Here is a 144,179-nt window from a genome sequence, read left to right as displayed (position 1 = left end):
AGAAAGTGAGAGTGTCAGTCCTATTTGCTTATGTCTGAATTGTGCCTTTTGTATTAAATTCGGATGCAATTACTGTGTTTCATCGTCATTAAGATGGTCCAAGATATACAGTAAACCTGAAGTGAAGCATCGTAATCTAAAACTGGACTCACAGGAGAGGTTCAAATCATAGAAAGTGAGGGTGCCAGTCCTCTTGTACTTAGGTCGGCATAGTGCCTTTTTTTGTATTAAATTCGGATGCAATTTCTGTGTTTCATCGTCAATAAGAAGGTGCATGGTATACAGTAAACCTGAAGTGAAGCATCGGAATCTTTAACTGGATTCACAGGAGAGGTTCAAATCATAGAAAGTTAGAGTGTCAGTCATCTTGTACTTAAGTCGGCATTGTTCCTTTTGTATTAAATTCGGATGTAAACTCTGTGTTTCATCGTCAATCAGAAGGTCCAAGGGATACAGTAAACCTGAAGCGAAGCATCGGAATCTAAAACGGGAGACACAGGAGAGGTTCAAATCATAGAAAGTGAGAGTGTCAGTCCTCTTTTACTTAAGTCGGCATTCTGCCTTTTGTTTTAAATTCCGATGCAATTTCTGCGTTTCATCGTCAATAAGAAGGTGGAAGCTATACAGTAAACCTGAAGTGAAGCATCGGAATCTAAAGCTGGATTCACAGGAGAGGTTCAAATCATAGAAAGTGAGAGTGCCAGTCCTCTTGTACTTAGGTCGGCATAGTGCCTTTTGTATTAAATTCGGATGCAATTTTTGTGTTCCATCGTCAATAAGAAGGTCCAAGGGATACAGTAAACCTGAAGTGAAGCATCGGAATCTAAAACTGGATTCACTGGACAGGTCCAAATCAGAGAAAGAGAGAGTGTCAGTCCTCTTTTACTTAAGTCGGCATTGTGCCTTTTGTATTAAAGTCGGATGCAATTTCTGTGTTTCATCGTCAATAAGAAGGTCCAAGGGATACAGTACACCTGAAGTGAAGCATCGGAATCTAAAACTGGACTGACAGGAGAGGTTCAAATCGCGGAAAGTGAGAGTGTCAGTCAGTGCACCTCGGCATTGTGCCTTTTGTATTTAATTCGGATGCAATTTCTGTGTTTCATCGTCAATAAGAACGTCCAAGGGATACAGTAAACCAGAAGTGAAGCATCGGAATCTAAAACTGGACTCACAGGAGAGGTTCAAATCATAGAAAGTTAGAGTGTCAGTCCTCTTGTACTTAAGTCGGCGTTGTGCCTTTTGTATTAAATTCGGATGCAAACTCTATGTTTCATCGTCAATAAGAGGGTCCAAGGGATACAGTAAACCTCAAGTGAAGCATCGGAATCTAAAACTGGACTCACAGGAGAGGCTCAAATCATAGAAAGTGAGAGTGTCAGTCCTCTTGTACTTAAGTCGGCATTGTGCCTTTTATATTGAATTCGGATGCAATTTCAGTGTTTCATCGTCAATAAGAAGGTCCAAGGGATACAGTAAACCTGAAGTGAAGCATCGGAATCTAAAACTGGACTCACAGGAGAGGTTCACATCATAGAAAGTGAGAGTGTCAGTCCTCTTGTACTTAAGTCGGCATTGTGCCTTTTGTATTGAATTCGGATGAAATTTCTATGTTTCATCGTCAATAAGAAGGTCCAAGGGATACAGTAAACTTGAAGTGAAGCATCGGAATCTAAAACTGGACTCACAGGAGAGTTTCACATAACAGAATGTGAGAGTGTCAGTCCTTTTTAACTTACGTCGGCATTGTCCCTTTTGTATTACATTCGGATGCAATTTCTGTGTTCCATCGTCAATACGAAGGTTCAAGGTATACAGTAAACCTGAAGTGAAGCATCGGAATCTAAAACTGGACTCACAGGAGAGGTTCAAATCGTTGAAAGTGAGAGTGTCAGTCCTCTTGTACTTAAGTCGGCATTGTGCCTTTTGTATTAAATTCGGAAGCAATTTCATTGTTTCATCGTCAATAAGAAGGTGCAAAGTATACAGAAAACCTGAAGTGAAGCATCGGAATCTAAAACTGGACTCACAGGAGAGGTTCAAATCGTAGGATGTGAGAGTGTCAGTCCTCTTGTACTTAAGTCGGCATTGTGCATTTTGTACTAAATTCGGATGCAATTTCTGTGTTTCATCGTCAATAGGAAGGTGCGACGTATACAGTAAACCTGAAGTGATGCAACGGAATCTAAAACTGGACTCACAGGAGAGGTTCAAATCGCGGAAAGTGAGAGTGTCAGTCCTCTTTTACTTAAGTCGGCATTGTGCCTTTTGTATTTCATTCGGATGCAATTTCTGTGTTTCATCGTCAATAAGAATGTCCAAGAGATACAGTAAACCAGAAGTGTAGCATCGGAATCTAAAACTGGACTCACAGGAGAGTTTCAAATCATAGAAAGATAGAGTGTCAGTCCTCTTGTACTTAAGTCGGCATTGTGCCTTTTGTATTAATTTCGGAAGCAAACTCTGTGTTTCATCGTCAATAAGAAGGTCCAAGCGATACAGTAAACCTGAAGTGAAGCATCGGAATCTAAAACTGGACTCACAGGAGAGGTTCAAATCATAGAAAGTGAGAGTGTCAGTCCTCTTGTGCTTAAGTCTGCATTGTGCCATTTGTATTAAATTCGGATGCAATTTCTGTGCTTCATCGTCAAAAAGAAGGTGCAAGGTATACAGTAAACCTGAAGTGAAGCCTCGGAATCAAAACTGGACTCGCAGGATAGGTTCAAATCGTAGAAAGTGAGAGTGTCAGTCCTCTTGTACTTAAGTCGGCATTGTGCTTTTTGTATTAAATTCGGATGCAATTACAGTGTTTCATCGTCATTAAGATGGTCCAAGATATACAGTAAACCTGAAGTGAAGCATCGTAATCTAAAACTGGACCCACAGGAGAGGTTCAAATCATAGAGCGTGAGAGTGTGAGTCCTCTTGTACTTAAGTCGGCATTGTGCCTTTTGTATTAAATTTGGATGCAATTTCTGTGTTTCATCGTCAACAAGAAGGTCAAAGGTATACAGTAATCTTGAGGTGAAGCATCGGAATCTAAAACTGGACTCACAGGAGAGGTTCAAATCGTAGAAAGGGAGAGTGTCAGTCCTCTTGTACTTAAGTCGGCAAAGTGCCTTTTGTATTAAATTCGGATGCAATTTCTGTGTTTCATCGTCAACAAGAAGGTCAAAGGTATACAGTAATCTTGAGGTGAAGCATCGGAATCTAAAACTGGACTCACAGGAGAGGTTCAAATCATAGAAAGTGAGAGTGTCAGTCCTCTTGTACTTAAGTCGGCATTGTGGCTTTTGTATTAAATTCGGATGCAATTACTGTGTTTCATCGTCAATAAGAAGGTCCAAGGGATACAGTAAACCTGAAGTGAAGCATCGGAATCTGAAACTGGACTCACAGGAGAGGTACAAATCATAGAAAGTTAGAGTGTCAGTCCTCTTGTACTTAAGTCGGCATTGCCACTTTTGTATTAAGTTCGGATGTAAACTCTGTGTTTCATCAACAATAAGAAGGTATAAGGGATACAGTAAACCTGAAGTGAAGCATCGGAATCTAAAACTGGACTCACAGGAGAGGTTCAAATCAGAGAAAGAGAGAGTGTCAGTCCACTTTTACTTAAGTCGGCATTGTGACTTTTGTATTAAATTCGGATGCAATTTCTGTGTTTCATCGTCAATAAGAAGGTCCAAGGGATACAGTAAACCTGCAGTGAAGCATCGGAATCTAAAACTGGACTCACAGGACAGATTCAAATCCTCCAAAATTACAGTGTCTATCCTCTTGTACTTAAGTCGGCATTGTGCATTTTGTATTAAATTCGGATATAATTTCTGTGTTTCATCGTCAATAAGAAGGTCCAAGGTATACAGTAAACCTGAAGTGAAGCATCGGAATTAAATCTGCACACACAGGAGAGGTTCAAATCATAGAAAGTGAGAGTGTCAGTCCTCTTGTACTTAAGTCTGCATTGTGCCTTTTGTATTAAATTCGGATGCAATTTCTGTGCTTCATCGTCAATAAGAAAGTGCAGGGTATACAGTAAACCTGAAGTGAAGCATCGGAATCTAAAACTGGACTCAAAGGAGAGGTACAAATCGTAGAAAGTGAGAGTGTCAGTCCTCTTGTACTTAAGTCGGCATTGTGCCTTTTGTATTAAATTCGGATGCAATTACTGTGTTTCATTGTCATTAAGAAAGTGCAAGGTATACAGTAAACCCGAAGTGAAGCATCATAATCGAAAACTGGACTCACAGGATAGATTCAAATCATAGAAAGTGAGAATGTTAGTCCTCTTGTACTTAGGTCAGCATAGTGCCTTTTGTATTAAATTTGGATGCAATTTCTGTGTTTCATCGTCCTTAAGAAGGTGCAAGGTATACAGTAAACCTGAAGTGAAGCATCGGAATCTAAAACTTGACACACAGGAGAGGTTCAAATGACAGAAAATTAGAGTGTCAGTCCTGTTTTACTTAAGTCGGCATTGTGCCTTTTGTATTAAATTCGGATGTAATTTCTGTGTTTCATCGTCAATCAGAAGGTCCAAGGGATACAGTAAACCTGAAGTGAAGCATCGGAATCTGGAACTGGACTCACAGGAGAGGTTCAAATCATAGAAAGTTAGAGTGTCAGTCCTCTTGTACTTAAGTCGGCATTGTCCCTTTTGAATTAAATTCGGATGTAAACTCTGTGTTACATCGTCAATAAGAACGTCTAAGGGATACAGTAAACCTGAAGTGAAGCATCGGAATCTAAAACTGGACTCACTGGAGAGGTTCAAATCATAGAAAGTGAGAGTGTCAGTCCTCTTTTACTTAAGTCGGCATTGTCGCTTTTGTATTAAATTCGGATGCAATTTCTGTGTTTCATCGTCAATAAGAAGGTCCAAGGGATACAGTAAACCTGAAGTGAAGCATCGGAATCTGAAACTGGACTCACAGGAGATTTTCAAATCGCCGAAAGTGAGAGTGTCAGTCCTCTTGTACTTAAGTCTGCATTGTGCCTTTTGTATGAAATTCGGATGCAACTTCTGTGCTTCATCGTCAATAAGAAGGTGCAAGGTATACAGTAAACCTGAAGTGAAGCATCGGAATCTAAAACTGGACTCACAGGAAAGGTTCAAATCGTAGAAAGTGAGAGTGTCAGTCCTCTTGTACTTCAGTCGGCATTGTGCCTTTTGTATTAAATTCGGATGCAATTACTGCGTTTCATCATCATTAAGAAAGTCCAAGGTATACAGTAAACCTGAAGTAAAGCATCGGAATCTAGAACTGTACTCACAGGAGAGGTTCAAATCATAGTAAGAGAGAGTGTAAGTCCTCTTTTACTTACGTCGGCATTGTGCCTTTTGAATTAAATTCGGATGCAATTACTGTGTTTCATCGTCAATAAGAAGGTCCAAGGGGTACAGTAAACCTGAAGTGAAGCATCGGAATCTAAAACGGGACTCACAGGAGATGTTCAAATCATAGAAAGAGAGAGTGTCAGTTCTCTTTCACTTAAGACGGCGTTTTGCCTTTTGTATTAAATTCGGATGCAATTTCTGTGTTTCATCGTCAATAAGAAGGTCCAAGGCATACAGTAAACCTGAAATGAAGAATCGGAATCTAAACCTGGACTCACAGGAGCGGTTCAAATCATAGAAAAAGAGAGTAACAGTCCGCTTGTACTTAAGTCGTCATTGAGCCTTTTGTATTCAATTCGGATGCAATTTTTGTGTTTCATCGTCAATAAAAAGGTCCAAGGGATACAGTAAACCTGAAGTGAAGCATCGGAATCTAAAACTGGACTCACAGGAGAGGTTCAAAGCATAGACAGTTAAAGTGTCGGTCCTCTTCTACTTAAGTCGGCATTGTGCCTTTTGTATTAAATTCGGATGCAATTTCTGTGTCTCATCGTCAATAAGAAGGTCCAAGGTATACAGTAAACCTGAAGTGAAGCATCGGAATCTAAAACTGGACTCACGGGAGAGGTTCAAATCGCGGAAAGTGAGAGGGTCAGTCCTCTTTTACTTAAGTCGGCATTGTGCCTTTTGTATTAAATTGGGATGCAATTTCTGTGTTTCATCGTCAATAAGAAGGTCCAAGGGATACAGTAAACCTGAAGTGAAGCTTCGGAAACTAAAACTGGACTCACAGGAGGGGTTCAAATCATAGATAGTTAAAGGGCCAGTCCTCTTGTACTTAAGTCGGCATTGTGCCTTTTGTATTAATTTCGGATGCAAAATCTGTGTTTCATCGTCAATAAGAAGGTCCAAGGAATACAGTAAACCTGAAGTGAAGCATCGGAATTTAAAACAGGACTCACAGGAGAGGATCAAATCATAGAAAGTGAGAGTGTCAGTTCTCTTGTACTTAAGTCGGAATTGTGCCTTTTGTATTAAATTCGGATGCAATTTCTGTGTTTCATCGTCAATAAGAAGGTCCAAGGTATACAGTAAACCTGAAGTGAAGCATCGGAATCTAAAACTGGACTCACAGGAGAGGTTCAAATCGTAGAAAGTGAGAGTGTCAGTCCACTTGTACTTAAGTCGGCTTGTGCATTTTGTATTAAATTCGGATGCAATTGCTGTGTTTCATCGTCAATAAGAAGGAGTAAGGTATACAGTAAACCTGAAGTGAAGCATCGGAATCTAAAACTGGACTCACAGGAGAGGTTCAAATCGTAGAAAGTGAGAGTGTCAGTCCACTTGTACCTAAGTCGGCATTGTGCCTTTTGAATTTAATTCCGATGCAATATTTGTGTTTCATCGTCAATAAGACGGTGCAAGGTATACAGTATTCCTGATATGAAGCATCGGAATCTAAATTGGAATCACAGAAGAGGTTCAAATCATAGAAAGTGAGAGTGTCAGTCCTCTTGTACATAAGTCGGAATTGTGCCTTCTGTATTAAATTCGGATGCAATTTCTGTGTTTCGTCGTCAATAAGAAGGTCCAGGGTATACAGTTAACCAGAAGTGAAGCATCGGAATCTAATACTGGACTCACAGGAGAGGTTCAAATCATAGAAAGTGAGAGTGTCAGTCCTCTTGTGCTTAAGTCTGCATTGTGCCTTTTGTATTAAATTCGGATGCAATTTCTGTGCTTCATCGTCAATAAGAAGGTGCAAGGTATACAGTAAACCTGAAGTGAAGCCTCGGAATCAAAACTGGACTCACAAGATAGGTTCTAATCGTAGAAAGTGAGAGTGTCAGTCCTCTTGTACTTAAGTCGGCATTGTGCCTTTTGTATTAAATTCGGATGCAATTACAGTGTTTCATCGTCATTAAGATGGTCCAACATATACAGTAAACCTGAAGTGAAGCATCGTAATCTAAAACTGGACTCACAGGAGAGGTTCAAATCATAGAGCATGAGAGTGTGAGTCCTCTTGTACTTAAGTCGGCATTGTGCCTTTTGTATTAAATTTGGATGCAATTTCTGTGTTTCATCGTCAATAAGAAGGTCAAAGGTATACAGTAATCTTGACGTGAAGCATCGGAATCTAAAACTGGATCACAGGAGAGGTTCAAATCGTAGAAAGGGAGAGTGTCAGTCCTCTTGTACTTAAGTCGGCAAAGTGCCTTTTGTATTAAATTCGGATGCAATTTCTGTGTTTCATCGTCAATAAGAAGGTGCAAGGTATACAATAAACCTGAAGTGAAGCATCGGAATCTAAAACTGGACACACAGGAGAGGTTCAAATCATAGAAAGTGAGAGTGTCAGTCCTCTTTGCTTAAGTCTGAATTGTGCCTTTTGTATTAAATTCGGATGCAATTACTGTGTTTCATCGTCATTAAGATGGTCCAAGATATACAGTAAACCTGAAGTGAAGCATCGTAATCTAAAACTGGACTCACAGGAGAGGTTCAAATCATAGAAAGTGAGGGTGCCAGTCCTCTTGTACTTAGGTCGGCATAGTGCCTTTTGTATTAAATTCGGATGCAATTTCTGTGTTTCATCGTCAATAAGAAGGTGCATGGTATACAGTAAACCTGAAGTGAAGCATCGGAATCTTTAACTGGATTCACAGGAGAGGTTCAAATCATAGAAAGTTAGAGTGTCAGTCATCTTGTACTTAAGTCGGCATTGTTCCTTTTGTATTAAATTCGGATGTAAACTCTGTGTTTCATCGTCAATCAGAAGGTCCAAGGGATACAGTAAACCTGAAGCGAAGCATCGGAATCTAAAACGGGAGACACAGGAGAGGTTCAAATCATAGAAAGTGAGAGTGTCAGTCCTCTTTTACTTAAGTCGGCATTCTGCCTTTTGTATTAAATTCCGATGCAATTTCTGCGTTTCATCGTCAATAAGAAGGTGGAAGCTATACAGTAAACCTGAAGTGAAGCATCGGAATCTAAAACTGGATTCACAGGGGAGGTTCAAATCATAGAAAGTGAGGGTGCCAGTCCTCTTGTACTTAGGTCGGCATAGTGCCTTTTGTATTAAATTCGGATGCAATTTTTGTGTTCCATCGTCAATAAGAAGGTCCAAGGGATACAGTAAACCTGAAGTGAAGCATCGGAATCTAATACTGGATTCACTGGACAGGTCCAAATCAGAGAAAGAGAGAGTGTCAGTCCTCTTTTACTTAAGTCGGCATTGTGCCTTTTGTATTAAAGTCGGATGCAATTTCTGTGTTTCATCGTCAATAAGAAGGTCCAAGGGATACAGTAAACCTGAAGTGAAGCATCGGAATCTAAAACTGGACTGACAGGAGAGGTTCAAATCGCGGAAAGTGAGAGTGTGAGTCAGTGCACCTCGGCATTGTGCCTTTTGTATTTAATTCGGATGCAATTTCTGTGTTTCATCGTCAATAAGAACGTCCAAGGGATACAGTAAACCAGAAGTGAAGCATCGGAATCTAAAACTGGACTCACAGGAGAGGTTCAAATCATAGAAAGTTAGAGTGTCAGTCCTCTTGTACTTAAGTCAGCGTTGTGCCTTTTGTATTAAATTCGGATGCAAACTCTATGTTTCATCGTCAATAAGAAGGTCCAAGGGATACAGTAAACATCAAGTGAAGCATCGGAATCTAAAACTGGACTCACAGGAGAGGCTCAAATCATAGAAAGTGAGAGTGTCAGTCCTCTTGTACTTAAGTCGGCATTGTGCCTTTTATATTGAATTCGGATGCAATTTCAGTGTTTCATCGTCAATAAGAAGGTCCAAGGGATACAGTAAACCTGAAGTGAAGCATCGGAATCTAAAACTGGACTCACAGGAGAGGTTCACATCATAGAAAGTGAGAGTGTCAGTCCTCTTGTACTTAAGTCGGCATTGTGCCTTTTGTATTGAATTCGGATGAAATTTCTATGTTTCATCGTCAATAAGAAGGTCCAAGGGATACAGTAAACTTGAAGTGAAGCATCGGAATCTAAGACTGGACTCACAGGAGAGGTTCACATAACAGAAAGTGAGAGTGTCAGTCCTTTTTAACTTACGTCGGCATTGTCCCTTTTGTATTACATTCGGATGCAATTTCTGTGTTTCATCGTCAATACGAAGGTCCAAGGTATACAGTAAACCTGAAGTGAAGCATCGGAATCTAAAACTGGACTCACAGGAGAGGTTCAAATCGTTGAAAGTGAGAGTGTCAGTCCTCTTGTACTTAAGTCGGCATTGTGCCTTTTGTATTAAATTCGGAAGCAATTTCATTGTTTCATCGTCAATAAGAAGGTGCAAAGTATACAGAAAACCTGAAGTGAAGCATCGGAATCTAAAACTGGACTCACAGGAGAGGTTCAAATCGTAGGATGTGAGAGTGTCAGTCCTCTTGTACTTAAGTCGGCATTGTGCATTTTGTACTAAATTCGGATGCAATTTCTGTGTTTCATCGTCAATAGGAAGGTGCAAGGTATACAGTAAACCTGAAGTGATGCAACGGAATCTAAAACTGGACTCACAGGAGAGGTTCAAATCGCGGAAAGTGAGAGTGTCAGTCCTCTTTTACTTAAGTCGGCATTGTGCCTTTTGTATTTCATTCGGATGCAATTTCTGTGTTTCATCGTCAATAAGAATGTCCAAGAGATACAGTAAACCAGAAGTGTAGCATCGGAATCTAAAACTGGACTCACAGGAGAGTTTCAAATCATAGAAAGATAGAGTGTCAGACCTCTTGTACTTAAGTCGGCATTGTGCCTTTTGTATTAATTTCAGTGCAAACTCTGTGTTTCATCGTCAATAAGAAGGTCCAAGCGATACAGTAAACCTGAAGTGAAGCATCGGAATCTAAAACTGGACTCACAGGAGAGGTTCAAATCATAGAAAGTGAGAGTGTCAGTCCTCTTGTGCTTAAGTCTGCATTGTGCCATTTGTATTAAATTCGGATGCAATTTCTGTGCTTCATCGTCAAAAAGAAGGTGCAAGGTATACAGTAAACCTGGAGTGAAGCCTCGGAATCAAAACTGGACTCGCAGTATAGGTTCAAATCGTAGAAAGTGAGAGTGTCAGTCCTCTTGTACTTAAGTCGGCATTGTGCCTTTTGTATTAAATTCGGATGCAATTACAGTGTTTCATCGTCATTAAGATGGTCCAAGATATACAGTAAACCTGAAGTGAAGCATCGTAATCTAAAACTGGACTCACAGGAGAGGTTCAAATCATAGAGCGTGAGAGTGTGAGTCCTCTTGTACTTAAGTCGGCATTGTGCCTTTTGTATTAAATTTGGATGCAATTTCTGTGTTTCATCGTCAACAAGAAGGTCAAAGGTATACAGTAATCTTGAGGTGAAGCATCGGAATCTAAAACTGGACTCACAGGAGAGGTTCAAATCGTAGAAAGGGAGAGTGTCAGTCCTCTTGTACGTAAGTCGGCAAAGTGCCTTTTGTATTAAATTCGGATGCAATTTCTGTGTTTCATCGTCAATAAGAAGGTGCAAGGTATACAGTAAACCTGAAGTGAAGCCTCGGAATCAAAACTGGACTCACAAGTTAGGTTCTAATCGTAGAAAGTGAGAGTGTCAGTCCTCTTGTACTTAAGTCGGCATTGTGCCTTTTGTATTAAATTCGGATGCAATTACAGTGTTTCATCGTCATTAAGATGGTCCAACATATACAGTGAACCTGAAGTGAAGCATCGTAATCTAAAACTGGATTCACAGGATAGGTTCAAATCATAGAGCGTGAGACTGTGAGTCCTCTTGTACATAAGTCGGCATTGTGCCATTTGTATTAAATTTGGATGCAATTTCTGTGTTTCATCGTCAATAAGAAGGTCAAAGGTATACAGTAATCTTGACGTGAAGCATCGGAATCTAAAACTGGACTCACAGGAGAGGTTCAAATCGTAGAAAGGGAGAGTGTCAGTCCTCTTGTACTGAAGTCGGCAAAGTGCCTTTTGTATTAAATTTGGATGCAATTTCTGTGTTTCATCGTCAATAAGAAGGTGCAAGGTATACAGTAAACCTGAAGTGAAGCATCGGAATCTAAAACTGGACACACAGGAGAGGTTCAAATCATAGAAAGTGAGAGTGTCAGTCCTCTTTGCTTAAGTCTGAATTGTGCCTTTTGTATTAAATTCGGATGCAATTACTGTGTTTCATCGTCATTAAGATGGTCCAAGATATACAGTAAACCTGAAGTGAAGCATCGTAATCTAAAACTGGACTCACAGGAGAGGTTCAAATCATAGAAAGTGAGGGTGCCAGTCCTCTTGTACTTAGGTCGGCATAGTGCCTTTTGTATTAAATTCGGATGCAATTTCTGTGTTTCATCGTCAATAAGAAGGTGCATGGTATACAGTAAACCTGAAGTGAAGCATCGGAATCTTTAACTGGATTCACAGGAGAGGTTCAAATCATAGAATGTTAGAGTGTCAGTCATCTTGTACTTAAGTCGGCATTGTTCCTTTTGTATTAAATTCGGATGTAAACTCTGTGTTTCATCGTCAATCCGAAGGTCCAAGGGATACAGTAAACCTGAAGCGAGCATCGGAATCTAAAACGGGAGACACAGGAGAGGTTCAAATCATAGAAAGTGAGAGTGTCAGTCCTCTTTTACTTAAGTCAGCATTCTGCCTTTTGTATTAAATTCCGATGCAATTTCTGCGTTTCATCGTCAATAAGAAGGTGGAAGCTATACAGTAAACCTGAAGTGAAGCATCGGAATCTAAAACTGGATTCACAGGAGAGGTTCAAATCATAGAAAGTGAGGGTGCCAGTCCTCTTGTACTTAGGTCGGCATAGTGCCTTTTGTATTAAATTCGGATGCAATTTTTGTGTTCCATCGTCAATAAGAAGGTCCAAGGGATACAGTAAACCTGAAGTGAAGTATCGGAATCTAAAACTGGATTCGCTGGACAGGTCCAAATCAGAGAAAGAGAGAGTGTCAGTCCTCTTTCACTTAAGTCGGCATTGTGCCTTTTGTATTAAAGTCGGATGCAATTTCTGTGTTTCATCGTCAATAAGAAGGTCCAAGGGATACAGTAAACCTGAAGTGAAGCATCGGAATCTAAAACTGGACTGACAGGAGAGGTTCAAATCGCGGAAAGTGAGAGTGTCAGTCAGTGCACCTCGGCATTGTGCCTTTTGTATTTAATTCGGATGCAATTTCTGTGTTTCATCGTCAATAAGAACGTCCAAGGGATACAGTAAACCAGAAGTGAAGCATCGGAATCTAAAACTGGACTCACAGGAGAGGTTCAAATCATAGAAAGTTAGAGTGTCAGTCCTCTTGTACTTAAGTCGGCGTTGTGCCTTTTGTATTAAATTCGGATGCAAACTCTATGTTTCATCGTCAATAAGAAGGTCCAAGGGATACAGTAAACCTCAAGTGAAGCATCGGAATCTAAAACTGGACTCACAGGAGAGGCTCAAATCATAGAAAGTGAGAGTGTCAGTCCTCTTGTACTTAAGTCGGCATTGTGCCTTTTTTATTGAATTTGGATGCAATTTCAGTGTTTCATCGTCAATAAGAAGGTCCAAGGGATACAGTAAACCTGAAGTGAAGCATCGGAATCTAAAACTGGACTCACAGGAGAGGTTCTCATCATAGAAAGTGAGAGTGTCAGTCCTCTTGTACTTAAGTCGGCATTGTGCCTTTTGTATTGAATTCGGATGAAATTTCTATGTTTCATCGTCAATAAGAAGGTCCAAGGGATACAGTAAACTTGAAGTGAAGCATCGGAATCTAAAACTGGACTCACAGGAGAGGTTCACATAACAGAAAGTGAGAGTGTCAGTCCTTTTTAACTTAAGTCGGCATTGTCCCTATTGTATTACATTCGGATGCAATTTCTGTGTTTCATCGTCAATACGAAGGTCCAAGGTATACAGTAAACCTGAAGTGAAGCATCGGAATCTAAAACTGGACTCACAGGAGAGGTTCAAATCGTTGAAAGTGAGAGTGTCAGTCCTCTTGTACTTAAGTCGGCATTGTGCCTTTTGTATTAAATTCGGAAGCAATTTCATTGTTTCATCGTCAATAAGAAGGTGCAAAGTATACAGAAAACCTGAAGTGAAGCATCGGAATCTAAAACTGGACTCACAGGAGAGGTTCAAATCGTAGGATGTGAGGGTGTCAGTCCTCTTGTACTTAAGTCGGCATTGTGCATTTTGTACTAAATTCGGATGCAATTTCTGTGTTTCATCGTCAATAGGAAGGTGCAAGGTATACAGTAAACCTGAAGTGATGCAACGGAATCTAAAACTGGACTCACAGGAGAGGTTCAAATCGCGGAAAGTGAGAGTGTCAGTCCTCTTTTACTTAAGTCGGCATTGTGCCTTTTGTATTTCATTCGGATGCAATTTCTGTGTTTCATCGTCAATAAGAATGTCCAAGAGATACAGTAAACCAGAAGTGTAGCATCGGAATCTAAAACTGGACTCACAGGAGAGTTTCAAATCATAGAAAGATAGAGTGTCAGTCCTCTTGTACTTAAGTCGGCATTGTGCCTTTTGTATTAATTTCGGATGCAAACTCTGTGTTTCATCGTCAATAAGAAGGTCCAAGCGATACAGTAAACCTGAAGTGAAGCATCGGAATCTAAAACTGGACTCACAGGAGAGGTTCAAATCATAGAAAGTGAGAGTATCAGTCCTCTTGTGCTTAAGTCTGCATTGTGCCATTTGTATTAAATTCGGATGCAATTTCTGTGCTTCATCGTCAAAAAGAAGGTGCAAGGTATACAGTAAACCTGAAGTGAAGCCTTGGAATCAAAACTGGACTCGCAGGATAGGTTCAAATCGTAGAAAGTGAGAGTGTCAGTCCTCTTGTACTTAAGTCGGCATTGTGCCTTTTGTATTAAATTCGGATGCAATTACAGTGTTTCATCGTCATTAAGATGGTCCAAGATATACAGTAAACCTGAAGTGAAGCATCGTAATCTAAAACTGGACTCACAGGAGAGGTTCAAATCATAGAGCGTGAGAGTGTGAGTCCTCTTGTACTTAAGTCGGCATTGTGCCTTTTGTATTAAATTTGGATGCAATTTCTGTGTTTCATCGTCAACAAGAAGGTCAAAGGTATACAGTAATCTTGAGGTGAAGCATCGGAATCTAAAACTGGACTCACAGGAGAGGTTCAAATCGTAGAAAGGGAGAGTGTCAGTCCTCTTGTACTTAAGTCGGCAAAGTGCCTTTTGTATTAAATTCGGATGCAATTTCTGTGTTTCATCGTCAATAAGAAGGTGCAAGGTATACAGTAAACCTGAAGTGAAGCCTCGGAATCAAAACTGGACTCACAAGTTAGGTTCTAATCGTAGAAAGTGAGAGTGTCAGTCCTCTTGTACTTAAGTCGGCATTGTGCCTTTTGTATTAATTTCGGATGCAAAATCTGTGTTTCATCGTCAATAAGAAGGTCCAAGGAATACAGTAAACCTGAAGTGAAGCATCGGAATCTAAAACAGGACTCACAGGAGAGGATCAAATCATAGAAAGTGAGAGTGTCAGTTCTCTTGTACTTAAGTCGGAATTGTGCCTTTTGTATTAAATTCGGATGCAATTTCTGTGTTTCATCGTCAATAAGAAGGTCCAAGGTATACAGTAAACCTGAAGTGAAGCATCGGAATCTAAAACTGGACTCACAGGAGAGGTTCAAATCGTAGAAAGTGAGAGTGTCAGTCCACTTGTACTTAAGTCGGCTTGTGCATTTTGTATTAAATTCGGATGCAATTGCTGTGTTTCATCGTCAATAAGAAGGAGTAAGGTATACAGTAAACCTGAAGTGAAGCATCGGAATCTAAAACTGGACTCACAGGAGAGGTTCAAATCGTAGAAAGTGAGAGTGTCAGTCCACTTGTACCTAAGTCGGCATTGTGCCTTTTGAATTTAATTCCGATGCAATTTTTGTGTTTCATCGTCAATAAGACGGTGCAAGGTATACAGTATTCTTGATATGAAGCATCGGAATCTAAATTGGAATCACAGAAGAGGTCAAATCATAGAAAGTGAGAGTGTCAGTCCTCTTGTACATAAGTCGGCATTGTGCCTTCTGTATTAAATTCGGATGCAATTTCTGTGTTTCGTCGTCAATAAGAAGGTCCAGGGTATACAGTTAACCAGAAGTGAAGCATCGGAATCTAATACTGGACTCACAGGAGAGGTTCAAATCGTAGACAGTGAGAGTGTCAGTCCTCTAGTACTTAAGTCGGCATTGAGCCTTTTCAATTTAATTCCGATGCAATTTTTGTGTTTCATCGTCAATAAGAAGGTGCAAGGTATAGAGTAAACCTGAAGTAAAGCATCGGAATCTAAAACTCGACACACAGGAGAGGTTCAAATCATAGAAAGTGAGAGTGTCAGTCCTCTTGTGCTTATGTCTGCATTGTGCGTTTTGTATTAAATTCGGATGCAATTTCTGTGCTTCATCGTCAATAAGAAGGTGCAAGGTATACAGTAAACCTGAAGTGAAGCCTCGGAATCAAAACTGGACTCACAAGTTAGGTTCTAATCGTAGAAAGTGAGAGTGTCAGTCCTCTTGTACATAAGTCGGCATTGTGCCTTTTGTATTAAATTCGGATGCAATTACAGTGTTTCATCGTCATTAAGATGGTCCAACATATACAGTAAACCTGAAGTGAAGCATCGTAATCTAAAACTGGACTCACAGGAGAGGTTCAAATCATAGAGCGTGAGAGTGTGAGTCCTCTTGTACTTATGTTGGCATTGTGCCTTTTGTATTAAATTTGGACGCAATTTCTGTGTTTCATCGTCAATAAGAAGGTCAAAGGTATACAGTAATCTTGACGTGAAGCATCGGAATCTAAAACTGGACTCACAGGAGAGGTTCAAATCGTAGAAAGGGAGAGTGTCAGTCCTCTTGTACTTAAGTCTGCATTGTGCCTTTTGTATTAAATTCGGATGCAATATCTGTGTTTCATCGTCAATAAGAAGGTGCAAGGTATACAGTAAACCTGAAGTGAAGCATCGGAATCTAAAACTGGACACACAGGAGAGGTTCAAATCATAGAAAGTGAGAGTGTCAGTCCTCTTTGCTTAAGTCTGAATTGTGCCTTTTGTATTAAATTCGGATGCAATTACTGTGTTTCATCGTCATTAAGATGGTCCAAGATATACAGTAAACCTGAAGTGAAGCATCGGAATCTTTAACTGGATTCACAGGAGAGGTTCAAATCATAGAAAGTTAGAGTGTCAGTCATCTTGTACTTAAGTCGGCATTGTTCCTTTTGTATTAAATTCGGATGTAAACTCTGTGTTTCATCGTCAATCAGAAGGTCCAAGGGATACAGTAAACCTGAAGCGAAGCATCGGAATCTAAAACGGGAGACACAGGAGAGGTTCAAATCATAGAAAGTGAGAGTGTCAGTCCTCTTTTACTTAAGTCGGCATTCTGCCTTTTGTATTAAATTCCGATGCAATTTCTGCGTTTCATCGTCAATAAGAAGGTGGAAGCTATACAGTAAACCTGAAGTGAAGCATCGGAATCTAAAACTGGATTCACAGGAGAGGTTCAAATCATAGAAAGTGAGGGTGCCAGTCCTCTTGTACTTAGGTCGGCATAGTGCCTTTTGTATTAAATTCGGATGCAATTTTTGTGTTCCATCGTCAATAAGAAGGTCCAAGGGATACAGTAAACCTGAAGTGAAGCATCGGAATCTAAAACTGGATTCACAGGACAGGTCCAAATCAGAGAAAGAGAGAGTGTCAGTCCTCTTTTACTTAAGTCGGCATTGTGCCTTTTGTATTAAAGTCGGATGCAATTTCTGTGTTTCATCGTCAATAAGAAGGTCCAAGGGATACAGTAAACCTGAAGTGAAGCATCGGAATCTAAAACTGGACTGACAGGAGAGGTTCAAATCGCGGAAAGTGAGAGTGTCAGTCAGTGCACCTCGGCATTGTGCCTTTTGTATTTAATTCGGATGCAATTTCTGTGTTTCATCGTCAATAAGAAGGTCCAAGGGATACAGTAAACATGAAGTGAAGCATCGGAATCTAAAACTGGACTCACAGGAGAGGTTCACATAACAGAAAGTGAGAGTGTCAGTCCTTTTTAACTTAAGTCGGCATTGTCCCTTTTGTATTACATTCGGATGCAATTTCTGTGTTTCATCGTCAATACGAAGGTCCAAGGTATACAGTAAACCTGAAGTGAAGCATCGGAATCTAAAACTGGACTCACAGGAGAGGTTCAAATCGTTGAAAGTGAGAGTGTCAGTCCTCTTGTACTTAAGTCGGCATTGTGCCTTTTGTATTAAATTCGGGAGCAATTTCATTGTTTCATCGTCAATAAGAAGGTGCAAAGTATACAGAAAACCTGAAGTGAAGCATCGGAATCTAAAACTGGACTCACAGGAGAGGTTCAAATCGTAGGATGTGAGAGTGTCAGTCCTCTTGTACTTAAGTCGGCATTGTGCATTTTGTACTAAATTCGGATGCAATTTCTGTGTTTCATCGTCAATAGGAAGGTGCAAGGTATACAGTAAACCTGAAGTGATGCATCGGAATCTAAAACTGGACTCACAGGAGAGGTTCAAATCGCGGAAAGTGAGAGTGTCAGTCCTCTTTTACTTAAGTCGGCATTGTTCCTTTTGTATTTCATTCGGACGCAATTTCTGTGTTTCATCGTCAATAAGAATGTCCAAGAGATACAGTAAACCAGAAGTGTAGCATCGGAATCTAAAACTGGACTCACAGGAGAGTACAAATCATAGAAAGATAGAGTGTCAGTCCTCTGGTACTTAAGTCGGCATTGTGCCTTTTGTATTAATTTCGGATGCAAACTCTGTGTTTCATCGTCAATAAGAAGGTCCAAGCGATACAGTAAACCTGAAGTGAAGCATCGGAATCTAAAACTGGACTCACAGGAGAGGTTCAAATCATAAAAAGTGAGAGTGTCAGTCCTCTTGTGCTTAAGTCTGCATTGTGCCTTTTGTATTAAATTCGGATGCAATTTCTGTGCTTCATCGTCAAAAAGAAGGTGCAAGGTATACAGTAAACCTGAAGTGAAGCCTCGGAATCATAACTGGACTCGAAGGATAGGTTCAAATCGTAGAAAGTGAGAGTGTCAGTCCTCTTGTACTTAAGTCGACATTGTGCCTTTTGTATTAAATTTGGATGCAATTTCTGTGTTTCATCGTCAACAAGAAGGTCAAAGGTATACAGTAATCTTGAGGTGAAGCATCGGAATCTAAAACTGGACTCACAGGAGAGGTTCAAATCGTAGAAAGGGAGAGTGTCAGTCCTCTTGTACTTAAGTCGGCAAAGTGCCTTTTGTATTAAATTTGGATGCAATTTCTGTGTTTCATCGTCAATAAGAAGGTGCAAGGTATACAGTAAACCTGAAGTGAAGCCTCGGAATCAAAACTGGACTCACAAGTTAGGTTCTAATCGTAGAAAGTGAGAGTGTCAGTCCTCTTGTACTTAAGTCGGCATTGTGCCTTTTGTATTAAATTCGGATGCAATTACAGTGTTTCATCGTCATTAAGATGGTCCAACATATACAGTAAACCTGAAGTGAAGCATCGTAATCTAAAACTGGACTCACAGGAGAGGTTCAAATCATAGAGCGTGAGAGTGTGAGTCCTCTTGTACTTAAGTCGGCATTGTGCCTTTTGTATTAAATTTGGATGCAATTTCTGTGTTTCATCGTCAATAAGAAGGTCAAAGGTATACAGTAATCTTGACGTGAAGCATCGGAATCTAAAACTGGACTCACAGGAGAGGTTCAAATCGTAGAAAGGGAGAGTGTCAGTCCTCTTGTACTTAAGTCGGCAAAGTGCCTTTTGTATTAAATTCGGATGCAATTTCTGTGTTTCATCGTCAATAAGAAGGTGCAAGGTATACAGTAAACCTAAAGTGAAGCATCGGAATCTAAAACTGGACACACAGGAGAGGTTCAAATCATAGAAAGTGAGAGTGTCAGTCCTCTTTCCTTAAGTCTGAATTGTGCCTTTTGTATTAAATTCGGATGCAATTACTGTGTTTCATCGTCATTAAGATGGTCCAAGATATACAGTAAACCTGAAGTGAAGCATCGTAATCTAAAACTGGACTCACAGGAGAGGTTCAAATCATAGAAAGTGAGGGTGCCAGTCCTCTTGTACTTATGTCGGCATAGTGCCTTTTGTATTAAATTCGGATGCAATTTCTGTGTTTCATCGTCAATAAGAAGGTGCATGGTATACAGTAAACCTGAAGTGAAGCATCGGAATCTTTAACTGGACTCACAGGAGAGGTTCAAATCATAGAAAGTTAGAGTGTCAGTCATCTTGTACTTAAGTCGGCATTGTTCCTTTTGTATTAAATTCGGATGTAAACTCTGTGTTTCATCGTCAATCAGAAGGTCCAAGGGATACAGTAAACCTGAAGCGAAGCATCGGAATCTAAAACGGGAGACACAGGAGAGGTTCAAATCATAGAAAGTGAGAGTGTCAGTCCTCTTTTACTTAAGTCGGCATTCTGCCTTTTGTATTAAATTCCGATGCAATTTCTGCGTTTCATCGTCAATAAGAAGGTGGAAGCTATACAGTAAACCTGAAGTGAAGCATCGGAATCTAAAACTGGATTCCCAGGAGAGGTTCAAATCATAGAAAGTGAGGGTGCCAGTCCTCTTGTACTTAGGTCGGCATAGTGCCTTTTGTATTAAATTCGGATGCAATTTTTGTGTTCCATCGTCAATAAGAAGGTCCAAGGGATACAGTAAACCTGAAGTGAAGCATCGGAATCTAAAACTGGATTCACAGGACAGGTCCAAATCAGAGAAAGAGAGAGTGTCAGTCCTCTTTTACTTAAGTCGGCATTGTGCCTTTTGTATTAAAGTCGGATGCAATTTCTGTGTTTCATCGTCAATAAGAAGGTCCAAGGGATACAGTAAACCTGAAGTGAAGCATCGGAATCTAAAACTGGACTGACAGGAGAGGTTCAAATCGCGGAAAGTGAGAGTGTCAGTCAGTGCACCTCGGCATTGTGCCTTTTGTATTTAATTCGGATGCAATTACTGTGTTTCATCGTCAATAAGAACGTCCAAGGGATACACTAAACCAGAAGTGAAGCATCGGAATCTAAAACTGGACTCACAGGAGAGGTTCAAATCATAGAAAGTTAGAGTGTCAGTCCTCTTGTACTTAAGTCGGCGTTGTGCCTTTTGTATTACATTCGGATGTATCCAAGGGATACAGTAAACCTCAAGTGAAGCATCGGAATCTAAAACTGGACTCACAGGAGAGGCTCAAATCATAGAAAGTGAGACTGTCAGTCCTCTTGTACTTAAGTCGGCATTGTGCCTTTTATATTGAATTCGGATGCAATTTCAGTGTTTCATCGTCAATAAGAAGGTCCAAGGGATACAGTAAACCTGAAGTGAAGCATCGGAATCTAAAACTGGACTCACAGGAGAGGTTCACATCATAGAAAGTGAGAGTGTCAGTCCTCTTGTACTTAAGTAGGCATTGTGCCTTTTGTATTGAATTCGGATGAAATTCCTATGTTTCATCGTCAATAAGAAGGTCCAAGGGATACAGTAAACTTGAAGTGAAGCATCGGAATCTAAAACTGGACTCACAGGAGACGTTCACATAACAGAAAGTGAGAGTGTCAGTCCTTTTTAACTTAAGTCGGCATTGTCCCTTTTGTATTACATTCGGATGCAATTTCTGTGTTTCATCGTCAATACGAAGGTCCAAGGTATACAGTAAACCTGAAGTGAAGCATCGGAATCTATAACTGGACTCACAGGAGAGGTTCAAATCGTTGAAAGTGAGAGTGTCAGTCCTCTTGTACTTAAGTCGGCATTGTGCCTTTTGTATTAAATTCGGAAGCAATTTCATTGTTTCATCGTCAATAAGAAGGTGCAAAGTATACAGAAAACCTGAAGTGAAGCATCGGAATCTAAAACTGGACTCACAGGAGAGGTTCAAATCGTAGGATGTGAGAGTGTCAGTCCTCTTGTACTTAAGTCGGCATTGTGCATTTTGTACTAAATTCGGATGCAATTTCTGTGTTTCATCGTCAATAGGAAGGTGCAAGGTATACAGTAAACCTGAAGTGATGCATCGGAATCTAAAACTGGACTCACAGGAGAGGTTCAAATCGCGGAAAGTGAGAGTGTCAGTCCTCTTTTACTTAAGTCGGCATTGTGCCTTTTGTATTTCATTCGGATGCAATTTCTGTGTTTCATCGTCAATAAGAGTGTCCAAGAGATACAGTAAACCAGAAGTGTAGCATCGGAATCTAAAATTGGACTCACAGGAGAGTTTCAAATCATAGAAAGATAGAGTGTCAGTCCTCTTGTACTTAAGTCGGCATTGTGCCTTTTGTATTAATTTCGGATGCAAACACTGTGTTTCATCGTCAATAAGAATGTCCAAGCGATACAGTAAACCTGAAGTGAAGCATCGGAATCTAAAACTGGACTCACAGGAGAGGTTCAAATCATAGGAAGTGAGAGTGTCAGTCCTCTTGTACTTAAGTCTGCATTGTGCCTTTTGTATTAAATTCGGATGCAATTTCTGTGCTTCATCGTCAAAAAGAAGGTGCAAGGTATACAGTAAACCTGAAGTGAAGCCTCGGAATCAAAACTGGACTCGCAGGATAGGTTCAAATCGTAGAAAGTGAGAGTGTCAGTCCTCTTGTACTTAAGTCGGCATTGTGCCTTTTGTATTAAATTCGGATGCAATTACAGTGTTTCATCGTCATTAAGATGGTCCAAGATATACAGTAAACCTGAAGTGAAGCATCGTAATCTAAAACTGGATTCACAGGAGAGGTTCAAATCATAGAGCGTGAGAGTGTGAGTCCTCTTGTACTTAAGTCGGCATTGTGCCTTTTGTATTAAATTTGGATGCAATTTCTGTGTTTCATCGTCAACAAGAAGGTCAAAGGTATACAGTAATCTTTAGGTGAAGCATCGGAATCTAAAACTGGACTCACAGGAGAGGTTCAAATCGTAGAAAGGGAGAGTGTCAGTCCTCTTGTACTTAAGTCGGCAAAGTGCCTTTTGTATTAAATTCGGATGCAATTTCTGTGTTTCATCGTCAATAAGAAGGTGCAAGGTATACAGTAAACCTGAAGTGAAGTATTGGAATCGTTCAAATCGTAGATAGTGAGAGTATCAGTCCTCTTGTACTTCAGTCGGCATTGTGCCTTTTGAGTTTATTCCGATGCAATTTCTGTGTTTCATCGTCAATAAGAAGGTGCATGGTATACAGTAAACCTGAAGTGAAGCACCGGAATCTAAAACTGGACTCACAGGAGAGGTTCAAATCATAGAAAGTGAGAGTGTCAGTCCTCTTGTACATAAGTCGGCATTGTGCCTTTTGTATTAAATTCGGATGCAATTTCTGTGTTTCATCGTCAGTAAGAAGGTGCAACGTATACAGTAACCCCGAAGTGAAGCATCGGAATCTAAAACTGGAGTCACAGGAGAGGTTCAAATCGTCGAAAGTGAGAGTGTCAGTCCTCTTGTACTTGAGTCGGCAATGTGCCTTTTGTATTAAATTCGGATGCAATTTCTGTGTTTCATCGTCAATAGGAAGGTGCAAGGTATACAGTAAACCTGAAGTGACGCATCGGAATCTTTAACTGGACACACAGGAGAGGTTCAAATCATTGAAAGTGAGAGTGTCAGACCTCTTGTCTTTAAGTCTGCATTGTGCCTTTTGAATTAAACTCGGATGAATTTCTGTGCTTCATCGTCAATAAGAAGGTGCAAGGTACACAGTAAACCTGAAGTAAAGCATCGGAATCTAAAACTGGACTCACACGAGACGTTCAAATCGTAGAAAGTGAGAGTGTCAGTCCTCTTGTACTTATGTCGTCATTGTGCTTTTTGTATTAAATTCGGATGCAATTACTGTGTTTCATCGTCAATAAGAAGGTCCAAGCTATACTGTAAACCTGAAGTGAAGCATCGTAATCTAAAACTGGACTCACAGGACAGGTTCAAATCATAGAAAGTGAGAGTTTCAGTCCTCTTGTACTTAGGTCGGCATAGTGCCTTTTGAATTTAATTCCGATGCAATTTCTGTGTTTCATCGTCAATAAGAAGGTGCAAAGATACAGTAAACCTGAAGTGAAGCATCGGAATCTAAATCTGGACTCACAGGAGAGGTTCAAATCATAGTAAGAGAGAGTGTCAGGCCTCTGTTACTTTAGTCGGCATTGTGCCTTTTGTATTAATTTCCGATGCAATTTCTGTGTCTCATCGTCAATAAGAAGGTCCAAGGTCTACAGTAATTTTGACGTGAAGCATCGGAATCTAAAACTGGACTCACAGGAGAGGTTCAAATCGTAGAAAGTGAGAGTGTCAGTCTTCTTGTACTTAAGTCGGCAATGTGCATTTGTATTAAATTCGGATGCAATTAATGTGTTTCATCGTCAATAAGAAAGTGCAAGGTATACAGTAAACCTGAAGTGAAGCATCTGAATTTAAAACTGGACACACAGGAGAGGTTCAAATCATAGAAAGTGAGAGTGTCAGTCCTCTTGTAATTAAGTCTGCATTGCGCATTTTGTATTAAATTCGGATGAATTTCCGTGCTTCATCGGCAATAAGAAGGTGCAAGGTACACAGTAAACCTGAAGTGAAACATCGTAATCTAAAACTGGACTCACAGGAGAGGTTCAAATCAAAGAAAGTGAGAGTTTCAGTCCTCTTGTACTTAGGTCGGCATAGTGCCTTTTGTATTAAATTCGGATGTTCTTTTTCAATAAGAAGGTGCAAGGATACAGTAAACCTGAAGTGAAGCATCGGAATCTAAAACTGGACTCACAGGAGAGGTTCAAATCATAGAAAGAGAGAGTGTCAAGCCTCTGTTACTTTAGTCGTCATTGTGCCCTTTGTATTAATTTCCGATCCAATTTCTGTGTTTCATCGTCAGTAAGAAGGTGCAAGGTATACAGTAAACCGGAAGTGAAGCATCGGAATCTAAAACTGGACTCACAGGAGAGGTTCAAATCGTAGAAAGTGAGAGTGTCAGTCTACTTTTAGTTAAGTCGGCATTGTGCCTTTTGAATTTAATTCCGATGCAATTTCTGTGTTTCATCGTCAATAAGAAGGTGCAAGGTATACAGTAAGCCTGAAGTGAAGCATCGGAATCTAAAACTGGACTCACAGGAGAGGTTCAAATCTTAGAAAATTACAGTGTCTTTTACTTAAGTCGGCATTGTGCTTTTTGTATTAAATTCGGATGCAATTACTGTGTTTCATCGTAAATAAGAAGGTGCAAGGTATACAGTAAACCTGAAGTGAAGCATCGGAATCTAAAACTGGACTCACAGGAGAGGTTCGTATCACAGAAAGTGAAAGTGTCGGTCCTCTTTTTCTTAAGTCGGCATTGTGCTTTTTGTATTAAATTCGGATGCAATTTCTGTGTTTCATAGTCAATAAGAAGGTGCAAGGTATACAGTAAACCTGAAGTGAAGCATCGGAATCAAAAACTGGACTCACAGGAGAGGTTCAAATGACAGAAAGTGAGAGTGTCAGTCCTCTTTTACTTAAGTCGGCATTGTGCCTTCTGTATTAAATTCGGATGCAATTTCTGTGTTTCATCGTCAATCAGAACGTCCAAGGGATACAGTAAACCTGAAGTGAAGCATCGGAATCTGAAACTGGACTCACAGGAGAGGTTCAAATCATAGAAAGATAGAGTGTCAGTCCTCTTATACTTAAGTCAGCATTGTGCCTTTTGTATTAAATTCGGATGTAAACTCTGTGTTTCATCGTCAATAAGAAGGTCCAAGGGATACAGTAAACATGAAGTGAAGCATCGGAATCTAACACTGGACACACAATAGAGGTTCAAATCATAGAAAGTGAGAGTGTCAGTCCTCTTGTACTTAAGTCGGCATTGTGGATTTTGTATTAAATTCGGATGCAATTACTGTGTTTCATCGTCAATAAGATGGTGCAAGGTATACAGTAAACCAGAAGTGAAGCATCATAATCTAAAACTGGACTCACAGTAGAGGTTCAAACTATAGAAAGTTAGAATGTCAGTCGCTTGTACTTAAGTCGGCATTGTGCATTTTGTATTAAATTTGGATGCAATTACTGTGTTTCATCGTCATTTAGAAGGTCCGAGGGATACAGTAAACCTGAAGTAAAGCATCGGAATCTAAAACTGGACTCACAGGACAGGTTCAAATCATAGATAGTTAGAGTGTCAGTCCTCTTGTACGTAAGTCGGCATTGTGCATTTTGAATTTAATTCCGATGCAATTTCTGTGTTTCATCGTCAATAAGAAGGTGCAAAGTATACAGTAAACCTGAAGTGAAGCATCGGAATCTAAAACTGGACTCACAGGAGAGTTTCAAATCATACAGAGTTAGAGTGTCAGTCCTCTTGTACTTAAGTCGGCATTGTGCCTTTTGAATTTAATTCCGATGCAATTTCTGTGTTTCATCGTCAATATGAAGGTGCAAGGTATACAGTAAACCTGAAGTGAAGCATCGGAATCTAAAACTGGACTCACAGGAGAGGTTCAAATCATAAAAAGAGAGAGTGTCAGTCCTCTTGTACTTAAGTCGGCATTGTGGATTTTGTATTAAATTCGGATGCAATTTCTGTGTTTCATCGTCAATAGGAAGGTGCAAGGTATACAGTAAACCTGAAGTGACGCATCGGAATCTTTAACTGGACACACAGGAGAGGTTCAAATCATTGAAAGTGAGAGTGTCAGACCTCTTGTCTTTAAGTCTGCATTGTGCCTTTTGAATTAAACTCGGATGAATTTCTGTGCTTCATCGTCAATAAGAAGGTGCAAGGTACACAGTAAACCTGAAGTAAAGCATCGGAATCTAAAACTGGACTCACACGAGACGTTCAAATCGTAGAAAGTGAGAGTGTCAGTCCTCTTGTACTTATGTCGTCATTGTGCTTTTTGTATTAAATTCGGATGCAATTACTGTGTTTCATCGTCAATAAGAAGGTCCAAGCTATACTGTAAACCTGAAGTGAAGCATCGTAATCTAAAACTGGACTCACAGGACAGGTTCAAATCATAGAAAGTGAGAGTTTCAGTCCTCTTGTACTTAGGTCGGCATAGTGCCTTTTGAATTTAATTCCGATGCAATTTCTGTGTTTCATCGTCAATAAGAAGGTGCAAAGATACAGTAAACCTGAAGTGAAGCATCGGAATCTAAATCTGGACTCACAGGAGAGGTTCAAATCATAGTAAGAGAGAGTGTCAGGCCTCTGTTACTTTAGTCGGCATTGTGCCTTTTGTATTAATTTCCGATGCAATTTCTGTGTCTCATCGTCAATAAGAAGGTCCAAGGTCTACAGTAATTTTGACGTGAAGCATCGGAATCTAAAACTGGACTCACAGGAGAGGTTCAAATCGTAGAAAGTGAGAGTGTCAGTCTTCTTGTACTTAAGTCGGCAATGTGCCTTTTGTATTAAATTCGGATGCAATTAATGTGTTTCATCGTCAATAAGAAAGTGCAAGGTATACAGTAAACCTGAAGTGAAGCATCTGAATTTAAAACTGGACACACAGGAGAGGTTCAAATCATAGAAAGTGAGAGTGTCAGTCCTCTTGTAATTAAGTCTGCATTGCGCATTTTGTATTAAATTCGGATGAATTTCCGTGCTTCATCGGCAATAAGAAGGTGCAAGGTACACAGTAAACCTGAAGTGAAACATCGTAATCTAAAACTGGACTCACAGGAGAGGTTCAAATCAAAGAAAGTGAGAGTTTCAGTCCTCTTGTACTTAGGTCGGCATAGTGCCTTTTGTATTAAATTCGGATGTTCTTTTTCAATAAGAAGGTGCAAGGATACAGTAAACCTGAAGTGAAGCATCGGAATCTAAAACTGGACTCACAGGAGAGGTTCAAATCATAGAAAGAGAGAGTGTCAAGCCTCTGTTACTTTAGTCGTCATTGTGCCCTTTGTATTAATTTCCGATCCAATTTCTGTGTTTCATCGTCAGTAAGAAGGTGCAAGGTATACAGTAAACCGGAAGTGAAGCATCGGAATCTAAAACTGGACTCACAGGAGAGGTTCAAATCGTAGAAAGTGAGAGTGTCAGTCTACTTTTAGTTAAGTCGGCATTGTGCCTTTTGAATTTAATTCCGATGCAATTTCTGTGTTTCATCGTCAATAAGAAGGTGCAAGGTATACAGTAAGCCTGAAGTGAAGCATCGGAATCTAAAACTGGACTCACAGGAGAGGTTCAAATCTTAGAAAATTACAGTGTCTTTTACTTAAGTCGGCATTGTGCTTTTTGTATTAAATTCGGATGCAATTACTGTGTTTCATCGTAAATAAGAAGGTGCAAGGTATACAGTAAACCTGAAGTGAAGCATCGGAATCTAAAACTGGACTCACAGGAGAGGTTCGTATCACAGAAAGTGAAAGTGTCGGTCCTCTTTTTCTTAAGTCGGCATTGTGCTTTTTGTATTAAATTCGGATGCAATTTCTGTGTTTCATAGTCAATAAGAAGGTGCAAGGTATACAGTAAACCTGAAGTGAAGCATCGGAATCAAAAACTGGACTCACAGGAGAGGTTCAAATGACAGAAAGTGAGAGTGTCAGTCCTCTTTTACTTAAGTCGGCATTGTGCCTTCTGTATTAAATTCGGATGCAATTTCTGTGTTTCATCGTCAATCAGAACGTCCAAGGGATACAGTAAACCTGAAGTGAAGCATCGGAATCTGAAACTGGACTCACAGGAGAGGTTCAAATCATAGAAAGATAGAGTGTCAGTCCTCTTATACTTAAGTCAGCATTGTGCCTTTTGTATTAAATTCGGATGTAAACTCTGTGTTTCATCGTCAATAAGAAGGTCCAAGGGATACAGTAAACATGAAGTGAAGCATCGGAATCTAACACTGGACACACAATAGAGGTTCAAATCATAGAAAGTGAGAGTGTCAGTCCTCTTGTACTTAAGTCGGCATTGTGGATTTTGTATTAAATTCGGATGCAATTACTGTGTTTCATCGTCAATAAGATGGTGCAAGGTATACAGTAAACCAGAAGTGAAGCATCATAATCTAAAACTGGACTCACAGTAGAGGTTCAAACTATAGAAAGTTAGAATGTCAGTCGCTTGTACTTAAGTCGGCATTGTGCATTTTGTATTAAATTTGGATGCAATTACTGTGTTTCATCGTCATTTAGAAGGTCCGAGGGATACAGTAAACCTGAAGTAAAGCATCGGAATCTAAAACTGGACTCACAGGACAGGTTCAAATCATAGATAGTTAGAGTGTCAGTCCTCTTGTACGTAAGTCGGCATTGTGCATTTTGAATTTAATTCCGATGCAATTTCTGTGTTTCATCGTCAATAAGAAGGTGCAAAGAATACAGTAAACCTGAAGTGAAGCATCGGAATCTAAAACTGGACTCACAGGAGAGTTTCAAATCATACAGAGTTAGAGTGTCAGTCCTCTTGTACTTAAGTCGGCATTGTGCCTTTTGAATTTAATTCCGATGCAATTTCTGTGTTTCATCGTCAATATGAAGGTGCAAGGTATACAGTAAACCTGAAGTGAAGCATCGGAATCTAAAACTGGACTCACAGGAGAGGTTCAAATCATAAAAAGAGAGAGTGTCAATCCTCTTTTACTTAAGTCGGCATTGTGCCTTTTGTATTAAATTCGGATGCAATTTCTGTGTTTCATCGTCAATAAGAAGGTGCAAGGTATACAGTAAACCTGAAGTGAAGCATCGGAATCTAAAAGTGGACTCCCCGGAAAGGTTCAAATCATAGAAAAAGAGAGTGTCAGTCCTCTTTTACATAAGTCGGCATTGTGCCTTTTGTATTAAAACCGGATGCAATTTCTGAGTTACATCATCAATGAGAAGGTCCAAGGGATACAGTAAACATGAAGTAAAGCATCGGAATCTAATACTGGACAGACAGGAGAGGTTCAAATCATAGAAAGTGAGTGTGTCAGTCCTCTTGTACTTAAGTCGGCATTGTGGATTTTGTATTAAATTCGGATGTAACTTCTGTGTTTCATCGTCAATAAGAAGGTGCAAGGTATACAGTAAACCAGAAGTGAAGCATCAGAATCTAAAACTGGACTCACAGTAGAGGCTCAAATCATAGAAAGTTAGAGTGTCAGTCCTCTTGTACTTAAGTCAGCATTGTGCATTTCGTATTAAATTCGGACGCAATTACTGTGTTTCATCGTCATTTAGAAGGTCCAAAGGATACAGTAAACCTGAAGTAAAGCATCGGAATCTAAAACTGGACTCACAGGAGAGGTTCAAATTATAGATAGTTAGAGTGTCAGTCCTCTTGAACATAAGTCGGCATTGTGCCTTTTGAATTTAATTCCGATGCAATTTCTGTGTTTCATCGTCAATAAGAAGGTGCAAGGTAAACAGTAAACCTGAAGTAAAGCATCGGAATCTAAAACTGGACTCACAGGAGAGGTTCAAATCATAGAAAGAGAGAGTGTCAAGCCTCTGTTACTTTAGTCGTCATTGTGCCTTTTGTATTAATTTCCGATCCAATTTCTGTGTTTCATCGTCAGTAAGAAGGTGCAAGGTATACAGTAAACCGGAAGTGAAGCATCGGAATCTAAAACTGGACTCACAGGAGAGGTTCAAATCGTAGAAAGTGTGAGTGTCAGTCCACTTTTAGTTAAGTCGGCATTGTGCCTTTTGAATTTAATTCCGATGCAATTTCTGTGTTTCATCGTCAATAAGAAGGTGCAAGGTATACAGTAAGCCTGAAGTGAAGCATCGGAATCTAAAACTGGACTCACAGGAGAGGTTCAAATCTTAGAAAATTACAGTGTCTTTTACTTAAGTCGGCATTGTGCTTTTTGTATTAAATTCGGATGCAATTACTGTGTTTCATCGTAAATAAGAAGGTGCAAGGTATACAGTAAACCTGAAGTGAAGCATCGGAATCTAAAACTGGACTCACAGGAGAGGTTCGTATCACAGAAAGTGAAAGTGTCGGTCCTCTTTTTCTTAAGTCGGCATTGTGCTTTTTGTATTAAATTCGGATGCAATTTCTGTGTTTCATAGTCAATAAGAAGGTGCAAGGTATACAGTAAACCTGAAGTGAAGCATCGGAATCAAAAACTGGACTCACAGGAGAGGTTCAAATGACAGAAAGTGAAAGTGTCAGTCCTCTTTTACTTAAGTCGGCATTGTGCCTTCTGTATTAAATTCGGATGCAATTTCTGTGTTTCGTCGTCAATCAGAACGTCCAAGGGATACAGTAAACCTGAAGTGAAGCATCGGAATCTGAAACTGGACTCACAGGAGAGGTTCAAATCATAGAAAGATAGAGTGTCAGTCCTCTTATACTTAAGTCAGCATTGTGCCTTTTGTATTAAATTCGGATGTAAACTCTGTGTTTCATCGTCAATAAGAAGGTCCAAGGGATACAGTAAACATGAAGTGAAGCATCGGAATCTAACACTGGACACACAATAGAGGTTCAAATCATAGAAAATGAGAGTGTCAGTCCTCTTGTACTTAAGTCGGCATTGTGGATTTTGTATTAAATTCGGTTGCAATTACTGTGTTTCATCGTCAATAAGATGGTGCAAGGTATACAGTAAACCAGAAGTGAAGCATCGGAATCTAAAACTGGACTCACAGTAGAGGTTCAAACTATAGAAAGTTAGAATGTCAGTCGCTTGTACTTAAGTCGGCATTGTGCATTTTGTATTAAATTTGGATGCAATTACTGTGTTTCATCGTCATTTAGAAGGTCCGAGGGATACAGTAAACCTGAAGTAAAGCATCGGAATCTAAAACTGGACTCACAGGACAGGTTCAAATCATAGATAGTTAGAGTGTCAGTCCTCTTGTACGTAAGTCGGCATTGTGCATTTTGAATTTAATTCCGATGCAATTTCTGTGTTTCATCGTCAATAAGAAGGTGCAAAGTATACAGTAAACCTGAAGTGAAGCATCGGAATCTAAAACTGGACTCACAGGAGAGTTTCAAATCATACAGAGTTAGAGTGTCAGTCCTCTTGTACTTAAGTCGGCATTGTGCCTTTTGTATTAAAACCGGATGCAATTTCTGAGTTTCATCATCAATGAGAAGGTCCAAGGGATACAGTAAACATGAAGTAAAGCATCGGAATCTAATACTGGACAGACAGGAGAGGTTCAAATCATAGAAAGTGAGTGTGTCAGTCCTCTTGTACTTAAGTCGGCATTGTGGATTTTGTATTAAATTCGGATGTAACTTCTGTGTTTCATCGTCAATAAGAAGGTGCAAGGTATACAGTAAACCAGAAGTGAAGCATCAGAATCTAAAACTGGACTCACAGTAGAGGCTCAAATCATAGAAAGTTAGAGTGTCAGTCCTCTTGTACTTAAGTCAGCATTGTGCATTTCGTATAAAATTCGGATGCAATTACTGTGTTTCATCGTCATTTAGAAGGTCCAAAGGATACAGTAAACCTGAAGTAAAGCATCGGAATCTAAAACTGGACTCACAGGAGAGGTTCAAATTATAGATAGTTAGAGTGTCAGTCCTCTTGAACATAAGTCGGCATTGTGCCTTTTGAATTTAATTCCGATGCAATTTCTGTGTTTCATCGTCAATAAGAAGGTGCAAGCTAAACAGTAAACCTGAAGTAAAGCATCGGAATCTAAAACTGGACTCACAGGAGAGGTTCAAATCATAGAGAGTTAGAGTGTCAGTCCTCTTGTACTTAAGTCGGCATTGTGCCTTTTCAATTTAATTCCGATGCAATTTCTGTGTTTCATCGTGAATAGGAAGGTACAAGGTATACAGTAAACCTGAAGTGAAGCATCGGAATTTGAAACTTGACTCACAGGAGAGGTTCACATCATAGAAAGTGAGAGTGGCAGTCCACTTGTACCTTTGTCGGCATTATGCCTTTTGTATTAAATTCCGATGCAATTTCTGTGCCTCATCGTCAGTAACAAGGTGCAAGGAATACAGTAAACCTGAAGTGACGCATCGGAATCTAAAACTGGACTCACTGGAGAGGTTCAAATCATAGAAAATGAGAGTGTCAGTCCTCTTTTACTTAAGTCGGCATTGTGCGTTTTGTATTAAATTCGGATGCAATTTCTGTGTTTCATTATCAATAAGAAGGTCCAACTGATACAGTAAACCTGAAGTAAAGCATCGGAATCTATAACTGGACACACAGGAGAGGTTCAAATCAAAGAAAGTGAGAGTGTCAGTCCTCTATTACTTAAGTCGGCATTGTGCCTTTTGTATTAAATTCCGATGCAATTTCTGTGTTTCATCGTCAATAAGAAGGTGCAAGGTATACAGTAAACCTGAAGTTAAGCATCGGAATCTAAAACTGGACTCACAGGAGAGGTTCAAATCATAGAAAGAGAGAGTGTCAGGCCTCTTTTACTTTAGTTGGCATTGTGCCTTTTGTATTAAATTCCGATGCAATTTCTGTGTTTCATCGTCAATAAAAAGGTCCAAGGGATACAGCAAACCTGAAGTGAAGCATCGGAATCTATAACTGGACCCACAGGAGAGGTTCTAATCATAGAAAGAGAGAGTGTCAGTCCTCTTTTTCTTAAGTCGGCATTCTGCCTTTTGTATTATATTCGGATGCAATTTAATTGTTTCATCGTCAATAAGAAGGTCTAAGGGATACAGTAAACCTGAGGTGAAGCATCGTAATCTAAAACGGGACTCACAGGAGAGGTTCAAATCATAGAAAATGAGAGTGTCAGTCCTCTTGTACTTAAGTCGGCATTGTGCCTTTTGTATTAAATTCGGATGCAATTTTGTATTTCATCGTCAATAAGAAGGTCCAAGGGATACAGTAAACCCGAAGTGAAGCATCGGAATCTAACACTGGACACACTGGAGCGGTTCAAATTAGAGAAAGTGAGAGTGTCAGTCCTCTTGTACTTAAGTCGGCATTGTGCATTTTGCATTAAATTCGGATGCAATTTCTGTGTTTCATCGTCAATAAGAAGGTGCAAGGTATACAGTAAACCTGATGTGAAGCATCGAAATCTAAAACTGGACTCACAGTAGAGGTTCAAATCATAGAAAGTTAGAGTGTCAGTCCTCTTCTACTTAAGTCGGTATTGTGCCTTTTGTATTAAATTCGGATGCTATTACTGTGTTTCATCGTCAATAAGAAGGTGCAAGGTATACAGTAAACCTGAAGTCACGCATCGGAATCTAAAACTGGACACACAGGAGAGGTTCAAATTATTGAAAGTGAGAGTGTCAGACCTCTTGTCTTTAAGTCTGCATTGTGCCTTTTGTATTAAATTCGGATGAATTTCTGTGCTTCATCGTCAATAAGAAGGTGCAAGGTACACAGTAAACCTGAACTAAAGCATCGGAATCTAAAACTGGACTCACAGGAGACGTTCAAATCGTAGAAAGTGAGAGTGTCAGTCCTCTTGTACTTAAGTCGGCATTGTGCATTTTGCATTAAATTCGTATGCAATTTCTGTGTTTCATCGTCAATAAGAAGGTGCAAGGTATACAGTAAACCTGATGTGAAGCATCGAAATCTAAAACAGGACTCACAGGAGAGGTTCAAATCATAGAAAGTGAGAGTGTCAGTCCTCTTGTACTTAAGTCGGCATTGTGCCTTTTGTATTAAATTCGGATGCAATTTCTGTGTTTCATCGTCAGTAAGAAGGTGCAAGGTATACAGTAAACCCAAAGTGAAGCATCGGAATCTAAAACTGGACTCACAGCAGAGGTTCAAATCGTAGAAAGTGAGAGTGTCAGTCCTCTTGTACTTATGTCGGCAATGTGCCTTTTGTATTAAATTCGGATGCAATTTCTGTGTTTCATCGTCAATAAGAAGGTGCAAGGTATACAGTAAACCTGAAGTGACGCATCGGAATCTAAAACTGGACACACAGGAGAGGTTCAAATTATTGAAAGTGAGAGTGTCAGACCTCTTGTCTTTAAGTCTGCATTGTGCCTTTTGTATTAAATTCGGATGAATTTCTGTGCTTCATCGTCAATAAGAAGGTGCAAGGTACACAGTAAACCTGAACTAAAGCATCGGAATCTAAAACTGGACTCACAGGAGACGATCAAATCGTAGAAAGTGAGAGTGTCAGTCCTCTTGTACTTAAGTCGCCTTTGTGCCTTTTGTATTAAATTCGGATGCAATTACTGTGTTTCATCGTCAATAAGAAGGTCCAAGCTATACAGTAAACCTGAAGTGAAGCATCGTAATCTAAAACTGGACTCACAGGAGAGGTTCAAATCATAGAAAGTGAGAGTTTCAGTCCTCTTGTACTTAGGTCGGCATAGTGCCTTTTGAATTTAATTCCGATGCAATTTCTGTGTTTCTTCGTCAATAAGAAGGTGCAAAGATACAGTAAACCTGAAGTGAAGCATCGGAATCTAAAACTGGATTTACAGGAGATGTTCAAATCATAGAAAGAGAGAGTGTCAGGCCTCTGTTACTTTAGTCGGCATTGTGCCTTTTGTATTAATTTCCGATGCAATTTCTGTGTTTGATCGTCAATAAGAAGGTCCAAGGTCTACAGTAATTTTGACGTGAAGCATCGGAATCTAAAACTGGACTCACAGGAGAGGTTCAAATCATAGAAAGAGAGAGTGTCAGTCCTCTTTTTCTTAAGTCGGCATTCTGCCTTTTGTATTATATTCGGATGCAATTTCTGTGTTTCATCGTCAATAAGAAGGTCCAAGGGATACAGTAAACCTGAGGTGAAGCATCGTAATCTAAAACGGGACTCACAGGAGAGGTCCAAATCATAGAAAGAGAGAGTGTCAGTCCTCTTGTACTTAAGTCGGCATTGTGCCCTTTGTATTAAATTCGGATGCAATTTTGTATTTCATTGTCAATAAGAAGGTCCAAGGGATACAGTAAACCCGAAGTGAAGGATCGGAATCTAACACTGGACACACTGGAGCGGTTCAAATCATAGAAAGTGAGAGTGTCAGTCCTCTTGTACTTAAGTCGGCAATGTGCCTTTTGTATTAAATTCCGATGCAATTTCTGTGTTTCATGGTCAATAAGAAGGTGCAAGGTACACAGTAAACCTGAACTAAAACATCGGAATCTACAATTGGATTCACAGGAGAGGTTCAAATCATAGAAAGTGAGCGTGTCAGTCCTCTTTTACTTAAGTCGGCATTGTGCCTTTTGTATTAAATTCGGATGCAATTTTGTATTTCATCGTCAATAAGAAGGTCCAAGGGATACAGTAATCCCGAAGTGAAGTATCGGAATCTAAAACTGGACTCACAGGAGAGGTTCGAATCGTAGAAAGTGAGAGTGTCAGTCCACTTAAAGTTAAGTCGGCATTGTGCATTTTGAATTTATTTCCGATACAATTTCTGTGTTTCATCGTCAATAAGAAGGTGCAAGGTATACAGTAAACCTGAAGTGAAGCATCGGAATCTAAAACTGGACTCACAGGAGAGGTTCGTATCACAGAAAGTGAGAGTGCCGGTCCTCTTTTACTTAAGTCGGCATTGTGCTTTTTGTATTAAATTCGGATGCAAATTTTTGTGTTTCATCGTCAATAAGAAGGTGCAAGGTATACAGTAAACCTGAAGTGAAGCATCGAAATCTTAAAGTGGACCCACAGGAGAGGTTCAAATCATAGAAAGATAGAGTGTCAGTCCTCTTATACTTAAGTCAGCATTGTGCCTTTTGTATTAAATTCGGATGTAAACTCTGTGTTTCATCGTCAATAAGAAGGTCCAAGGGATACAGTAAACATGAGGTGAAGCATCGGAATCTAACACTGGACACACAATAGAGGTTCAAATCATAGAAATTGAGAGTGTCAGTCCTCTTGTACTTAAGTCGGCATTGTGGATTTTGTATTAAATTCGGATGCAATAACTGTGTTTCATCGTCAATAAGATGGTGCAAGGTGTACAGTAAACCAGAAGTGAAGCATCGGAATCTAAAACTGGACTCACAGTAGAGGTTCAAACTATAGAAAGTTAGAATGTCAGTCGCTTGTACTTAAGTCGGCATTGTGCATTTTGTATTAAATTTGGATGCAATTACTGTGTTTCATCGTCATTTAGAAGGTCCAAGGGATACAGCAAACCTGAAGTAAAGCATCGGAATCTAAAACTGGACTCACAGGACAGGTTCAAATCATAGATAGTTAGAGTGTCAGTCATCTTGTACGTAAGTCGGCATTGTGCATTTTGAATTTAATTCCGATGCAATTTCTGTGTTTCATCGTCAATAAGAAGGTGCAAAGTATACAGTAAACCTGAAGTGAAGCATCGGAATTTGAAACTTGACTCACAGGAGAGGTTCACATCATAGAAAGTGAGAGTGGCAGTCCACTTGTACCTATGTCGGCATTATGCCTTTTGTATTAAATTCCGATGCAATTTCTGTGCCTCATCGTCAGTAACAAGGTGCAAGGAATACAGTAAACCTGAAGTGACGCATCGGAATCTAAAACTGGACTCACTGGAGAGGTTCAAATCATAGAAAATGAGAGTGTCAGTCCTCTTTTACTTAAGTCGGCATTGTGCGTTTTGTATTAAATTCGGATGCAATTTCTGTGTTTCATTATCAATAATAAGGTCCAACTGATACAGTAAACCTGAAGTAAAGCATCGGAATCTATAACTGGACACACAGGAGAGGTTCAAATCATAGAAAGTGAGAGTGTCAGTCCTCTATTACTAAAGTCGGCATTGTGCCTTTTGTATTAAATTCCGATGCAATTTCTGTGTTTCATCGTCAATAAGAAGGTGCAAGGTATACAGTAAACCTGAAGTTAAGCATCGGAATCTAAAACTGGACTCACAGGAGAGGTTCAAATCATAGAAAGAGAGAGTGTCAGGCCTCTTTTACTTTAGTTGGCATTGTGCCTTTTGTATTATATTCCGATGCAATTTCTGTGTTTCATCGTCAATAAAAAGGTCCAAGGGATACAGCAAACCTGAAGTGAAGCATCGGAATCTATAACTGGACCCACAGGAGAGGTTCTAATCATAGAAAGAGAGAGTGTCAGTCCTCTTTTTCTTAAGTCGGCATTCTGCCTTTTGTATTATATTCGGATGCAATTTAATTGTTTCATCGTCAATAAGAAGGTCTAAGGGATACAGTAAACCTGAGGTGAAGCATCGTAATCTAAAACGGGACTCACAGGAGAGGTTCAAATCATAGAAAATGAGAGTGTCAGTCCTCTTGTACTTAAGTCGGCATTGTGCCTTTTGTATTAAATTCGGATGCAATTTTGTATTTCATCGTCAATAAGAAGGTCCAAGGGATACAGTAAACCCGAAGTGAAGCATCGGAATCTAACACTGGACACACTGGAGCGGTTCAAATCAGAGAAAGTGAGAGTGTCAGTCCTCTTGTACTTAAGTCGGCATTGTGCATTTTGCATTAAATTCGGATGCAAATTCTGTGTTTCATCGTCAATAAGAAGGTGCAAGGTATACAGTAAACCTGAAGTGAAGCATCGGAATCTAAAAGTGGACTCCCCGGAAAGGATCAAATCATAGAAAGAGAGAGTGTGAGTCCTCTTTTACATAAGTCGGCATTGTGCCTTTTGTATTAAAACCGGATGCAATTTCTGAGTTTCATCATCAATGAGAAGGTCCAAGGGATACAGTAAACATGAAGTAAAGCATCGGAATCTAACACTGGACAGACAGGAGAGGTTCAAATCATAGAAAGTGAGTGTGTCAGTCCTCTTGTACTTAAGTCGGCATTGTGGATTTTGTATTAAATTCGGATGTAACTTCTGTGTTTCATCGTCAATAAGAAGGTGCAAGGTATACAGTAAACCAGAAGTGAAGCATCAGAATCTAAAACTGGACTCACAGTAGAGGCTCAATTCATAGAAAGTTAGAGTGTCAGTCCTCTTGTACTTAAGTCAGCATTGTGCATTTCGTATTAAATTCGGATGCAATTACTGTGTTTCATCGTCATTTAGAAGGTCCAAAGGATACAGTAAACCTGAAGTAAAGCATGGGAATCTAAAACTGGACTCACAGGAGAGGTTCAAATCATAGAGAGTTAGAGTGTCAGTCCTCTTGTACTTAAGTCGGCATTGTGCCTTTTCAATTTAATTCCGATGCAATTTCTGTGTTTCATCGTGAATAGGAAGGTACAAGGTATACAGTAAACCTGAAGTGAAGAATCGGAATTTAAAACTTGACTCACAGGAGAGGTTCACATCATAGAAAGTGAGAGTGGCAGTCCACTTGTACCTATGTCGGCATTATGCCTTTTGTATTAAATTCCGATGCAATTTCTGTGCCTCATCGTCAATAACAAGGTGCAAGGAATACAGTAAACCTGAAGTGACGCATCGGAATCTAAAACTGGACTCACTGGAGAGGTTCAAATCATAGAAAATGAGAGTGTCAGTCCTCTTTTACTTAAGTCGGCATTGTGCGTTTTGTATTAAATTCGGATGCAATTTCTGTGTTTCATTATCAATAAGAAGGTCCAACTGATACAGTAAACCTGAAGTAAAGCATCGGAATCTATAACTGGACACACAGGAGAGGTTCAAATCATAGAAAGTGAGAGTGTCAGTCCTCTTGTACTTAAGTCGGCAATGTGCCTTTTGTATTAAATTCCGATGCAATTTCTGTGTTTCATTGTCAATAAGAAGGTGCAAGGTACACAGTAAACCTGAACTAAAACATCGGAATCTACAATTGGATTCACAGGAGAGGTTCAAATCATAGAAAGTGAGCGTGTCAGTCCTCTTTTACTTAAGTCGGCATTGTGCCTTTTGTATTAAATTCGGATGCAATTTCTGTGTTTCATTATCAATAAGAAGGTCCAACTGATACAGTAAACCTGAAGTAAAGCATCGGAATCTAAAACTGGACTCACTGGAGAGGTTCAAATCATAGAAAATGAGAGTGTCAGTCCTCTTTTACTTAAGTCGGCATTGTGCGTTTTGTATTAAATTCGGATGCAATTTCTGTGTTTCATTATCAATAAGAAGGTCCAACTGATACAGTAAACCTGAAGTAAAGCATCGGAATCTATAACTGGACACACAGGAGAGGTTCAAATCGTAGAAAGTGAGAGTGTCAGTCCACTTAAAGTTAAGTCGGCATTGTGCATTTTGAATTTATTTCCGATACAATTTCTGTGTTTCATCGTCAATAAGAAGGTGCAAGGTATACAGTAAGCCTGAAGTGAAGCATCGGAATCTAAAACTGGACTCAGAGGAGAGGTTCAAATCTTAGAAAATTAGTGTCTTTTACTTAAGTCGGCATTGTGCTTTTTGTATTAAATTCGGATGCAATTTCTGTGTTTCATCGTCAATAAGAAGGTACAAGGTATACAGTAAACCTGAAGTGAAGCATCGGAATCTAAAACTGGAATCACAGGAGAGGTTCGTATCACAGAAAGTGAGAGTGCCGGTCCTCTTTTACTTAAGTCGGCATTGTGCCTTTTGTATCAAACTCGGATGCAATTTCTGTGTTTCATCGTCATTCAGAACGTCCAAGGGATACAGTAAACCTGAAGTGAAGCATCGGAATCTGAAACTGGACTCACAGGAGAGGTTTAAATCATAGAAAGTTAGAGTGTCAGTCCTCTTATACTTAAGTCGGCATTGTGCCTTTTGTATTAAATTCAGATGTAAACTCTGTGTTTCATCGTCAATAAGAAGGTCCAAGGGATACAATAAACCTGAAGTGAAGCATCGGAATCTAAAACTGGACTCACAGGAGAGGTTCAAATCATAGAAAGTGAGAGTGTCAGTCCTCTTTTCCTTAAGTCGGCATAGTGCCTTTTGTATTATATTCCGATGCAATTTCTGTGTTTCATCGTCGATAAGAAGGTGCAAGGTATACAGTAAACCTGAAGTGATGCATCGGAATCTAAAACTGGACTCACAGGGAGGTTCAAATCATAGTAAGAGAGAGTGTTAGTCCTCTTTTACTTAAGTCGGCATTGTGCCTTTTGTATTAAATTCGGATGCAATTTCGTTGTTTCATCGTCAATAAGAAGGTCCAAGGGATTCAGTAAACCTGAAGTGAAGCATCGGAATCTAAAACTGGACTCACAGGAGAGGTTCAAATCATAGAAAGAGAGAGTGTCAGTCCTCTTTTACTTAAGTCGGCATTGTGCCTTTTGTATTAAATTCGGATGCAATTTCTGTGTTTCATCGTCATTAAGAAGGTACAAGGTAAACAGTAAACTTGAAGTGATGCATCGGAATCTAAAAGTGGACTCACAGGAGAGGTTCAAATCATAGAAAGAGAGAGTGTCAGTCCTCTTTTACATAAGTCGGCATTGTGCGTTTTGTATTAAATCCGGGTGCAATTTCTGTGTTTCATCGTCAATAAGAAGGTCCAAGGGATACAGTAAACATGAAGTGAACCATCGGAATCTAACACTGGACACACAGGAGAGGTTCAAATAATAAAAGTGAGAGTGTCAGTCCTCTTGTACTTAAGTCGGCATTGTGGATTTTGTATTAAATTCGGATGCAATTACTGTGTTTCATCGTCAATAAGAAGGTGCAAGGTATACAGAAAACCAGAAGTGAAGCATCGTAATCTAAAACTGGACTCACAGTAGAGGTTCAAATCATAGAAAGTTAGAATCTCAGTCCTCTTGTACTTAAGTCGGCATTGTGCATTTTGTATTAAATTCGGATGTAATTACTGTGTTTCATCGTCATTTAGAAGGTCCAAGGGATACAGTAAACCTGAAGTAAAGCATCGGAATCTAAAATTGGACTCACAGGAGAGGTTCAAATCATAGATAGTTAGAGTGTCAGTCCTCTTGTACGTAAGTCGGCATTGTGCATTTTGAATTTAATTCCAATGCAATTTCTGTTTTTCATCGTCAATAAGAAGGTGCAAAGTATACAGTAAACCTGAAGTGAAGCATCGGAATCTAAAACTGGACTCACAGGAGAGGTTCAAATCATAGAGTGTTAGAGTGTCAGTCCTCTTGTACTTAAGTCGGCATTGTGCCTTTTGAATTTAATTCCGATGCAATTTCAGTGTTTCATCGTCAATAAGAACGTGCGAGGTATACAGTAAACCTGAAGTGAAGCATCGGAATTTAAAACTGGACTCACAGGAGAGGTTCAAATCATAAAATGAGAGAGTGTCAATCCTCTTTTACTTATGTCTTTATTGTGCTTTGAATTAAATTCGGATGCAATTTCTGTATTTCATCGTCAATAAGAAGCTCCAAGGGATACATTAAACCTGAAGTGAAGCATCGGAATCTAAAACTGGACTCACAGGAGAGGTTCAAATCATAGAAAGTGAGAGTGTCAGTCCTCTTGTACTTATGTCGGCATTGTGCCATTTGTATTAAATTCCGATGTAATTGCTGTGTTTCATCGTCAATATGATGGTGCAAGGGATACAGTAAACCTGAAGTTAAGCATCGGAATCTAAAACTGGACTCACAGGAGAGGTTCAAATCATAGAAAGAGAGAGTGTCAGGCCTCTTTTACTTTAGTCGGCATTGTGCCTTTTGTATTAAATTCCGATGCAATTTCTGTGTTTCATCGTCAATAACAAGGTCCAAGGGATACAGCAAACCTGAAGTGAAGCATCGGAATCTAAAACTGGACAAACAGGAGAGGTTCTTATCATAGAAAGGGAGAGTGTCAGTCCTCTTTTACTTAAGTCGGCATTGTGCTTTGAATTAAATTCGGAAGCAATTTCTGTATTTCATCGTCAATAAGAAGGTCCAAGGGATACATTAAACCTGAAGTGAATCATCGGAATCTAAAACTGGACTCACAGGAGAGGTTCACATCATAGAAAGTGAGAGTGTCAGTCCTCTCGTACTTATGTCGGCATTGTGCCTTTTGTATTAAATTCCGATGCAATTTCTGTGTCTCATCGTCAATAAGAATGTGCAAGGAATACAGTAAACCTGAAGTGACGCATCGTAATCTAAAACTGGACTCACTGGAGAGGTTCAAATCATAGAAAATGAGAGTGTCAGTCCTCTTTTACTTAAGCCGGCATTGTGCGTTTTGTATTATATTCGGATGCAATTTCTGTGTTTCATCGTCAATAAGAAGGTCCAACTGATACAGTAAACCTGAAGTGAAGCATCGGAATGTAAAACTGGACTTACAGGAGAGGTTCAAATCATAGAAAGTGAGAGTGTCAGGCCTCTTTTACTTCAGTCGGCATTGTGCCTTTTGTATTAAATTCGGATGCAATTTCAGTGTTTCATCGTCAATAAGAAGGTGCAAGGTATACAGTAAACCTGAAGTTAAGCATCGGAATCTAAAACTGGACTCACAGGAGGGGTTCAAATTATAGAAAGAGAGAGTGTCAGGCCTATTTTACTTAAGTCGGCATTGTGCCTTTTGTATTAAATTCCGATGCAATTTCTGTGTCTCATCGTCAATAAGAAGGTCCAAGGAATACAGTAAACCTAAAGTGAAGCATCCGAATCTATCACTGGATAAACTGGAGAGGTTCAAATCATAGAAAGTGACAGAGTCAGTCCTCTTGTACTTAAGTCGGCATAGTGCATTTTGTATTAAATTTGGATGCAATTTCTGTGTTTCATTGTCAATAAGAAAGTGCAAAGTATACAGTAAACCTGATGTGAAGCATCGAAATCTAAAACTGGACTCACAGTAGAGGTTCAAATCATAGAAAGTTAGAGTGTCAGTCCTCTTGTACTTAAGTCGGCATTGTGCCTTTTGTAATAAATTCGGATGCAATTACTGTGTTTCATCGTCAATTAGAAGGTCCTAGGGATATAGTAAACCTGAAGTGAAGCATCGGAATCTAAAACTGGACTCACAGGAGAGGGTTCAAATCATAGAAAGTGAGAGGGTCAGGCCTCTTTTACTTCAGTCGGCATTGTGCCTTTTGTATTAAATTCCGATGCAATTTCTGTGTTTCATCGTCAATAAGAAGGTCCAAGGGATACAGCAAACCAGAAGTGAAGCATCGGAATCTAAAACTGGACCCACAGGAGAGGTTCTAATCATAGATAGAGAGAGTGTCAGTCCTCTTTTACTTAAGTCGGCATTCTGCCTTTTGTATTATATTCGGATGCAATTTCTGTGTTTCATCGTCAATAAGAAGGTCCAAGGGATACAGTAAACCTGAGGTGAAGCATCGTAATCAAAAACTGGACTCACAGGAGAGGTTCAAATCATAGAAAGATAGAGTATCAGTCCGCTTGTACTTAAGTCGGCATTGTGCCTTTTGTATTAAATTCGGATGCAATTTCTGTATTTCATCGTCAATAAGAAGGTCCAAGGGATACAGTAAACCCGAAGTGAAGCATCGGAATCTAACACTGGACACACTGGAGAGGTTCAAATCATAGAAAGTGAGAGTGTCAGTCTTCTTGTACTTAGGTCGGCATGTGCATTTTGTATTAAATTCGGATGCAATTTCTGTGCTTCATCGTCAATAAGAAGGTGCAAGGTATACAGTAATCCTGCTGTGAAGCATCGAAATCTAAAACTGGACTCACAGTAGAGGTTCAAATCATAGAAAGTTAGAGTGTCAGTCCTCATGTACTTAAGTCGGCATTGTGCCTTTTGTATTAAATTCGGATGCAATTACTGTGTTTCATCGTCAATTAGAAGGTCCTAGGGATATAGTAAACCTGAAGTGAAGCATCGGAATCTAAAACTGGACTCACAGGAGAGGTTCAAATCATAGAAAGTTAGTGTCCGTGCTCTAGTACTTAAGTCGGCATTGTCCATTTTGCATTAAATTCGGATGCTTTTACTGTGTTTCATCGTCAATTAGAAGGTAATAGGGATACAGTAAACCTGAAGTGAAGCATCGGAATCTAAAACTGGACTCACAGGAGAGGTTCTAATCGTAGAAAGTGAGAGTGTCAGTCCTCTTGTACTTAAGTCGGCATTGTGCCTTTTGTATTAAATTCCGATGCAATTTCAGTGTTTCATCGTCAATAAGAAGGTGCAAGGTATACAGTAAACCTGAAGTGAAGCATCGGAATCTAAAACAGGACTCACAGCAGAGGTTCAAATCATAGAAAGTGAGAGTGTCAGTCCTCTTTTACTTAAGTCGGCATTGCGCCTTTTGTATTAAATTCGGATGCAATTTCTGTGTTTCATCGTCAATAAGAAGGTCCAAGGGATACAGTAAACCTGAAGTGAAGGATCGGAATCTAAAACTGGACTCACAGGAGAGGTTCAAATCATAGAAACTGAGACTGTCAGTCCTCTTGTACTTAAGTCGGCATTGTGCCTTCTGTATTAAATTCGGTTGCAATTTCTGTGTTTCTTCGTCAATAAGAAGGTGCAAGGTATACAGTAAACCTGAAGTGAAGCATCGGAATCTAAAAGTGGACTCACAGGAGTGGTTCAAATCATAGAAAGTGAGAGTGTCAGTCCTCTTTTACATAAGGCGGCATTGTGCCTTTTGTATTAAAATCCGGAGGCAATTACTGTGTTTCATCGTCAGGAAGAAGGTCCAAGGGATACAGTAAACATGAAGTGAAGCATCGGAATCTAACACTGGACACACAGGAGAGGTTCAAATCATAGAAAGTGAGATTGTCAGTCCTCTTGTACTTAAGTCGGCATTGTGGATTTTGTATTAAATTCGGATGCAATTTCTGTGTTTCATCGTCAATAACAAGGTGCAAGGTATACAGTAAACCAGAAGTGAAGCATCGGAATCTAAAACTGGACTCACAGTAGAGGTTCAAATCATAGAAAGTTAGAGTGTCAGTCCTCTTGTACTTAAGTCGGCAATGTGCATTTTGTATTAAATTCGGATGCAATTACTGTGTTTTATCGTCATTTAGAAGGTCCAAGGGATACAGTAAACCTGAAGTATTGCATCGGAATCTAAAACTGGACTCACAGGAGAGATTCAAATTATAGATAGTTAGAGTGTCAGTCCTCTTGTACGTAAGTCGGCATTGTGACTTTTGAATTTAATTCCGATGCAATTTCTGTGTTTCATCGTCAATAAGAAGGTGCAAGGTATACAGTAAACCTGAAGTGAAGCATCGGAATATAAAAATGGACTCACAGGAGAGGTTCATATCATAAAAAGAGAGAGTGTCAATCAGCTTTGGCTTAAGTCGTTATTGTGCTTTGAATTGAATTCGGATGCAATTTCTGTATTTCATCGTCAATAAGAAGGTCCAAGGGATACATTAAACTGGAAGTGAAGCATCGGAATCTAAAACTGGACTCACAGGAGAGGTTCACATCATAGAAAGTGAGAGTGTCAGTCCTCTTGTACTTATGTCGGCATTGTTCCTTTTGTATTAAATTCCGATGCAATTTCTGTGTCTCATCGTCAATAAGAAGGTGCAAGGAATACAGTAAACCTGAAGTGAAGCATCGGAATCTAAAACTGGACTTACAGGAGAGGTTCAAATCATAGAAAGTGAGAGTGTCAGGCCTCTTTTACTGTAGTCGGCATTGTGCCATTTGTATTAAATTCCGATGCAATTTCTGTGTTTCATCGCCATTAAGAAGGTGCAAGGAATACAGTAAACCTGAATTTAAGCATCGGAATCTAAAACTGTACTCACAGGAGAGGTTCAAATCATAGAAAGAGAGAGTGTCAGGCCTCTTTTACTTTAGTCGGCATTGTGCCTTTTGTTTTAAATTCCGATGCAATTTCTGTGTTTCATCGTCAATAAGAAGGTCCAAGGGATACAGCAAACCTGAAGTGAAGCATCGGAATCTAAAACTGGACCCACAGGAGAGGTTCAAATCATAGAAAGAGAGAGTGTCAGTTCTCTTTTACTTAAGGCGGCATTCTGCGTTTTGTATTATATTCGGATGCAATTTCTGTGTTTCATCGTCAATAAGAAGGTCCAAGGGATACAGTAAACCTGAGGTGAAGCATCGTAATCTAAAACTGGTCTCACAGGAGAGGTTCAAATCATAGAGCGAGAGAGTGTCAGTCCGCTTTTACTTAAGTCGGCATTGTGCCTTTTGTTTTAAATTCGTATGCAATTTCGGTATTTCATCGTCAATAAGAAGGTCCAAGGTATACAGTAAACCTGAAGTGAAGCATCGGAATCTAACACTGGACACACTGGAGAAGTTCAAATCATAGAAAGTGAGAGTGTCAGACCTCTTGTACTTAAGTCGGCATTGTGCATTTTGTATTTAATTCGGATGCAATTTCTGTGTTTAATCGTCAATTATAAGGTGCAAGGTATACAGTAAACCTGATGTGAAGCATCGAAATCTAAAACTGCACTCACAGTAGAGGTTCAAATCATAGAAAGTTAGAGTGTCAGTCCTCTTGTACTTAAGTCGGCATTGTGCCTTTTGTATTAAATTCGGATGCAATTACTTTGTTTCATCGCCAATTAGAAGGTCCTAGGGATATAGTAAACCTGAAGTGAAGCATCGGAATCTAAAACTGGACTCACTGGAGAGGTTCAAATCATAGAAAGTGAGAGTGTCAGTCCTCGTTTACTTAAGTCGGCATTGTGCCTTTTGTATTAAATTCCGATGCAATTTCTGTGTTTCATCGTCAACAAGAAGGTGCAAGGTATACAGTAAACCTGAAGTTAAGTATCGGATTCTAAAACTGGACTCACAGGAGAGGTTCATATCATAGAAAGAGAGAGTGTCAGGCCTCTTTTACTTTAGTCGGCATTGTGCCTTTTGTATTAAATTCCGATGCAATTTCTGTATTTCATCGTCAATAAGAAGGTCCAAGGGATACAGTAAACCTGAAGTGAAGCACCGGAATCTAACACTGGACACACTGGAGAGGTTCTAAACATAGAAAGTGACAGTGTCAGATCTCTTGTACTTAAGTCGGCATTATGCATTTTGTATTAAATTTCGATGCAATTTCAGTGTTTCATTGTCAATAAGATAGTGCAAGGTATACAGTAAACCTGATGTGAAGCATCGAAATCTAAAACTGGACTCACAGTAGAGGTTCAAATCATAGAAAGTTAGAGTGTCAGCGCTCTTGTACTTAAGTCGGCATTGTGCCTTTTGTATTAAATTCAGATTCAGTTTCTGTGTTTCATCGTCAATAAGAAGGTCCAAGTGATACAGTAAAACTGAAGTGAAGCATCGGAATCTAAAACTGGACTCACAGTAGAGGTTCAAATCATAGAAAGTTAAAGTGTCAGCGCTCTTGTACTTAAGTCGGCATTGTGCCTTTTGTATTAAATTCAGATGCAGTTTCTGTGTTTCATCGTCAATAAGAAGGTCCAAGTGATACAGTAAACCTGAAGTGAAGCATCGGAATCTAAAACTGGACTAACAGGAGAGGTTCAAATCTTAGAAAATTAGAGTGTCTGTCCTCTTGTACTTAAGTCGGCATTGTGCCTTTTGAATTTAATTCCGATGCAATTTCTGTGTTTCATCGTCAATAAGAAGGTGCAAGGTATACAGTAAACCTGAGGTTAACCATCGAAATCTAAAACTGGACTCACAGTAGAGGTTCAAATCATAGAACGTTAGAGTGTCAGCGCTCTTGTACTTAAGTCGGCATTGTGCCTTTTGTATTAAATTCAGATGCAGTTTCTGTGTTTCATCGTCAATAAGAAGGTCCAAGGGATACAGTAAACCTGAAGTGAAGCATCGGAATCTAAAACTGGACTCACAGGAGAGGTACAAATCATGGAAAGGGAGAGTGTCAGTCCTCTTGTATTAAGTCGGCATTGTGCCTTTCGAATTTAATTCCCATGCAATTCCTGTGTTTCATCGTCAATAAGAAGGTGCAAGGTATACAATAAACCTGAAGTGAAGCATCGGAATCTAAAACAGTACTCACAGGAGAGGTTCAAATCTTAGAAAATTAGAGTGTCTATTCTCATGTACTTAAGTCGGCATTGTGCATTTTGAATTTAATTCCGATTCTATTTCTGTGTTTCATCGTCAATACGAACGTGCAAGGTATACAGTAAACCTGAAGTTAAGCATCGGAATCTAAATCTGGACTCACAGGAGAGGTTCAAATCACAGAAAGTGAGAGTGTCAATCCTCTTTCACTTAAGTCGGCATTGTGCTCTTTGTATTAAATTCGGATGCAATTTCTATGTTTCATCGTCAATAAGATGGTCCAAGGGATACAGTAAACCTGAAGTGAAGCATCGGAATCTAAAACTGGACTCACAGGAGAGGTCCAAATCATAGAAAGGGAGCGTGTCAGTCCTCTTTTACTTAAGTCGGCATAGTGCTTTTGTGTTAAATCCGGATGCAATTTCTGTGTTTCATCGGCAATAAGAAGGTCCAAGGGATACAGAAAACCCAAAGTGAAGCATCGGAATCTAAAACTGGACTCACAGGAGAGGTCCAAATCATAGAAAGGGAGAGTGCCAGTCCTCTTGTATTAAGTCGGCATTGTGCCTTTTGAATTTAATGCCGATGCAATTCCTGTGTTTCATCGTCAATAAGAAGGTGCAAGATATACAGTAAACCTGAGGTGAAGCATCGGAATCTAAAACTGGACTGACAGGAGAGGTTCAAATCATAGAGAGTTTGAGTGTCAGTCCTCTTGTACTTAAGTCGGCATTGTGCCTTCTGAATTTAATTCGTATGCAATTTCTGTGTTTCATCGTCAATACGAAGGTGCAAGATATACAGTAAACCTGAAGTGAAGCATCGGAATCTAAAACTGGACTCACAGCAGAGGTTCAAATCTTAGAAAATTAGAGTGTCTGTCCTCTTGTACTTAAGTCCGCATTGTGACTTTTGAATTTAATTCCGATTCCATTTCTGTGTTTCATCGTCAATAAGAAGGTGCAAGGTATACAGTAAACCTGAAGTGAAGCATCGGAATCTAAAACTGGACTCACAGGAGAGGTTCAAATCACAGAAAGTGAGAGTGTCAGTCCGCTTTTACTTAATTCGGCATTGTGCCTTTTGTATTAAATTCCGATGCAATTTCCTTGTATCATCGTCAATAAGAAGGTCCAAGGGATACAGTAAACCTGAAGTGAAGCATTGGAATCTAAAACTGGACTCACAGGAGAGGTTCAAATCACAGAAAGAGACAGTGTCAGTCCTCTTTTACTTAAGTCGGCATTCTGCCTTTTGTATTACATTCAGATGCAATTTCTGTGTTTCATCGTCAATGAGAAGGTCCAAGGTATACAGTAAACCTGAAGTGAAGCATCGGAATCTAAAACTGGACTCACAGGAGAGGTTCAAATCATAGAAAGTGAGAGTGTCAGTCCTCTTGTACTTAAGTCGGCATTGTGCCTTTTGTATTAAATTCGGATGCAATTTCTGTGTTTCATCGTCAATTAGAATTTCCAAGGGATACAGTACACCTGAAGTGAAGCATCGGAATCTAAAACTGGACTCACAGGAGAGGTTCAAATAATAGATAGTTAGAGTGTCAGTCCTCTTGTACTTAAGTTGGCATTGTGCCTTTTGAATTTAATTCCGATGCAATTTCTGTGTTTCATCGTCAATACGAAGGTGCAAGGTGTACAGTAAACCTGAAGTGACGCATCGGAATCTAAAACTGGACTCACAGGCGAGGTTCAAATCATAGAAAATGAGAGTATCAGTCCTCTTTTACTTAAGTCGGCATTGTGCCTTTTGTACTAAATTCGGATGCAATTTCTGCGTTTCATCGTCAATGAGAAGGTCCAAGGTATACAGTAAACCTGATGTGAGGCATCGGAATCTAAAACTGGACTCACAGGAGAGGTTCAAATCTTAGAAGTTTAGAGTGTCAGTCCTCTTGTACTTAAGTCGGCATTGTGCCTTTTGTATCAAATTCGGATGCAATTTCTATGTTTCATCGTCAATAAGAAGGTCCAAGGGATACACTAAACCTGAAGTGAAGCATCGGAATCTAAAACTAGACTCACAGGAGAAGTTGAAATCATAGAAATTTAGAGTGTCAGTCCTCTTATACTTAAGTCGGCATTGCGCCTTTTGTATTACATTCGGATGCAATTTCTGTGTTTCATCGTCAATGAGACGGTACAAGGTATACAGTAAACCTAAAGTGAAGCATCGGAATCTAACACTGGACTCACAGGAGAGGTTCAAATCATAGAAAGTGAGAGTGTCAGTCCTCTTGTACTTAAGTTGGCATTGTGCCTTTAGTATTAAATTCGGATGCAATTTATGTGTTTCATCGTCACTTAGAAGGTCCAAGAGATACAGTAAACCTGAAGTGAAGCATCGGAATCTAAAGCTGGACTCACAGGAGAGGTTCAAATCATAGAAAATTAGAGTGTCAGTCCTCTTTTACTTAAGTCGGCATTGTGCGTTTTGTATTAATTTCCTATTCAATTTCTGTGTTTCATCGTCAATAAGGAGGTGCAAGATATACAGTAAACCTGAAGTGAAGCATCGGAATCTAAAACTGGACTCACAGGAGAGGTTCAAATCTTAGAAAATTAGAGTGTCTGTCCTCTTGTACTTAAGTCCGCATTGTGACTTTTGAATTTAATTCCGATTCAATTTCTGTGTTTCATCGTCAATAAGAAGGTGCAAGGTATACAGTAAACCTGAAGTGAAGCATCGGAATCTAAAACTGGACTCACAGGAGAGGTTCAAATCACAGAAAGTGAGAGTGTCAGTCCGCTTTTACTTAATTCGGCATTGTGCCTTTTGTATTAAATTCCGATGCAATTTCCTTGTATCATCGTCAATAAGAAGGTCCAAGGGATACAGTAAACCTGAAGTGAAGCATTGGAATCTAAAACTGGACTCACAGGAGAGGTTCAAATCACAGAAAGAGACAGTGTCAGTCCTCTTTTACTTAAGTCGGCATTCTGCCTTTTGTATTACATTCAGATGCAATTTCTGTGTTTTATCGTCAATGAGAAGGTCCAAGGTATACAGTAAACCTGAAGTGAAGCATCGGAATCTAAAACTGGACTCACAGGAGAGGTTCAAATCATAGAAAGTGAGAGTGTCAGTCCTCTTGTACTTAAGTCGGCATTGTGCCTTTTGTATTAAATTCGGATGCAATTTCTGTGTTTCATCACCAATTAGAATTTCCAAGGGATACAGTACACCTGAAGTGAAGCATCGGAATCTAAAACTGGACTCACAGGAGAGGTTCAAATAATAGATAGTTAGAGTGTCAGTCCTCTTGTACTTAAGTTGGCATTGTGCCTTTTGAATTTAATTCCGATGCAATTTCTGTGTTTCATCGTCAATACGAAGGTGCAAGGTGTACAGTAAACGTGAAGTGACGCATCGGAATCTAAAACTGGACTCACAGGCGATGTTCAAATCATAGAAAATGAGAGTGTCAGTCCTCTTTTACTTAAGTCGGCATTGTGCCTTTTGTACTAAATTCGGATGCAATTTCTGCGTTTCATCGTCAATGAGAAGGTCCAAGGTATACAGTAAACCTGATGTGAGGCATCGGAATCTAAAACTGGACTCACAGGAGAGGTTCAAATCTTAGAAAGTTAGAGTGTCAGTCCTCTTGTACTTAAGTCGGCATTGTGCCTTTTGTATCAAATTCGGATGCAATTTCTATGTTTCATCGTCAATAAGAAGGTCCAAGGGATACACTAAACCTGAAGTGAAGCATCGGAATCTAAAACTAGACTCACAGGAGAGGTTGAAATCATAGAAATTTAGAGTGTCAGTCCTCTTATACTTAAGTCGGCATTGCGCCTTTTGTATTACATTCGGATGCAATTTCTGTGTTTCATCGTCAATGAGACGGTACAAGGTATACAGTAAACCTAAAGTGAAGCATCGGAATCTAACACTGGACTCACAGGAGAGGTTCAAATCATAGAAAGTGAGAGTGTCAGTCCTCTTGTACTTAAGTTGGCCTTGTGCCTTTAGTATTAAATTCGGATGCAATTTATGTGTTTCATCGTCAATTAGAAGGTCCAAGAGATACAGTAAACCTGAAGTGAAGCATCGGAATCTAAAGCTGGACTCACAGGAGAGGTTCAAATCATAGAAAATTAGAGTGTCAATACTCTTTTACTTAAGTCGGCATTGTGCGTTTTGTATTAAATTCCGATTCAATTTCTGTGTTTCATCGTCAATAAGGAGGTGCAAGTTATACAGTAAACCTGAAGTTATGCATAGGAATCTATAACTGGACTCACAGGAGAGGTTCAAATCATAGAAATGGAGAGTGTCAGTCCTCTTTTACTTAAGTCGGCATTGTGCTTTTGTGTTAAATCCGGATGCAATTTCTGTGTTTCATCGTGAATAAGAAGCTCCAAGGGATACAGTAAACCCGAAGTGAATCATCGCAATCTAAAACTGGACTCACAGGAGAGGTCCAAATCATAGAAAGGGAGAGTGTCAGTCCTCTTGTATTAAGTCGGCATTGTGCCTTTTGAATTTAATTCCGATGCAATTCCTGTGTTTCATCGTCAATAAGAAGGTGCAAGGTATACAGTAAACCTGAAGTGAAGCATCGGAATCTAAAACTGGACTGTCAGGAGAGGTTCAAATCATTGAGGGTTAGAGTGTCAGTCCTCTTGTACTTAAGTCGGCATTGTGGCTTTGAATTTAATTCCGATGCAATTTCTGTGTTTCATCGTCAATAAGAAGGTGCATGATATACAGTCAACCTGAAGTGAATCATCGGAATCTAAAACTGGACTCACAAGAGAGGTTCAAATCTGTGAATATTAGAGTGGTTGTCCTCTTGTACTTAAGTCGGCATTGTGCCTTTTTGAATTTAATTCCGATTCAATTTCTGTGTTTCATCGTCTATAAGAAGGTGCAAGGTATAGAGTAAACCGGAAGTGAAGCATCGGAATCTAAAACTGGACTCACAGGAGAGGTTCAAATCACAGAAAGTGAGAGTGTCAGTCCGCTTTTACTTAAGTCGGCATTGTGCTTTTTGTATTAAATTCGGATGCAATTTCTGTGTTTCATCGTCAATAAGAAGGTCCAAGGGATACAGTAAACCTGAAGTGAAGCATCGGAATCTAAAACTGGACTCACAGGAGAGGTTCAAATCACAGAAAGTGAGAGTGTCAGTGCTTTTGTACTTCAGTCGGCATTGTGCCTTTTGTATCAAATTCGGATGCAATTTCTATGTTTCATCGTCAAGAAGAAGGTCCAAGGGATACACTAAACCTGAAGTGAAGCATCGCAATCTAAAACTAGACTCACAGGAGAGGTTGAAATCATAGAAAATTAGAGTGTCTGTCCTCTTGTACTTAAGTCGGCATTGTGCCTTTTGAATTTATTTCCCATGCAATGTCTGAGTTTCATCGTCAATAAGAAGGTGCAAGGTGTACAGTAAACATGAAGAGAAGCATCGGAATCTAAAACTGGACTGACAGGAGAGGTTCAAATCACAGAAAGGGGGAGTGTCAGTCCTCTTTTCTTAAGTCGGTATTGTGCCTTTCGTATTAAATTCGGATGCAATTTCTGTGTTTGATCGTCAATACGAAGGTGCAAGGTATACAGTAAACTTGATGTGAAGTTTCGGAATCTAAAGCTGGACTTACAGGAGAGGTTCAAATCATAGAAAGTGAGAGTGTCACTCCTCTTGTACTGAAGTCGGCATTGTGCCTTTGTATTAAATTCGGATGCAATTTCTGTGTTTCATCGTCAATAAGAAGGTCCAAGGGATACAGTAAACCTGAAGTGAAGCATCAGAATCTAAAACTGGACTCACAGGAGAGGTTCAAATCACAGAAAGTGAGAGTGTCAGTGCTCTTGTACTTCAGTCGGCATTGTGCCTTTTGTATCAAATTCGGATTCAATTTCTATGTATCATCGTCAATAAGAAGGTCCAAGGGATACACTAAACCTGAAGTGAAGCATCGCAATCTAAAACTAGACTCACAGGAGAGGTTGGAATCATAGAAAGTTAGAATGTCAGTTCTCTTGTACTTAAGTCGGCATTGCGCCTTTTGTATAACATTCGGATTATAAAATAAATAAAATAAAATAAAATAAAATATTATATTAATTATATTTATCTGTATGATTGTCTCTCCTGTGAGTCGTCAGGTTTTAATTATTCGGTATCAGACGCTTGACAATGGCTTTTTCGTAAAGGCAATGTTACTCGTAGTTGACCGTGAAATAAAACTGAAATAATCGGACTTCGTAATTAAATCGATTCCAAAGACTGCTGCGGTAGGTGCGGACTCATAAACTAAATCTCAATATTACAATAATTTGCCAGCCATGCCAAAACGTCGTACAGAGGTGATTGTCTACTCAACAAAAAATTACACAGTTAGTTAAATCAGATATATTCAATGAATAAGCCTACAGTTCATAATCCTACTTACTTTTATAAATATTAATTCTTTACAGAATCGAGTGCCTAGTATGGTTGCAACTCGCAGTAATTTTCTATAACATGAAATATGGCGGTGTGCCAGACAATAAACTAAAATACGTGCTTCTCGCACCACTTCAACGAGAGCTCTCCCTTTTTTTTTAATCAAACATACGACTAACGAAAATGTACTTTTGTTTTATCAGCGACACAGCGCTGCAGTTGTGTGCCATAGGCTTTATTTATTTGTCACTGATTATTTATTTAATTAATATCTCGCGTTTCCGAGGAAACTCACGCTCGGCATGCAAATGTGCCTTTATATTGCCCCCTGAATTGCGAGGCGAAAGGACACACCTGCAGGCGAGCAATTCACCTAAAGGCACAAGAAAATCTAAGTTATCTACAACTATTTACATGACTTACATTATACTGTATATTATACACAAAATTTGAATGACGCGCGTGCGCCGAAAAAGTTCTTATGTTGGCAAAACAGAGTGCGCGCATGCGCAGAAGCGTCTGTGTAACTACGGCACTGCCGTTATTTCGTAAATTTAGATCACGCGGCACAGTATTGCAGTTCATATTGTTCGTGTGCGCGCGCATTTCTTAGTCGTTGCACAAAGAAAATATTCCACCAAGATTACATATGAAGACTACATTCTATGACAGGTAACTTAGTTTTAAAATTACAATATTTGTTATAATACAATACAACTTTAGATTGTTGAATGTTCTTAGTTACATAGCATTGCAATGAAATGCTTCAAAGAAAAATGTCCGTATTTTTCAGGTGCGTTGACCTATACACATGGTGTCGTTATCACAGTTCATATTCATCTGCTGCACAATAATTTTTTACAGGTTAGTATCGTCGTGGTAAAGTTTTTTTTTTGATCACAGTAACATCGTTGTATAACAACGTGATTGATACATAAGCATGTCCATTTCCTATTTCCATTATAGTCGTTGTGATGCAGTTCGTTGTGACAAAAAGCATTGTTTATTACAGATCAGACGTGACCCGTCGAGTAATTAGTCCATATGCAGTTCGTTTTCGATATTCCGTGGAAGCTTGGTTGCAGAACCTCGGACGGCACATAGCTGGCGTCGATCCTTGGACAGTCCAGGTAAGCGTGTCCGTCACATTTCGAGAACATTTCATTCCCTGAAGTTCCAACCAAAATTCTTCCACCCGTCGTGTTGTTTTCTGGACAGGCACTTTGTGTCCATTTAATCCAGTTAACATCTTGAAGTTGGGTACTGTAGTAATGTCGCTAGACGATGCACGAATTATGCACTTCACATATTCAGTTTTTTTTTTTTTTTAAATATAGCTCACCTAAATGTTCGTGGTTACTCATCGAAGAAATCGTTCATCGCGTTAACAAAGGTACGATGCATCATGAATGTCATTAACAGTTTCTTTCACATAGGTTTCTGCGTAGTTGCAGACTTAGTAATGTACGTTAATGTCCGTGAATAGTGGTTCACTACGCAATTTTTTTTTTTTTTTTTTTAAAAAGTTTTTCACATTTTGGCACTCGTTATCGTTCAAATTTTCACACAGTAACAGTTACATTATACATCAGTTTAAAAAAACATAAGTAATAATACATACACACGTCACATATTTTCTTAGCATAAACATAATACAGTTGCACATAAACATGTTTACATCATCATTACATAGCTATAGGTTATTACATTGTGTCATATTTGATTACATGAATTGCAGATATTTACATCCTCTTTAGCGGTTTTGCTGGGATATTATCGATGTTTTTTGTGATGTCATCTGAAATTAAGATAGGTTAGACACAACATTCATTACATCAGTAGGCAAGACCAGGCGTTTTCACTACTCAATAAATATTCAAAATAGTAAGAGAGAGAAAATGTTCGATTCCTCGCGTTTTGTGCGTGTGTGTAGTGTGTCTGTGTGGCCTTGACTACTGGTAGATGCTTTTCTTGCTGAGAGATGTGCGTCTAATCTATTTCTCGAAGTAAAAGATCGCTTCACAGATGACGTCTGTCGGTTCGTCAGGTGTCATAGCAAGTCAGTGGTACCTACAGTCACAAATGTTCCGTGAAAAATTTATATATCATTCACTGCTACGTAATCATAAATTTTACTTTAATATTCAGTCTTCTCGGTGGAACCGCGGCGTTGAAAGAAAAGTTCTTCTGTCTTCAACTGCGTCACTGGAACGCTGAAATGAAAATTTCTATACTACTTATAATCTATGTTGTAATTTGTTTTAGTTCTTGCCACACAGCAGGTCGTTGAGATAACGGTACGTTATATGTCTTATGGTAGAAGATCTTGTGAGGCTTAACTTCAATCTTGTACACATACGTGTTGATAACACCTAATCGTTTGGTAAAAACTTGTAAATATTTGGATAACACTTCCTGTAGTTTTATACGTTCATGTACACTGAGAGCTGTAGCTTCACTTATCTTATGATCAAGCAATGTTTTCAAGTCCATTAGCTCTGCGTCAGATGAGTGTGTTTGCATGTCTTGAATGTCTTTGTCAAGTACTAACTGAACCTTGTACCCTGTACAGTGTTTGTCATGCTTTAGAGTTCTCCTGTCCAAATCAATAATAATTACCCTGCTTTTATCATTTAAAATACATTTACCTTTGGAGAAGTCTATAATGCAGTCCTTCTCGCTCATAATATCTATTCCTAATATGCAATTAGTCACAAGGTTTTGTACAACCAGGAATGGCCATTGTACGGTTCCATTACCTATTTTAACGTTTACAAAAACTTGCTTCGTAACCCTACATGACTTATTACCTAGTGCAGTAGTTATTTTACAGTTTTGGGCAGGAAACTCAGGCACAGGTTCCAATTCACACATCTTTTTATAAAAATTAAAAGATAAAACGCTCACAGCTGCACCTGTATCTAGGATAATAGTAGTTGGAATCCCACCTACTACACCAGTAGTGGATGCTAAAACAATTTCATTTGTGTTTAAACGACATTGTGTACTGTCTTGTAAAAGTTCATCTGATATATTGTTATTGTGGTTGTATCTTATAAATAAAACAGGTAGTTTTTGTTTAGAATTACTCGGCATATCATTATTCTGTTGTTCAAGTGTGGTGTCAAATAACTGATTAACATTGAAGCCGCCCCCCAAGGATTCTTCAGCCACGACCTGGGGCAAAGTAGTGACTGTTTCTAGTTTGTTGGATTATCATTTGTACTAGGTACTGACACAGATTGAGGTTGTGCATCAGGTGTCATTTCTATTATATTCACATTCGGATATTGCCTATTATGATCTCCAAACTTTTGCGGTTGTTGTTGCTGTTGCGCATTATAACTTACCTGTCGGTCGTAAGGTATGCTCCAATTTTGACCTGGTGGCTGCTGTGGTAAAGCAGAGTTTGAATGAAAGTACTGATCGTTACGAGTCCAACCTTGATGCTGTCTTGGCTCGTAGTTATTATTATTTCTATTTCTGTTTGTGTTTTTGTTATTACCTTTGTATCCGTTGTTACCGTTGCAGTTATTACCGCGGTGCCTTTTGTATGGATTGCCGCATGAAATGTTATTACTGTTGTAACTATTGTTCGTATTGGAATACGCGTGTTGATTTTGATTTCCGTACTGAGACGGCATGTGAGTTTGCTGTTTTTGTTGTACCGCGTATCCAACTGTGGGCGCGCCAGAATTGTGTTGGCAAGCCTGCATGTTTTGCATACCACTAGTGTAAACATTGTGGCTGCTGTTTTGCCGCGCGAAGCGCTGATCTTCAAGTAACATGTCAACCGAATCTAAAGCTGTTAAAAAATAATCTGAATCGTCATCCGGGATATGTAGAAGTTTTTCCTTAATGTTGAAAGGCAATTTGGCCTTCAACGCTCGGAGTATATCACGTGTTGCGACTGGTTCGTCTAAAAAATGTCCCATGTTCAAGTATTTTTCAAAATATCTGCGTAAGTTACCATTTTTACTGTTAAAAGTTTCAGGTTCTAAGATTTGTCTTCTGAGTCGCTCCTGGACGGATTGCGACCAGAATTTGTTCAGAAAAGCACGCTCAAACTCACTGTACGTGGTACATACGTCAGCTTGACTGTATGCCCAGACAGCTGCATCGCCTTGGATGTAACCGACAATATATGAAATCTTTTTCCGGTCACTCCAAGTGCGTGGAAATGCGTTACTAAAAGATTTGAGAAAAATCACCGGATGAATGGTTCGTTTTTCTGGGATAAAAATCTGAAATTGCCTGTGTTTCATTAAGCTTTCTTCTTCCTTTGCATTATGATATGGATTTGTACCACTGTAATTACTGCAATGCTCAGCTGGCGAGTAATTACGATAATGTTGCTGTGGTTTACCATGATAATAGCTTGTGTTTGTGGTTGCACGTCGTGGTATGTGTTGTAGTCGTGGTGTGTTTTGTTCTTGTGTGTTTGTGGTGTGCGGTATGTGTGCGTCATACTCGAATGTATATTGGTTTCTGAACTGTACATTTTGACTGATATTTTCGTTACATTCAGACTGTGGTTGATCGGTGAATTGTCTCATGGGTGCAGTGACGGATTGTACTGCGTCACTAATCAGCTGTTTGTTATTAGTGATGTATTCCGCTACGGAGTCGTGCACAATTGTTGGTAAATTTTCACGTATGCATCTATCAAAATGTTTGTCTTTGTTCTCTACCCAATCATGAAATTCTTTATTAATATTTTGAAAATGAGCTGTGGCATCAGATTGTAAGATGTCAGTCAGGTGTTGTTCAACATCGTCAAATTTATTCTGCACGTCAGTAATTCGTTTTTCAAGGTTGTCGTGTACTGAAGGATATGTTTGAATTTGTTCAGTAAGAGCTTCACACGTGACATTAAGGTTTTTTAATTGTTTCTGTAAAAGTGCTACGTCATTTGTAGTCTTTTCTTGTCTCGTATTAAGCTTGGAAAATTTCGTACTGAGTTCAGTCATCTGTTCGGTCAGTGTGGCGTCTATAAGTTCCACACGTTTACACAAAGTGTCATTACATGCCTTGATTGCTATGAGATCAGATTTAATTTCGTCATTTTGTGTCTTTAACTGTTCATTTTGTGTCTTTAAGGTTGCCATGTTTTCCGCGTTCTGCATCCTTAAGGTTGCCATATTTTCTGCGTTTTGTTTCATTAGCATTTGTAACATGTTGGCAATGTTTACTGTTTGCAAGGTCTCTGCCCCCGCCGCGTCATTAGACGTGACGTCATGTATTAACATGGGCTCTGACTGAGACTTTGAAATTTTTGTGGTGGACGGCCTATTGTCAAAATTTCCGTTGACACTTGCGTCAATATTTGATGTATCGTCACTACCGGTTGCTGTCGTAAAGTCATTTTCTAACATTTGTCTCTCGTCCGAGTCGGATTGCGTCTGAATAGTACGTCTTTGCTGTTCCATTTTTGCGTATTGTTTTCTAGTTATTACCATGCCACACGTGCTATATATTTCAAGAAATTAATGTTTGACACTGGTTTTAAAATAAAATACAGTTGAGTATGAATCGGTCGTAGCAACAATGGCTGTCTGTTAATTTAAAAATATAAACTGAATTTGAGATTATTGGTAATGGCTGCTGGCCATGTTACATGATATCGTACAGAAGTCGGCCATATTGTACACTCGTGTATTGGTATTGTTGCATACGTTATTGTTTAAGGAAAAATACTGAGAATGGAATTTATCACTGAAACTGTTATGCGGAAAAGAAACACTACAGAATTTTACTGAAAAGCTAATACACTGAATTATACGTCTGGTCAAGCCTGCTAATGCAAAGATGCTGCGTCTTACCTTATTTTGCTGGAAGCTTCTTTGCGTCTTCCCGCAAAATTTTATAATTGGCAAATATCTTCTGATTTTTTTTTTCTCATATAGTCAAGTCCAGGACCAGAAGGTTGATTTTTCACATGAAACAAAGAGAACAATGTAACAAATGACAAAATAACAAGTCCGACACGCAGTCGCCAATATAAAATAAATAAAATAAAATAAAATAAAATATTATATTAATTATTTTTATCTGTATGATTGTCTCTCCTGTGAGTCGTCAGGTTTTAATTATTCGGTATCAGACGCTTGACAATGGCTTTTTCGTAAAGGCAATGTTACTCGTAGTTGACCGTGAAATAAAACTGAAATAATCGGACTTCGTAATTAAATCGATTCCAAAGACTGCTGCGGTAGGTGCGGACTCATAAACTAAATCTCAATATTACAATAATTTGCCAGCCATGCCAAAACGTCGTACAGAGGTGATTGTCTACTAAACAAAAAATTACACAGTTAGTTAAATCAGATATATTCAATGAATAAGCCTACAGTTCATAATCCTACTTACTTTTATAAATATAAATTCTTTACAGAATCGAGTGCCTAGTATGGTTGCAACTCGCAGTAATTTTCTATAACATGAAATATGGCGGTGTGCCAGACAATAAACTAAAATACGTGCTTCTCGCACCACTTCAACGAGAGCTCTCCCTTTTTTTTTAATCAAACATACGACTAACGAAAATGTACTTTTGTTTTATCAGCGACACAGCGCTGCAGTTGTGTGCCATAGGCTTTATTTATTTGTCACTGATTATTTATTTAATTAATATCTCGCGTTTCCGAGGAAACTCACGCTCGGCATGCAAATGTGCCTTTATAGGATGCAATTTCTGTGTTTCATCGTCAATGAGACGGTCCAAGGTATACAGTAAACCTAAAGTGAAGCATCGGAATCTAACACTGGACTCACAGGAGAGGTTTAAATCTTAGAAAGTTAGAGTGTCAGTCCTCTTATACTTAAGTCGGCATTGTCCCTTTTGAATTTATTTCCCATGCAATGTCTGTGTTTCATCGTCAATAACAAGGTGCAAGGTGTACAGTAAACATGAAGAGAAGCATCGGAATCTAAAACTGGACTGACAGGAGAGGTTCAAATCACAGAAAGAGGGAGTGTCAGTCCTCTTTTACTTTAGTCGGCATTGTGCCTTTCGTATTAAATTCGGATGCAATTTCTGTGTTTCATCGTCAATAAGAAGGTGCAAGGTATACAGTAAACTTGATGTGAAGTTTCGGAATCTAAAGCTGGACTTACAGGAGAGGTTCAAATCATAGAAAGTGAGAGTGTCAGTCCTCTTGTACTTAAGTCGGCATTGTGCCTTTTGTATTAAATTCGGATGCAATTTCTGTGTTTCATCGTCAATACGAAGGTCCTAGGGATACAGTAAACCTGAAGGGGAGCATCGGAATCTAAAACTGCACTCACAGGAGAGGTTCAAATGATAGAAAGTTAAAGTGTCAAACCTCTTGTACTTAAGACGTCATTTTGCGTTTTTTATTGAATTCGGATGCAAACTCTGTGTTCCATCGTCAATAAGAAGGTCCAAGGGATACAGTACACCTGAAGTGAAGCATCGGAATCTAAAACTGGACTCACAGGAGAGGTTCAAAACATAGACAGTTAGAGTGTCAGTCCTCTTGTACTTAAGTCAGCATTGTTAATTTTGTATTAAATTCGGATTCAATTTCTGTGTCTTCTCGTCAATAAGATGGTCCAAGGTATACAGTAAACCTGAAGTGAAGCATCAGAATCTAAAACTGGACTCACAGGAGAGGTTCAAATCACAGAAAGTGAGAGTGTCGGTCCTCTTTTACTTATGTCGGCATTGTGCTTTTTGTATTGAATTCGGATGCAATTTCTGTGTTTCATCGTCAATAAGAAGGTCCAAGGGATACAGTAAACCTGAAGTGAAGCATCGGAATCTAAAACTGGACTCACAGGAGTGGTTCAAATCACAGATAGTTAGAGTGTCAGTCCTCTTGTACTTAAGTCGGCATTGAGCCTTTTGAATTTAATTCCGATGCAATTTCTGTGTTTCATCGCCAATAAGAAAGTGCAAGGTATACAGCAAACCTGAAATGACGCATCGGAATCTAAAACTGGACTCACAGGAGAGGTTCAAATCATAGAAAATGAGAGTGTCAGTCCTCTTTTACTTAAGTCGGCAATGTGCCTTTTGTATGAAATTCGGATGCATTTCTGTGTTTCATCGTCAATTAGAAGGTCCAAGGGATACAGTAAACCTGAAGTGAAGCATCGGAATCTAATACTGGACTCACAGGAGAGGTTCAAATCATAGAAAGTGAGATTGTCAGTCCTCTTGTACTTAAGTCGGCATTGTGCCTTTTGTATTAAATTCGTATGCGATTTCTATGTTTCATCGTCAATAAGAAGGTGCAAGGTATACAGTAAACCTGAAGTGACGCATCGGAATCTAAAACTGGAGTCACAGGAGAGGTTCAGATCATAGAAAGTGAGAGTGTCAGTCGTCTTGTACTTAAGTCGGCATTGTGCCTTTTGTATTAAATTCGGATGCAAACTCTAAGTTTCATCGTCAATAAGAAGGTCCAAGGGATACAGTAAACCTGAAGTGAAGCATCGGAATCTAAAACAGGACTCACAGGAGTTTTTCAAATCATAGAAAGTTAGAGTGTCAGTCCTTTTGTACTTAAGTCGTCATTGTGCCTTTTGTATTAATTTCGGATGCAATTTCTGTGTTGCATCGTCAATTAGAAGGTCCGAGGTATACAGTAAACCTGATGTGAGGCATCGGAATCTAAAACTGGACTCACAGGAGAGGTTCAAATCTGAGAAAGTTAGAGTGTCAGTCCTCTTGTACTTAAGTCGGCATTGTGCCTTTTGAATTTAATTCCGCTGCAATTTCTGTGTTTCATCGTCAATAATAAGGTGCAAGGCATACAGTAAACCTGAAGTGAAGCATCGGAATCTAAAACTGGACTGACAGGAGATGTTCAATTCACAGAAAGTGAGAGTGTCCGTGTTCTTGTACTTAAGTCGGCATTGTGCCTTTTGTATCATATTCGGATGCAATTTCTGTGTTTCATCGTCAATAAGAAAGTCCAAGGGATACAGTAAACCTGAAGTGAAGCAACGGAATCTAAAACTGGACTCACAGAAGAGGTACAAATCATAGATAGTTAGAGTGTCAGTCCTCTTGTTCTTAAGTCGGCATTGTGCCTTTTTTATTTAATTCCGATGCAATTTCTGTGTTTCACCGTCAATAAGAAGGTCCAAGGGATACAGTATACCTGAAGTGAAGCATCGGAATCTAAAACTGGACTCACAGGAGAGGTTCAAATCATAGAAATAAGAGAGTGTCAGTCCGCTTGTACTTAAGACGGCATTGTGCCTTTTGTATTAAATTCGGATGCAATTTCTGTATTTCATCGTCAATAAGAAGGTCCAAGGGATACAGTATACCTGAAGTGAAGCATCGGAATCTAAAACTGAACTCACATAAGAGGTTCAAGTCATAGAAAGAGAGAGTGTCTGTCCTCTTGTACTTAAGCCGGCATTGTGCCTTTTGTATTAAATTCGGATGCAATTTCTGTGTTTCATCGTCAATATGAAGGTGCAAGGGATACAGTAAACCTGAAGTGAAGCATCGGAATCTAAAACTGGACCCACAGAAGGGGTTCAAATCATAGAAAGAGCGAGTGTCAGTCCTCTTGTACTAACGTCGGCATTGTGCCTTTTGTATTAATTCAGATGCAACTTCTGTGTTTCATCGTCAATAAGATGGTAAAGGTATACAGTAAAACTGAAGTGGTGCATCGGAATCTCAAACTGGACTCACAGGAGAGGTTCAAATCATATAAAGTTAAAGTGTCAGTCCCCTTGTACTTAAGTCGGCATTGTGATTTTTGAATTTAATTCCTATGCAATTTCTGTGTTTCATCGTCTATAAGAAGGTGCAAGGTATACAGTAAACCTGAAGTGAAGCATCGGAATCTATAACCGGACTTACAGGAGAGGTTCAAATCATAGATAGTTAGAGTGTCAGTCATCTTGTACTTAAGTCGGCATTGTGTTATTTGAATTTAATTCCGATGCAATTTCTGTGTTTCATCGTCAATAGGAATGTGCAAGGTATACAGTAAACCTGAAGTGAACCATCGGAATCTAAAACTCGACTCACAGGAGAGGTTCAAATCATAGAGAGTTAGAGTGTCAGTCCTCTTGTACTTAAGTCGGCATTGTGCCTTTTGAATTTAATTCCGATGCTATTTCTGTGTTTCATCGTCAGTAAGAAGGTGCAAGGTATACAGTAAACCTGAAGTGAAGCATCGGAATCTTAAACTGGACTCACAGAAGAGGTCCAAATCATAGGAAGAGAGAGTGTAAGTCCTCTTTTACTTAAGTCGGCATTGTGCCTTTTGTATTAAATTCCGATGCAATTTCTGTGTTTCATCTTCAATAAGAAGGCCCAAGGGATACAGAAAACCTGAACGGAAGCATCGGAATCTAAAACTGGACTCACAGGAGGGTTTCAAATCATTGACAGTTAGAGTGTCAGTCCTCTTGTACTTAAGTCGGCATTGTGCCTTTTGAATTTAATTCCGATGCAATTTCTGTGTTTCATCGTCAATAAGAAGGTCCAAGAGATACGGTAAACCTTAAGTGACGCATCGGAATCTAAAACTGGGCTCACAGGAGAGGTTTAAATCATAGAAAATGAGAGTGTCAGTTCTCTTGTACTTAAGTCGGAGTTGTGCCTCTTGTATTAAATTCGGATGCAATTTCTGTGTTTAATCGTCAATAAGAAGGTCCAAGGGATACAGTAAACCTGAAGTGAAGCATCGGAATCTAAAGCTGGAATCACAGGAGAGGTTCAAATCATAGATATTTTAAGTGTCAGTCCTCTTGTACTTAAGTCGGCATTGTGTATTTTGAATTTAATTCCGATGCAATTATTGTGTTTCATCGTCAATAAGAAGTTCCAAGGGATACAGTAAACCTGAGGTGAAACATCGGAATCTAAAACTGGACTCACAGAAGGGGTCCAAATCATAGAAAGGGCGTGCGTCAGTCCTCTTGTACTAACGTCGGCATTGTGCCTTTTGTATTAAATTCAGATGCGATTTCTGTGTTTCATCGTCAATAAGAAGGTGCAAAGTATACAGTAAAATTGAAGTGAAGCATCGGAATCTCAAACTGGACTCACAGGAGAGGCTCAAATCATATAAAGTTAGAGTGTCAGTCCCCTTGTACTTAAGTCGGCATTGTGATTTTTGAATTTAATTCCGATGCAATTTCTGTGTTTCATCGTCAATAAGAAGGTGCAAGGTATACAGTAAACCTGAAGTGAAGCATCGGAATCTTAAACTGGACTCACAGGAGAGGTTCAAATCATAGATAGTTAGAGTGTCAGTCATCTTGTACTTAAGTCGGCATTGTGTCATTTTAATTTAATTCCGATGCAATTTCTGTGTTTCATCGACAATAAGAAGGTGCAAGGTATACAGTAAACCTCAAGTGAACCATCGGAATCTAAAACTGGACTCACAGGAGAGGTTCAAATCATAGAGAGTTAGAGTGTCAGTCCTCTTGTACTTAAATCGGCATTGCGCCCTTTGAATTTAATTCCGATGCAATTTCTGTGTTTCATCGTCAATAAGAAGGTGCAAGGTATACAGTAAACCTGAAGTGAAGCATCGGAATCTAAAACTGGACTCACAGGAGAGATTCAAATCATCAGAAGAGAGAGTGTTAGTCCTCTTTTACTTAAGTCGGCATTGTGCTCTTTTATTAATTTCCGATGCAATTTCTGTGTTTCATCGTCAATAAGAAGGTCCAAGGGATACAGTAAACCTGAAGAGAAGCATCGGAATCTAAAACTGGACTCACAGGAGAGGTTCAAATCATAGAAAGTTATATTGTCAGTCCTTTTGTAGTAAGACGGCATTGTGCCTTTTGTATTAAATTCGGATGCATATTCCGTGTTTCATCGTCAATAAGAAGGTCCAAGTTATACAGTAAACCTGAAGTGAAGCATCGAAATCTAAAACTGGACTCACAGGAGAGGTTCAAATCATATATAGTTAGAGTGTCAGTCCTCTTGTACTTAAGTCGGCATTGTGATTTTTGAATTTAATTCAGATGCAATTTCTGTGTTTCATCGTCAATAAGAAGGTGCAAGGTATACAGTAAACCTGAAGTGAAGCATCGGAATCTAAAACTGGACTCACAGGAGAGGTTCAAATCATAGATAATTAGAGTGTCAGTCATCTTGTACTTAAGTCGGCATTGTGTCATTTGAATTTAATTCCGATGCAATTTCTGTGTTTCATCGACAATAAGAAGGTGCAAGGTATACAGTAAATCTGAAGTGAACCATCGGAATCTAAAACTGAACTCACAGGAGAGGTTCAAATCATAGAGAGTTATAGTGTCAGTCCTCTTGTACTTAAGTCGGCATTGTGCCTTTTGAATTTAATTCCGATGCAAATTCTGGGTTTCATCGTCAATAAGAAGGTCCAAGGGATACAGTAAACCTGAAGAGAAGCATCGGAAACTAAAACTGGACTGACAGGAGAGGTTCAAATCATAGAAAACGAGAGTGTCAGGCCGCTTGTACTTAAGTCGGCATTGTGCCTTATGTATTAAATTCGGATGCAATTTCTGTGTTTCATCGTCTATAAGAAGGTCCAAGGGATACAGTAAACCTGAAATGAAGCATCGTAATCTAAAACTGCACTCACAGGAGAGGTTCAAATCATAGATAGTTAGAGTGTCAGTCCTCTTGTACTTAAGTCGGCATTGTATCTTTTGAATTTAATTCCGATGCAATTTCTGTGTTTCATCGTCAATAATTCCGGAATCTAAAACTGGACTCACAGGAGGGGTTCAAATCATAGGAAGAGAGAGTGTCAGTCCTCTTTTACTTAAGTCGGCATTGTGCCTTTTGTATTAAATTCCGATGCAATTTCTGTGTTTAATCGTCAATAAGAAGGTCCAAGGGATACAGAAAACCTGAAGTGAAGCACCGGAATCTAAAACTGGACTCACAGGATGGTTTCAAATCATTGATAGTTAGAGTGTCAGTCCCCTTGTACTTATATCGGAATTGTGCCTTTTGAATTTAATTCCGATGCAATTTCCGTGTTTCATCGTCAATAAGAAGGTCCAAGGGATACGGTAAACCTGAAGTGACGCATCGGAATCTAAAACTGGGCTCACAGAAGAGGTTCAAATCATAGCAAATGAGAGTGTCAGTCCTCTTGTACTTAAGTCGGAGTTGTGCCTCTTGTATTAAATTCGGATGCAATTTCTGTGTTTCATCGTCAATAAGACGGAGCAGGGTATACAGTACACCTGAAGTGAAGCATCAGAATCCAAAACTGGACTCACAGGAGAGGTTCAAACCATAGGGAGTGAGAGTGTCAGTCCTCTAGTACTAAAGTCGGCATTGTTCCTTTTGTATTAAATTCGGATGCAATTTCTGTGTTTCATCGTCAATAAGAAGGTCCAAGGGATACAGTAAACCTGACGTGAAGCATAGGAATGTAATATTGGACTCACAGGAGAGGTTCAAATCTTAGAAAGTTAGAGTGTCAGTCCTCTTGTACTTAAGTCGGCATTGTGCCTTTTGAATTAAATTCGGATGCAATTTTTGTGTTTCATCGTCAATAAGACGGTGCAAGGTATACAGTAAACCTGAAGTGAAGCATCGGAATCTAAAACTGGACTCACAGAAGAGGTTCAAATCATAGAAAGTGAGAGTGTCAGTCCTCTTGTACTTAAGTCGGCATTGTGCCTTATGTATTAAATTCCGATGCAATTTCTGTGATTCATCGCCAATAAGAAGCTCCAAGGGATACAGTAAACCCGAAGTGAAGCATCGGAATCTCAAACTGGACTCACAGGAGAGGTTCAAATCATAGAGAGTTAGAGTGTCAGTCCTCTTGTACTTAAGTCGGCATTGTGTCTTTCTAATTTAATTCCGATGCAATTTCTGTGTTTCATCGTCGATAAGATGGTCCAAGGGATACAGTAAACCTGAAGAGATGCATCGGAATCTAAAACTGAACTCTCACGAGAGGTTCAAGTCATAGAAAGATAGAGTGTCAGTCCTATTGTACTTAAGTCGGCATTGTGCCTTTTGTATTAAATTCGGATGCAATTTCTGTGTTTCGTCGCCAATAAGAAGGTCCAAGGCATACAGTAAACCTGAGGTGAAGCATAGGAATCTAAAACTGGACTCGCAAGAGAGTTTCAAATCATAGAAAGTTAGAGTTTCAGTCCTCTTGTACTTATGTCAGCATTGTGCCTTTTGAATTTAATTCCGATGCAATTTTTGTGTTTCATCGTCAATAAGACGGTGCAAGGTATACAGTAAACCTGAAGTGAAGCATCGGAATCTAAAACTGGACTCATAGGAGAGGGGTCAAATACTAGAAAGTGAGAGTGTCAGACCTCTTGTACTTAAGTCGGCATTGTGCTTTTTGTATTAAATTCGGATGCAATTTCTGTGTTTCATCGTCAATAAGAAGGTCCAAGGAATACAGTAAACCTGAACTGAAGCATCGGAATCTAAAACTGGACTAGCAGGAGAGGTTCAAATCATTGAAAGGGAGAGTGTCGGTCCTCTTGTACGTAAGTCGGCATTGTGCCTTTTGTATTAAATTCGGATGCAATTTCTGTGTTTCATCGTCAATAAGAAGGTGCAAGGTACACAGTAAACCTGAAGTGAAGCATCGGAATCTAAAGCTGGACTCACAGGAGAGGTTCAAATCATAGAAAACGAGAGTGTCAGTCCTCTTGTACTTAAGTCGGCATTGTGCATTTTGTATTAAATTCGGATGCAATTTCTGTGTTTCATCGTCAATAAGATTGTCCAAGGGATACAGTAAACCTGAAGTGAAGCATCGGAATCCAAAACTGGACTCACAGGAGGGGTTCAAATCGTTGATAGTTAGAGTGTCAGTCATCTTGTACTTAAGTCGGCATTGTGCCTTTTGAATTTAATTCTGATGTAAGCGTGCGTTTCATCGTCAATAGGAAGGTCCAACGGATACAGTAAACCTGAAGTGAAGCATCTGAATCTAAAACTGGACTCACAGGGGAGGTTCAAATCATAGATAGTTAGAGTGTCAGTCCTCTTGTACTTAAGTCGGCATTGTGTCTTTTGAAGTTAATTCCGATGCAATTTCTGTGTTTCATCGTCAATAAGAAGGTCGAAGGGATACAGTAAACCTGAAGAGAAGCATCGGAATCTAAGACTGGACTCACAGGAGAGGTTCAAATCATAGAAAGTTAGATTGAAAGTCCTTTTGTACTTAAGTCGGCACTGTGCCTTTTGTATTAAATTCGGATGCAATTTCTGTGTTTCATCGTCAATAAGAAGGTCCAAGGGGTTACAGAAAACCTGAAGTGAAGTATCGGAATCTAAAACTGGACTCACAGGAGGGGTTCAAATCATTGAGATTTAGAGTGTCAGTCCTCTTATACTTAAGTCGGCATTGTGCCTTTTGTATTAATTTCGGATGCATTTTCGGTGTTTCATCGTCAATAAGAAGTTCCAAGAGATACAGTAAACGTGAAGTGAAGCATCGGAATCGAAAACTGGACTCACAGGAGGGGTTCAAATCATTGATAGTTAGAGTATCAGTCCTCTTGTATGTAAGTCGGCATTGTGCCTTATGAATTTAATTCCGATGCAATTTCTGTGTTTCATCGTCAAGAAGAAGGTCCAAGGGATACACTAAACCTGAAGTGAAGCATCGCAATCTAAAACTAGACTCACAGGAGAGGTTGAAATCATAGAAAATTAGAGTGTCTGTCCTCTTGTACTTAAGTCGGCATTGTGCCTTTTGAATTTATTTCCCATGCAATGTCTGAGTTTCATCGTCAATAAGAAGGTGCAAGGTGTACAGTAAACATGAAGAGAAGCATCGGAATCTAAAACTGGACTGACAGGAGAGGTTCAAATCACAGAAAGGGGGAGTGTCAGTCCTCTTTTCTTAAGTCGGTATTGTGCCTTTCGTATTAAATTCGGATGCAATTTCTGTGTTTGATCGTCAATAAGAAGGTGCAAGGTATACAGTAAACTTGATGTGACGTTTCGGAATCTAAAGCTGGACTTACAGGAGAGGTTCAAATCATAGAAAGTGAGAGTGTCACTCCTCTTGTACTGAAGTCGGCATTGTGCCTTTGTATTAAATTCGGATGCAATTTCTGTGTTTCATCGTCAATAAGAAGGTCCAAGGGATACAGTAAACCTGAAGTGAAGCATCAGAATCTAAAACTGGACTCACAGGAGAGGTTCAAATCACAGAAAGTGAGAGTGTCAGTGCTCTTGTACTTCAGTCGGCATTGTGCCTTTTGTATCAAATTCGGATTCAATTTCTATGTATCATCGTCAATAAGAAGGTCCAAGGGATACACTAAACCTGAAGTGAAGCATCGCAATCTAAAACTAGACTCACAGGAGAGGTTGGAATCATAGAAAGTTAGAATGTCAGTTCTCTTGTACTTAAGTCGGCATTGCGCCTTTTGTATAACATTCGGATGCAATTTCTGTGTTTCATCGTCAATGAGACGGTCCAAGGTATACAGTAAACCTAAAGTGAAGCATCGGAATATAACACTGGACTCACAGGAGAGGTTTAAATCTTAGAAAGTTAGAGTGTCAGTCCTCTTATACTTAAGTCGGCATTGTCCCTTTTGAATTTATTTCCCATGCAATGTCTGTGTTTCATCGTCAATAAGAAGGTGCAAGGTGTACAGTAAACATGAAGAGAAGCATCGGAATCTAAAACTGGACTGACAAGAGAGGTTCAAATCACAGAAAGAGGGAGTGTCAGTCCTCTTTTACTTTAGTCGGCATTGTGCCTTTCGTATTAAATTCGGATGCAATTTCTGTGTTTCATCGTCAATAAGAAGGTGCAAGGTATACAGTAAACTTGATGTGAAGTTTCGGAATCTAAAGCTGGACTTACAGGAGAGGTTCAAATCATAGAAAGTGAGAGTGTCAGTCCTCTTGTACTTAAGTCGGCATTGTGCCTTTTGTATTAAATTCGGATGCAATTTCTGTGTTTCATCGTCAATTCGAAGGTCCTAGGGATACAGTAAACCTGAAGGGGAGCATCGGAATCTAAAACTGCACTCACAGGATAGGTTCAAATGATAGAAAGTTAAAGTGTCAAACCTATTGTACTTAAGACGTCATTTTGCGTTTTTTATTGAATTCGGATGCAAACTCTGTGTTCCTTCGTCAATAAGAAGGTCCAAGGGATACAGTACACCTGAAGTGAAGCATCGGAATCTAAAACTGGACTCACAGGAGAGGTTCAAATCTGAGAAAGTTAGAGTGTCAGTCCTCTTGTACTTAAGTCGGCATTGTGCCTTTTGAATTTATTTCCGCTGCAATTTCTGTGTTTCATCGTCAATAATAAGGTGCAAGGCATACAGTAAACCTGAAGTGAAGCATCGGAATCTAAAACTGGACTGACAGGAGATGTTCAAATCACAGAAAGTGAGAGTGTCCGTGTTCTTGTACTTAAGTCGGCATTGTGCCTTTTGTATCATATTCGGATGCAATTTCTGTGTTTCATCGTCAATAAGAAAGTCCAAGGGATACAGTAAACCTGAAGTGAAGCAACGGAATCTAAAACTGGACTCACAGAAGAGGTACAAATCATAGATAGTTAGAGTGTCAGTCCTCTTGTACTTAAGTCGGCATTGTGCCTTTTTTATTTAATTCCGATGCAATTTCTGTGTTTCACCGTCAATAAGAAGGTCCAAGGGATACAGTACACCTGAAGTGAAGCATCGGTATCTAAAATTGGACTCACAGGAGAGGTTCAAATCATAGAAATAAGAGAGTGTCAGTCCGCTTGTACTTAAGACGGCATTGTGCCTTTTGTATTAAATTCGGATGCAATTTCTGTATTTCATCGTCAATAAGAAGGTCCAAGGGATACAGTATACCTGAAGTGAAGCATCGGAATCTAAAACTGAACTCACATAAGAGGTTCAAGTCATAGAAAGAGAGAGTGTCTGTCCTCTTGTACTTAAGCCGGCATTGTGCCTTTTGTATTAAATTCGGATGCAATTTCTGTGTTTCATCGTCAATATGAAGGTGCAAGGGATACAGTAAACCTGAAGTGAAGCATCGGAATCTAAAACTGGACCCACAGAAGGGGTTCAAATCATAGAAAGAGCGAGTGTCAGTCCTCTTGTACTAACGTCGGCATTGTGCCTTTTGTATTAATTCAGATGCAACTTCTGTGTTTCATCGTCAATAAGATGGTAAAGGTATACAGTAAAACTGAAGTGGTGCATCGGAATCTCAAACTGGACTCACAGGAGAGGTTCAAATCATATAAAGTTAAAGTGTCAGTCCCCTTGTACTTAAGTCGGCATTGTGATTTTTGAATTTAATTCCTATGCAATTTCTGTGTTTCATCGTCAATACGAAGGTGCAAGGTATACAGTAAACCTGAAGTGAAGCATCGGAATCTAAAACCGGACTTACAGGAGAGGTTCAAATCATAGATAGTTAGAGTGTCAGTCATCTTGTACTTAAGTCGGCATTGTGTTATTTGAATTTAATTCCGATGCAATTTCTGTGTTTCATCGTCAATAAGAATGTGCAAGGTATACAGTAAACCTGAAGTGAACCATCGGAATCTAAAACTCGACTCACAGGAGAGGTTCAAATCATAGAGAGTTAGAGTGTCAGTCCTCTTGTACTTAAGTCGGCATTGTGCCTTTTGAATTTAATTCCGATGCAATTTCTGTGTTTCATCGTCAGTAAGAAGGTGCAAGGTATACAGTAAACCTGAAGTGAAGCATCGGAATCTAAAACTGGACTCACAGGAGAGGTCCAAATCATAGGAAGAGAGAGTGTAAGTCCTCTTTTACTTAAGTCGGCATTGTGCCTTTTGTATTAAATTCCGATGCAATTTCTGTGTTTCATCTTCAATAAGAAGGCCCAAGGGATACAGAAAACCTGAACGGAAGCATCGGAATCTAAAACTGGACTCACAGGAGGGTTTCAAATCATTGACAGTTAGAGTGTCAGTCCTCTTGTACTTAAGTCGGCATTGTGCCTTTTGAATTTAATTCCGATGCAATTTCTGTGTTTCATCGTCAATAAGAAGGTCCAAGAGATACGGTAAACCTTAAGTGACGCATCGGAATCTAAAACTGGGCTCACAGGAGAGGTTTAAATCATAGAAAATGAGAGTGTCAGTTCTCTTGTACTTAAGTCGGAGTTGTGCCTCTTGTATTAAATTCGGATGCAATTTCTGTGTTTAATCGTCAATAAGAAGGTCCAAGGGATACAGTAAACCTGAAGTGAAGCATCGGAATCTAAAGCTGGAATCACAGGAGAGGTTCAAATCATAGATATTTTAAGTGTCAGTCCTCTTGTACTTAAGTCGGCATTGTGTATTTTGAATTTAATTCCGATGCAATTATTGTGTTTCATCGTCATTAAGAAGTTCCAAGGGATACAGTAAACCTGAGGTGAAGCATCGGAATCTAAAACTGGACTCACAGAAGGGGTCCAAATCATAGAAAGGGAGTGCGTCAGTCCTCTTGTACTAACGACGGCATTGTGCCTTTTGTATTAAATTCAGATGCGATTTCTGTGTTTCATCGTCAATAAGAAGGTGCAAAGTATACAGTAAAATTGAAGTGAAGCATCGGAATCTCAAACTGGACTCACAGGAGAGGCTCAAATCATATAAAGTTAGAGTGTCAGTCCCCTTGTACTTAAGTCGGCATTGTGATTTTTGAATTAAATTCCGATGCAATTTCTGTGTTTCATCGTCAATAAGAAGGTGCAAGGTATACAGTAAACCTGAAGTGAAGCATCGGAATCTTAAACTGGACTCACAGGAGAGGTTCAAATCATAGATATTTAGAGTGTCAGTCATCTTGTACTTAAGTCGGCATTGTGTCATTTTAATTTAATTCCGATGCAATTTCTGTGTTTCATCGACAATATGAAGGTGCAAGGTATACAGTAAACCTGAAGTGAACCATCGGAATCTAAAACTGGACTCACAGGAGAGGTTCAAATCATAGAGAGTTAGAGTGTCAGTCCTCTTGTACTTAAATCGGCATTGTGCCTTTTGAATTTAATTCCGATGCAATTTCTGTGTTTCATCGTCAATAAGAAGGTGCAAGGTATACAGTAAACCTGAAGTGAAGGATCGGAATCTAAAACTGGACTCACAGGAGAGATTCAAATCATCAGAAGAGAGAGTGTTAGTCCTCTTTTACTTAAGTCGGCATTGTGCTCTTTTATTAATTTCCGATGCAATTTCTGTGTTTCATCGTCAATAAGAAGGTCCAAGGGATACAGTAAACCTGAAGAGAAGCATCGGAATCTAAAACTGGACTCGCAGGAGAGGTTCAAATCATAGAAAGTTATATTGTCAGTCCTTTTGTAGTAAGACGGCATTGTGCCTTTTGTATTAAATTCGGATGCATATTCCGTGTTTCATCGTCAATAAGAAGGTCCAAGTTATACAGTAAACCTGAAGTGAAGCATCGAAATCTAAAACTGGACTCACAGGAGAGGTTCAAATCATATATAGTTAGAGTGTCAGTCCTCTTGTACTTAAGTCGGCATTGTGATTTTTGAATTTAATTCCGATGCAATTTCTGTGTTTCATCGTCAATAAGAAGGTGCAAGGTATACAGTAAACCTGAAGTGAAGCATCGGAATCTAAAACTGGACTCACAGGAGAGGTTCAAATCATAGATAATTAGAGTGTCAGTCCTGTTTTACTTAAGTCGGCAATGTGCCTTTTGTATGAAATTCGGATGCATTTCTGTGTTTCATCGTCAATTAGAAGGTCCAAGGGATACAGTAAACCTGAAGTGAAGCATCGGAATCTAATACTGGACTCACAGGAGAGGTTCAAATCATAGAAAGTGAGATTGTCAGTCCTCTTGTACTTAAGTCGGCATTGTGCCTTTTGTATTAAATTCGTATGCGATTTCTATGTTTCATCGTCAATAAGAAGGTGCAAGGTATACAGTAAACCTGAAGTGACGCATCGGAATCTAAAACTGGAGTCACAGGAGAGGTTCAAATCATAGAAAGTGAGAGTGTCAGTCCTCTTGTACTTAAGTCGGCATTGTGCCTTTTGTATTAAATTCGGATGCAAACTCTATGTTTCATCGTCAATAAGAAGGTCCAAGGGATACAGTAAACCTGAAGTGAAGCATCGGAATCTAAAACAGGACTCACAGGAGTTTTTCAAATCATAGAAAGTTAGAGTGTCAGTCCTTTTGTACTTAAGTCGTCATTGTGCCTTTTGTATTAATTTCGGATGCAATTTCTGTGTTTCATCGTCAATTAGAAGGTCCGAGGTATACACTAAACCTGATGTGAGGCATCGGAATCTAAAACTGGACTCACAGGAGAGGTTCAAATCTGAGAAAGTTAGAGTGTCAGTCCTCTTGTACTTAAGTCGGCATTGTGCCTTTTGAATTTAATTCCGCTGCAATTTCTGTGTTTCATCGTCAATAATAAGGTGCAAGGCATACAGTTAACCTGAAGTGAAGCATCGGAATCTAAAACTGGACTGACAGGAGATGTTCAAATCACAGAAAGTGAGAGTGTCCGTGTTCTTGTACTTAAGTCGGCATTGTGCCTTTTGTATCATATTCGGATGCAATTTCTGTGTTTCATCGTCAATAAGAAAGTCCAAGGGATACAGTAAACCTGAAGTGAAGCAACGGAATCTAAAACTGGACTCACAGAAGAGGTACAAATCATAGATAGTTAGAGTGTCAGTCCTCTTGTACTTAAGTCGGCATTGTGCCTTTTTTATTTAATTCCGATGCAATTTCTGTGTTTCACCGTCAATAAGAAGGTCCAAGGGATACAGTAAACGTGAAGTGAAGCATCGGTATCTAAAACTGGACTCACAGGAGAGGTTCAAATCATAGAAATAAGAGAGTGTCAGTCCGCTTGTACTTAAGACGGCATTGTGCCTTTTGTATTAAAATCGGATGCAATTTCTGTATTTCATCGTCAATAAGAAGGTCCAAGGGATACAGTATACCTGAAGTGAAGCATCGGAATCTAAAACTGAACTCACATAAGAGGTTCAAGTCATAGAAAGAGAGAGTGTCTGTCCTCTTGTACTTAAGCCGGCATTGTGCCTTTTGTATTAAATTCGGATGCAATTTCTGTGTTTCATCGTCAATATGAAGGTGCATGGGATACAGTAAACCTGAAGTGAAGCATCGGAATCTAAAACTGGACCCACAGAAGGGGTTCAAATCATAGAAAGAGCGAGTGTCAGTCCTCTTGTACTAACGTCGGCATTGTGCCTTTTGTATTAATTCAGATGCAACTTCTGTGTTTCATCGTCAATAAGATGGTAAAGGTATACAGTAAAACTGAAGTGGTGCATCGGAATCTCAAACTGGACTCACAGGAGAGGTTCAAATCATATAAAGTTAAAGTGTCAGTCCCCTTGTACTTAAGTCGGCATTGTGCCTTTTGAATTTAATTCCGATGCAATTTCTGTGTTTCATCGTCAGTAAGAAGGTGCAAGGTATACAGTAAACCTGAAGTGAAGCATCGGAATCTAAAACTGGACTCACAGGAGAGGTCCAAATCATAGGAAGAGAGAGTGTAAGTCCTCTTTTACTTAAGTCGGCATTGTGCCTTTTGTATTAAATTCCGATGCAATTTCTGTGTTTCATCTTCAATAAGAAGGCCCAAGGGATACAGAAAACCTGAACGGAAGCATCAGAATCTAAAACTGGACTCACAGGAGGGTTTCAAATCATTGACAGTTAGAGTGTCAGTCCTCTTGTACTTAAGTCGGCATTGTGCCTTTTGAATTTAATTCCGATGCAATTTCTGTGTTTCATCGTCAATAAGAAGGTCCAAGAGATACGGTAAACCTTAAGTGACGCATCGGAATCTAAAACTGGGCTCACAGGAGAGGTTTAAATCATAGAAAATGAGAGTGTCAGTTCTCTTGTACTTAAGTCGGAGTTGTGCCTCTTGTATTAAATTCGGATGCAATTTCTGTGTTTAATCGTCAATAAGAAGGTCCAAGGGATACAGTAAACCTGAAGTGAAGCATCGGAATCTAAAGCTGGAATCACAGGAGAGGTTCAAATCATAGATATTTTAAGTGTCAGTCCTCTTGTACTTAAGTCGGCATTGTGTATTTTGAATTTAATTCCGATGCAATTATTGTGTTTCATCGTCATTAAGAAGTTCCAAGGGATACAGTAAACCTGAGGTGAAGCATCGGAATCTAAAACTGGACTCACAGAAGGGGTCCAAATCAAAGAAAGGGAGTGCGTCAGTCCTCTTGTACTAACGTCGGCATTGTGCCTTTTGTATTAAATTCAGATGCGATTTCTGTGTTTCATCGTCAATAAGAAGGTGCAAAGTATACAGTAAAATTGAAGTGAAGCATCGGAATCTCAAACTGGACTCACAGGAGAGGCTCAAATCATATAAAGTTAGAGTGTCAGTCCCCTTGTACTTAAGTCGGCATTGTGATTTTTGAATTTAATTCCGATGCAATTTCTGTGTTTCATCGTCAATAAGAAGGTGCAAGGTATACAGTAAACCTGAAGTGAAGCATCGGAATCTTAAACTGGACTCACAGGAGAGGTTCAAATCATAGATAGTTAGAGTGTCAGTCATCTTGTACTTAAGTCGGCATTGTGTCATTTTAATTTAATTCCGATGCAATTTCTGTGTTTCATCGACAATATGAAGGTGCAAGGTATACAGTAAACCTGAAGTGAACCATCGGAATCTAAAACTGGACTCACAGGAGAGGTTCAAATCATAGAGAGTTAGAGTGTCAGTCCTCTTGTACTTAAATCGGCATTGTGCCTTTTGAATTTAATTCCGATGCAATTTCTGTGTTTCATCGTCAATAAGAAGGTGCAAGGTATACAGTAAACCTGAAGTGAAGGATCGGAATCTAAATCTGGACTCACAGGAGAGATTCAAATCATCAGAAGAGAGAGTGTTAGTCCTCTTTTACTTAAGTCGGCATTGTGCTCTTTTATTAATTTCCGATGCAATTTCTGTGTTTCATCGTCAATAAGAAGGTCCAAGGGATACAGTAAACCTGAAGAGAAGCATCGGAATCTACAACTGGACTCACAGGAGAGGTTCAAATCATAGAAAGTTATATTGTCAGTCCTTTTGTAGTAAGACGGCATTGTGCCTTTTGTATTAAATTCGGATGCATATTCCGTGTTTCATCGTCAATAAGAAGGTCCAAGTTATATAGTAAACCTGAAGTGAAGCATCGAAATCTAAAACTGGACTCACAGGTGAGGTTCAAATCATATATAGTTAGAGTGTCAGTCCTCTTGTACTTAAGTCGGCATTGTGATTTTTGAATTTAATTCCGATGCAATTTCTGTGTTTCATCGTCAATAAGAAGGTGCATGGTATACAGTAAACCTGAAGTGAAGCATCGGAATCTAAAACTGGACTCACAGGAGAGGTTCAAATCATAGATAATTAGAGTGTCAGTCATCTTGTACTTAAGTCGGCATTGTGTCATTTGAATTTAATTCCGATGCAATTTCTGTGTTTCATCGACAATAAGAAGGTGCAAGGTATACAGTAAATCTGAAGTGAACCATCGGAATCTAAAACTGAACTCACAGGAGAGGTTCAAATCATAGAGAGTTATAGTGTCAGTCCTCTTGTACTTAAGTCGGCATTGTGCCTTTTGAATTTAATTCCGATGCAAATTCTGGGTTTCATCGTCAATAAGAAGGTCCAAGGGATACAGTAAACCTGAAGAGAAGCATCGGAAACTAAAACTGGACTGACAGGAGAGGTTCAAATCATAGAAAACGAGAGTGTCAGGCCGCTTGTACTTAAGTCGGCATTGTGCCTTTTGTATTAAATTCGGATGCAATTTCTGTGTTTCATCGTCTATAAGAAGGTCCAAGGGATACAGTAAACCTGAAATGAAGCATCGTAATCTAAAACTGGACTCACAGGAGAGGTTCAAATCATAGATAGTTAGAGTGTCAGTCCTCTTGTACTTAAGTCGGCATTGTATCTTTTGAATTTAATTCCGATGCAATTTCTGTGTTTCATCGTCAATAATTCCGGAATCTAAAACTGGACTCACAGGAGAGGTTCAAATCATAGGAAGAGAGAGTGTCAGTCCTCTTTTACTTAAGTCGGCATTGTGCCTTTTGTATTAAATTCCGATGCAATTTCTGTGTTTAATCGTCAATAAGAAGGTCCAAGGGATACAGAAAACCTGAAGTGAAGCATCGGAATCTAAAACTGGACTCACAGGATGGTTTCAAATCATTGATAGTTAGAGTGTCAGTCCCCTTGTACTTATATCGGAATTGTGCCTTTTGAATTTAATTCCGATGCAATTTCCGTGTTTCATCGTCAATAAGAAGGTCCAAGGGATACGGTAAACCTGAAGTGACGCATCGGAATCTAAAACTGGGCTCACAGAAGAGGTTCATATCATAGAAAATGAGAGTGTCAGTCCTCTTGTACTTAAGTCGGAGTTGTGCCTCTTGTATTAAATTCGGATGCAATTTCTGTGTTTCATCGTCAATAAGACGGAGCAGGGTGTACAGTACACCTGAAGTGAAGCATCAGAATCTAAAACTGGACTCACAGGAGAGGTTCAAACCATAGGGAGTGAGAGTGTCAGTCCTCTAGTACTAAAGTCGGCATTGTTCCTTTTGTATTAAATTCGGATGCAATTTCTGTGTTTCATCGTCAATAAGAAGGTCCAAGGGATACAGTAAACCTGACGTGAAGCATAGGAATGTAAAATTGGACTCACAGGAGAGGTTCAAATCTTAGAAAGTTAGAGTGTCAGTCCTCTTGTACTTAAGTCGGCATTGTGCCTTTTGAATTAAATTCGGATGCAATTTTTGTGTTTCATCGTCAATAAGACGGTGCAAGGTATACAGTAAACCTGAAGTGAAGCATCGGAATCTAAAACTGGACTCACAGAAGAGGTTCAAATCATAGAAAGTGAGAGTGTCAGTCCTCTTGTACTTAAGTCGGCATTGTGCCTTATGTATTAAATTCCGATGCAATATCTGTGATTCATCGCCAATAAGAAGCTCCAAGGGATACAGTAAACCCGAAGTGAAGCATCGGAATCTCAAACTGGACTCACAGGAGAGGTTCAAATCATAGAGAGTTAGAGTGTCAGTCCTCTTGTACTTAAGTCGGCATTGTGTCTTTCTAATTTAATTCCGATGCAATTTCTGTGTTTCATCGTCGATAAGATGGTCCAAGGGAAACAGTAAACCTGAAGAGATGCATCGGAATCTAAAACTGAACTCTCACGAGAGGTTCAAGTCATAGAAAGATAGAGTGTCAGTCCTATTGTACTTAAGTCGGCATTGTGCCTTTTGTATTAATTTCGGATGCAATTTCTGTGTTTCGTCGCCAATAAGAAGGTCCAAGGCATACAGTAAACCTGAGGTGAAGCATAGGAATCTAAAACTGGACTCACAGGAGAGTTTCAAATCATAGAAAGTTAGAGTTTCAGTCCTCTTGTACTTATGTCAGCATTGTGCCTTTTGAATTTAATTCCGATGCAATTTTTGTGTTTCATCGTCAATAAGACGGTGCAAGGTATACAGTAAACCTGAAGTGAAGCATCGGAATCTAAAACTGGACTCATAGGAGAGGGGTCAAATCATAGAAAGTGAGAGTGTCAGACCTCTTGTACTTAAGTCGGCATTGTGCTTTTTGTATTAAATTCGGATGCAATTTCTGTGTTTCATCGTCAATAAGAAGGTCCAAGGAATACAGTAAACCTGAACTGAAGCATCGGAATCTAAAACTGGACTAGCAGGAGAGGTTCAAATCATTGAAAGGGAGAGTGTCGGTCCTCTTGTACGTAAGTCGGCATTGTGCCTTTTGTATTAAATTCGGATGCAATTTCTGTGTTTCATCGTCAATAAGAAGGTACAAGGTACACAGTAAACCTGAAGTGAAGCATCGGAATCTAAAGCTGGACTCACAGGAGAGGTTCAAATCATAGAAAACGAGAGTGTCAGTCCTCTTGTACTTAAGTCGGCATTGTGCATTTTGTATTAAATTCGGATGCAATTTCTGTGTTTCATCGTCAATAAGATTGTCCAAGGGATACAGTAAACCTGAAGTGAAGCATCGGAATCCAAAACTGGACTCACAGGAGAGGTTCAAATCGTTGATAGAGTGTCAGTCATCTTGTACTTAAGTCGGCATTGTGCCTTTTGAATTTAATTCTGATGTAAGCCTGCGTTTCATCGTCAATAGGAAGGTCCAACGGATACAGTAAAACTGAAGTGAAGCATCTGAATCTAAAACTGGACTCACAGGGGAGGTTCAAATCATAGATAGTTAGAGTGTCAGTCCTCTTGTACTTAAGTCGGCATGTGTCTTTTGAATTTAATTCCGATGCAATTTCTGTGTTTCATCGTCAATAAGAAGGTCGAAGGGATACAGTAAACCTGAAGAGAAGCATCGGAATCTAAGACTGGACTCACAGGAGAGGTTCAAATCATAGAAAGTTAGATTGAAAGTCCTTTTGTACTTAAGTCGGCACTGTGCCTTTTGTATTAAATTCGGATGCAATTTCTGTGTTTCATCGTCAATAAGAAGGTCCAATGGATACAGTAAACCTGAAGTGAAGCATCGGAAACTAAAACCGTACTCACAGCAGAGGTTCAAATCATCGATAGTTAGAGTGTCAGTCCTCTTGTACTTAAGTCAGCATTGTGTCTTTTGAATTTAATTCCGATGCAATTTCTGTGTTTCATCGTCAATAAGAAGGTGCAAGGTATAGAGTAAACCTGAAGTGAGGCATCGGAATCTTAAACTGGACTCACAGAAGAGGTTCAAAACATAGAAAGTGAGAGTTTCAGTCCTTTTGTACTTAATTCGGCATTGTGTCTTTTGAATTTAATTCCGATGCAATTTCTGTGGTTCATCGTCAATAAGAAGGTCGAAGGGATACAGTAAACCTGAAGAGAAGCATCGGAATCTAAAACTGGACTCACAGGAGAGGTTCAAATCATAGAAAGTTAGTGTGTCAGACCTCTTGTACTGAAGTCGGCATTGTGCCTTTTGAAATTAATTCCGATGCAATTTCTGTGTTTCATCGTCAATATGACGGTGCAAGGTATACAGTAAACCTGAAGTGAAGCATCGTAATCTAAAACTGGACTCACAGGAGAGGTTCAAATCATAGAAAGAGAGAGTGACAGTCCTCTTTTACTTAAGTCGGCATTGTGACTTTTGTATTAAATTCGGATGCAATTTCTGTGTCTCATCGTCAATAAGAAGATCCAAGGGATACAGTAAACCTGAAGTGAAGCATAGGAATGTAAAAATGGACTCACAGGAGAGGTTCAAATCATAGAAAACGAGAGTGTCACTCCTCTCGTACTTAAGTCGGCAATGTGCCTTTTGTATTAAATTCGGATGCTATTTCTGTGTTACATCGTCAATAAGAAGGTCCAAGGGATACAGTAAACCTGAAGTGAAGCATCGGAATCTAAAACTGGACCCACAGGAGAGGTTCAAATCATTGATATATAGAGTGTCAGTCCTCTAATACTTAAGTCGGCATTGTGTCTTTTGAATTTAATTCCGATGCAATTTCTGTGTTTCATCGTCAATAAGAAGGTGCAAGGTATACAGTAAACCTGAAGTGAAGCATCGGAATCTAAAACTGGACTCACAGGAGAGGTTCAAACATTGGAAGAGAGAGTGTCAGTCCTCTAGTACTTAAGTCGGCATTGTGGCTTTTGTATTAAATTCGGATGCAATTTCTGTGTTTCATCGTCAATAAGAAGGTCCAAGGCATACAGTAAACCTGAAGTGAAGCATAGGAATCTAAAACTGGACTCACAGGAGCGGTTCAAATCATAGAAAGTTAGAGTGTCAGTCCTCTTGTACTTAAGTCGGCATTGTGCCATTTGAATTTAATTCCGATGCAATTTTTGTGTCTCATCGTCAATAAGACGGTGCAAGGTATACAGTAAACCTGAAGTGAAGCATCGGAATCTAAAACTGGACTCACAGGAGAGGTTCAAATCATAGAAAGTGAGAGTGTCAGACCTCTTGTACTTAAGTCGGAATTGTGCTTTTTGTATTAAATTCGGATGCAATTTCTGTGTTTCATCGTCCGTAAGAAGGTCCAAGGGATACAGTAAACCTGAAGTGAAGCATCGGAATCTAAAACTGGACTCACAGGAGAGGTTCAAATCATAGAAAGTTAAAGTGTCAGTCCTCTTGTACTAAAGTCGGCATTGTGCCTTTTGAATTTAATTCCGATACAATTTCTGGGTTTCATCGTCAATAAGAAGGTGCAAGGTATATAGTAAACCTGTAGTGACGCTTCGGAATCTAAAACTGGACTCACAGGAGAGGTTCAAATCATAGAAAGTTAGAGTGTCAGTGCTCTTGTACTTAAGTCGGCATTGTCACTTTTGAATTTAATTCCGATGCAATTTCTGTGTTTCATCGTCAACAGGAAGGTCCAAGGGATACAGTAAACCAGAAAAGAAGCATGGGAATCTAAAACTGGACTCACAGGAGAGTTGCAAATCATAGAAAATTAGAGTGTCAGTCCTCTTGTACGTACGTCGGCATTGTGCCTTATGAATTTAATTCCGATGCAATTTCTGTGTTTCATCGTCAATAAGAAGGTCCAAGGGATACAGTAAACCTGAAGAGAAGCATCGGAACTCTAAAACAGGACTCACAGGAGAGGTTCAAATCATAGAAAGTTAGATTGTCAGTCCTTTTGTACTTAAGTCTGCATTATGCCTTTTGTATTAAATTTGGATACAATTTCTGTGTTTCATCGTCAATAAGAAGGTCCAAGGGATACAGTAAACATGAAGTGAAGCATCGGGATCTAAAACTAGACTCACAGGAGAGGTTCAAATCATAGATAATTAGAGTGTGAGTCCTCTTGTACTTAAACCGTCATTGTGCCTTTTGTATTAAATTCGGATGCAATTTCTGTGTTTCAACGTCAATAAGAAGGTCCAAGGCATACAGTAAACCTGAAGTTAAGCATCGGAATCTAAAACTGGACTCGCAGGAGGGGTTCAAATCATTGATAGTTAGAGTGTCAGTCCTCTTATACTTAAGTCGGCATTGAGCCTTTTGTATTAAATTCGGATGCAAATTCTGTGTTTCATCGTCAATAAAAAGGTCCAAGGGATACAGTAAACCTGAAGAGAAGCATCGAAATCTAAAACTGGACTCACTGGATGGGTTCAAAACATTGATAGTTAGAGTGTCAGTCCTTCTTATACTTAAGTCGGCATTGTGCCTTTTGTATTAAATTCGGATGCAATTTCTGTGTTTCATCGTCAATAAGAAGGTCCAAGGGATACAGTATATCTGAAGAGAAGCATCGGAATCTAAAACTGGTCTCACGGGAGAGGTTCATATCATAGAAAGTTAAATTGTCAGTCTTTTCGAACTTAAGTCGGCATTGTGCCTTTTGTATTAAATTCGGATGCAATTTCTGTGTTTCATCATCAATAAGAAGGTCCAAGGGTTACAGTAAACCTGAAGTGAAGCATCGGAATCTGAAACTGGACTCACAGGAGAGGTTCAAATCATAGAAAGTGAGAGTGTCAGTCCTTTTGTACTTAAGTCGGCATTGTGTCTTTTGAATTTAATTCCGATGCAATTTCTGTGGTTCATCGTCAATAAGAAGGTCCAAGGGATACAGTAAACCTGAAGAGAAGCATCGGAATCTAAAACTGAACTCACAGGAGAGGTTCAAGTCATAGAAAGATAGAGTGTCAGTCCTCTTGTACTTCAGTCGGCATTGTGCCTTTTGAATTTAATTCCGTTGCAATTTCTGTGTTTCATCGTCAATATGACGGTGCAATGTATACAGTAAACCTGAAGTGAAACATCGTAATCTGAAACTGGACTCACAGAAGGGGTTCAAATCATAGAAAGTGAGAGTGTCAGTCCTCTAGTACTTAAGTCGGCATTGTGCCTTTTGTATTAAATTCGGAAGCAATTTCTGTGTTACATCGTCAATAAGAAGGTCCAAGGGATACAGTAAACCTGAAGTGAAGCTTCGGAATCAAAAACTAGGCTCACAGGACAGGTTCAAATCATTGGAAGAGAGAGTGTCAGTCCTCTTTACTTAAGTCGGCATTGTGCCTTTTGTTTTAAATTCGGATGCAATTTCTGTATTTCATCGTCAATAAGAAAGTCCAAGGGATACAGTAATCCTGAAGTGAAGCATCGGAATCTAAAACTGGACTCATAGGAGAGGTTCAAGTCATAGAAAGATAGAGTGTCAGTCCTCTTGTACTACAGTCGGCATTGTGCCTTTTGAATTTAATTCCGTTGCAATTTCTGTGTTTCATCGTCAATATGACGGTGCAATGTATACAGTAAACCTGAAGTGAAGCATCGTAATCTGATACTGGACTCACAGAAGGGGTTCAAATCATAGAAAGTGAGAGTGTCAGTCCTCTAGTACTTAAGTCGGCATTGTGCCTTTTGTATTAAATTCGGATGCAATTTCTGTGTTTCATCGTCAAGAAGAAGGTCCAAGGCATACAGTAAACCCGAAGTGAAGCATAGGAATCTAAAACTGGACTCACAGGAGAGGTTCAAATCATAGAAAGTTAGAGTGTCAGTCCTCTTGTACTTAAGTCGGCATTGTGCCTTATGAATTTAATTCCGATGCAATTTTTGTGTTTCATCGTCAATAAGACGGTGCAACGTATACAGTAAACCTGAAGTAAAGCATCGGAATCTAAAACTGGACTCACAGGAGAGGTTCAAATCATAGAAAGTGAGAGTGTCAGACCTCTTGTACTTAAGTCGGCATTGTGCTTTTTGTATTAAATTCGGATGCAATTTCTGTGTTTCATCGTCCGTAGGAAGGTCCAAGGGATACAGTGAACCTGAAGTGAAGCATCGGAATATAAAACTGGACTTACAGGAGAGATTCAAATCATAGAACGTTAGAGTGTCAGTCCTCTTGTACTTAAGTCGGCATTGTGCCTTTTGAACTTAATTCCGATACAATTTCTGGGTTTCATCGTCAATAAGAAGGTGCAAGGAATACAGTAAACCTGAAGTAAAGCATCGGAATATAAAACTGGACTCACAGGAGAGGTTCAAATCATAGAACGTTAGAGTGTCAGTCCTCTTGTACTTAAGTCGGCATTGTGACTTTTGAATTTAAACCCGGTGCAATTTCTGTGTTTCATCGTCAATAGGAAGGTCCAAGGGATATAGTAAACCAGAAAAGAAGCATGGGAATCTAAAACTGGAATCACAGGAGAGGTTCAAATCATAGAAAATTAGAGTGTCATTCCTCTTGTACGTACGTCGGCATTGTGCCTATTGTATTAAATTCGGATGCAATTTCTGTGTTCCATCGTCAATAAGAAGGTCCAAGGGATACAGTAAACATGAAGTGAAGCATCGGAATCTAAAACTGGACTCACAGGAGAGGTTCAAATCATAGATAGTTAGAGTGTGAGTCCTCTTGTACCTAAGCCGGCATTGTGCCTCTTGTATTAAATTCGGATGCAATTTCTGTCTTTCAACGTCAATAAGAAGGTCCAAGGCATACAGTAAACCTGAAGTTAAGCATCGGAATCTAAAACTGGACTCGCAGGAGGGGTTCAAATCATTGATAGTTTGAGTGTCAGTCCTCTTATACTTAAGTCGGCATTGAGCCTTTTGTATTAAATTCGGATGCAAATTCTGTGTTTCATCGTCAATAAGAAGGTCCAAGGGATACAGTAAACCTGAAGTGAAGCATCGGAATCTAAAACTGGACTCACAGGATGGGTTCAAAACATTGATAGTTAGAGTGTCAGTCCTTCTTATACTTAAGTCGGCATTGTGCCTTTTGTATTAAATTCGGATGCAATTTCTGTGTTTCATCGTCAATAAGAAGGTCCAAGGGATACAGTATATCCGAAGAGAAGCATCGGAATCTAAAACTGGACTCACGGGAGAGGTCCATATCATAGAAAGTTACATTGTCAGTCCTTTTGAACTTAAGTCGGCATTGTGCCTTTTGTATTAAATTCGGATGCAATTTCTGTGTTTCATCGTCAATAAGAAGGTCCAAGAGTTACAGTAAACCTGAAGTGGAGTATCGGAATCTGAAACTGGACTCACAGGAGAGGTTCATATCATAGAAAGTGAGAGTGTCAGTCCTTTTGTACTTAAGTCGGCATTGTGTCTTTTAAATTTAATTCCGATGCAATTTCTGTGTTTCATCGTCAATAAGAAGGTGCAAGGTATACAGTAAACCTGAAGTGTAGCATCGGTATCTAAAACTGGACTCACAGGAGAGGTTCAAATCATAGAGAGTTAGTGTGTCAGTCCTCTTGTACTTAAGTCGGCATTGCGCCTTTTGAATTTAATTCCGATGCAATTTCAGTGTTTCATCGTCAATAAGAAGGTGCAAGGTATACAGTAAACTTGAAGTGAAGCATCGGAATCAAAAACTGGACTCACAGGAGAGGCTCAAATCATAGAAAGAGAGATGGTCAGTCCTCTTTTACTAAAGTCGGCATTGTGCCTTTTGTATTAAATTCGGATGCAATTTCTGTATTTCGTCAATACGAAGGTCCAAGTGATACTGTAAACCTGAAGTGAAGCTTCGGAATCTAAAACTGGACTCACAGGAGAGGTTCAAATCATAGATAGTTAGAGTGTCAGTCTTCTTGTACTTACTTCGGCATTGTGTCTATTCAATTTAATTCCGATGCAATTTCTGTATTTCATCGTGAATAAGAAGGTTCAAGGGATACAGTAAACCTGAAGAGAAGCATCGGAATCTAAAACTGGACTCACAGGAGAGGTTCAAATCATAGAAAGTTCGAGTGTCAGTCCTCTTGTAGTTAATTCGGCTTTGTGCATTTTGAATTTAATTCCGATGCAATTTCAGTGTTTCATCGTCAATAAGAAGGTGCAAGGTATACAGTAAACCTGAAGTGAAGCATCGGAATCTAAAACTGGAATCACAGGAAAGGTTCAAATCATAGAAAGAGAGAGTGACAGTCCTCTTTTACTTAAGTCGGCATTGTGACTTTTGTATTAAATTCGGATGCAATTCCTGTGTTTCATCGTCAATAAGAAGATCCAAGGGATACAGTAAAAATGAAGTGAAGGATCGGAATCTAAAAGTGGACTCACAGGAGAGGTTCAAATCATAGAAAGGGAGAGTGTCAATCCACTTGTACTTAAGTCGGCATTGTGCCTTTTGTATTAAATTCGGATGCAGTTTCTGTGTTTGATCTGCAATAAGAAGGTGCAAGGTACACAGTAAACCTGAAGTGAAGCAGCGGAATCTAAAACTGGACTCACAGGAGAGGTTCAAATCATAGAAATCGAGAGTGTCAGTCCTCTTGTACTTAAGTCGGCATTGTGCCTTTTTTATTAAATTCGGATGCATTTTCTGTGTTTCATCGTCAATAAGAAGGTCCAAGGTATACAGTAAACCTGAAGTGAAGCATTGGAATCTAAAACTGGACTCACAGGAGAGGTTCAAATCATTGATAGTTAGAGTCTCAGTCCTCTTGTACTTAAGTCGGCATTGTGCCTTTTGAATTTAATTCCGATGCAATTTCTGTGTTTCATCGTCAATAAGAAGGTGCAAGGTATATAGTAAAGCTGAAGTGAATCATCGGAATCTAAAAATGGACTCTGAGGAGAGGTTCAAATCATAGGAAGAGAGAGTGTCCGTCCTGTTTTACTTAAGTCGGCATTGTGCCTTTTGTATTAAATTCGGATGCAATTTCTGTATTTCATCGTCAATAAGAAGGGCCAAGGGATACAGTAAACGTGAAGTGAAGCATCGGAATCTAAAACTGGACTCACAGGAGAGGTTCAAATCATAGAGAGTTAGAGTGTTAGCCCACTTGTACTTAAGTCGGCATTGTGCCTTTTGAATTTAATTCATATGCAATTTCTGTGTTTCATCGTCAATAAGAAAGTGCAAGGTATACAGTAAACCTGAAGTGAAGCTTCGGAATCTAAAACTGGGCTCACAGGAGAGATTCAAATCATAGGAAGAGAGAGTGTCAGTCCTCTTTTACTTAAGTCGGCATTGTGCCTTTTTTATTAAATTCAATGCAATTTCTGTGTTTCATCGTCAATAAGAGGGTCCAAGGGATACAGTGAACCTGAAGTGAAGCATCGGAATCTGAAACTGGTCTCACAGGAAAGGCTCTAATCATAGAATGTAAGGAGATTCAGTCATCTTGTACTTCAGCCTGCATTGTGCTTTTTGTATTTAATTCCGATGCAATTTCTGTGTTTCATCGTCAATATGAAGGTCTAAAAGATACAGTAAACCTGAAGTGAAGAATCGGAATCGAAAACTGGTCTCACAGGAAAGGTTCAAAAGATAGACAGTAAGAATAGTCAGTCTTCTTGTACTTAAGTCGGCATTGTGCCTTTTATATTTAACTCAGTTGCAATTTCTGTGTTTCTTCGTCAAGAAGAAGGTCCAACGGATACAGTAAACCTGTAGTGAAAAATCGGAACCTAAAACTGGTCTCACAGAGAAGGTTCAAAACGTAGACAGTAAGATGAGTCAGTCTTCTTGTACTTAAGTCGGCATTGTGCCCTTTGTATTTAATTCCGATGCAATTTCTGTGTTTCATCGTCAATAAGAAGGTCCAGGGGATGCAGTAAATCTGTAGCGAAGCATCGGAATCTAAAACTGGTCTCATAGGAATGGTTCAAATCATAGAATGCAAGAAGAGTCAGTCCTCTTGTACTTAAGTCCCCATTGCTCTTTTTGTATTTAATTCCGATGCAATTTCTGTGTTTCATCGTCAATTAGAAGGTCCAAGGGATACAGTAAACCAGAAGTGATGCAAGGGAATCTAAAACTGGTGTCACAGGAAAGGTTCAAAGCATAGACAGTAAGAAGAGTCAGTCTTCTTGGACATAAGTCGGTATTGTGCATTTTGTGTTTATTTCCGACGCTATTTCTGTGTTTCGTCGTCAGTAAAAAGGTCCAACGGATACAGTAAACCTGATGTGAAGCATCGGAATCTGAAACTGGTCTCACAGGAGAGATTCAAAGCATAGACAGTGAGAAGAGTCAGTTTTCTTGTACTTAAGTCGGCATTGTGCCTTTAGTATTTAATTCCGATGCAATTTCTGTGTTTTAACGTCAATAAGAAGGTCCAAGGGATAAGGTAAACCTGAAGTGAAGCATCGGAATCTAAAACTGGTGTCACAGGAAAGGCACTAATCATAGAATGTAGGAAGAGTCAGTCATCTTTTACTTGAAGCGGCACTGTGCCTTTTGTATTTAATTCCGATGCAATTTCTGTGTTTCATCGTCAATAAGAAGGTCCAAGGGATACAGTGAACCTGAAGTGAAGCATCGGAAACAGAAACTGGTCTCACTTGAAAGGCTCTAATCATAGAATGTAAGAAGATTCAGTCATCTTGTACTACAGGCTGCATTGTGCCTTTTGTATTTAATTCCGATGCAATTTCTGTGTTCCATTGTCAATATGAAGGTCTGAAAGATACAGTAAACCTGAAGTGAAGAATCGGAATCGAAAACTGGTCTCACAGGAAAGGTTCAAAAGACAGACAGTAAGAATAGTCAGTCTTCATGTACTTAAGTCGGCATTGTGCCTTTTGTATTTAATTCCGATTCAATTTCTGTGTTTCATCGTCAATAAGAAGGTCCAACGGATACAGAAAATCTGAAGTGCAGCATCGATATCTAAAAGTGGTCTCAGATGAAAGGCTCTAATCATAGAATGTAAGAGGAGTCAGTCCGCTAGTACCTAAGTTGGCATTGTGCCTTTTGTATTTAATTCCGATGCAATTTCTGTGTTTCATCGTCAATAAGAAGGTCTAATGGATACAGTAAACCTGAAGTGAAGCAACGTATTCTAAAACTGGCCTCACAGGAAAGGTTCAAAGCATAGATAGTGAGAAGAGTCAGTTCCCTTGTACTTAAGTCGGCATTGTGCCTTTTATATTTAATTCCAATGCAATTTCTGGGTTACAGCGTCTGTAACAAGGTCCAAGGGATACACTAAACCTGAAGTGAAGCATCGGATTCTAAAACTAGTCTCACAAGAAAGGTTAAAAACAAAGTAAGAAGAGTCGGTCTTGTTGAACTTAAGTCGACATTGTGAGTTTTGAATTTAATTCCGATGCAATTTCTGTGTTTCATCGTCAATAAGAAGGTGCAAGGTATACAGTAAACCTGAAGTGTAGCATCGGTATCTGAAACTGGACTCACAGGAGAGGTTCAAATCATAGAGAGTTAGAGTGTCAGTCCTCTTGTACTTAATCTGGCATTGTGCCTTTTGAATGTAATTCCGATGCAATTTCTGTGTTTCATCGTCAATAAGAAGGTGCAAGGTATACAGTAAACCTGAAGTGAAGCATCGGAATCAAAAACTGGACTCACAGGAGAGGTTCAAATCATAGAAAGAGAGAGTGTCAGTCCTCTTTTACTAAAGTCGGCATTGTGCCTTTTGTATTAAATTCGGATGCAATTTCTGTATTTCGTCAATACGAAGGTCCAAGGGATACAGTAAACCTGAAGTGAAGCTTCGGAATCTAAAACTCGACTCACAGGAGAGGTTCAAATCATAGATAGTTAGAGTGTCAGTCCTCTTGTACTTACGTCGGCATTGTGTCTATTGAATTTAATTCCGATGCAATTTCTGTGTTTCATCGTGAATAAGAAGGTTCAAGGGATACAGTAAACCTGAAGAGAAGCATCGGAATCTAAAACTGGACTCACAGGAGAGGTTCAAATGATAGAAAGTAAGAGTGTCAGTCCTCTTGTAGTTAATTCGGCTTTGTGCATTTTGAATTTAATTCCGATGCAATTTCAGTGTTTCATCGTCAATAAGAAGGTGCAAGGTATACAGTAAACCTGAAGTGAAGCATCGGAATCTAAAACTGGAATCACAGGAAAGTTTAAAATCATAGAAAGAGAGAGTGTCAGTCCTCTTGTACATAAGTCGGCATTGTGCCTTTTGAATTTAATTCCGATGCAATTTCTGTGTTTCATCGTCAATAAGAAGGTGCAAAGTATACAGTAAACCTGAAGTGAAGCATCGGAATCAAAAACTGGACTCACAGGAGAGGTTCAAATCATAGAAAGAAAGAGTGTCAGTCCTCTTTTACTAAAGTCGGCATTGTGCCTTTTGTATTAAATTCGGATGCAATTTCTGTATTTCGTCAATACGAAGGTCCAAGGGATACAGTAAACCTGAAGTGAAACTTCGGAATCTAAAACTGGACTCACAGGAGACGTTCAAATCTTAGATAGTTAGAGTGTCAGTCCTCTTATACTTAAGTCGGCATTGTGTCTTTTGAATTTAATTCCGATGCAATTTCTGTGTTTCATCGTCAATAAGAAGGTGCAAGGTATACAGTAAACCTGAAGTGTAGCATCGGTATCTAAAACTGGACTCACAGGAGAGGTTCAAATCATAGAGAGTTAGAGTGTCAGTCCTCTTGTACTTAAGTCGGCATTGTGCCTGTTGAATTTAATTCCGATGCAATTTCTGTGTTTCATCTTCAATAAGAAGGTGCAAGGTGTACAGTAAACCTGAAGTGAAGCATCGGAATCAAAAACTGGACTCACAGGAGAGGTTCAAATCATAGAAAGAGAGATGGTCAGTCCTCTTATACTAAAGTCGGCATTGTGCCTTTTGTATTAAATTCGGATGCAAGTTCTGTATTTCGTGAATACGAAGGTCCAAGGGATACAGTAAACCTGAAGTGAAGCTTCGGAATCTAAAACTGGACTCACAGGAGAGGTTCAAATCATAGATAGTTTGAGTGTCAGTCTTCTTGTACTTACGTCGGCATTGTGTCTATTGAATTTAATTCTGATGCAATTTCTGTGTTTCATCGTGAATAAGAAGGTTCAAGGGATACAGTAAACCTGAAGAGAAGCATCGGAATCTAAAACTGGACTCACAGGAGAGGTTCAAATCATAGAAAGTTAGAGTGTCGGTCCTCTTGTAGTTAATTCGGCTTTGTGCATTTTGAATTTAATTCCGATGCAATTTCAGTGTTTCATCGTCAATAAGGAGGTGCAAGGTATATAGTAAAGATGAAGTGAAGCTTCGGAATCTAAAACTGGACTCACAGGAGAGGTTTAAATCATAGGAAGAGAGAGTGTCCGTCCTCTTTCACTTAAGTCAGCATTGTGCCTTTTGTATTAAATTCGGATGCAATTTCTGTATTTCATCGTCAATAAGAAGGGCCAAGGGATACTGTAAACGTGAAGTGAAGCATCGGAATCTAAAACTGGACTCACAGGAGAGGTTCAAATCATAGAGAGTTAGAGTGTAAGCCCACTTGTACTTAAGTCGGCATTGTGCCTTTTGAATTTAATTCATATGCAATTTCTGTGTTTCATCGTCAATAAGAAGGTATAAGGTATACAGTAAACCTGAAGTGAAGCATCGGAATCTAAAACTGGGCTCACAGGAGAGATTCAAATCATAGGAAGAGAGAGTGTCAGTCCTCTTTTACTTAAGTCGGCATTGTGCCTTTTTTATTAAATTCGGATGCAATTTCTGTGTTTCATTGTCAATAAGTAGGTCCAAGGGATACAGTGAACCTGAAGTGAAGCATCGGAATCTGAAACTGGTCTCACAGGAAAGGCTCTAATCATAGGATGTAAGGAGATTCAGTCATCTTGTACTTCAGGCTGCATTGTGCTTTTTGTATTTAATTCCGATGCAATTTCTGTGTTTCATCGTCAATATGAAGGTCTAAAAGATACAGTAAACCTTAAGTGAAGAATCGGAATCGAAAACTGGTCTCACAGGAAAGGTTCAAAAGATAGACAGTAAGAATAGTAAGTCTTCTTGTACTTAAGTCTGCATTGTTCCTTTTATATTTAATTCAGTTGCAATTTCTGTGTTTCATCGTCAAGAAGAAGGTCCAAGGGATACAGTAAACCTGAAGTGAAGCATCGGTACCTAAAACTGGTCTCACAGAGAAGGTTCAAAACGTAGACAGTAAGAAGAGTCAGTCTTCTTGCACTTAAGTCGGCATTGTGCCCTTTGTATTTAATTCCGATGCAATTTCTGTGTTTCATCGTCAATAAGAAGGTCCAGGGGATGCAGTAAATCTGAAGCGAAGCATCGGAATCTAAAACTGGTCTCATAGGAATGGTTCAAATCATAGAATGTAAGATGAGTCAGTCCTCTTGTACTTAAGTCCCCATTGCTCTTTTTGTATTTCATTCCGATGCAATTTCTGTGTTTCATCGCCATTTAGAAGGTCCAAGGGATACAGTAAACCAGAAGTGATGCAAGGGAATCTAAAACTGGTGTCACAGGAAAGGTTCAAAGCATAGACAGTAAGAAGGGTCAGTCTTCTTGGACATAAGTCGGTATTGTGCATTTTGTGTTTATTTCCGACGCAATTTCTGTGTTTCGTCGTCAATAAAAAGGTCCAACGGATACAGTAAACTTGAAGTGAAGCATCGGAATCTGAAACTGGTCTCACAGGAGAGATTCAAAGCATAGACAGTGAGAAGAGTCAGTTTTCTTGTACTTAAGTCGGCATTGTGCCTTTAGTATTTAATTCCGATGCAATTTCTGTGTTTTAACGTCAATAAGAAGGTCCAAGGGATAACGTAAACCTGAAGTGAAGCATCGGAATCTAAAACTGGTGTCACAGGAAAGACTCTAATCATAGAATGTAGGAAGAGTCAGTCATCTTTTACTTCAAGCGACATTGTGCCTTTTGTATTTAACTCCGATGCATTTACTGTGTTTCATCGTCAATAAGAAGGTCCAAGGGATACAGTGAACCTGAAGTGAAGCATCGGAATCAGAAACTGGTCTCACTTGAAAGGCTCTAATCATAGAATGTAAGAAGATTCAGTTATCTTGTACTTCAGGCTGCATTGTGCTTTTTGTATTTAATTCCGATGCAATTTCTGTGTTCCATTGTCAATATGAAGGTCTGAAAGATACAGTAAACCTGAAGTGATGAATCGGAATCGAAAACTGGTCTCACAGGAAAGGTTCAAAAGATAGACAGTAAGAATAGTCAGTCTTCTTGTACTTAAGTCGTCATTGTGCCTTTTGTATTTAATTCCGATTCAATTTCTGTGTTTCATCGTCAATAAGAAGGTCCAACGGATACAGAAAATCTGAAGTGCAGCATCGATATCGAAAAGTGGTCTCAGATGAAAGGCTCTAATCATAGAATGTAAGAAGAGTCAGTCCGCTAGTACTTAAGTCGGCATTGTGCCTTTTGTATTTAATTCCGATGCAATTTCTGTGTTTCATCGTCAATAAGAAGGTCTAATGGATACAGTAAACCTGAAGTGAAGCAACGTATTCTAAAACTGGCCTCACAGGAAAAGTTCAAAGCATAGATAGTTAGAAGAGTCAGTTCCCTTGTACTTAAGTCGGCATTGTGCCTTTTATATTTAATTCCAATGCAATTTCTGGGTTACAGCGTCTGTAACAAGGTCCAAGGGATACACTAAACCTGAAGTGAAGCATCGGATTCTAAAACTAGTCTCACAAGAAAGGTTAAAAGCAAAGTAAGAAGAGTCGGTCTTGTTGAACTTAAGTCGACATTGTGAGTATTGAATTTAATTCCGATGCAATTTCTGTGTTTCATCGTCAATAAGAAGGTCCAAGGGATTCAGTAAACCTGAAGTGAGGCAACGATATCTGAAGCTGGTCTCACAGGAAAGTCTCAAATCATAGAATGTAAGAAGAGTCAGTTCTCTTGTACTTCAGCCGGCATTGTGCCTTTGTATTTAATTCTGATGCAATTTCTGTGATTCATCGCCAAGAAGAAGGTCATAGGGATACAGGTAACCTGAAGTGAAGCATCGGAACCTAAAACTGGCCTCACAGGAAAGGTTCAAATCAGAGACAGTTAGAAAAATCAGTCTTCATGTAGATAAGTCGGCATTGTGCCTTTTGTATTTAATTCCGATGCAATTTCTGTGTTCCATCGTCATTAAGAAGATCCAAGGGATACAGTAAGCCTGAAGTGAAGCATCGGGATCCAAAACTGGTCTCACAGGGAAGATTCAATTTATAGACAGTAAGAATAGTCAGTACTCTTGTACTTAGAGCGGCATTGTACCTCCCGTATGTAATTCCGATGCAATTTCTGTGTTTCATCGACAATAAGAAGGTCCAAGGGAAACAGTAAACCTCAGGTGACGCATCGGATTCTTATACTAGTCTCACAAGAAAGGTTCAAAACATAGACAGTAAGAAGAGTCAGTCTTCTTGTACTTAAGTCGGCATTGTGTCTTTTGTATTTAATTCCGATGCAATTTCTGTGTCTCATCGTCAATAAGGAGGTCCGAGGGATACAGTAAACCTGAAGTGAAGCATCGGAATCTAAAACTGGTCTCACAGGAAAGTTTCAAATCATAGACTGTAAGAAGAGACAGTCTTCTTGTACTTAAGTCGGCATTGTCCCTTTTGTGTTTAATTCCTATGCAATTTCTGTGTTTCATGGTCATTAAGAAGATCCAAGGGATACAGTAAACCTGAAGTGAAGAATCGATATCTAAAACTGGTGTCACAGGGAAGGCTCAAACCATAGAATGTAAGAAAATTCAGTCCTATTGTACTTAAGTCGGCATTGGGCTTTTGTATTTAATTCCGATGCAATTTCTGTGTTTCATCGTCAATAAGAAGGTCCAAGGGATACAGTAAACCTGAAGTGAAGCATCATAAACTATAACTGGTCTCACAGGAAAGGTTCAAAGCATAGACAGTAGGAAGTGTCAGTCTTCTTGTACCTAAGTCGGTATTGTGCATTTTGTGTTTAATTCTGATGCAATTTCTGTGTTTGATCGTCAATAAGAAGGTCCAAGGGATACAGTAAATCTAAAGTGAAGCATCGATATCTAAAACTCGTCTCACAGAAATGGGTCAAAACATAGAATGTAAGAAGAGTCAGTCCCCTTGTACTTAAGTCGGCATTGTGCCTTTTGTTTTTAATTCCGATGCAATTTCTGTGTTTCATCGTCAATAAGAAGGTCCAAGGGATACAGTAAACCTGAAATGAAGCATCGATATCTACAACTGGTCTCACAGGAATGGCTCAAACCATAGAATGTAAGAAGAGTCAGTCCACTTGTACATAAGTCGGCATTGTGCCTTTTGTATTTACTTCCGATGCAATTTCTGATTTCAGAGGTGTATAAGAAGATCCAATGGATACAGTAAACCTGAAGTGAAGCATCGATATCAAAAACTGGTTTCACAGGAAAGGCTCAAACCATAGAATGTAAGAAGAGTCAGTCCTGAGGTACTTAAGTCCCATTGGGTCTTTTGCATTTAATTGCGATGCACTTTCTGTGTTTCATGGTCATTAAGAAGATCCAAGGGATACAGTAAAGCTGAAGTGAAGCATCGATATCTAAAACTGGTCTAACAGGAAAGGCTCAAACCATAGAATGTAAGAAGAGTCAGTCCTCTTGTACTTAAGTCGGCATTGTGCATTTTATATTTAATTACAATGCAAATTCTGTGTTTCATCGTCAATACGGAGGTCCAAGGGATACACTAAACCTGAAGTGAAGCATCGGAAACTAAAGCTGGTCTCACAGGAAAGTTTCAATACATAGACAGAAAGAAGAGTCAGTCTTCTTCTACCTAAGTCGGTATTGTGCATTTTGTATTTAATTCCGATGCAATTTCTGTGTTTCATCTTCAATAAGAAGGTCCAAGGGATACAGTAAACCTGAAGTGAAGCATCGGAATCTAAAACTGGTCTCACAGGAATGGCTCAAAACATAGACAGTAAGAATAGCTCTTGTTTTTTTACATTAGTGGACAATGTGCGTTTTGTATTTAATTCCGATGCAATTTCCGTTTTTCATCATCAATAAGAGGGTCCAAGGGATACAGTAAACCTGAAGTGAGGAAACGATATCTAAAGCTGGTCTCACAGGAAAGTCTCAAATCATAGAATGTAAGAAGAGTCAGTCCTCTTGTACTTCAGTCGGCATTGTGCCTTTGTATTTAATTCCGGTGCAATTACTGTGATTCATCGCCAATAAGAAGGTCCCAGGGATATTGGAAACCAGAAGTGAAGCATCGGAATCTAAAACTGGCCTCACAGGAAAGGGTCAAAACATAGACAGTTAGAAGAGTCAGTCTTCTTGTACTTAAGTCGGCATTGTGCCTTTTGTATTTAATTCCGATGCAATTTCTGTGTTTCATCGTCAATAAGAAGGTCCAAGAGATAAAGTAAACCTGAAATGAAGCATCGGGATCCAAAACTGTTCTCACAGGGAAGATTCAAAATGTAGACAGTAAGAAGAGTCCGTCGTCTTGTACTTAATTCGGCATTGTGCCTTTGGTATGTAATGCCGATGCAATTTTTGTGTTTGATCGTCAATTAGAAGGTCCAGGGATACAGTAAACCTGAAGTGAAGCATCGGAATCAAAAACTGGTCTCACTGGAAAGTTTCAAAACGTAGACTGTAAGAAGAGACAGTCTTCTTGTACTTGAGTCGGCATTGTGCATTTTGTATTTAATTCCGATGCAATTTCTTTGTTTCATGGTCATTAAGAAGATCCAAGGGATACAGTGAACCTGAAGTGAAGCATCGATATGTAATACTGGTCTCACAGGGAAGGCTCAAACCATAGAATGTAAGAAGAGGCAGTCCACTTGTACTTAAGTCGGCATTGTGCCTTTTGTATTTAATTCCGATGCAATTTCTGAGTTTCATCGTCAATAAGAAGGTCCAATGGATACAATAAACCTGAAGTAAAGCATCGGAAACTAAAACTGGTCTCACAGGTAAGGTTCAAAGCATAGACAGCAGGAAGATTCAATCTTCTTGTACCTAAGTCGGCATTGTGCATTTTGTATGTAATTCCGATGCAATTTCTGTGTTTCATCGTCAATGAGAAGGTCCAAGGGATACAGTAAACCTGAAGTGAAGCATCAATATCTAAAACAGGTCTCACAGCAAAGTCTCAAATCGTAGATTGTAAGAAGAGTCAGTTCTCTTGTACTTAAGTCGGCATTGTGCCTTTTGTATTGAATTCCGATGCAGTTTCTCTGTTTCATCGTCAATAAGAAGGTCCAAGGGATACAGTAAACCTGAAGTGAACAACGATTACTAAAACTGTTTTCACAGGAAAGGTTCAAAACATTGACAGTTGGAAGAGTCAGTCTTCTTGTATTTAAGTCGGCATTGTGCCTTTTGTATTTAATTCGAATGCAATTTCTGTGTTTCATCTTCAATAAGAATGTCCAAGGGATACAGTAAACTTGAAGTGAAGCATCGGAATTTAAAACTGGTCTCACAGGAAAGGCTCAAAACATAGACAGTAAGAAGAGCCTTTGTTTTATTACATTAGTCGACATTGTGTGTTTTGAATTGAATTCCGATGCAATTTCTATGTTTCATCATCAATAAGAAGGTCCAAGGGATACAGTAAACCTGAAGTGAAGCAACGTATTCTAAAACTGGCCTCACAGGAAAGGTTCATAGCAGAGATAGTTAGAAGAGTCAGTTCCCCTGTACTTAAGTCGGCATTGTGCCTTTTATATTTAATTCCAATGCAATTTCTGGGTTACAGCGTCTGTAACAAGGTCCAAGGGATACACTAAACCTGAAGTGAAGCATCGGATTCTAAAACTAGTCTCACAAGAAAGGTTAAAAACAAAGTAAGAAGAGTCGGTCTTGTTGAACTTAAGTCGACATTGTGAGTTTTGAATTTAATTCCGATGCAATTTCTGTGTTTCATCGTCAATAAGAAGGTGCAAGGTATAGAGTAAACCTGAAGTGTAGCATCGGTATCTGAAACTGGACTCACAGGAGAGGTTCAAATCATAGAGAGTTAGAGTGTCAGTCCTCTTGTACTTAATCTGGCATTGTGCCTTTTGAATTTAATTCCGATGCAATTTCTGTGTTTCATCGTCAATAAGAAGGTGCAAGGTATACAGTAAACCTGAAGTGAAGCATCGGAATCAAAAACTGGACTCACAGGAGAGGTTCAAATCATAGAAAGAGAGAGTGTCAGTCCTCTTTTACTAAAGTCGGCATTGTGCCTTTTGTATTAAATTCGATGCAATTTCTGTATTTCGTCAATACGAAGGTCCAAGGGATACAGTAAACCTGAAGTGAAGCTTCGGAATCTAAAACTCGACTCACAGGAGAGGTTCAAATCATAGATAGTTAGAGTGTCAGTCCTCTTGTACTTACGTCGGCATTGTGTCTATTGAATTTAATTCCGATGCAATTTCTGTGTTTCATCGTGAATAAGAAGGTTCAAGGGATACAGTAAACCTGAAGAGAAGCATCGGAATCTAAAACTGGACTCACAGGAGAGGTTCAAATGATAGAAAGTTAGAGTGTCAGTCCTCTTATAGTTAATTCGGCTTTGTGCATTTTGAATTTAATTCCGATGCAATTTCAGTGTTTCATCGTCAATAAGAAGGTGCAAGGTATACAGTAAACCTGAAGTGAAGCATCGGAATCTAAAACTGGAATCACAGGAAAGGTTCACATCATAGAAAGAGAGAGTGTCAGTCCTCTTGTACTTAAGTCGGCATTGTGCCTTTTGAATTTAATTCCGATGCAATTTCTGTGTTTCATCGTCAATAAGAAGGTGCAAGGTATACAGTAAACCTGAAGTGAAGCATCGGAATCAAAAACTGGACTCACAGGAGAGGTTCAAATCATAGAAAGAAAGAGTGTCAGTCCTCTTTTACTAAAGTCGGCATTGTGCCTTTTGTATTAAATTCGGATGCAATTTCTGTATTTCGTCAATACGAAGGTCCAAGGGATACAGTAAACCTGAAGTGAATCTTCGGAATCTAAAACTGGACTCACAGGAGAGGTTCAAATCATATATAGTTAGAGTGTCAGTCCTCTTATACTTAAGTCGGCATTGTGTCTTTTGAATTTAATTCCGATGCAATTACTGTGTTTCTTCGTCAATAAGAAGGTGCAAGGTATACAGTAAACCTGAAGTGTAGCATCGGTATCTAAAACTTGACTCACAGGAGAGGTTCAAATCATAGAGAGTTAGAGTGTCAGTCCTCTTGTACTTAAGTCGGCATTGTGCCTTTTGAATTTAATTCCGATGCAATTTCTGTGTTTCATCGTCAATAAGAAGGTGCAAGGTGTACAGTAAACCTGAAGTGAAGCATCGGAATCAAAAACTGGACTCACAGGAGAGGTTCAAATCATAAAAAGAGAGATGGTCAGTCCTCTTTTACTAAAGTCGGCATTGTGCCTTTTGTATTAAATTCGGATGCAATTTCTGTATTTCGTCAATACGAAGGTCCAAGGGATACAGTAAACCTGAAGTGAAGCTTCGGAATCTAAAACTGGACTCACAGGAGAGGTTCAAATCATAGATAGTTAGAGTGTCAGTCTTCTTGTACTTACGTCGGCATTGTGTCTATTGAATTTAATTCCGATGCAATTTCTGTGTTTCATCGTGAATAAGAAGGTTCAAGGGATACAGTAAACCTGAAGAGAAGCATCGGAATCTAAAACTGGACTCACAGGAGAGGTTCAAATCATAGAAAGTTAGAGTGTCGGTCCTCTTGTGGTTAATTCGGCTTTGTGCATTTTGAATTTAATTCCGATGCAATTTCAGTGTTTCATCCTCAATAAGAAGGTGCAAGGTATACAGTAAACCTGAAGTGAAGCATCGGAATCTAAAACTGGAATCACAGGAAAGGTTCAAATCATAGAAAGAGAGAGTGACAGTCCTCTTTTACTTAAGTCGGCATTGTGACTTTTGTATTACATTCGGATGCAATTTCTGTGTTTCATCGTCAATAAGAAGATCCAAGGGATACAGTAAAAATGAAGTGAAGGATCGGAATCTAAAACTGGACTCACAGGAGAGGTTCAAATCATAGAAAGGGAGAGTGTCAATCCGCTTGTACTTAAGTCGGCATTGTGCCTTTTGTATTAAATTCGGATGCAATTTCTGTATTTCATCGTCAATAAGAAGGTCCAAGGGATACAGTAAACCTGAAGTGAACAACGATTACTAAAACTGTTTTCACAGGAAAGGTTCAAAACATTGACAGTTGGAAGAGTCAGTCTTCTTGTATTTAAGTCGGCATTGTGCCTTTTGTATTTAATTCGAATGCAATTTCTGTGTTTCATCTTCAATAAGAATGTCCAAGGGATACAGTAAACTTGAAGTGAAGCATCAGAATTTAAAACTGGTCTCACAGGAAAGGCTCAAAACATAGACAGTAAGAAGAGCCTTTGTTTTATTACATTAGTCGACATTGTGTGTTTTGAATTTAATTCCGATGCAATTTCTATGTTTCATCATCAATAAGAAGGTCCAAGGGATACAGTAAACCTGAAGTGAAGGAACGAATTCTAAAACTGGCCTCACAGGAAAGGTTCAAAGCAGAGATAGTTAGAAGAGTCAGTTCCCTTGTACTTAAGTCGGCATGGTGCCTTTTATATTTAATTCCAATGCAATTTCTGGGTTACAGCGTCTGTAACAAGGTCCAAGGGATACACTAAACCTGAAGTGAAGCATCGGATTCTGAAACTAGTCTCACAAGAAAGGTTAAAAACAAAGTAAGAAGAGTCGGTCTTGTTGAACTTAAGTCGACATTGTGAGTTTTGAATTTAATTCCGATGCAATTTCTGTGTTTCATCGTCAATAAGAAGGTGCAAGGTATACAGTAAACCTGAAGTGTAGCATCGGTATCTGAAACTGGACTCACAGGAGAGGTTCAAATCATAGAGAGTTAGAGTGTCAGTCCTCTTGTACTTAATCTGGCATTGTGCCTTTTGAATTTAATTCCGATGCAATTTCTGTGTTTCATCGTCAATAAGAAGGTGCAAGGTATACAGTAAACCTGAAGTGAAGCATCGGAATCAAAAACTGGACTCACAGGAGAGGTTCAAATCATAGAAAGAGAGAGTGTCAGTCCTCTTTTACTAAAGTCGGCATTGTGCCTTTTGTATTAAATTCGATGCAATTTCTGTATTTTGTCAATACGAAGGTCCAAGGGATACAGTAAACCTGAAGTGAAGCATCGCAATCTAAAACTCGACTCACAGGAGAGGTTCAAATGATAGAAAGTTAGAGTGTCAGTCCTCTTATAGTTAATTCGGCTTTGTGCATTTTGAATTTAATTCCGATGCAATTTCAGTGTTTCATCGTCAATAAGAAGGTGCAAGGTATACAGTAAACCTGAAGTGAAGCATCGGAATCTAAAACTGGAATCACAGGAAAGGTTCAAATCATAGAAAGAGAGAGTGTCAGTCCTCTTGTACTTAAGTCGGCATTGTGCCTTTTGAATTTAATTCCGATGCAATTTCTGTGTTTCATCGTCAATAAGAAGGTGCAAGGTATACAGTAAATCTGAAGTGAAGCATCGGAATCAAAAACTGGACTCACAGGAGAGGTTCAAATCATAGAAAGAAAGAGTGTCAGTCCTCTTTTACTAAAGTCGGCATTGTGCCTTTTGTATTAAATTCGGATGCAATTTCTGTATTTCGTCAATACGAAGGTCCAAGGGATACAGTAAACCTGAAGTGAAACTTCGGAATCTAAAACTGGACTCACAGGAGAGGTTCAAATCATATATAGTTAGAGTGTCAGTCCTCTTATACTTAAGTCGGCATTGTGTCTTTTGATTTTAATTCCGATGCAATTTCTGTGTTTCTTCGTCAATAAGAAGGTGCAAGGTATACAGTAAACCTGAAGTGTAGCATCGGTATCTAAAACTGGACTCACAGGAGAGGTTCAAATCATAGAGAGTTAGAGTGTCAGTCCTCTTGTACTTAAGTCGGCATTGTGCCTTTTGAATTTAATTCCGATGCAATTTCTGTGTTTCATCGTCAATAAGAAGGTGCAAGGTGTACAGTAAACCTGAAGTGAAGCATCGGAATCAAAAACTGGACTCACAGGAGAGGTTCAAATCATAGAAAGAGAGATGGTCAGTCCTCTTTTACTAAAGTCGGCATTGTGCCTTTTGTATTAAATTCGGATGCAATTTCTGTATTTCGTCAATACGAAGGTCCAAGGGATACAGTAAACCTGAAGTGAAGCTTCGGAATCTAAAACTGGACTCACAGGAGAGGTTCAAATCATAGATAGTTAGAGTGTCAGTCTTCTTGTACTTACGTCGGCATTGTGTCTATTGAATTTAATTCCGATGCAATTTCTGTGTTTCATCGTGAATAAGAAGGTTCAAGGGATACAGTAAACCTGAAGAGAAGCATCGGAATCTAAAACTGGACTCACAGGAGAGGTTCAAATCATAGAAAGTTAGAGTGTCGGTCCTCTTGCAGTTAATTCGGCTTTGTGCATTTTGAATTTAATTCCGATGCAATTTCAGTGTTTCATCGTCAATAAGAAGGTGCAAGGTATACAGTAAACCTGAAGTGAAGCATCGGAATCTAAAACTGGAATCACAGGAAAGGTTCAAATCATAGAAAGAGAGAGTGACAGTCCTCTTTTACTTAAGTCGGCATTGTGACTTTTGTATTACATTCGGATGCAATTTCTGTGTTTCATCGTCAATAAGAAGATCCAAGGGATACAGTAAAAATGAAGTGAAGGATCGGAATCTAAAACTGGACTCACAGGAGAGGTTCAAATCATAGAAAGGGAGAGTGTCAATCCTCTTGTACTTAAGTCGGCATTGTGCCTTTTGTATTAAATTCGGATGCAATTTCTGTATTTCATCGTCAATAAGAAGGGCCAAGGGATACAGAAAACGTGAAGTGAAGCATCGGAATCTAAAACTGGACTCACAGGAGAGGTTCAAATCATAGAGAGTTAGAGTGTTAGCCCACTTGTACTTAAGTCGGCATTGTGCCTTTTGAATTTAATTCATATGCAATTTCTGTGTTTCATCGTCAATAAGAAGGTGCAAGGTATACAGTAAACCTGAAGTGAAGCATCGGAATCTAAAACTGGGCTCACAGGAGAGATTCAAATCATAGGAAGAGAGAGTGTCAGTCCTCTTTTACTTAAGTCGGCATTGTGCCTTTTTTATTAAATTCGGATGCAATTTCTGTGTTTCATCGTCAATAAGAAGGTCCAAGGGATACAGTGAACCTGAAGTGAAGCATCGGAATCTGAAACTGGTCTCACAGGTTGGCTCTAATCATAGAATGTAAGGAGATTCAGTCATCTTGTACTTAAGTCCCCATTGCTCTTTTTGTATTTAATTCCGATGCAATTTCTGTGTTTCATCGCCATTTAGAAGGTCCAAGGGATACAGTAAACCAGAAGTGATGCAAGGGAATCTAAAACTGGTGTCACAGGAAAGGTTCAAAGCATAGACAGCAAGAAGAGTCTGTCTTCTTGGACATAAGTCGGTATTGTGCATTTTATGTTTATTTCCGACGCAATTTCTGTGTTTCGTCGTCAATAAAAAGGTCCAACGGATACAGTAAACCTGAAGTGAAGCATCGGAATCTGAAACTGGTCTCACAGGAGAGATTCAAAGCATAGACAGTGAGAAGAGTCAGTTTTCTTGTACTTAAGTCGGCATTGTGCCTTTAGTATTTAATTCCGATGCAATTTCTGTGTTTTAACGTCAATAAGAAGGTCCAAGGGATAACGTAAACCTGAAGTGAAGCATCGGAATCTAAAACTGGTGTCACAGGAAAGGCTCTAATCATAGAATGTAGGAAGAGTCAGTCATCTTTTACTTCAAGCGGCATTGTGCCTTTTGTATTTAACTCCGATGCAATTACTGTGTTTCATCGTCAATAAGAAGGTCCAAGGGATACAGTGAACCTGAAGTGAAGCATCGGAATCAGAAACTGGTCTCACTTGAAAGGCTCTAATCATAGAATGTAAGAAGATTCAGTTATCTTGTACTTCAGGCTGCATTGTGCTTTTTGTATTTAATTCCGTTGCAATTTCTGTGTTCCATTGTCAATATGAAGGTCTGAAAGATACAGTAAACCTGAAGTGATGAATCGGAATCGAAAACTGGTCTCACAGGAAAGGTTCAAAAGATAGACAGTAAGAATAGTCAGTCTTCTTGTACTTAAGTCGACATTGTGAGTATTGAATTTAATTCCGATGCAATTTCTGTGTTTCATCGTCAATAAGAAGGTCCAAGGGATTCAGTAAACCTGAAGTGAGGCAACGATATCTGAAGATGGTCTCACAGGAAAGTCTCAAATCACAGAATGTAAGAAGAGTCAGTTCTCTTGTACTTCAGCCGGCATTGTGCCTTTGTATTTAATTCCGATGCAATTTCTGTGATTCATCGCCAAGAAGAAGGTCATAGGGATACAGGTAACCTGAACTGAAGCATCGGAATCTAAAACTGGCCTCACAGGAAAGGTTCAAATCAGAGACAGTTAGAAAAATCAGTCTTCATGTAGATAAGTCGGCATTGTGCCTTTTGTATTTAATTCCGATGCAATTTCTGTGTTCCATCGTCATTAAGAAGATCCAAGGGATACAGTAAAGCTGATGTGAAGCATCGATATCTAAAACTGGTCTCACAGGGAAGGCTCAAACCATAGAATGTAAGAAAATTCAGTCCTATTGTACTTAAGTCGGCATTGGGCTTTTGTATTTAATTCCGATGCAATTTCTGTGTTTCATCGACAATAAGAAGGTCCAAGGGATACAGTAAACCTGAAGTGAAGCATCATAAACTATAACTGGTCTCACAGGAAAGGTTCAAAGCATAGACAGTAGGAAGAGTCAGTCTTCTTGTACCTAAGTCGGTATTGTGCATTTTGTGTTTAATTCTGATGCAATTTCTGTGTTTGATCGTCAATAAGAAGGTCCAAGGGATACAGTAAATCTAAAGTGAAGCATCGATATCTAAAACTCGTCTCACAGAAAAGGGTCAAATCATAGAATGTAAGAAGAGTCAGTCCCCTTGTACTTAAGTCGGCATTGTGCCTTTTGTTTTTAATTCCGATGCAATTTCTGTGTTTCATCGTCAATAAGAAGGTCCAACGGATACAGTAAACCTGAAATGAAGCATCGATATCTACAACTGGTCTCACAGGATTGGCTCAAACCATAGAATGTAAGAAGAGTCAGTCCACTTGTACATAAGTCGGCATTGTGCCTTTTGTATTTAATTCCGATGCAATTTCTGATTTCAGAGGTGTATAAGAAGATCCAATGGATACAGTAAACCTGAAGTGAAGCATCGATATCAAAAACTGGTTTCACAGGAAAGGCTCAAACCATAGAATGTAAGAAGAGTCAGTCCTCATGTACTTAAGTCGGCATTGGGTCTTTTGCATTTAATTGCGAAGCACTTTCTGTGTTTCATGGTCATTAAGAAGATCCAAGGGATACAGTAAAGCTGGAGTGAAGCATCGATATCTAAAACTGGTCTAACAGGAAAGGCTCAAACCATAGAATGTAAGAAGAGTCAGTCCTCTTGTACTTAAGTCGGCATTGTGCATTTTATATTTAATTCCAATGCAAATTCTGTGTTTCATCGTCAATACGGAGATCCAAGGGATACACTAAACCTGAAGTGAAGCATCGGAAACTAAAACTGGTCTCACAGGAAAGGTTCAATACATAGACAGAAAGAAGAGTCAGTCTTCTTCTACCTAAGTCGGTATTGTGCATTTTGTATTTAATTCCGATGCAATTTCTGTGTTTCATCTTCAATAAGAAGGTCCAAGGGATACAGTAAACCTGAAGTGAAGCATCGGAATCTTAAACTGGTCTCACAGGAAAGGCTCAAAACATAGACAGTAAGAATAGCTCTTGTTTTTTTACATTAGTGGGCAATGTGCGTTTTGTATTTAATTCCGATGCAATTTCCGTTTTTCATCATCAATAAGAGGGTCCAAGGGATACAGTAAACCTGAAGTGAGGAAACGATATCTAAAGCTGGTCTCACAGGAAAGTCTCAAATCATAGAATATAAGAAGAGTCAGTCCTCTTGTACTTCAGTCGGCATTGTGCCTTTGTATTTAATTCCGGTGCAATTACTGTGATTCATCGCCAATAAGAACGTCCCAGGGATATTGGAAACCAGAAGTGAAGCATCGGAATCTAAAACTGGCCTCACAGGAAAGGGTCAAAACATAGACAGTTAGAAGAGTCAGTCTTCTTGTACTTAAGTCGGAATTGTGCCTTTTGTATTTAATTCCGATGCAATTTCTGTGTTTCATCGTCAATAAGAAGGTCCAGGGATACAGTAAACCTGAAGTGAAGCATCGGAATCAAAAACTGGTCTCACTGGAAAGTTTCAAAACGTAGACTGTAAGAAGGGACAGTCTTCTTGTACTTAAGTCGGCAGTGTGCATTTTGTATTTAATTCCGATGCAATTTCTTTGTTTCATGGTCATTAAGAAGATCCAAGATATACAGTGAACCTGAAGTGAAGCATCGATATGTAAAACTGGTCTCACAGGGAAGGCTCAAACCATAGAATGTAAGAAGAGTCAGTCCGCTTGTACTTAAGTCGGCATTGTGCCTTTTGTATTTAATTCCGATGCAATTTCTGAGTTTCATCGTCAATAAGAAGGTCCAAGGGATACAATAAACCTGAAGTAAAGCATCGGAAACTAAAACTGGTCTCACAGGAAAGGTTCAAAACATAGACAGCAGGAAGATTCAATCTCCTTGTACCTAAGTCGGCATTGTGCATTTTGTATTTAATTCCGAAGCAATTTCTGTGTTTCATCGTCAATAAGAAGGTCCAAGGGATACAGTTAACCTGAAGTGAAGCATCAATATCTAAAACAGGTCTCACAGCAAAGTCTCAAATCGTAGATTCTAAGAAGAGCCAGTCCGCTTGTACTTAAGTCGGCATTGTGCCTTTTGTATTTAATTCCGTGGTAATTTCTGTGTATCATCGTCAATAAGATGGTCCAAGGGTTACAGTAAACCTAAAATGAAGCATCGATATCTAAAACTGATCTCACAGGAAAGGTTCAAAACATTGACAGTTACAAGAGTCAGTCTTCTTGTACTTAAGTCGGCATTTTACCTTTTGTATTTAATTCCGAAGCACTTTCTGTGTTAGAGCGTCAATAAGAAGGTCCAAGGGATACATTAAACCCGAGGTGAAGCATCGGATTCTAAAACTAGTCTCACAAGAAAAGTTCAAATCATAGACAGTATCAAGAATCAGTCTTCTTGTACTTAAGTCGGCATTGTGCCTTTTGTATTTAATTCCGATGCAATTACTGTGTTTCATGGTCATTAAGAAGATCCAAGGGATACAGTAAACCTGAAGTGAAGCATCGATATTTAAAACTGGTCTCACAGGGATGGCTCAAACCATAGAATGTAAAAAGAGTCAGTCCTCTTGCACTTAAGTCGGCATTGTGCCTTTTGTATTTAATTTCGATGCAATTTCTGTGTTTCATCGTCAATATGAAGGTCCAAGGGATACAGTAAACCTGAAGTGAAGCATCGATATCTACAACAGGTCTCGCAGGAAAGGCTGAAACCATAGTATGTAAGAAGAGTCAGTCCACTTGTACTTAAGTAGGCATTGTGCCTTTTGTATTTAATTCCGATGCAATTTCTGTGTTTCATCTTCAATAAGAAGTTCGAAGGGATACAGTAAACCTGAAGTGAAGCAACGATATCTAAATCTGGTCTCACAGGAAAGGCTCAAATCACAGAATGTAAGAAGAGACAGTCCTCTAGTACTTAAGTCGGCATTGTACATTTTGTATTTAATTCCAATGCAATTTCTGTGTTTCATCGTCAATAAGAAGGTCCAAGGTATACAGTAAACCTGAAGTGAAGCATCAATAACTAAAACTGGTCTCAAAGGAATGTCTCAAATCATAGAATGTAAGAAGTATAAGTCCTCATGTACTTAAGTCGGCATTGTGCCTTTTGTATTTAATTCCGTGGTAATTTCTGTGTATCATCGTCAATAAGAAAGTCCAAGGGATACAGTAAACCTGAAGTGAAGCATCGGAAACTAAAACTGGTCTCACAGGAAAGGTTCAAAACATAGACAGTAGGAAGAGTCAGTCTTCTTGTACCTAAGTCGGTATTGTGCATTTTTTATTTAATTCTGATGCAAATTCTGTGTTTCATCGTCAATAAGAAGGTCCAAGGGATACAGTAAACCTGAAGTGAAGCATCGATATCTAAAACTGGTCTTACAGGAAAGGTTCTAAACATTGACAGTTAGAAGAGTCCGTCTTCTTGTACTTATGTCGGCAAGGTGCCTTTTGTATTTAATTCCGTGGCAATTTCTGTGTATCATCGTCAATAAGAAGGTCCAAGGGATACGGTAAACCTGAAGTGAATCATCGATATCTATAACTGGTCTCAAAGGAAAGGTTCAAAAGATTGACAGTTAGAAGAGTCAGTCTTCTTGTACTTAAGTCGGCATCGTTCCTTTGCATTTAATTCCGATGCAATTTCTTTGATTCATCGCCAATAAGAGGATCCCAGGGATACTGGAAACCTGAAGAGAAGCATCGCAATCTATAGCTGGGCAAACAGGAAAGGTTCAAAACATAGACAATTAGAAGAGTCAGTCTTCTTGTACTTAAGTCGGCATTGTGCCTTTTGTATTTATATCCGATGCAATTTCTGTGTTTCATCGTCAATAAGAAGGTCCAAGATTTACCGTAAACCTGAAGTGAAGCATCGGAATCCAAAACTGGTATCACAGGAAAGATTCAAATTATAGACAGTAAGAAGAGTCCGTGCTCATGTACTTAATTCGGCATTGTGCTTTTTGTATGTAATTACGATGCAATTTCTGTGTTTCGTCGTCAATAAGAAGGTCCAAGGGATACAGTAATCCTGAAGTAAAGCATCGATATCAAAAACTTATCTCACAGGAAAGGTTCAAAACATAGACAGTAAGATGAGTCTGCCTTCTTGTACTTGAGTCTTCATTGTGCCTTTTTTACTTAATTCCGATGCAATTCCTGTGTTTCATCGTCAATAAAAAGGTCCAAAGGATACCTTAAACCTAAAGTGAAGCATCGATATCTACAACAGGTCTCACAGGAAAGGCTGATACCAGAGAAGGTAAGAAGAGTCAGTCCTCTTGTACTTAAGTCGGCATTGTGCCTTTTGAATTTAATTCCGACGCAATTTCTGTGTTTCATCGTCAATAAGAAAGGCCAAGGGATATAGTAAGCCTGAAGTGAAGCATCGGAAACTAAAACTGGTCTCACAGGAAAGGTTCAAAACATAGACAGCAGGAAGAGTCAGTCTTCTTGTACCTAAGTCGGTATTGTGCATTTTCTATTTAATTCTGATGCAATTTCTGTGTTTCATCGTCAATAAGAAGGTCCAAGGGATACAGTAAACCTGAAGTGAAGCATCGATATCTACAACAGGTCTCACAGGAAAGGCTGAAACCATAGACGGTAAGAAGAGTCAGTCCTCTTGTACTTAAGTCGGCATTGTGCCTTTTGTATTTAATTCCGATGCAATTTCTGTGTTTCATCGTCAATAAATAGGTCGAAGGGATACAGTAAACCTGATGTGAAGCAACGATATCTAAATCTGGTCTCACAGGAAATGCTCAAATCATAGAATGTAAGAAGAGACAGTCCTCTAGTACTTAAGTCGGCATTGTGCATTTTGTATTTAATTCCGATGCAATTTCTGTGTTTCATCGTCAATTAGAAGGTCCAAGGGATACACTAAACCTGAAGTGAAGCATCAATAACTAAAACTGGTCTCACAGGAAAGTCTCAAATCATAGAATGTAAGAAGTATCAGTCCTCTTGTACTTAAGACGGCGTTGTGCCTTTTGCATTTAATTCCGTGGTCATTTCTGTGTATCATCGTCAATAAGAAGGTCCAAGGGATACAGTAAACCTTAAGTGAAGCATCGATATCTAAAATTGGTCTCACAGGAAAGGCTCAAGTCATAGAATGTAAGAAGAGTCAGTCCTCTTGTACTTAAGTCGGCTTTGTACCTTTTGTATTTAATTCCGATGCAATTTCTGTGTTTCATCGTCAATAAGAAGGTGAAAGGGATACAGTAAACCTGAAGTGAAGCATCAATAACTAAAACTGGTCTCACAGGAAAGTCTCAAATCATAGAATGTAAGAAGTATCAGTACTCTTGTACTTATGTCGGCATTATGCCTTTTGTATATAATTCCGTGGCAATTTCTGTGTATCATCGTCAATAAGAAGGTCCAAGGGATACAGTAAACCTGAAGTGAAGCATCGGAAACTAAAACTGGTCTAACAGGAAAGGTTCAAAACATAGACAGTATGAAGAGTCAGTCTTCTTGTACCTAAGTCGGTATTGTGCATTTTGTATTTAATTCTGATGCAATTTCTGTGTTTCATCGTCAATAAGAAGGTCCAAGGGATACAGTAAACCTGAAGTGAAACATCGATATCTACAACAGGTCTCACAGGCAAGGCTGAAACCATAGAAGGTTAGAAGAGTCAGTCCTCTTGTACTTAAGTCGGCATTGTGCCTTTTGTATTTAATTCCGATGCAATTTCTGTGTTTCATCGTCAATAAATAGGTCGAAGGGATACAGTAAACCCGAAGTGAAGCAATGATATCTAAATCTGGTCTCACAGGAAAGGCACAAATCATAGAATGTAAGAAGAGACAGTCCTCGAGTACTTAAGTCGGCATTGTGCATTTTGTATTTAATTCCGATGCAATTTCTGTGTTTCATCGTCAATTAGAAGGTCCAAGGCATACAGTAAACCTGAAGTGAAGCATCAATAACTAAAACTGGTCTCACAGGAAAGTCTCAAATCATAGAATGTAAGAAGAATCAGTCCTCTTGTACTTAAGTCGGAATTGTGCATTTTGTGTTTAATTCCGTGGTAATTTCTGTGTATCATCGTCAATAAGAAGGTCCAAGGGATACAGTAAACCTGAAGTGAAGCATCGATATCTAAAACTGGTCTCACAGGAAAGTTTCAAAGCATTGACAGTTAGAAGAGTCAGTCTTCTTGTACTTAAGTCGGCATTGTGCCTTTTGTATTTAATTCCGATGCAATTTCTGTGTTAGATCGTCAATAAGAAGGTCCAAGGGATACAGTAAACCTGAAAAGAAGCATCGATATCTAAAACTGGTCTCACAGTGTAGGTTCAAAAGATTGACAGTTAGAAGAGTCAGTCTTCTTGTACTTAAGTCGGCATTGTGCCTTTTGTATTTAATTCCGATGCAATTTCTGTTTTTCATCGTCAATAAGAAGGTCCAAGGTATACAGTAAACCTGAAGTGAAGCATCGGAATCTAAAACTGGTCTCACAGGAAAGGTTCAAAGTATAGGCAGTAGGAAGTGTCAGTCTTCTTGTACTTAAGTCGGCATCGTGCCTTTGTATTTAATTCCGATGCAATTTCTGTGATTCATCGCCAATAAGAGGGTCCCAGGGATACAGGAAACCTGAAGAGAAGCATCGGAATCTAAAACTGGCCAAACAGGAAAGGTTCAAAACATAGACAGTTAGAAGAGTCAGTCTTCTTGTACTTAAGTCGGCATTGTAAATTTTGTATTTAAATCCGAAGCAATTTCTGTGTTTCATCGTCAATACGAAGGTCCAAGGGATACAGTAAACCTGAAGTGAAGCATCGGAATCCAAAACTGGTATCACAGGAAAGATTCAAATGATAGACACTAAGAAGAGTCCGTCCTCTTGTACTTAAGGTTGCATTGTGCATTTTGTATGTAATTCCATTGCAATTTCTGTGTTTCATCTTCAATAAGAAGGTCCAAGGGATACAGTAAACCTGAAGTGAAGCATCGGAAACTAAAACTGGTCTAACAGGAAAGGTTCAAAACATAGACAGTATGAAGAGTCAGTCTTCTTGTACCTAAGTCGGTATTGTGCATTGTGTATTTAATTCCGATGCAATTTCTGTGTTTCGTCGTCAATAAGAAGGTCCAAGGGATACAGTAAACCTGAAGTGAAGCATCAATAACTAAAACTGGTCTCACAGGAAAGTCACAAATCATAGAATGTAAGAAGTATCAGTCCTCTTGTACTTAAGTCGGCATTGTGCCTTTTGTATTTAATTCCGTGGTAATTTCTGTGTATCATCGTCAATAAGAAGGTCCAAGGGATACAGTAAACCTGAAGTGAAGCATCGATATCTAAAACTGGTCTCACAGGAAAGGTTCAAAACATTGACAGTTAGAAGAGTCAGTCTTCTTGTACTTAAGTGGGCATTGTGCCTTTTGTATTTAATTCCGATGCAATTTCTGTGTTAGATCGTCAATGGAAAGGTCCAAGGGATACAGTAAACCTGAAGTGAAGCATCGATATCTAAAACTGCTCTCACAGGAAAGGTTCAAAGCATAGGCAGTAGGAAGAGTCAGTCGTCTTGTACTTAAGTCGGCATCGTGCCTTTGTATTTAATTCCGATGCAATTTCTGTGATTCATCGCCAATAAGAGGGTCCCAGGGAAATAGGAAACCTGAAGAGAAGCATCGGAATCTAAAACTGGCCAAACAGGAAAGGTTCAAAACATAGACAGTTAGAAGAGTCAGTCTTCTTGTACTTAAGTCGGCATTGTGAATTTTGTATTTAAATCCGAAGCAATTTCTGTGTTTCATCGTCAATAAAAAGGTCCAAGGGATACAGTAAACCTGAAGTGAAGCATCGGAATCTAAAACTGGTCTCACAGGAATGGCTCAAATCATAGAATGTAAGAAGAGTCAGTCTTCTTGTACTTAAGGCGGCATTGTGCCTTTTATATTTAATTCCATTGCAATTTCTGTGTTTCATCGTCATTAACGAGGTCCAAGGGATACAGTAAACCTCAAGTGAAGCATCGGATTCTAAAACTAGTCTCACAAGAAAGGTTCAACACATAGACAGTAAGAAGAGTCAGTCTTCTAAATACTTAACACGCCATTGTGACTTTTTAATTTAATTCCAATGCAATCTCTGTGTTTCATCGGCAATAAGAATGTATAAGTGATACAGTAAACCTGAAGTGAAGCATCAGTATCTAAAACTGGTCTCACAGGAATGTTTCAAAACACAGACTGTAAGAAGAGTCTGTGTTTTTGTACTCAAGTCGGCATTGTGCCTTTTGTATTTAAATCCGATGCAATTTCTGTGTTTCATCGTCAATAAGAAGGTCCCAAGGGATACAGTAAACCTGAAGTAAGGCATCGGAATCCCAAACTGGTATCACAGGAAAGATTCAAATTATAGACAGTAAGATGAGTCAGTCCTCTTGTACTTAAGTCGGCATAGTGCCTTTTGTATTTAATTCCGTGGTAATTTCTGTGTTTCATCGTCAATAAGAAGGTCCAAGGGATACAGTTAACCTGAAGTGAAGCATCGGAATCTAAAACTGGTCTCACAGGAATGGCTAAAATCATAGAATGTACGAAGAGTCAGTCCTCTTGTACTTAAGGCGGCATGGTGCCTTCTATATTTAATTCCATTACAATTTCTGTGTTTCATCGTCTGTAACAAGGTCCAAGGGATACAGTAAACCTGAAGTGAACATCGGATTCTAAAACTTGTCTCACAAGAAAGGTTCAACACATAGACAGTAAGAAGAGTCAGTCTTTTAAAAACTTAAGACGCCATTGTGACTTGTGTATTTAATTCCGATGCAATCTCTGTGTTTCATCGTCAATAAGAAGGTATAAGTGATACAGTAAACCTGAAGTGAAGCATCAGAATCTAAAACTGGTCTCACAGGAAAGGCTCAAAGTATAGAAAGTAAGAAGAGTCAGTCTTCTTGTACTTAAGTCGGCATTGTGAATTTTGTATTTAAATCCGAAGCAATTTCTGTCTTTCATCGTCAATAAGAAGGTATAAGTGATACAGTAAACCTGAAGTGAAGCATCAGAATCTAAAACTGGTCTCACAGGAATGTTTCAAAACATAGACTGTAAGAAGAGTCAGTGTTCTTGTACTCAAGTCGGCATTGTGCCCTTTTTATTTAAATCCGATGCATTTTCTGTGTTTCGTCGTCAATAAGAAGGTCCCAAGGGATACAGTAAACCTGAAGTAAGGCATCGGAATCCAAAACTGGTATCACAGGAAAGATTCAAATTATAGACAGTAAGAAGAGTCAGTCCTCTTGTACTTAAGTCGGCATTGTGCATTTTGTGTTTAATTCCGATGCAATTTCTGTGTTTCATGGTCATTAAGAAGATCCAAGTGATACAGTAAACCTGAGGTGAAGCATCGATAACTAAAACTGGTCTCACAGGAAAGGCTCAAACCATAGAATGTAAGACGATTCAGTCCTCTTGTACTTAGGTCGGCATTGTGCCTTTTATATTTAATTCCAATGCAATTTCTGTGTTTCATCGTCACTACGGATGTCCAAGGGATACAGTATACCTGAAGTGAAGCGTCGGAAACTAAAACTGGTCTCACAGGAAAGGTTCAAGGCATAGACTGTAGGAAGAGTCAGTCTTCTTGTACCTAAGTCGGTAATGTGCATTTTGTATTTCATTCCGATGCAATTTCTGTGTTTCATCGTCAATAAGAAGGTCCAAGAGATACAGTAAACCTGAAGTGGAGCATCAGAATCTAAAACTGGTCTCACAGGAAAGGCTCAAAGCATAGACAGTAAGAAGAGCCCATGTGTTTTGACATTAGTCGACATTGTGCGTTTTGTATTTAATTCCAATGCAATTTCTGTGTTTCATCATCAATAAGAAGGTTCAAGGGATACAGTAAACCTGAAGTGAGGCAACGATATCTAAAGCTGGTCTCACAGGAAAGTCTCAAATCATAGAATGTTACAAGAGTCAGTCCTCTTGTACTTCAGTCGTCATTGTGCCTTTGAATTGAATTCCGATGCAATTTCTGTGATTCATCGCCAATAAGAAGGTCCCAGGGATACTGGAAACCAGAAGTGAAGCATCGGAATCTAAAACTGGCCTCACAGGAAAGGTTCAAATCATAGACAGTTAGAAGGGTCAGTCTTCTTGTACTAAAGTCGGCATTGTGTCTTTCGTATATAATTCCGATGCAATTTCTGTGTTTCATCGTCAATAATAAGGTCCAAGGGATAAAGTAATCCTTAGGTGAAGCAAAGATATCAAAACCTGGTCTCACAGGAAAGGTTCAAAACACAGACATTAAGAAAAGTCAGCCTTCTTGTACTTAAGTCGGCATTGTGCCTTTTGTATGGAATTCCGATGCAATTTCTGTGTTTCATCGTCAATAAGAAAGGCCAAGGGATATAGTAAACCTGAAGTGAAGCATCGGAAACTAAAACTTGTCTCACAGGAAAGGTTCAAAACATAGACAGTATGAAGAGTCAGTCTTCTTGTACCTAAGTCGGTATTGTGCATTTTGTATTTAATTCTGATGCAATTTCTGTGATTCATCGCCAATAAGAGGGTCCCAGGGAAACAGGAAACCTGAAGAGAAGCATCGGAATCTAAAACTGGCCAATCAGGAAAGGTTCAAAACATAGAATGTACGAAGAGTCAGTCCTCTTGTACTTAAGGCTGCATTGTGCCTTTTATATTTAAGTCCATTGCAATTTCTGTGTTTCATCGTCAATAACAAGGTCCAAGGGATACAGTAAACCTCAAGTGAAGCATCGGATTCTAAAACTAGTCTCACAAGAAAGGTTCAACACATAGACAGTAAGAAGAGTCAGTCTTCTAAACACTTAAGACGCCTTTGTGACTTTTGTATTTAATTCCGATGCAATATCTGTGTTTCATCGTCAATAAGAAGGTATAAGTGAAACAGTAAACCTGTAGTGAAGCATCAGAATCTAAAACTGGTCTCACAGGAATGTTTCAAAACACAGACTGTAAGAAGATTCAGTGTTCTTGTACTCAAGTCGGCATTGTGCCTTTTGTATTTAAATCCGTTGCAATTTCTGTGTTTCATCGTCAATAAGAAGGTCCCATGGGATACAGTACACCTGAAGTAAGGCATCGGAATCCAAAACTGGTATCACAGGAAAGATTCAAATTACAGACAGTAAGAAGAGTCAGTCCTCTTGTACTTAAGTCGACATAGTGCATTTTGTATTTAATTCCGATGCAATTTCTGTGTTTCATGGTCATTAAGAAGATCCAAGTGATACAGTAAACCTGCGGTGAAGGATCGATAACTAAAACTGTTCTCACAGGAAAGTCTCAAACCATAGAATGTAAGAAGATTCAGTCCTCTTGTACTTAGGTTGGCATTGTGCCGTTTATGTTTAATCCAATGCAATTTCTGTGTTTTATCGTCACTACGGATGTCCATGGGATACAGTAAACCTGAAGTGAAGCGTTGGAAACTAAAACTGGTCTCACAGGAAAGGTTCAACGCATAGATTGTAGGAAGAGTCAGTCTTCTTGTACCTAAGTCGGTAATGTGCATTTTGTATTTCATTCCGATGCAATTTCCGTGTTTCATCGTCAATAAGAAGGTCCAGAGAGATACAGTAAATCTGAAGTGAAGCATCGGAAACTAAAACTGGTCTCACAGGAAAGGCTCAAAGCATAGAAAGTAAGAAGAGTCAGTCTTCTTGTACTTAATTCGACATTGTGAATTTTGTATTTAAATCCGAAGCAATTTCTGTGTTTCATCGTCAATAAGAAGGTCCAAGGGATACAGTAAACCTGAAGTGAAGCATCGATATCTAAAACTGGTCTCACAGGAAGGCTCAAATCATAGAATGTAAGAAGAGACAGTCCTCTTGTACTTAAGTCGGCATTGTGCATTTTGTATTTAATTCCGATGCAATTTCTGTGTTTCATCGTCAATAAGAAGGTCCAAGGGAAACAGTAAACTAGAAGTGAAGCATCAATAACTTAAACTGGTCTCACAGGAAAGTCTCAAATCATAGAATGTAAGAAGTATCAGTCCTCTTGTACTTAAGTCGGCATTGTGCCTTTTGTATTTAATTCCGTGGTAATTTCTGTGTTTCATCGTCAATAAGAAGGTCCAAGGGATACAGTTAACCTGAAGTGAAGCATCGGAATCTAAAACTGGTCTCACAGGAATGGCTAAAATCATAGAATGTACGAAGAGTCAGTCCTCTTGTACTTAAGGCGGCATTGTGCCTTTTATATTTAATTCCATTGCAATTTCTGTGTTTCATCGTCTGTAACAAGGACCAAGGGATACAGTAAACCTGAAGTGAAGCATCGGATTCTAAAACTTGTCTCACAAGAAAGGTTCAACACATTGACAGTAAGAAGAGTCAGTCTTCTAAAAACTTAAGACGCCCGTGTGACTTGTGTATTTAATTCCGATGCAATCTCTGTGTTTCATCGTCAATAAGAAGGTATAAGTGATACAGTAAACCTGAAGTGAAGCATCAGAATCTAAAACTGGTCTCACAGGAATGTTTCAAACATAGACTGTAAGAAGAGTCAGTGTTCTTGTACTCAAGTCGGCATTGTGCCCTTTTTATTTAAATCCGATGCATTTTCTGTGTTTCGTCGTCAATAAGAAGGTCCCAAGGGATACAGTAAACCTGATGTAAGGCATCGGAATCCAAAACTGGTATCACAGGAAAGATTCAAATTATAGACAGTAAAAAGAGTCAGTCCTCTTGTACTTAAGTCGGCATTGTGCCTTTTGTGTTTAATTCCGATGCAATTTCTGTGTTTCATGGTCATTAAGAAGATCCAAGTGATACAGTAATCCTGAGGTGAAGCATCGATAACTAAAACTGGTCTCACAGGAAAGGCTCAAACCATAGAATGTAAGAAGATACAGTCCTCTTGTACTTAGGTCGTCATTGTGCCTTTTATATTTAACTCCAATGCAATTTCTGTGTTTCATCGTCACTACGGATGTCCAAGGGATACAGTAAACCTGAAGTGAAGCGTCGGAAACTAAAACTGGTATCACAGGAAAGGTTCTAGGCATAGACTGTAGGAAGAGTCAGTCTTCTTGTATCTAAGTCGGTAATGTGCATTTTGTATTTCATTCCGATGCAATTTCTGTGTTTCATCGTCAATAAGAAGGTTCAAGAGATACAGTAAACCTGAAGTGAAGCATCGGGATCCAAAACAGGTCTCACAAGGAAGATTCAAATTATAGACAGTAAGAAGAGTCCGTACTCTTGTATTTAGGTCGGCATTGTGCCTTTCGTATGTAAATCCAATGCAATTTCTGTGTTTCATCGTCAATAAGACGGTCCAAGGGGTACAGAAATCCTGAGGTGAAGCAAAGATATCAAAAACTGGTCTCACAGGAAAGGTTCAAAACATAGACAGTATGAAGAGTCAGTCTTCTTGTACCTAAGTCGGTATAGTGCATTTCGTATTTAATTCTGATGCTATTTCTGTGTTTCATCGTCAATAAGAAGGTCCAAGGGATACAGTAAACCTGAAGTGAAGCATCGATATCTACAACAGGTCTCACAGGCAAGGCTGAAACCATAGAAGGTTAGAAGAGTCAGTCCTCTTGTACTTAAGTCGGCATTGTGCCTTTTGTATTTAATTCCGATGCAATTTCTGTGTTTCATCGTCAATAAATAGGTCGAAGGGATACAGTAAACCCGAAGTGAAGCAATGATATCTAAATCTGGTCTCACAGGAAAGGCACAAATCATAGAATGTAAGAAGAGACAGTCCTCGAGTACTTAAGTCGGCATTGTGCATTTTGTATTTAATTCCGATGCAATTTCTGTGTTTCATCGTCAATTAGAAGGTCCAAGGCATACAGTAAACCTGAAGTGAAGCATCAATAACTAAAACTGGTCTCACAGGAAAGTCTCAAATCATAGAATGTAAGAAGTATCAGTCATCTTGTACTTAAGTCGGCATTGTGCATTTTGTGTTTAATTCCGTGGTAATTTCTGTGTATCATCGTCAATAAGAAGGTCCAAGGGATACAGTAAACCTGAAGTGAAGCATCGATATCTAAAACTGGTCTCACAGGAAAGTTTCAAAGCATTGACAGTTAGAAGAGTAAGTCTTCTTGTACTTAAGTCGGCATTGTGCCTTTTGTATTTAATTCCGATGCAATTTCTGTGTTAGATCGTCAATAAGAAGGTCCAAGGGATACAGTAAACCTGAAAAGAAGCATCGATATCTAAAACTGGTCTCACAGGAGAGGTTCAAAAGATTGACAGTTAGAAGGGTCAGTCTTCTTGTACTTAAGTCGGCATTGTGCCTTTTGTATTTAATTCCGATGCAATTTCTGTGTTTCATCGTCAATAAATAGGTCGAAGGGATACAGTAAACCTGATGTGAAGCAACGATATCTAAATCTGGTCTCACACGAAATGCTCAAATCATAGAATGTAAGAAGAGACAGTCCTCTAGTACTTAAGTCGGCATTGTGCATTTTGTATTTAATTCCGATGCAATTTCTGTGTTTCATCGTCAATTAGAAGGTCCAAGGGATACACTAAACCTGAAGTGAAGCCTCAATAACTAAAACTGGTCTCACAGGAAAGTCTCAAATCATAGAATGTAAGAAGTATCAGTCCTCTTGTACTTAAGTCGGCATTGTGCCTTTTGTATTTAATTCCGTGGTCATTTCTGTGTATCATCGTCAATAAGAAGGTCCAAGGGATACAGTAAACCTTAAGTGAAGCATCGATATCTAAAACTGGTCTCACAGGAAAGGCTCAAGTCATAGAATGTAAGAAGAGTCAGTCCTCTGGTACTTAAGTCGGCTTTGTACCTTTTGTATTTAATTCCGATGCAATTTCTGTGTTTCATCGTCAATAAGAAGGTGAAAGGGATACAGTAAACCTGAAGTGAAGCATCAATAACTAAAACTGGTCTCACAGGAAAGTCTCAAATCATAGAATGTAAGAAGTATCAGTACTCTTGTACTTATGTCGGCATTATGCCTTTTGTATATAATTCCGTGGCAATTTCTGTGTATCATCGTCAATAAGAAGGTCCAAGGGATACAGTAAACCTGAAGTGAAGCATCCATATCTATAACTGATTTCACAGGAAAGGTTCAAAACATTGATAGTTAGAAGAGTCAGTCTTCTTGTACTTAAGTCGGCATTGTGCCTTTTGTATTTAATTCCGATGCAATTTCTGTGTTAGATCGTCAATAAGAAGGTCCAAGGGATACAGTAAACCTGAAGTGAAGCATCGATATCTAAAACTGGTCTCACAGGAAAGGTTCAAAAGATTGACAGTTAGAAGAGTCAGTCTTCTTCTACTTAAGTCGGCATTGTGCCTTTTGTATTTAATTCCGATGCAATTTCTGTGTTTCATCGTCAATAAGAAGGTCCAAGGTATACAGTAAACCAGAAGTGAAGCATCGGAATATAAAACTAGTCACACAGGAAAGGATCAATGCATAGGCAGTAGGAAGAGTCAGTCTTCTAGTACTTAAGTCGGCATCGTGCCTTTGTATTTAATTCCGATGCAATTTCTGTGATTCATCGCCAATAAGAGGGTTCCAGGGATACAGGAAACCTGAAGAGAAGCATCGGAATCTAAAACTGGCCAAACAGGAAAGGTTCAAAACATAGACAGTTAGAAGAGTCAGTCTTCTTGTACTTAAGTCGGCATTGTAAATTTTGTATTTAAATCCGTAGCAATTTCTGTGTTTCATCGTCAATACGAAGGTCCAAGGGATACAGTAAACCTGAAGTGAAGCATCGGAATCCAAAACTGGTATCACAGGAAAGATTCAAATTATAGACACTAAGAAGAGTCCGTCCTCTTGTACTTAAGTTTGCATTGTGCATTTTGTATGTAATTCCATTGCAATTTCTGTGTTTCATCTTCAATAAGAAGGTCCAAGGGATACAGTAAACCTGAAGTGAAGCATCGGAAACTAAAACTGGTCTAACAGGAAAGGTTCAAAACATAGACAGTATGAAGAGTCAGTCTTCTTGTACCTAAGTCGGTATTGTGCATTTTGTATTTAATTCTGATGCAATTTCTGTGTTTCATCGTCAATAAGAAGGTCCAAGGGATACAGTAAACCTGAAGTGAAACATCGATATCTACAACAGGTCTCACAGGCAAGGCTGAAACCATAGAAGGTTAGAAGAGTCAGTCCTCTTGTACTTAAGTCGGCATTGTGCCTTTTGTATTTAATTCCGATGCAATTTCTGTGTTTCATCGTCAATAAATAGGTCGAAGGGATACAGTAAACCCGAAGTGAAGCAATGATATCTAAATCTGGTCTCACAGGAAAGGCACAAATCATAGGATGTAAGAAGAGACAGTCCTCGAGTACTTAAGTCGGCATTGTTCATTTTGTATTTAATTCCGATGCAATTTCTGTGTTTCATCGTCAATTAGAAGGTCCAAGGCATACAGTAAACCTGAAGTGAAGCATCAATAACTAAAACTGGTCTCACAGGAAAGTCTCAAATCATAGAATGTAAGAAGTATCAGTCCTCTTGTACTTAAGTCGGCATTGAGCATTTTGTGTTTAATTCCGTGGTAATTTCTGTGTATCATCGTCAATAAGAAGGTCCAAGGGATACAGTAAACCTGAAGTGAAGCATCGATATCTAAAACTGGTCTCACAGGAAAGTTTCAAAGCATTGACAGTTAGAAGAGTCAGTCTTCTTGTACTTAAGTCGGCATTGTGCCTTTTGTATTTAATTCCGATGCAATTTCTGTGTTAGATCGTCAATAAGAAGGTCCAAGGGATACAGTAAACCTGAAAAGAAGCATCGATATCTAAAACTGGTCTCACAGGAGAGGTTCAAAAGATTGACAGTTAGAAGAGTCAGTCTTCTTCTTCTTAAGTCGGCATTGTGCCTTTTGTATTTAATTCCGATGCAATTTCTGTTTTTCATCGTCAATAAGAAGGTCCAAGGTATACAGTAAACCTGAAGTGAAGCATCGGAATCTAAAACTGGTCTCACAGGAAAGGTTCAAAGTATAGGCAGTAGGAAGTGTCAGTCTTCTTGTACTTAAGTCGGCATTGTAAATTTTGTATTTAAATCCGAAGCAATTTCTGTGTTTCATCGTCAATACGAAGGTCCAAGGGATACAGTAAACCTGAAGTGAAGCATCGGAATCCAAAACTGGTATCACAGGAAAGATTCAAATTATAGACACTAAGAAGAGTCCGTCCTCTTGTACTTAAGGTTGCATTGTGCATTTTGTATGTAATTCCATTGCAATTTCTGTGTTTCATCTTCAATAAGAAGGTCCAAGGGATACAGTAAACCTGAAGTGAAGCATCGGAAACTAAAACTGGTCTAACAGGAAAGGTTCAAAATATAGACAGTATGAAGAGTCAGTCTTCTTGTACCTAAGTCGGTATTGTGCATTTTGTATTTAATTCCGATGCAATTTCTGTGTTTCGTCGTCAATAAGAAGGTCCAAGGGATACAGTACACCTGAAGTGAAGCATCGGAATCTAAAACTGGTCTCACAGGAAAGGTTCAAAGTATAGGCAGTAGGAAGTGTCAGTCTTCTTGTACTTAAGTCGGCATCGTGCCTTTGTATTTAATTCCGATGCAATTTCTGTGATTCATCGCCAATAAGAGGGTCCCAGGGAAACAGGAAACCTGAAGTGAAGCATCGGAATCTAAAACTGGCCAAACAGGAAAGGTTCAAAACATAGACAGTTAGAAGAGTCAGTCTTCTTGTACTTAAATCGGCATTGTGAATTTTGTATTTAAATCCGAAGCAATTTCTGTTTTTCATCGTCAATAAAAAGGTCCAAGGGATACAGTAAACCTGAAGTGAAGCATCGGAATCTAAAACTGGTCTCACAGGAGTGGCTCAAATCATAGAATGTAAGAAGAGTCAGTCTTCTTGTACTTAAGGCGGCATTGTGCCTTTTATATTTAATTCCATTGCAATTTCTGTGTTTCATCGTCATTAACGAGGTCCAAGGGATACAGTAAACCTCAAGTGAAGCATCGGATTCTAAAACTAGTCTCACAAGAAAGGTTCAACACATAGACAGTAAGAAGAGTCAGTCTTCTAAATACTTTACACGCCATTGTGACTTTTGTATTTAATTCCGATGCAATCTCTGTGTTTCATCGGCAATAAGAATGTATAAGTGATACAGTAAACCTGAAGTGAAGCATCAGTATCTAAAACTGGTCTCACAGGAATGTTTCAAAACACAGACTGTAAGAAGAGTCTGTGTTTTTGTACTCAAGTCGGCATTGTGCCTTTTGTATTTAAATCCGATGCAATTTCTGTGTTTCATCGTCAATAAGAAGGTCCCAAGGGATACAGTAAACCTGAAGTAAGGCATCGGAATCCAAAACTGGTATCACAGGAAAGATTCAAATTATAGAAAGTAAGAAGAGTCAGTCCTCTTGTACTTAAGTCGGCATAGTGCCTTTTGTATTTAATTCCGTGGTAATTTCTGTGTTTCATCGTCAATAAGAAGGTCCAAGGGATACAGTTAACCTGAAGTGAAGCATCGGAATCTAAAACTGGTCTCACAGGAATGGCTAAAATCATAGAATGTACGAAGAGTCAGTCCTCTTGTACTCAAGGCGGCATGGTGCCTTCTATATTTCATTCCATTACAATTTCTGTGTTTCATCGTCTGTAACAAGGTCCAAGGGATACAGCAAACCTGAAGTGAAGCATCGGATTCTAAAACTTGTCTCACAAGAAAGGTTCAACACATAGACAGTAAGAAGAGTCAGTCTTTTAAAAACTTAAGACGCCATTGTGACTTGTGTATTTAATTCCGATGCAATCTCTGTGTTTCATCGTCAATAAGAAGGTATAAGTGATACAGTAAACCTGAAGTGAAGCATCAGAATCTAAAACTGGTCTCACAGGAAAGGCTCAAAGTATAGAAAGTAAGAAGAGTCAGTCTTCTTGTACTTAAGTCGCCATTGTGAATTTTGTATTTAAATCCGAAGCAATTTCTGTCTTTCATCGTCAATAAGAAGGTATAAGTGATACAGTAAACCTGAAGTGAAGCATCAGAATCTAAAACTGGTCTCACAGGAATGTTTCAAAACATAGACTGTAAGAAGAGTCAGTGTTCTTGTACTCAAGTCGGCATTGTGCCCTTTTTATTTAAATCCGATGCATTTTCTGTGTTTCGTCGTCAATAAGAAGGTCCCAAGGGATACAGTAAACCTGAAGTAAGGCATCGGAATCCAAAACTGGTATCACAGGAAAGATTCAAATTATAGACAGTAAGAAGAGTCAGTCCTCTTGTACTTAAGTCGGCAATGTGCATTTTGTGTTTAATTCCGATGCAATTTCTGTGTTTCATGGTCATTAAGAAGATCCAAGTGATACAGTAAACCTGAGGTGAAGCATCGATAACTAAAACTGGTCTCACAGGAAAGGCTCAAACCATAGAATGTAAGACGATTCAGTCCTCTTGTACTTAGGTCGGCATTGTGCCTTTTATATTTAATTCCAATGCAATTTCTGTGTTTCATCGTCACTACGGATGTCCAAGGGATACACTATACCTGAAGTGAAGCGTCGGAAACTAAAACTGGTCTCACAGGAAAGGTTCAAGGCATAGACTGTAGGAAGAGTCAGTCTTCTTGTACCTAAATCGGTAATGTGCATTTTGTATTTCATTCCGATGCAATTTCTGTGTTTCATCGTCAATAAGAAGGTCCAAGAGATACAGTAAACCTGAAGTGGAGCACCAGAATCTAAAACTGGTCTCACAGGAAAGGCTCAAAGCATAGACAGTAAGAAGAGCCCATGTGTTTTGACATTAGTCGACATTGTGCGTTTTGTATTTAATTCCGATGCAATTTCTGTGTTTCATCATCAATAAGAGGGTTCAAGGGATACAGTAAACCTGAAGTGAGGCAACGATATCTAAAGCTGGTCTCACAGGAAAGTCTCAAATCATAGAATGTTACAAGAGTCAGTCCTCTTGTACTTCAGTCGTCATTGTGCCTTTGAATTGAATTCCGATGCAATTTCTGTGATTCATCGCCAATAAGAAGGTCCCAGGGATACTGGAAACCAGAAGTGAAGCATCGGAATCTAAAACTGGCCTCACAGGAAAGGTTCAAATCATAGACAGTTAGAAGGGTCAGTCTTCTTGTACTAAAGTCGGCATTGTGTCTTTCGTATATAATTCCGATGCAATTTCTGTGTTTCATCGTCAATAATAAGGTCCAAGGGATAAAGTAATCCTTAGGTGAAGCAAAGATATCAAAACCTGGTCTCACAGGAAAGGTTCAAAACACAGACATTAAGAAAAGTCAGCCTTCTTGTACTTAAGTCTTCATTGTGCCTTTTGTACTTAATTCCGATGCAATTCCTGTGTTTCATCGTCAATAAGAAGGTCCAAAGGATACAGTAAACCTGAAGTGAAGCATCGATATCAAAAACTGGTCTCACAGGAAAGGTTCCAATCATAGACAGTAAGAAGAGTCAGTCTTCTTGTACTTAAGTCGGCATTGTGCCTTTTGTATTGAATTCCGATGCAATTTCTGTGTTTCATCGTCAATAAGAAAGGCCAAGGGATATAGTAAACCTGAAGTGAAGCATAGTAAAATAAAACTTGTCTCACAGGAAAGGTTCAAAACATAGACAGTATGAAGAGTCAGTCTTCTTGTACCTAAGTCGGCATTGTGCCTTTTGTATTTAAATCCGATGCAATTTCTGTGTTTCATCGTCAATAAGAAGGTCCCATGGGATACAGTAAACCTGAAGTAAGGCATCGGAATCCAAAACTGGTATCACAGGAAAGATTCAAATTACAGACAGTAAGAAGAGTCAGTCCTCTTGTACTTAAGTCGACATAGTGCATTTTGTATTTAATTCCGATGCAATTTCTGTGTTTCATGGTCATTAAGAAGATCCAAGTGATACAGTAAACCTGCGGTGAAGGATCGATAACTAAAACTGTTCTCACAGGAAAGTCTCAAACCATAGAATGTAAGAAGATTCAGTCCTCTTGTACTTCGGTTGGCATTGTGCCTTTTATATATAATTCCAATGCAATTTCTGTGTTTTATCGTCACTACGGATGTCCATGGGATACAGTAAACCTGAAGTGAAGCGTTGGAAACTAAAACTGGTCTCACAGGAAAGGTTCAACGCATAGATTGTAGGAACAGTCAGTCTTCTTGTACCTAAGTCGGTAATGTGCATTTTGTATTTCATTCCGATGCAATTTCCGTGTTTCATCGTCAATAAGAAGGTCCAGAGAGATACAGTAAATCTGAAGTGAAGCATCGGAATCTAAAACTGGTCTCACAGGAAAGGCTCAAAGCATAGAAAGTAAGAAGAGTCAGTCTTCTTGTACTTAAGTCGGCATTGTGAATTTTGTATTTAAATCCGAAGCAATTTCTGTGTTTCATCGTCAATAAGAAGGTCCAAAGGATACAGTAAACCTGAAGTGAAGCATCGATATCTACAACAGGACTCACAGGAAAGGTTCAAAACATTCACAGTTAGAAGAGTCAGACTTCTTGTACTTAAGTCGTCATTGTGCCTTTTGTATTTAATTCCAATGCAATTTCTGTGTTAGATCGTCAATAAGAAGGTTCAAGGGATACAGTTAACCTGAAGTGAAGCATCGATATCTAAAACTGGTCTCACAGGAAAGGCTCAAATCATTGAATGTAAGAAGAGTCAGTTCTCTTGTACTTCAGTCGGCATTGTGCCTTTTGTATTTATTTCCGATGCAATTTCAGTGTTTCATCGTCCATAAGAAGGTCCAAGGTATACAGTAAACCTGAAGTGAGGCATCGGAATCTAAAACTGGTCTCACAGGAAAGGTTCAAAGCATAGGCAGTAGGATGAGTCAGTCTTCTTGTACTTAAGTCGGCATCGTGCCTTTGTATTTTATTCCGATGCAATTTCTGTGATTCATCGCCAATAAGAGGGTCCCAGGGATACAGGAAGCCTGGAGAGAAGCATCGGAATCTAAAACTGGCCAAACAGGAAAGGTTCAAATCATAGACAGTTAGAAGAGTCAGTCTTCTTGTACTTAAGTCGGCATTGTGCCTTTTGTATTTAAATCCGATGCAATTTCTGTGTTTCATCGTCAATAAGAAGGTCCAAGGGATACAGTAATCCTGCTGTAAAGCATCGATATCAAAAACGTATCTCACAGGAAAGGTTCAAAACATAGACAGTAAGAAGAGTCAGCCTTCTTGTACTTAAGTCTTCATTGTGCCCTTTGTACTTAATTCCGATGCAATTCCTGTGTTTCATCGTCATTAAGAAGGTCCAAGGAAAACAGTAAACCTGAGGTGAACCATTGGAATCTAAAACTGGTCTCACAGGAAATGCTGATATCATTGAATGTAAGAAGAGTAAGTCCTCTTGTACTTAAGTCGGCATTGTGCCTCTTGTATGTAATTCTGATGCAATTTCTGTGTTTCATCGTCAATAAGAAGGCCCAAGGGATACAGTAAACCTGAAGGGAATCATCGGAATATAAAACTGGTCTCACAGGAAAGGTTCACAACATAGGCAGTAGGAAGAGTCAGTCTTCTTGTACTTAAGTCGGCATTGTGCATTTTGTATTTAATTCCAATGCAATTTCTGTGTTTCATCGTCAATAAGAAGGTCCAAGGGATACAGTAAACCTGAAGTGAAGCATCAATAACTCAAACTGGTCTCACAGGAAAGTCTCAAATTATAGAATGTAAGAAGTATCAGTCCTCTTGTACTTAAGTCGGCATTGTGCCTTTTGTATTTGATTCCGTGGCAATGTCTGTGTTTCATCGTCAATAAGAAGGTCCAAGGGATACAGTAAACCTGAAGTGAAGCATCGATATCTAAAACTGGTCTCACAGGAAAGGCTCAAATCATAGAATGTAAGAAGTATCAGTCCTCTTGTACTAAAGTCGGCATTGTGCCTTTTGTATTTATTTCCCTGGTAATTTCTGTGTTTCTACATCTACATCTACATCTACATTGATACTCCGCAAGCAACCCAACGGTGTGTGGCGGAGGGCACTTTACGTGCCACTGTCATTACCTCCCTTTCCTGTTCCAGTCGCGTATGGTTCGCGGGAAGAACGACTGTCTGAAAGCCTCCGTGCGCGCTCTAAGCTCTCTAATTTTACATTCGTGATCTCCTCGGGAGGTATAAGTAGGGGGAAGCAATATATTCGATACCTCATCCAGAAACGCACCCTCTCGAAACCTGGCGAGCAAGCTACACCGCGATGCAGAGCGCCTCTCTTGCAGAGTCTGCCACTTGAGATTATTAAACATCTCCGTAACGCTATCACGGTTACCAAATAACCCGGTGACGAAACGCGCCGCTCTTCTTTGGATCTTTTCTATCTCCTCCGTCAACCCGACCTTTTACGGATACCACACTGATGAGCAATACTCAAGTATAGGTCGAACGAGTGTTTTGTAAGCCACCTCCTTTGTTGATGGACTACATTTTCTAAGCACTCTCCCAATGAATCTCAACCTGGTTCCCGCCTTACCAACAATTTATTTTATATGATCATTCCACTTCAAATCGTTCCGTACGCATACTCCCAGATATTTTACAGAAGTAACTGCTACCAGTGTTTGTTCCGCTATCATATAATCATACAATAAAGGATCCTTCTTTCTATGTATTCGCAATACATTACATTTGTCTATGTTAAGGGTCAGTTGCCACTCCCTGCACCAAGTGCCTATCCGCTGCAGATCTTCCTGTATTTCGCTACAATTTTCTAATGCAGCAACTTCTCTGTATACTACAGCATCATCCGCGAAAAGCCGCATGGAACTTCCGACACTATCTACTAAGTCATTTATATATATTGTGAAAAGCAATGGTCCCATAACACTCCCCTGTGGCACGCCAGAGGTTACTTTAACGTCTGTAGACGTCTCTCCATTGATAACAACATGCTGTGTTCTGTTTGCTAAAAACTCTTCAATCCAGCCACACAGCTGGTCTGATATTCCGTAGGCTCTTACTTTGTTTATCAGGCGACAGTGCGGAACTGTATCGAACGCCTTCCGGAAGTCAAGAAAAATAGCGTCTACCTGGGAGCCTGTATCTAATATTTTCTGGGTCTCAAGAACAAATAAGGCCAGTTGGGTCTCCACGATCGCTGTTTCCGGAATCCATGTTGATTCCTACATAGTAGATTCTGGGTTTCATCGTCAATAAGAAGGTCCAAGGGATACAGTAAACCTGAAGTGAAGCATCGATATCTAAAGTTCGTCTAACGGGAAAGGTTCAAAACATTGACAGTTAGAAGAGTCAGTCTTCTTGTACTTAACTCGGCATTGTGCCTTTTGTATTCAATTCCGATGCAATTTCTGTGTTTCATCGTCAATAAGATGGTCCAAGGGATCCAGTAAACCTGAAATGAAGCATCGGAATCTAAAACTGGTCTCACAGGAATGGCTCAAATCATAGAATGTACGAAGAGTCAGTCCTCTTGTATTTAAGGTGGCGTTGTGCCTTTTATATTTAATTCCATTGCAATTTCTGTGTTTCATCGTCTGTAACAAGGTCCAAGGGATACAGTAAACCTGAAGTGAAGCATCGGATTCTAAAACTAGTCTCACAATAAAGGTTCAACACATAGACAGTAAGAAGAGTCAGTCTTCTTGTACTTAAGTCGCCATTGTGACTTTTGTATTTAATTCCGATGCAATCTCTGTGTTTCATCGTCAATAAGAAGGTATAAGGGATACAGTAAACCTGAAGTGAAGCATCAGAATCTGAAACTGGTCTCACAGGAATGTTTCAAAACATAGACTGTAAGAGGAGTCAGTGTTCTTGTGCTCAAGTCGGCATTGTGCCTTTTGTATTTATTTCCGATGCAATTTCTGTGTTTCATCGTCATTAAGAAGGTCCAAGGGATACAGTAAACCTGAAGTGAAGCATCGATATCTAAAACTGGTCTCACAGGAAAGGCTCAAACCATAGAATGTAAGAAGAGTCAGTCCACTTGTACTTAAGTCGGCATTGTGCCATTTATATTTAATTCCAATGCAATTTCTGTGTTTCATCGTCACTACGGATGTCCAAGGGATACAGTAAACCAGAAGTGAAGCGTCGGAAACTAAAACTGGTCTCACAGGAAAGGTTCAAGACATAGACAGTAGGAAGAGTCAGTCTTCTTGTACCTAAGTCGGTAATGTGCATTTTGTATTTCATTCCGATGCAATTTCTGTGTTTCATCGTCAATAAGAAGGTCCAAGAGATACAATAAACCTGAAGTGAAGTATCGGAATCTAAAACTGGTCTCACAGGAAAGGCTCAAAACATAGACAGTAAGAAGAGCCCATGTTTTTTTACATTAGTCGACATTGTGAGGTTTGTATTTAATTCCGATGCAATTTCTGTGTTTCATCATCAATAAGAAGGTCCAAAGGATACAGTAAACCTGAAGTGAGGCAACGATATCTAAAGCTGGTCTCACAGGAAAGTCTCAAATCATAGAATGAAACAAGAGTCAGTCCTCTTGTACTTCAGTCGGCATTGTGCCTTTGTATTGAATTCCGATGCAATTTCCGTGATTCATCGCCAATACGAAGGTCCCAGGGATACTGGAAACCAGAAGCGAGGAATCGGAATCTATAACTGGCCTCACAGGAAAGGTTCAAAACATAGACAGTTAGAATTGTCAGTCTTCTTGGACTAAAGTCGACATTGTGCCTTTTGTATTTAATTCCGGTGCGATTTCTGTGTTTCATCGTCAATAAGAAGGTCCAAGGGATATAGTAATCCTGAGGTAAAGCAAAGACATCAAAAACTGGTCTCACAGGAAAGGTTCAAAACATAGACATTAAGAAAAGTCAGCCTACATGTACTTAAGTCTTCACTGTAAATATTGTATTTAATTCCGATGCAATTTCTGTGTTTCATCGTTAATAAGAAGGTCCAAGGGAAACAGTAAACCTGAGGTGAAGCATCGGATTCTAAAACTAGTCTCACAAGAAAGGTTCAAAACATAGACAGTAAGAAGAGTCAGTCTTCTTGTACTTAAGTCGGCATTGTGCCTTTTGTGTTTATTTCCGATGCAATTTCTGTGTTAGATCGTCAATAAGAAGGTCCAAGAGATACAGTACACCTGAAGTGAAGCATCGATATCTAAAACTGGTCTCACGGGAAATGCTCAAATCATTGAATGTAAGTAGAGTTAGTCTTCTTCTACTTAAATCGGGATTGTGCCTTTTGTATTTAATTCCGATGTAATTTCTGTGTTTCATCTTCAATAAGAAGGTCCAAGGGATACGGTAAAGCTGAAGTGAAGCATCGGAATCCAAAACTAGTCTCAGAGGAAAGATTCAAATTATAGACAGTAATAAGAGTCCGTCCTCTTGTACTTAAGTCGGCATTGTGCCTTTTGTATTTAATTCAGATGCAATTTCTGTGTTTCATCGTCAATAAGAAGGTACAAGGGATACAGTAATCCTGAAGTGAAGCATCGATATCAAAAACTGGTCCCACAGGAAAGGTTCAAAACACAGACAGTAAGAAGAGTCAGCCTTCTTGTACTTAAGTCTTCATTGTGCATTTTGTTCTTAATTACGATGCAATTTCTGTGTTTCATCGTCAATAAGAAGGTCCAAAAGATACAGTAAACCTGAAGTGAAGCATCGATATCTAAAACTGGTCTCACAGGAAAGGTTCAAATCATAAACAGTAAGAAGAGTCAGTCTTCTTGCACTTAAGTCGGCATTGTGACTATCGTATTTAAATCCGATGCAATTTCTGTGTTTCATCGTCAATAAGAAGGTTCAAGGGAAGCAGTAAACATGAAGTGAAGCATCGAAATCTAAAACTGGTCTCACAGGAAAGTTTCTAAACATAGACTGTAAGAAGAATCAGTCTTCTTGTACTTAAGTCGGCATTGTGTCTTTTGTATTGAATTCCGATGCAATTTCTGTGTTCATCGTCAATAAGTAGGTCCAAGGGATACAGTAAACCTGAAGTGAAGCATCGATATCAAAAACTGGTCCCACAGGAAAGGTTCAAAACACAGACAGTAAGAAGAGTCAGCCTTCTTGTACTTAAGTCTTCATTGTGCATTTTGTTCTTAATTACGATGCAATTTCTGTGTTTCATCGTCAATAAGAAGGTCCAAAAGATACAGTAAACCTGAAGTGAAGCATCGATATCTAAAACTGGTCTCACAGGAAAGGTTCAAATCATAAACAGTAAGAAGAGTCAGTCTTCTTGCACTTAAGTCGGCATTGCGCCTATCGTATTTAAATCCGATGCAATTTCTGTGTTTCATCGTCAATAAGAAGGTCCAAGGGAAGCAGTAAACCTGAAGTGAAGCATCTTAATCTAAAACTGGTCTCACAGGAAAGTTTCTAAACATAGACTGTAAGAAGAGTCAGTCTTCTTGTACTTAAGTCGGCATTGTGCCTTTTGTATTTAATTTCCTTGCAATTTCTGTGTTTCATCGTCATTAAGAAGGTCCAAGGGATAGAGTAAACATGAAGTGAAGCATCGATACCTAAAACTGGTCTCACAGGAAAGGCTCAAATCATAGAATGTAAGAAGAGTCAGTCCTCTTGTAGTTATGTCGGCATTATGCCTTTTGTATTTAATTCCGATGCAATTTCTGTGTTTCATCGTCAATAAGAAGGTCCAAGGGATACGGTAAACCTGAAGTGAAGCGTCGATATCTAAAACTGGTCCCACAGCAAAGGCTCAAATCATAGAATGTAAGAAGAGTCAGTCCTCTTGTACTTAAGTCGGCATTGTGCCTTTTGTATTTAATTCCGATGCAATTTCTGAGTTTCATCGTCAATAAGAAGGTCCAAGGGATACAGTAACCGTGAAGTGAAGCATCGATATCTAAAACTGGTCTCACAGGAAAGGTTCAAATCATTGACAGTTAGAAGAGTCAGTCTTCTTGTACTTAAGTCTGCATAAGAAGGTCCAAGCTTTAAACCAGCTATCTCTAAGATTACGTTTTAGTTCATTATTTTTTATTTTGATTTAAAAAGTATTTTAGGTTTTTTATGAAGATTATTTATTTAATTTTAAAATTTTTGTAATAAAGATATAATTAGTATATTTATTTGTAAATAGTTTTTACGTTGTGAATTTATTATAAGGAACTAGGCAAAATTGATATCCGCCTGTTTATCAAAAACCTGTCCTCTTGAAAATACTTTGAGGTCTGGCCTGCTCACTGAGCAGATTTTTAAAGAGCCGCGGTATTTTGACCGTGAAAAGGTAGCATAATCATTAGTCTCTTAATTAGTAGCTGGAATGATTGGCTTGACGGGAAATGGACTGTCTCTTAATAAATTTTTGAATTTCACTTCTGAGTCAAAGGGCTTAAATTTTTCTTTAGGACGAGAAGACCCTATAGAGCTTAACATTTTATTTTTATAGAATTTTTTGTTTGTCTTTCTATATTTAATGATGATGTTTTGTTGGGGTGACATGAAGAATAAATAAACTCTTCATTATTATATCATTTATTTATGTTTGTTGTTTTGATCCATAAATTATGATCATAAGATTAAGTTACCTTAGGGATAACAGCGTAATTGGTTTTGAGAGCTCATATCGACAAAGCAGATTGCGACCTCATTGTTGGATTAAGAAAAATTTTGGGTGCAGTAGCCCAGTAATTAGGTCTGTTCGACCTTTAAATTCTTCATGATCTGAGTTCAGACCAGCGTGAGCCACGTCGGTTTCTATCCTAAGATTATTAATTCATATTAGTATGAAAGCACCATATGGTTGAAATATTTTTTATTTTATTGATTAATACTAATTAAATTACTATTTTGACAGATTAACGTGTTGAATTTAGAATTCATTTATGTAGATTTTTTCTACAAATAGTATTGATACTTTATGATTTATTTATGTTTATTTTGAATTTTCTTTTATTAGTTATTTGTGTTTTAATTAGTGTTGCCTTTTTAACTTTATTAGAGCATAAGGTTTTAGGTTACATTCAAATTCGAAAGGGTCCAAATAAAGTAGGGTTTGCAGGAATTCCTCAACCCTTTAGTGATGCTATTAAGTTATTTTTTGTAAGGAGCAGCCAATTCCTATTATATCTAATTATTTGCTTTATTGTTTTTCTCCTGTTTTTAATTTAATAATTTCCTTGGCTGTTTGAGTGATTTTCCCTTACTTAACTTATATATGTTCTTTTTCTTATGGATTTTTTGTTTTTTCATGTTGTACTAGATTAGGTGTTTATACTGTTATAATTGCTGGTTGGTCTTCTAATTCAAATTATTTTTTACTAGGTTCTCTTCGTTCTGTTGCTCAAACAATTCCACACGAAGTTAGTTTGGCTTTAATTTTATTATCTTTAATTATTTTAATTGGTAGTTTTAACATTTTTTATTTTATAAATTATCAGCTTTATTGTTGATTTATTATTATTTCTTTTCCTTTAGCTTTAGCTTGTTTTGCTTCTTGTTTAGCTGAAACTAATCGTACTCCTTTTGACTTTGCCGAAGGTGAATCTGAGTTAGTTTCAGGTTTTAATATTGAATATGGTGCAGGCGGGTTTACTTTAATTTTTTTAGCTGAGTATACTAGAATTGTTTTTATAAGAATATTTTTAGCTTTAATTTTTTTAGGTGGTGATTTTTATTCTTTTATATTTTTTATTAAGCTTGCTGTTATGTCCTTTGGTTTTATTTGAGTTCGAGGGACATTACCACGTTTTCGTTATGATAAGTTAATGTACTTAGCTTGAAAAAGTTTTTTGCCTTTATCTTTAAATTTTTTGATTTTCTTGGTTGGTTTAAAGATTTTATTTATTTCATTTATTTAGTTAAATTTTTTAATAAAAGTTAATAGAAGAGTTAAACTTCTAGTTTTATGTTTTCAAAACATATGCTTTTCCTAAGCTAATTAACTTATTATTCCTTAATTAGTTTATTACATGTGTTTGCAACATGTACATTAATTAAGAAGTATGTAAAGTAGATAATTGTTAAGATTTATCCTGTTATAATGTAAGGTTCTTCGACAGGTCGTTTACCAATTCATGTTAATAAGCATACAACAACTACTATAATTCAGAATAAAATCTGATTAATAGGATAGAATTGAATACCTCAGAATGGTGTTTTATTATAAAATGGTAAAATTATTAAGATTCTAATTGATAAGAATAATGCAATAACATCTCCTAGCTTATTAGGGATTGATCGTAGAATTGCATATGCAAATAAGAAATATCATTCTGGTTGAATATTGACTGGGGTTACTAATGGGTTATCAGGTACAAAATTATCAGGATCCCCTAGGAGGTAAGGATTAATCAAGCACAGTATAATTAATAATTATGTTATTAATACAAATGTAATAGAGTCCTTGAAAGTAAAGTATGGGTGAAATGGGATTTTTTCAATATCTCCATTTAGGCCTAAGGGGTTATTAGACCCTGTTTGGTGAAGGAAGAATAAATGAATTGCTGCCATTGCAGCAATAATAAACGGTAGTACAAAATGGAATGTAAAGAATCGATTTAATGTTGCGTTATCAACAGCAAACCCTTCTCATACTCATTGAACTAAATCTGTCCCTAAATATGGAATTGCTGATAATAAATTAGTAATTACTGTCGCACCTCAGAATGATATTTGACCTCATGGTAAAACGTATCCTATAAATTCAGTTGCTATAACTAAGAATAGGATTACTGTACCAATTATTCAGGTGTGTATGTATATGTAAGATCCGTAGTAAATTCCTTGCCCACATGTAAATAAATACAAATAAAAAATATAGAAGCTCCATTTGCATGTAAGGTTCGAATAATTCAACCATTATTTACGTCTCGGCAGATGTGAACTACACTACTAAATGCCAATTCAATATTTGATGTATAATGTATAACTAAAAATAGTACAGTTACAATTTGAATCACCAAACATAACCCTAAGAGGGACCCAACATTTCATCAAAATGAAATATTTGTTGGTGCAGGTAAATCAACTAAAGAGTTATTAATGATTTTAATTAAGGGATGTCTTAATCGTAAGGGTTTTTCATTAGTAAATTATCTTATTTTACGAATAGGCCCCTGGTTATTATTAGTGATTTTAACAACTGCTAATAGTGCTAAACATAAATAAATTATTATTATTATTGTGATAATGAATGTTGGTCTATTATATAGTTTTTCTAAAGATATTGTTATTTCTTGATAATTGATTGAATTATCAATATTTATAGTTTCAGTATTTTTGAAAAAGTCTATAAATATTGTTATATCTAAAATAATTAATGTTGATATAAGAAATATTCATATTGTTAAGGTAATAATTATCGTAATTGATTTGGGTTGAAATATTTCGTTTGATGCAATTCTCCTAATATAAATAAATAGAACTAATATACCACCAAGAAACGTTAAAAATAAAATATATGATAATCAATATCTTTTCATTATTGTTCCTGTTATTAGTCCAACTAGAAAAGTTTGTAGGATAATGAAAAGCATTATTGATATTGGGTGTCTTAATTTAATAAAATTAATATTTATTACGTTTGATAGCGATATAATTATTATTTTGATCATTTCAGGGGTTAGTTTATTAAAAATATCGGTTTTGGGGACCAATGATGGAAAGCTTTTCACCTCTGAAGTTTGAAAAGTGGGGGCTGAACTTATTTCCGGTTTACAAGACCGGCGTTTTAGAAACTATTAAAACTAATGTTTACATTCTCTGTCTTTACTTCTTTATTGATTTATAATGCTGGTGTTTATGTTTTTTCATCTAAATGTAGGCATTTATTAATGGTTCTTTTGAGATTAGAATATATTGTTCTTTCTTTATTTATATTAGTTATTGTTTTTCTTATTGAGTTTGATTATGATTCTTTTTTTCCTGTAATTTTTTTGGTTTTTTTCAGTTTGTGAAGGTGCTTTAGGTCTTTCTATTTTAGTTTCAATAATTCGTTCTCATGGGAATGATTTTTTAAATTCTTTTGGTTTATCTTTATGTTAAAGTATTTATTTATAACTATTTTTTTGATCCCTCTCTGTTTGGTTAATAATTGTTGATGGTTGGTTCATTCTTTAAAATTTCTATCTAGTTTTGTTTTTATGATTTGTGTTTATTCATACGCAGATTTGGATATGATTAGATGCTTTTTGGTATTGATTATTTTTCTTTTAGTTTGATTTTGCTTAGTTTTTGAATTTGTGCTTTAATAATTACTGCTAGAGGTTCAGTTTATTTAAGTTCTTATCATTCTAATTTTTTTGTCTTTATAGTCTTAATTTAAATGATTATGCTTTATTGTTTGTTTGCTAGATTGAGTCTTCTTTCGTTATATATTTTTTTTTGAGGCTAGATTAGTTCCTACTTTACTTTTGATTTTGGGTTGAGGCTATCAACCTGAACGATTACAGGCTGGTGTTTATTTCATTTTTTATACTCTGGTTGCTAGATTGCCTTTATTATTAGTGTTATTTAGGGTTTATGATTTTTCTAATACTTTATATTTTCCTTTATTGGTTGATTTTGGTTCTTATTATTTTATATTTTATGTGTTTATAATTCTTGCTTTTTTAGTTAAGATGCCAATATTTTTGGTTCATTTATGGCTTCCTAAGGCTCATGTTGAGGCCCCTATTTCAGGTAGAATGATTCTTGCTGGTGTTTTATTAAAGTTAGGTGGTTATGGTATTTTTCGTGTTATGAAGGTTATTTCTTATTTGGGTGTAAGGTTGAATTATTTTTGATTGTCTTTGGGTTTATCTGGTGGGGTTATTGTTAGATTTATTTGTTTTCGTCAGGTTGACTTAAAGTCTTTAATTGCATATTCTTCTGTCCTCATATAAGAATGGTTATTCGAGGATTGGTGACTATGAATCGATGAGGTTGTATAGCTTCTCTTTCTTTAATGGTTCGTCATGGTTTGTGTTCTTCTGGTTTACTTTGTTTATCTAATATTATTTATGAGCGTTTAGGTAGACGAAGATTATTGATTAACAAGGGTATAATTAATTTGATACCAAGAATGGCTTTATGATGATTCCTTTTGAGATCATCTAATATAGCTGCTCCTCCTTCTTTAAAGTTGGTAGGTGAACTTAGATTATTAAATAGAATTATGTCTTGATCTTCTTTTAGATTTTTTGCTTTAATTTTTTTGGCTTTTTTTAGAGCTGTTTATACTTTATATATGTATTCTTATTCTCAGCATGGTAATTATTATTCTGGTGTTTATACTTGTTCTCTTGGTTATTTTCGTGAATATCATCTTTTACTTTTACATTGATTGCCTTCAAATATTCATTGTTTAAAGGGAGAGTATTTTTTTGTTTAGGTTGCTTAAGTATTTTAATTAAAAATGTTGTTTTGTGGAATCAATGATATGAATTTTTCATCTTAGGCCGTGAATTTGTTTTCTATTTGTTCTTTGAGTTCTTTTTCTTTATTTTTTTCTAGAACTATAATTTTTATTTTGAGTATTTATTATTTAATAATTGATTATAGAGTTTTTGTTGAATGAGAACTTTTTAATTTAAATGGTTCTATGGTTGTTATGACTTTAATTTTGGATTGAATGTCTCTTATTTTGTTATATATATTTCTTCTTTGGTTATTTATTATAGAGAGGATTACATATCGGGAGAAAAAAATATAAATCGTTTTATTGTTTTAATATTTATTCTTTCTATAGGTTTTTTAATTATTAGTCCTAATTTGATTCGAATTTTATTAGGATGGGATGGTTTGGGTTTAGTTTCTTATTGTTTAGTTACTTAATACCAAAATGTGAAATCTTATAGTGCAGGAATGTTAACTGCACTTTATAATCGTATTGGTGATGTTGCTATTTTAATTTCTATTGCTTGAATATTAAATTTTGGCGGTTGAAGTTATATTTATTATTATGATTTAATTTCTAATTCTTTTGAAATAAAGCTTATTACTATATTAATTGTTTTCGCAGCTATAACTAAAAGAGCTCAAATTCCCTTTTCTTCTTGACTTCCCGCTGCTATGGCTGCTCCTACTCCTGTTTCTGCTTTGGTTCATTCTTCTGCTCTTGTTACTGCTGGGGTTTATTTATTAATTCGTTTCAGACCAATATTAGATACTTATAATTGTGGTTGATTCTTACTTTTAATTGGTTGTATAACTATATTTATGGCTGGTTTGGGAGCTAATTTTGAATTTGATTTGAAGAAAATTATTGCTCTTTCTACTTTAAGACAACTTGGTTTAATAATAAGAATTTTGGCTATGGGTTACCCAAAACTTGCATTTTTTCATTTATTAGCTCATGCTTTATTTAAGGCTTTATTTTTTATGTGTGCAGGTTCAATAATTCATAATTTTAAGGATTCTCAGGATATTCGTTTTATAGGTTTAATTGTTAATTTTATACCTTTAACTTCAGTTTGTTTTAATGTTTCTAGTTTGCCTTTGTGTGGTATACCATTTTTAGCAGGTTTTTCTTCAAAGGATTTAATTCTTGAAATGGTTTGTTTAAGATGAATTAATTGTTTGATTTTTTTTCTTTATTTCTTTTCTACTGGTTTAACTGCTTCTTATTCTTTTCGTCTTTTTTATTATTCAATATCTGGTGATAATAATTTTTATTCTAGATTTTCTTTTGATGATAATGGTTATTATATTTCGTTTGGTATAATTGGTTTATTGTTTGTTGCTGTTTTTGGTGGTAGTCTTTTGTCTTGGTTAATTTTTCCTGTTCCTCACGTGATTGCCTTGCCTTATTATTTAAAGTTTTTAACTATTACTGTAGTTCTTTTGAGTGCTTATTTGGGTTATCTTATTTCTAATTTTGATTTTCCTCAAAATTTATTTTCTTTAAGTATATTTTATTTTGTCAGATTTGCTGGTTCTATGTGGTTTATACCTTTTCTTTCAACTAAGTTTATTAGATATATTCCTTTAAAATTGGGTTATTATTCGTCTAAATTATTTGATTATGGTTGAGGTGAATTATTTGGTGGTCAAGGTTTGTACAGACTATTTATTTATTTAATCGGTTATATACAAGGTTTATATGATTCTGATTTTAAGATTTATCTTTTAACTTTTATTTTTTGAATATTTATTTTAGTGGTATTATTTTTCGTTTACTTAAATAATTATAATTAGGGCGTGACACTGAAGATGTTAAGGAAGTATTTTTACTTTTAGCTGTTCATAAATATACAATTATTATTTTTACAGTGAAAATGTAATGGTTTATTTAAACTATATAAATTTTAGAAATGTTAACGGAGTTTAACCGCTAATATAAAAAGTTAGCAGCTTTCATATTGGCTTTACATTTCCCCCAATGAACCATGGACCTTGCCGTTGGTGGGGAGGCTTGCGTGCCTCAGCAATACAGATAGCCGTACCGTAGGTGCAACCACAACGGAGGGGTATCTGTTGAGAGGCCAGACAAACGTGTGGTTCCTGACGAGGGGCAGCAGCCTTTTCAGTAGTTGCAAGGGCAACAGTCTGGATGATTGACTGATCTGGCCTTGTAACAATAACCAAAACGGCCTTGCTGTGCTGGTACTGCGAACGGCTGAAAGCAAGGGGAAACTGCAGCCGTAATTTTTCCCGAGGGCATGCAGCTTTACTGTATGATTACATGATGATGGCGTCCTCTTGGGTAAAATATTCCGGAGGTAAAATAGTCCCCCATTCGGAACTCCGGGCGCGGACTACTCAAGAGGATGTCATTATCAGGAGAAAGAAAACTGGCGTTCTACGGATCGGAGCGTGGAATGTCAGATCCCTTAATCGGGCAGGTAGGTTAGAAAATTTAAAAAGGGAAATGGATAGGTTGAAGTTAGATATAGTGGGAATTAGTGAAGTTCGGTGGCAGGAGGAACAAGACTTCTGGTTAGGTGACTACAGGGTTATAAACACAAAATCAAATATGGGTAATGCAGGAGTAGGTTTAATAATGAATAGGAAAATAGGAATGCGGGTAAGCTACTACAAACAGCATAGTGAACGCATTATTGTGGCCAAGATAGATACGAAGCCCACACCTACTACAGTAGTACAAGTTTATATGCCAACTAGCTCTGCAGATGACGAAGAAATTGAAGAAATGTATGATGAAATAAAAGAAATTATTCAGATTGTGAAGGGAGACGAAAATTTAATAGTCATGGGTGACTGGAATTCGAGTGTAGGAAAAGGGAGAGAAGGAAACATAGTAGGTGAATATGGATTGGGGGACAGAAATGAAAGAGGAAGCCGCCTGGTAGAATTTTGCACAGAGCACAACATAATCATAACTAACACTTGGTTTAAGAATCATGAAAGAAGGTTGTATACATGGAAGAACCCTGGAGATACTAAAAGGTATCAGATAGATTATATAATGGTAAGACAGAGATTTAGGAACCAGGTTTTAAATTGTAAGACATTTCCAGGGGCAGATGTGGACTCTGACCACAATCTATTGGTTATGACCTGTAGATTAAAACTGAAGAAACTGCAAAAAGGTGGGAATTTAAGGAGATGGGACCTGGATAAACTAAAAGAACCAGAGGTTGTACAGAGATTCAGGGAGAGCATAAGGGAGCAATTGACAGGAATGGGGGAAATAAATACAGTAGAAGAAGAATGGGTAGCTTTGAGGGATGAAGTAGTGAAGGCAGCAGAGGATCAAGTAGGTAAAAAGACGAGGGCTGGTAGAAATCCTTGGGTAACAGAAGAAATATTGAATTTAATTGATGAAAGGAGAAAATATAAAAATGCAGTAAGTGAAACAGGCAAAAAGGAATACAAACGTCTCAAAAACGAGATCGACAGGAAGTGCAAAATGGCTAAATTTTTCTTTAGGACGAGAAGACCCTATAGAGCATAACATTTTATTTTTATATAGTTTTTTGTTTGTCTTTCTCTATTTAATGATGATGTTTTGTTGGGGTGACATGAAGAATAAATAAACTCTTCATTATTATATCATTTTTTTATGTTTGTTGTTTTGATCCATAATTAATGATCATAAGATTAAGTTACCTTAGGGATAACAGCGTAATTGTTTTTGAGAGCTGATATCGACAAAGCAGATTGCGACCTCGATGTTGGATTAAGAAAAATTTTGGGTGCAGTAGCCCAGTAATTAGGCCTGTTCGACCTTTAAATTCTTACATGATCTGAGATCAGACCGGCGTGAGCCACGTCGGTTTCTATCCTAAGATTATTAATTCATATTAGTATGAAA

The sequence above is a fragment of the Schistocerca serialis genome, unplaced genomic scaffold (genome assembly GCF_023864345.2).
Source record: "Schistocerca serialis cubense isolate TAMUIC-IGC-003099 unplaced genomic scaffold, iqSchSeri2.2 HiC_scaffold_1393, whole genome shotgun sequence".
Classification (NCBI taxonomy): domain Eukaryota; kingdom Metazoa; phylum Arthropoda; class Insecta; order Orthoptera; family Acrididae; genus Schistocerca; species Schistocerca serialis.
Note: the sequence above shows the minus strand (reverse complement) of the source record.